This window comes from Microcebus murinus, chromosome 5 (assembly GCF_040939455.1).
Source record: "Microcebus murinus isolate Inina chromosome 5, M.murinus_Inina_mat1.0, whole genome shotgun sequence".
NCBI classification, from domain to species: Eukaryota; Metazoa; Chordata; class Mammalia; order Primates; family Cheirogaleidae; genus Microcebus; species Microcebus murinus.
In genome coordinates this window covers 24,134,241-24,267,950 of record NC_134108.1, presented here as the reverse complement: position 1 = coordinate 24,267,950, position 133,710 = coordinate 24,134,241, and the positions used below count along the sequence as shown (strand labels likewise).

The 133,710-nt window shown below is 40.3% G+C and overlaps 1 protein-coding gene across 2 annotated transcripts; it reads left to right on the top strand.

The window, feature by feature from the left end:
- Window positions 1–49,479: 49,479 nt before the first annotated feature.
- HECA (hdc homolog, cell cycle regulator) lies at window positions 49,480–95,565 on the top strand. 2 transcript variants are annotated; one of them, XM_012748061.3, is made up of 4 exons: window positions 49,480–50,017; window positions 80,471–81,511; window positions 88,583–88,737; window positions 92,099–95,565. In XM_012748061.3, the coding sequence occupies exons 1-4, from the start codon at window positions 49,756–49,758 to the stop codon at window positions 92,261–92,263; spliced, it is 1,623 nt and encodes a 540-aa protein (XP_012603515.2). In that variant the 5' UTR covers window positions 49,480–49,755; the 3' UTR covers window positions 92,264–95,565. The 2 variants fall into 2 exon arrangements, with proteins under 2 accessions (XP_012603515.2, XP_012603516.1); XM_012748062.2 differs by lacking the exon at window positions 49,480–50,017 and adding an exon at window positions 50,183–50,498.
- The last annotated feature ends 38,145 nt before the right edge of the window (window positions 95,566–133,710 follow it).

The following is a 133,710-nucleotide window of genomic DNA, read 5'->3' as shown; positions in this document are numbered from 1 at the left end:
AGCTTAAAATAATAAGAGAGCATATGAATTGGCAATTACATTTCTTTGATTGAAGTGTGTGCTATAGTTTTTTTTTTTTTTTTTAATTAGTGTTTTGGCAGCTTTTATTCTACAGTGTTTGGATGATAAATGAGTACTTTTTTCCAGAAAGGTAACACATGGCTCCTGTATTTTGTGAAATAACAAACTCTTCATTTCATTGCTGGATTTTTAGAGTATGTTTCATAATTAGAGAAATAAAAATGAGCCTTTGCAAGGCTATGCCAAAAGTGGAAAGTTTTGGGATGAATCCAGAACAATCTAGTTGTAGGTTTGTGCATCTCAGGGACCTAGAGCTCCACGCATGAAGGAGCTTGTGCTGCAGGGGGAGATAGGATGGCAGCTGTCTTCCCAGAGAGCTGTGGCCCATAGAGGGTTCCATGATGGAGAGGCCTCGCGGATGAGGCTGTTCTTGAGGGGAACACTGTCTAGGTAATTAAAGAATAAGAGTAAGGAATGGTACATTAGGATAAAGGTGAAGGTTTGGAGAGGCCACAGACTCTGTGTTGAGAGAGAAGGAATGACCACAAGAGGACTAGACAGTGAAATTGAGAAGGGGGAGCCCATGTAGAGGTGTGGGGCAGAGACATCAATTAAGGAAGAGCAGAGCAACAGATGGCTTCAAGGAACAGTTTGCATATCCTAGGTTAGTACCATGGTTTCCAAGATGGGTCCATTGTAGGGTCCTGTCGAGGAGCCCAAAACTGATCTAAACGTGCCAGGTATTTCTTTGGTGCTTCTGATCAAGTTTACGTAGGGCCAAGAGATCCTCACTAGTAACCTGGTAAGAAAACTGAAGGTTGTTAAACTTAGCTATTTATAAACTAAAATTAAGGTGCTGTTAGAGTTGATGAAGATCCTAATTCAGTAGCCTACTGAAAAGTCTGGTTGATGCTCAATACCACATATGTATATGTTGCGGAGCTTGTATCGCACATCCACACAATAATGGTTGGAATTCCCATACTTTTTTGTTAACAGTTTATCATCAATGTTTTCTTGAAATGGTCATAATTTTTAATTGCTGCCATTCTGACTATTTAATGACTGTGAATTTAGCTTGATTATTATAAATGTGCTGTTTGGAACATTTGTGAATAGTAACACATGTTTGCAGCAATGGTATTTTATGCCCAATATTTCCCAAAACTAGACCATGAGATGTGAATAATCCATATTCTATTGCTAGAGCACATATATAATATATGTAAGACCCTTTTGCTTATGGTGATAGTTTATTTATTTATTTTTATTTATTTATTTATTTTTTATTTCGGCATATTATGGGGGTACAGATTTTAAGGTTTCAATAAATGCCCATTTCACCCCTTCCCCCCAAAAGTCTGAGTCTCCATCATGACCATCCCCCAGATGGTGCACACCTCACTCATTATGTATGTATATACCTGCCCCCCTCCCCCCTCCCACCTGCCCAATACCCTATTACTGTAGTACCTATGTGTCCACTTAGGTGCTACTCAGTTAATACCAGTTTGCTGGAGAATATATCTGGTGCTTGTTTTTCCATTCTTGGGATACTTCACTTAGTAGTATGGGTTCCAGCTCTAACCAGGAAAATATAAGATGTGCTATATCACCATTGTTTCTTAGAGCTGAATAGTACTCCATGGTATACATATACCACATTTTATTAATCCATTCTTGGATTGATGGGCACTTGGGCTGTTTCCACAGCCTTGCAATTATGAATTGTGCTGCTATAAACATTCGAGTGCAGGTGTCTTTTTTGTAGAGTGTCATTGGATCATTTGGGTAGATGCCCAGCAATGGGATTGCTGGATCAAATGGTAGATTCACTTGTATCGCTTTAAGGTATCTCCCTATTGCTTTCCACAGAGGTTGAACTAGTTTGCAGTCCCACCAGCAGTGTAGGAGTGTTCCTCTCTCCCCGCAACCATGCCAGCATTTATTGTTTGGAGATTTCTTGATAAAGGCCATTCTCACTGGGGTTAAGTGATATCTCATTGTGGTTTTGATTTGCATTTCCCTTATGATTAGAGATGTTTGGCATTTCTTCATATGTTTGTTGGCCATTCTTCTGTCTTCTTTAGAAAAATTTCTGTTCAAGTCCTTTGCCAACTTTTTAATGGGGTTATTTGATTTTTTCTTCCTAATTTTCATGAGTTCTAAGTATATTCTAGTTATCAGTCCCTTATCGGATGCATAGGATGCAAAAATTTTCTCCCATTCTGTAGGTTGTCTGTTTACTTTCATGACTATTTCTTTGGCTGTGCAGAAGCTTTGTAGTATGATCATGTCCCATTTATTTATTTTTGTTGCTGCTGTGATTGCCTTTGGGGACTTCTTCATAAACTCTTTGCCCAGGCCAATGTCTAGGAGAGTGTTTCCAACTTTTTCCTCTAGAGTTCTAATAGTTTCATACCTTAGGTTTAAGTCTATTATCCAGCGTGAGTTGGTTTTTGTGAGAGGTGAAAGGTGTGGGTCCTGTTTTAGCCTTCTACAGGTGGCTATCCAGTTTTCCCAGCACCATTTATTGAAGAGGGATTCTTTTCCCCAGCGTATGTTTTTGTCTGCTTTGTCAAAGATTAGATGGCTATATGAGGATGGTTTTATATCAGGATTCTCACATCTGTTCCACTGGTCAATATTCCTATTTTTGTGCCAATACCATATTGTTTTAATTACTGCAGCTTTGTAGTATAGTTTGATATCTGGCATATTAATGCCTCCCATTTTGTTTTTGTTGCCTAGAATTGCTCTTGATATTCGGAGTCTTCTTTGGTTCCATATGAAGCGTAAAATTATTTTTTCTATATCTGTGAAGAATGCTGATGGGATTTTAATAGGTATTGCATTGAATCTGTAGATCAGTTTGGGTAGTATAGACATTTTGATGATATTGAGTCTGCCGATCCACGAGCATGGTATGGATTTCCATTGTTTACATCCTCTGCTATTTCCTTCCTCAGTGTTTCATAGTTCTCCCTGTAGAGGTCTTTTACCTCTTTGGTTAAATATATTCCTAGGTACTTTAATTTCTTTGTTGCTATTGTGAAGGGAATGGAGTCTTTGATTTGGTTCTCAATTAGATTGTTGTTGGCATATATGAATGCCTCTGATTTCTGTGTATTGATTTTGTATCCTGAGACTTTACTAAATTCATTGATCAGTTCCAGGAGTTTCTTGGTTGAATCCTTGGGGTTTTCTAGATACAATATCATATCATCAGCAAACAGTGAAAGTTTGATCTCTTCTGCCCCTATTTGGATACCTTTGATTCCATTTTCCTGTCTGATTGCTGTAGCCAAGACTTCCAGCACTATGTTGAACAGAAGTGGAGATAGTGGGCAGCCTTGTCTGGTTCCAGTTCTAAGTGGGAATGATTTCAATCTTTCCCCATTCAGTATGATGTTGGCTATGGGTCTGTCATATATGGCTTGTATCATTTTTAGGTATGTCCCTTCTATGCCTATTTTCTTAAGTGTTCGTATCATGAAAGGGTGTTGAATTTTGTCAAAAGCTTTTTCTGCATCTATTGAAAGAATCATGTGGTCTTTGTTTTTACTTCTGTTTATGTGGTGAATTGCATTTATAGATTTACGTATGTTGAACCATCCCTGCATTCCTGGGATGAAGCCCACTTGGTCGTGGTGGATTATTTTTTTGATAAGTGTCTGGATTCAGTTAGCTAAGATTTTGTTGAAAATTTTTGCATCTATATTCATTAGGGATATTGGTCTGTAGTTTTTTTGTTGCATCCTTTCCTGGTTTTGGTATCAGAGTAATATTCGCTTCATAAAAGGTGTCGGGGAGGTTTCCGTTCTTCTCGATGTTGTGGAATAGTTTCTGCAAGATAGGTACTAGTTCTTCTTTGTAAGTATGGTAAAATTCAGGTGTGAAGCCATCTGGACCGGGACTTTTCTTTTTAGGGAGATTTTTAATTGCTGTTTCTATTTCAGCTGTTGAGATTGGTCTGTTCAGGGAATCTATTTCTTCCTGGTTGAGCCTAGGGAGGCTGTGTGTTTCTAGAAATTTGTCCATTTCCTCCACATTTTCTAGTTTGTGTGCATAAAGATTTTTGTAGTATTCATAAATTGTATCTTGTATCTCTTTGGGATCAGTTGTGATATTTCCTTTTTTATTCCTGATGGAGCTTATTAGAGATTTCTCTTTTCTGCTTTTCGTTAGCTTAGCCAATGGTGCGTCAATTTTGTTTATTTTTTCAAAGAACCAACTTTTTGTTTTATTAATCTCCTGAATAGCTTCCCTGTTTTCAATTTTGTTTAGTTCTGATTTGATCTTGTTGATTTCACTTCTTCTGCTGGGTTTGGGGTTGGTCTGTTCTTCTTTTTCCAGCTCTTTGAGTCGTTTCATTAGATTGTCTATTTGTGATCTTCTTGTCTTTTGGTTATAGGCATTTATGGAGATAAACTTTCCTATCAGAACTGCTTTAGCTGTGTCCCAGAGGAGTTGATAACTTGTCTCTCCATTGTCGTTTTCTTCATTTACGAAGTAATCATTTAGTAGGAGGTTGTTTAATTTCCACGTTTTTGTGTAGAAATGTGAGTTTCTGTTAGGGTTGATTTCTAGTTTTATTCCACTGTGATCTGAGAAGGTACATGGTATGATTTCTATTTTTTTAAATTTCTTGAGATTTTCTTTGTGTCCTAGGATATGGTCAATCTTAGAGAATGTCCCGTGAGCTGATGAGAAGAACGTATATTCAGTGGATTTTGGGTAGAATGTTCTGTAGATGTTTGTCAGACCCAATTGTTCTAGAGTTTTGTTTAAGTCCATTATTTCTTTATTAATTTTCTGTTTGGAGGATCTGTCTCGTGCCGTCTGTGGGGTGTTGAAATCTCCAGCGATTATGGAGTTGCTATTAATCCATTTGCTTAGCTCCAGTAAGGTTTGCTTTATGAATCTGGGTGCACCTAAGTTGGGTGCATATATATTTAAAATTGTTATCTCTTCTTGTTGGACTGTGCCCTTCACCATTATATAATGACCCTCTTTGTCTTTTACTACTTTTGTTGGTTTAAAAACTAAATCGTCTGAAATTAGAACTGCCACACCAGCCTTCTTTTGGCTTCTATTTGCTTGGAATATTGATCTCCACCCTTTTATTTTTAGTCTATATGCATCCTTGCAGGTTAGATGTGTTTCCTGAAGACAGCATATACTTGGCCTGTATTTTCTTATCCATTCAGCCAGCCTATGTCTCTTGAGTGGAGAGTTTAAGCCATTCACATTTATTGAGAGAACTGATAGGTAAGGTAGATTACTGATCATTCTGTTGGGTTGGATGTTGTTGCTATGATTTCTGTCTTGAGCCATTGTAATATCTGGCCTTTAATATCTTTGGGTTTTGGTTGTTTTTATATTCGTGGGTTACTATTATGATGTTCCGTGCATAACGCTGTTTTAAGTACTGCTTGTAGGGCTGGTCTTGTCTTGGTGAATTCTCTGAGCCTTTGCTTGTCTGAGAATGTTTTTATTTCTCCTTCATATACGAAGCTTAGTTTTGCAGGGAATAATATTCTAGGCTGGGCATTGTTTTGTTTCAAAAGAGTGAGAATGGGGCCCCAGTCTCTCCTTGCTTGTAAAGTCTCATTAGAGAAGTCTGATGTTATTCGAATTGGCTTTCCCTTGTATGTTACTTGCTTCTTTTGTCTTACAGCTTTTAGAAGGGCCTCTTTAGTTGATGCTTTGGTCAGTCTGATGACTGCATGTTGTGACCTCTTCCTGTTTGCGTTGAATCTCCCAGGGGTCCTCTGAACTTCTTGAACTTGTATATCAAGATTTTGAGCAAGGCCTGGGAAATTTTCCTCTATTATATCTTCAAACAGCTTGTCCAACCCTTGAGTGTTGTCTTCTTCCCCTTCTTGTAACCCTATGACCCTCACATTAGGTTTCTTCACATAATCCCACAGCTCTTGTAGGCTTTGCTCTTTTCTCTTGTTTCTCTGCTCTATTTCTGTGACTGATTTATTTAATTGGAGGGTGTTATCTTCAAGCTCTGAGATTCTTTCTTCTGTTTGATCTACCCTGTTCTTGAGACTTTCCACTGTATTTTGTAGTTCCTTGAATTGATTCTTCATTTCCAGGAGTTCGGTTACACTTTTCTTCATTGTGTCTATTTCTTTTCCCATATCCTGGAGACTTTTTGTGGTTTCTTTGTGTTGGTTATTGAGTTGTTGTTGCAGCTGGGTGAGTGTTCTTATGATCCACATACGAAATTCCTCTTCTGTCATATTGGTTGCCTGATTTTGGTTGGTGTCCATTTCTAGGGGGCTGATGTTCCTCTTTGGGGGTGTGTTTTCCATTTGGTTCTTCATATTTCCTGAGTTCTTTCGCTGATTTCTTCCCATGTCGACCAGTTGTTGTTTCTTTCCTTAGGTTATTGTTTGGGTATTCTCACACCTTGTTTAGCTTCTGAGGCGTTAGGTGGTGTCTGTGGGTGAAATTGGACCACTCCCTGTATATTGAGTCAGTGGGTGCCGTGGAAAGGCTGTGCAAGATGCCGTCCCTGTCAGTAGGTGGCGTTTGCTTGGAGGAACAGGCTATACTGTTAATTTTGTGTCCTGTTAACAGCTCTTGTTCTGGGCGGAGCTGGGTTGGGTAAGCCTGCCCTCAGGCCGTTAGCAGGGGGTCAAAGTTCTGTTCTCTGCTTCCAGGGAAAGCTGTCAGGGCGTGGCTGGAATGGTCCTGCTCAGCCAAAAAGTCTGTGTGTGGGGGTGGGGCTGTCTGAGACCTGCAGTCTGGAGCGGGCCTCACTTCTTTCCACCCTCCCCAACTCCACTGCTACTCCTGGGCCTCTGCCAGCAGGCCAGACCACAAGCCACCAGGCCTCCCCGGACTGTGATGCCGGCGGGGAGGTTCCCTGCACAGGAACGCCACCTGGGTTGGGCGCACGGCCTCCTCCTGGGAGGAGGGTTGCCCTCTAGGACACCGATCCGCCCCTGGAGGCACACACACCTCAGTAGGCTGTTCACGTATAACCCTTCTGTGCCCCTGGGCAATGCTAGCCCTCGGTGCAGGGGATCTGGTCTGCAGGTCCGACCTCTGGGTCCCAGAGTTCAAACTGTATCCCCACCAGGGAGAGGATTTCCGGTCCCAATTCACCCACAGGGAGCCCAAGCTGGGTCTATGTCTCTCAGCCTCTGAGTCGGCACCGTTCTCCTGGGAACACAGTGCCAGCAGCACCTGGGAGGGTGGGCGGGTAGGGAGCTCACAGTCTGAGTTCCCCTGAGTCAGGTGTAAGGTCCCAAATGGGAAGGTCCCGTTCCCTGGAGGTGCCTCCGGCTGGTGGCTGTATTGTCTCTCTGGGCAGCCGCGGGTAGGGTCGGCGGAGGGGAGGAGGAGGCAATATGGCGCCTGCCGCGCGGCTCGGGTCTGTGCACATGGAGGTGCCCGGAGGAAGTTGGGAACCTGGTGCCACGTCTGCTACAGGCTCACCGTTGGCAGGCGGTGGTGGTCTCTGGGCTGGTGTCCGCAGGTCTCTCCACCCGCTGGGGAGCCCACCAGCAGACCCGAATGCAGGGCAGGGGAAGCAGCAAATCCACCTACCCTTGCCACTGGTCTCCGGGCTGCTCCAGTGGTCTCAGCCTCCAGTTCTCCTCCGCAGCCTCCTCCTGTGGAGTCTCCCGGGGTCTCAGGTACCCCTCCTTCCAGCCGTTGTCTGCTGTATGCTCGTCTTCTTGCTTCTTTCCTCTAATTTCTGCTAGAATCTGTCTTTTCTGCAGAGACACTCTGTCTAGCATTGTTATTCGTCCGCCATCTTGCTCCGCCAATAGTTTATTTTTATCACTCAGTTTTTTTCTTATTCTGAAAAATGAGATGTAGGGGTGCTTGAGGTCATTTTTCCTCTTAAATGAACTAGGGTCCAAAAAGTTTGAGATACAATGTTTATGCAAATAGTTTGATGCAACTTTTAACAAAGGATATCTACTTCTTATATGTAGGTGACATTAAAAGATGTCCCAAAGGGCCAAAATTCCCTTGAAAATTATTATATTATAATAAGAGTCTTAACTTCATTTCTATCATGAAGTACCTGGAAGTGTAGGTGTCATGATTCAGGAAGACTTGGTTGCAAAGTATGATGATAGTGCCAGACAGAAGGAAAAGAGAGTGAGCAAGGAATTGGTAAGCCTAGGGCTAAGGAAGCAAATACCCTTGCTGCTTGGGTTTCTAAGAAGCGGTCAGGATCTGGGTAGGTGAGAAATTCCAAATTGACCCAATTAGGTTGAAGATATCAATCCCTACAAATAAGAGAGTCTGACACCAGAGGCCACTTAAATCCAGAGTTCTAGTCCAGAATCACAGATCATTAGTGAGGCAAAAACGTAGAAGACCCTGGATTATTTATATTCCAGGCTTGACTGGAATGCATGTCTCCCTGCTTGTCTACAGGACTCAACCCAACCCAAATCTAAACAGGACAACATGAGAAGGGAGGGAAGGAAGGGACAAGAAGGCTGGGAATGAAGATCTGAGGTGAGGAGTGGTTTTCTGAGTAGGTTCAGGTGTTCTCAGGGGCTTCCTATGAGTGACTTATGAAATGGGAGAGGAGGAGAAAGGGAAAGACTAGAAAAAGGCCCCCCAAAGCAACTTACTAGACTCTCTTTTAGGATCTGCCAAAATCCAAGATGACGTTCCATTTGGGGCTGGACTATGGGTTTCTTTCGAGTACAGTAAGAGAAAAGCTGAAGAATACCAAGAGATAGAGGACTGTGAGAAGGTTTCTTCTTTTATTCTCATAAGATCAAATGCTAAGTATTTGAGTATTATCTGCATTGCTTTTGGCCCTCTGCCAAGAGTCCATAGCTGTGACCGGCCTGCGTCCCAGGGCAGGTGGAGCCCGTTTAGAGACAGGATGGACACGGAGTAAGTTTTGCCCACCTGGGCAATTGTTCGAGCTGTGAGGGCAGGAGGACAAGCCCTGTTGTCACCTCCCGTGGAGCAGAAATCATGGGCCCATGGGACATGCTATCATTATTTTAGGTATAAATGGAGACATTTCTTCTCAGTTTATTTATAGAGACACAAATATCAAAAGGACAAGAAAGATTTCCTTAAAAAGAATTTTTTAGGCAAGAGATTTGCAGGTGCTACATTTTCTCATTCATTGGTGCAGTCTGTCTCCAGGGAAGGTGTGAAAAGATCTTGGCACGCTCCTTTTACTAGCGGTGGTCACAGCCCATCTGGGAGGAAAAATCAGTACACGGCGGTGCCAGATACCTCAGGACTCAATTAGGAGATTTTCCTGACAGTCTCCTGTATTCCTTTCCCGAGTGTCTCATCTGCTACACAATTGCCACCCTTCACACCAGAACAGGATCCCCAACAATGCAGGGCTTTTTTGGGTTCTGTTTTGCCCAAACTTGTGCCCCCTGTGTTTAAAACAATGCCAGGCACATAGTAGGTGCTGAATAAAATTTGTTGACTAAATGAACAAATGCCCTTCACTTCATTCACCATGGATGAAGGTAATAATGATAGCTAACATTTATTAATATTCTGCTGTGTACTTGACAATCAATACTTTATATACATTATTTTATTCAATCTTTATAACACCCAAGAAGTACATGTGAATAATAATAGTGTTATGGCTGTGGGTGGTGGCTCAGGCCTGTAATCTTAGCACTCTGAGAGGCCGAGGTGGGAGGATCACTTGAGGCCAGGAGTTCGAGACCAACTTGAGCAAGAGCTAGACGCCATCTCTGCAAAAAATAGAAAAATTAGCCAGGCGTGGTGGCACATGCCTGTAGTCCCAACTACTCGGGAGCCTGAGGCAGGAGGATCACTTGAGCCCAGGAGGAGTTTAAGGCTACTGTGAGCTATGATCATGCCACTGTCCTCTAGTCTGGGCGACATAGCAAGACCCTGTATAAAAAGAAAATTATGTTTTTATTATTTGCACTTTATATTCTGAGGCTGAGAGAATCAATCTATTAACTCCCCAAAGTTACTCTGCTGGGAAGTAGCATAACTGGAGATCTGAGCTCCCCACCACTCTTCTACACTGTTCTGAAGAAATTTATAATCTTGTTAGGAATATAAAATCGATGCATGTGAAACAATGAGTTTTACCGTTGTCTCTATTGGTGCTTTTGTTTTCTATCCAGAGCATATAAATTAACTGAGGATCTTGTAAAATGCAGATTCTGTTTCAGTAGGTTTGGAGTGAGCCACAAGATATTGCAGGTCTAAAAATCTCCTAGGTGATGCCAACACTGCCGGCCCTTGGATGACACTTTGAGAGCTGAGTCTGTCTCTCCTTTCCCGTCCCCAGACATTGCTGTTGCTAGAGGCTGCTACAGATGACATGTCCCAAATGAATTTTATAAAGTCACTCCTACCTTCTCAGTTCTTACAATATTCGTGGAACACTGGAATTACTCTTAGTTAAAATTTTTTGATTAAATAGACTCACCTTTTAAGAATAAAAGTGCATTTATTTATTTCAAATTGTATTGATTTTTCTATAATATTTGATAAAGTGCATAAGTCTATGCATACAGCTCCATGAATATTTACACCACATACACACACACACACAGATGACTACCACCCACATCAATGTAGAAAACACTTTTAGTCCCAGAATGTTCCCCATGTACCCCTTCTTTGTGAATATCACCCCTCAAATAACCACTGTTCTGACATTTGTCACCACACATTAGTTTTGCTTCTTCTTGAACTTTGTAAAAATGGAATCTTACAGCATATATTCTTTTGTATCGCCATCCTTGCTCATCATAATGTCTGAGATTTTTGTCCATGTTGTTGTACATGTTGTTGTAGCAGTAGTTTGTTGGGATTTTTGTTGTTGTTAATATGTTGCATTCTATTATTTATTTATACATTCTATTATTGATGGATATTTGGGCTGTTTACAGTTTAACTATTATGAATGAAACTCATGTTTATTTGTTGGTGGGATGTACATAGGAGTAGGGTGCTGGGTCAGAGGATAGACATGTTTAGATTTTGAACCATATCTATTGGTAAAAAGGAGCTTCTATTAAGGGCTTGATATGCTAGTTATTTTTTCCTAATACACATTACAATAAAAGCATAACTACTACTCTTGACTCATGTGCCACATAAAATTATTTCATATATACTACTTAAGAAAACATTTGTACAGCAGAAAAAAGTCATGGGCTTTGACATTATCCGAATGAGGTATCACAAGATCGGAAGAATGGGCTCCACTTGTACTCGCCATCAAATTGGCACCAACCCATTAACACTATGGTGCTCACATGGTAGTAATATTCTCCAGGGATTAGGGGATTGGGGAAGGGTAAACTCACAACTGAAGGGCATGGTGAGCATTGTAGAGGAGAAGGGCATGCCTCTAACCCTCGCTTGGGTGAGGCAAAGACATAAAATGTTACCAAAATATTTATACCTTCATAATACCCTGAAATTAAAAAAAAAAGTTATGGGCTTTGGAATGAGACCCTCCTAGGTTTGAATCATGGCTCTGCTGCTTAACGTAGCTGTGTGTGTGTGTGATTGTGGTCAAATAATTTATATGATTTAAGTGATGCTTTTTAATCTCTGAATCTGACATTAATGAACTATAATGTTATGTTAACGACGTGGGTGAATCTTACAATGATGAAGTTTGAAGGAAAGAAGCTGGATCCAAAAGAGTGTGCATTGTATGAGTCCATTTAATATAGAATATATAAACAAGCATAACTCACCTTTGTTGTTGGAAATCAGGATTGTGGATGCTTTTGGGGGGAGACAGTGACTAGAAGCTACTTAATGGAGGCCTTAAATTTTGGGTGCTGAAAATGTTTTATATCTTGATCTGGGTAGTGGCTACATATATCTGAGGATCTTATTAAAATGCAGGTTTTATGTGTTTGTATGTACATATACATGCATAGACATGCATCCATATACATGCACACATATGTGTTTATATGCACATATAGACAATGTAATACTCAGGGACACTTTCGGGGTGCTGCTTATGTTCTATTTCTTTCTTTTTATTCTTTTTTGAGACAGAGTCTTGTTCTGTTGCCCTGAGTAGAGTGCCATGGCATCAGCCTATCTCATAGCAACCTCAAACTCCTGGGCTCAAGCGATTCCCTTGCCTCAATCTCCCAAGTAGCTGGGACTACAGGTGTGCGCCACCACGCCAGGCTAGTTTTTCTATTTTTAGTAGAGACGGGGTCTCACTCTTGTGCAGGCTGGTCTCGAACTCCTGACCTCAAGTGATCCTCCTGCTTTGGCCTCTCAGAGTGGTAGGATTACAGGAGTGAACCACTGCACCCAGCCTACCTTCTGTTTCTTGATCTAGGTGCTGGCTACACAAGTGTGCGTGGACTGTGAAGATTCATCAAGCTGTACATATAAGATATGTGCACTAGAGATGGTTTTCTTCTCTGTAACAATGGAGATAATAACAAAAATAATGCTTACTTCAGAAGTTTGTTGATTAAAGTATAAAAATTGTCTGTTGAATATTAGTTCCTTTGCTCTTATTTCCCTGTGGACTAAGAGATACAGCCAATGGTAGAATTAGGATTTGTAATGCAACATGAAAACAGCCACATGATAGAGTGTTAACTTTATCATATTTGCATTTTATCAGAGATAAAAGGCTTATACTAAATAAATGATGCTTTACAGTAGAACTGCTGCACAGATTCTGCTGCACAGAGACTGACAGGAGGAAAAGATACCAGTAAAATTATATATATATAATTGGCTCATGTGATTGTGAGGGCTGGTAAGTCTGAAATTTCTAGGGCAGACATGCAGGCTGAAAACTCAGGCAGGAATTCTAACAATTTCAAGGCAGAATTCCTTCTTCTCTGGGAAACCCCATTTTGTTTTTGCTCTTAAGGCCTTCAATTGATGGGATGAGACCCATATACATCATGGAAGGCAATTTCTTTATTTAAAGCCAAGTGATTATAAATATGAATAGCATCTAAAAAATACCTTCACAGCAAGATCTATTTGGGTACCATAGCCTAGCCATGTTGACGCACAAAATTAACTAACACAGTGTCTATAAATCCTGCTTAAAGATAGCTTTGTACTCAATTGAAATGGCCCTGACTATATATTTAGTCAGAACATATCAATCTTCTGGATGATATTTATGTCCTTTTCCAAGTGATATCTGATCTTACGGTTTAGTGTTCCATGGGCCACAGGCAGTGATACCAATCTTGGCTGAAGTATCTTAGTTACAAAGGAGACCAGATATTTATGTTATATCAAGAACATCAGATAGATAGCTATGTCTTCAGGAATTCTCCAAAAATCTTGTTAGATCATATCTCATAGAAAACCCTCTCATCAAAATACTAGATATAAAAGCATCCGTCAGCCAATGAAGGGGTTGAATTCTAAAACTTGTTTCTTTTTGTTGCTGTTATTAGAACTTTGAAACATGTTCCCCCCCCCCATATAATGTCATAAATGGTGGTTATTATGTTCCCAGGTGTGCAGAAAAAAAACCTAGGTAGTAGTTCCATTTGTGTAATTTTAATAATTTCCTTAGGTAATTCTTTTCACAGTTAATTTCCTGATTACCTCTTCCCCTTTCCCAGACTTCCTGAAAATATCAGAAGTGGGTAATCAGGTGCTGCTGCCACAAAGTTATATGAACAGAAAAATGTTTAACTGACAAATGGACCTATGGATTATATCTGGCCCACAGACGTAGTTCATTTTGATCCATATGTTTAAAAACAATAAGAATTATTTGTTGACATGTAAAAATCAGGAGATTTCTCAAAAGAGCATAGACTCCTGGGTTCTCTTAAAAAATAAAGCAGGAGATCTGGCAGGAGGAGGGTAATGACAGCCGTGGCTTGGGCTCCCCATGTCACCAGAACCATCCCCTTGGCCGGCTTCACTGTCATGTTACTATCCTGGCCCTGTAGGCACCTGACTTGTGACCTCTGTCATAGAGAGCTTGTAGCTGTCACCTGGCCAGGCCTACTGTCACAGATCCAGTGTGTATCATTGGGCTTTAAGGCTTTTATTTCTATCTTCCTGCCAGCCAAGATGATATAGCCTACATAGCAGCCCCTGCTCCAAGGGACACATGCTGCCCAGCACATGAGTTGCCAAATTCTTTTCTACAGTGGCTAGAAGAAGAAGGCCTAATTCCTTAACCTCTTGGGGATCCCTGTCCTTCCTTCCCTTCCCTGCCCATCTGCCTGCCTGTCTTCCTTTCTCCTTCCCTCCCTCCCTCCCTCCTTCCTCCCTTCCTCCCTCCCTTCCTTCCTTCCTTCCTTCCTTCCTTCCTTCCTTCCTTCCTTCCTTCCTTCCTTCCTTCCTTCCTTCCTTCCTTCCTTCCTTCCTTCCTTCCTTCCTTCCTTTCTTCCCTCCTTTCTTCCTTCCTTCCAAGATAGGGAACCATCAGGTACTGCTTAACACAGAGTCACAAAGCCCCTAACTGCTCTGATCAAAGTCAGGATGTGGTGACAGAACAAGTTAAGACTGGTTAAAACCAAGATGGCAAGGAAAGTGGCCGCTGCTTACCCTTGCAGCTCATTATATTAATGCCCTAGTTATAATATATTGGCATGTTAAAAGAAACTCCCACCAACACCATGACAGTTCCGGGAGGGAGAGACCTTATAAAGTAAAGAAAAGGGAGGGTTCCCAGTTTTAGGAAATCATCTCCCCTTTCCAAGAACTAACATGAATATTCTTCCCCTGCTTAGCCTATGATTAAGCCAGTGCTTAAATTTAAAAAAAAAAAAAAATCAAAACCCACAAAGGTACTGTTCTCAGCAGGGGGAACTAGCCTCAACTCTGTCTGTGGAATAGATCTTCTATATTTCCTAAATAAAACTTGCTTTCGCTCTACATGGTCAGCTCGCTTCTGAATTCTTCCTCATGCCAAGGACCCACTTGGACTCTGAGTGATTCCCAACATTGGGAACTGCTTTCCTGTGCCCCTTCCTTCCTTCCTTTTTCCTTTCTCTTTTCCCTTCCCTCTCTGTCTCTTTCTTCTCCCTCTCCCTCTCTTTCTCTAGCGCTATTGAGCCTCCTTCCTGTCATGCCGGCTGCAAGTTTTCTCACCAACAGGGCAGTGAGAGCAGGACTTCCTGCCTCTGACCTCCTATGCAGTTTCACGCTTAGGTGGTGCAAGGCTGGGCCGCAAGGGCTCCTGGGTAGTGTTTGGAGCAAGGGCTCTGCGATGGGGGCCTGAAAGATACGGTAGGATAGGGGGAGCCTGGAGCAGCTTCTCCCTCCTTTTCCAGCCCTTTCTCACCCTTTGAGAGTCACTTCTCTTCATTAAAATGGTGAACGGGGAGAAAGATTTGGCAAGGGGAGGATTCTCTCTTGTTCCCTCTTCTTGGCCCATCTTCCTTTCTGGTCTGCTTCATTCTACTTCTTCCTCCCATTTCTCCCACTTTCAAACAACCCTGCAGATTCTGTTTCCAGACAGGCACTGGATGGGGATGAAAAGCAGAAGACTGTGCTTAGTAGGGAGAGTGAACAACAGCAAAGGCCATCTGGGCTGTGGCCCTCTTTGGAAGAAAGAAGGAGGAACGGAAAGTTCTGTATAGCATTGGAAGAAGAAGCCCCTTCTAAAGCAACTTGACGTGACTCAGTTTCATAGTGTTTGTGCTGAGGGGCAAGGGCAGATGCCATTACCCTCTTTATATATTTCACACCACACTCCTGGAGCATTGTGTCACGTCCCTTTGTGCAGGTGTGTTACAATTATATGAGTTATATGTTAATTAAAAACAAATGTCTAGCAAACTAAGTCCCATCTTCTTATTTTATTGGTACATCATACTGGGGTTTAGGCTTTATAGAATGAGCCTTTAAAAATAGTCACTAATCATTGTATATTATAGGAAAACAAAGACTAGCCAGATGTTTGAAACTCAGTGTTTATTTTAATAGAGTCAAACAAAAATCTGGGCATCATTCTCTTCTCCACTCTTAGTACAAAATCAACACATAAAGCATGATGCTGTCTGTACTATAATGATTAAATGGACGATTGACATTGTTAGTATACAATTATCATCCCTGGATGTTTGTTAAATGCTGACATATTGACAGAGCTGTGGTTAGACCCTACATAAAGCAAATTAATAGACAGGTAATCACCCAGGCACCGTTCACTATAAAAAATTAACAGCAATGCTAATAAGACATACAAAATAATGACACTAGTCTAATAGGCAATTTTTAGAAATTACTGGGCTGATTCTATCTTACCATTAGCTTCTATGAAAACATTAATTTCAGCTGTTAAAGAAAAATAAAAATCGGAGGCCACAATTTAGATATACCTCAAGGCCATTTACCCATAGCCATATAGCCAAAATTTAAGTCATCCTGATTTTCCCAAAATGCTGGCTCTAATCATAAAAGAATACAAAATGTAAGCTTTACACCCTTATCAACATGATTCAGCGAAATTGAACCAATTAACTACAGACAAATCAGCTTAAGCAGCTCTGCTTGCCTGAAAAAGAATGTTTATGTATAACAGCCAATTAAAAACGATCAAAACACTTCCTACTTTACGCTTTATATCTGTTCTGTAACTGCTGTGAGTGGGGCTTCTTACTATGTTCAGTTTGAGGTCTCCTGGTTCTTCAACTGTTCTTTCATATGCACAATCAACTTCCACAATTTAAAATTTTTTTTTCACGTATTATTGTTTAACAAAGCAAAGAAAGCCATGGCTTAAGGGGGAAATCATGTAAGGAAAATAGGACAGTATTTTTTGTGAGAGTTGCCTTTTACAAGAAATTCTAATAAACTAAACATCCAAACTGTATGTTCACACTACACATGATTTCTAGTGAAATTGTGCTGGTGATAGAAAATGTTCTCTGTTAATGACAATGAACTATATGATAAGGGGAATATTCAAACAGTTACTTTCCCCAGATACAATTTTTAAATTTGATCTGATTTTATTTTTAACATAACAAAGCTATGAAATCCACAATTATCTCAGCCATAATGAGATTAATTTATGGTATCGTTTAGGTTAAAATTAATATATGTATTGTCATATATTCATAAATTCATGAAATTTGTAGGTTCATAAAATTTCACATATCTTAAGTAACATAGATCTGTAATTAACACATTGACTGCCACACTAGAAAAAAAATTTTTTCCTTGGGGCCACAGCGTTTCATTACTAAAATAGAATAAAAACTTAGAGAAAACAAAACGAGCCTTTCTAATTTAATAAAAATTTCTTATTTTTTATTGTTTTCTGTGTGTGAGTTATGCACAATTAAATTGTCAATTGTAACAATAAGAACATCCTAGTACTCTAGGAGGCTGAGGCGGAGGATCGCTTGAGCTCAGGAGTTCGAGACCAGCCTGAGCAAGAGTCAGACCCCATCTCTACTAAAAATAGAAAAAAATAACTGGGTGTAGTGGCGTGTGCCTGTAGTCCCAGCTACTCGGGAGGCTGAGGCAGGAGGACTGCTTGAGACCAGGCATTTGAGGTTGCTGTGAGGTAGGCTGACACCACTGCACTCTAGCCCAGGTGACAGAGCAAGACTCTGTCTTAAAAAAAAAAAAAAAAAAAAAAGAACATCAACAAATAAGATTTTCATGAACCAACTGCAGGGTTTTGCCCAGGGGGCCACCCATCACCTAACATGTATGCTACAGCATGGCAGCATGAGTTGCCTGCACACCATGGCTCACAAGGTAAAGAGACCTGTGAGTTACATATACTTCATGAGGCCCTGGGCTCAAAACTAGTGTGAGTTAAATACAACTCACATGGCAGTTAATGTGTTAAGTAATGTAATATGAAATTCTGGCTGAGTAGAGGTCTGTCTTTCCCCTTAAAGTGAGAGAAGGACTTTTGGGAAAGTGAGTGTCAGAATGAAGAATCTTCATAAACATGGTGGCCAGTTCTCAGGCAGATCAATTTTAAGTAAGAGTATGATTCCCTTAAAACTATCTCCACTCAGGCTAGGCGTGGTGGCTCACGCCTGTAATCCTGGCACTCTGGGAGGCCAGGGTGGGAGGACTGCTTGGGCCCAGGAGTTCCAGGCTACAGTGAGCTATGATCACACCACTGTACTCCCACCTGGGCAACAGAGCAAGACACTGCCTCTTAAAAAAAAAAAGCTTTAAGGCCGGGCACTGTGGCTCACGCCTGTAATCCTAGCTCTTGGGAGGCCGAGGCGGGCGGATTGCTCAAGGTCAGGAGTTCAAAACCAGCCTGAGCAAGAGCGAGACCCCGTCTCTACTATAAATAGAAAGAAATTAATTGGCCAACTGATATATATATAAAAAATTAGCCGGGCATGGTGGCGCATGCCTGTAGTCCCAGCTACCTGGGAGGCTGAGGCAGAAGGATCACTCGAGCCCAGGAGTTTGAGGTTGCTGTGAGCTAGGCTGACGCCACGGGCACTCACTCTAGCCTGGGCAACAAAGCGAGACTCTGTCTCAAAAAAAAAAAAAAAAAAAAAAGCTTTAGTATGCATTATCCAGAATAGTGTTTGTATAGCTACCCCTAGTTGCAAGGGAGGTAGGGAGATTGTTTTTTATACAAGTGTCTTTATTTGTTTGCTTTATTATCTTTTAAAAATAGAAATTGTATATATTTGCAAGAAAGTTTTAAAGCTGGGTAGATTGCCTTTCTGAATTAACTAGTAGCTCTCTTAGTGAAGAATGGATATTGAATGGACAACAAAAGTGTTTTCCACAGGTCATTAGGTGGATGCTAGTTTTCTGCTCTGAGACAGGAAACACAGGAGGAGTAGCAGGTCTCTGCAGAAAGGCAATGATTCAGCTATGGATTCAGCTGTGTTTGAGGTCATTGTGAGTCATCCAGCTGAGATATTCAGTTGAAGAAACATGACTGCTGATAATTTGGGGGATCTTTGGCCTATAAATGACAGTTGGCTCTTCTCAGCATAATAATAATTGTTACTCACTATGTGCTTAGTTTTTTTTTAGGTGTCAAAACAGGTTGGTGATTTGGTTCTTGATAGCAGCCTTCTTCAAACTGGAGTACTCCTGCGGGTACGTGAAAACTTTCCAAGGATCATGTGAGCACAGAGAATTTTAAGGGAATCGATTTCTAGGTTCTCAAATCCTGTACATACTCTTACTTAAATTGATCTGTCTGAGAATTGACCGCCATGTCTGTGAAGGTCATTTATTCTGACCCACTGTCGCCAAACTCTTCTCCCACTTTAAGGGGGAAAATTGACCTCTACTCAGTCAGAATTTTATATTACATCTCTTAATTATAGATTTGTTGTAAGAAACAGCTTTATGTTCTTGTTTTATAACTTATTATAAAAATAGGAAAATGAGTTCTATTACCTCTACATAATTTTAATCTTGACTTTATACTTTTAGCCATCTATTTTATGAAATGTGCTTTATAATTTATTTTTCAGTGGTTTTCATAATGTTCCTTAAAATCAATATTAGCATATTTTCTCAAATTGGAAACTAAAGTCAGAGTTTTCTGAAGAAAGTAAGCCTGATATGACTGTCTTTGCCACTTAGGTTAGATGGTGAACATTTTCCACAGATTCAAAGAGCTAAATCTGTTGTCTTAGCTCAACAAAGTTTTGACACGAAACAGATTAAAAACGTGATAAGATAGAAATAATTTTATTGAAAATTTTGAGTTGGCTAAGGTACATTAAAATGAAGAATTCTTATTTTCCCAAGTCCTTTGAATATATCTTACTTTAGAAAATAACTGTAAGTGAAAAGTAACATATATGATTAATAGTCATTTGATAAGTCTTGGCAAAGCTTTCTGGGAGAAAAACATTCTTTTGCAAGCCAGGTGGTTTCCAATTCTTTTCTTCCAACAAAATTGAAGAGAAGCCTAATCAGGTTGTCATTTGATAGAACATGAAAAATAATGTTATGACAAATCACTAGGTGATTTTTGACATAAAATTTAGAAAGAGTTCAAAGAATTGAGTGACTTTGTTTCAGCAAAACTTTTTCTATCCCCATATTCTTATTTATGTAATCAAGACTTCTTAATCCTTATATTTGTAAAATGAAAAAAGGGAGTAAATATTATGCCAGATCATTTTCATATTAGTGATAAATAATATTTATGGGTAGATATATGCACTAAGTTTTAAAAGCAAAGCACCATTGATTTCATTAAGAGCTGTGCTTTCAACAAAAAAATTGCTTTTTTGTTTAATAATTATCTGTTGAAATTGTCAGCATACTAATGCTGTTTTGATCAGCTGTGTACTAGTAATTGTAATGATAGAAACTGTTAAGGGCTAGAGCATTATGAGCACATAAATTAAAAAAATTTCAGTGTATATGCATAATCGTGCAGATAACATAGTATGGTGATCTATAAATTTTCAAGCATAGAATTGTACTACACATTTGGATAAATTTGTGTGGAGGAGTAGAATGGATTTAGCAAGAGATAAAGTAAAATTTTGACTGCTAAAAGGAACTTCTTGCTCAGATCTTTTAAAAACAGATACTTGTGGGTATTAAACTGCTAGGATATTTAGATTCCATTGACTACTTTTTGTTTTAGAGACAGGGTCTCACTCTGTTGCCCATGCTGGAGTGCAGTGGCCAGATCATAGCTCACTGCAACTGTAGCCTCAAACTTCTATCCTCAAGCGATTCTCCTGCCTTGGCCTTCCAAAGTGCTGGGATTACAGGTGTGAGCCACTGCGCCTGTCCTCCATTGGCAACTCTTAAAAGGACAATGCACACTGGAAATTATATCCATTGCAAGTATTTAAAATTATAATAATTTTTTTAAGGCTGTGGGGTGAAATGTAGTTTGAAAACTACTACCATATCCCATTGCCATTCATGGAAGCTGATGGCCTCTCACATGTTCCCAGAACCAGGTACCCCGACTAGCTCTTTTGAGCCTCCTCAAGAGTTGGTCCTGAAGGCATTCTGAGACCATGAGGACTAACCAGAGAAGCTAGAGAAGGGGATCTAGGACCTCCCTGGACACCACTCCACAATGGGGGCTCAGGCCTAAGATTGAGTGTGACGCCCAAAGGCATGAGAACAGGTTAGAAGGAGCTTGTACAGGTGTCTGCAGAAGGGTGTCAGGCGTTCCAAACATGGAACCTGGCAGCCACTGTTTGAGGCTTTGAGGTCAGAATAAGCAACATGATATTATTTGGTGCAACTTGTTTTTTAAAAAGAGAAAGAGAAAAATGTTTTTAATAGATAGGAAAATATGGGGACTATTATGAGAAGTGTCCATGTTCTACTTAACGAAAGGGAGTGTTATCATTTTACTATAATGTATTTGCTTCAGCTCTTTCCCAGTGAATTTCTAACTGTATCAATAATGTATTCAAAGTCTGGGACTCTCAGTGAGCCATGGCCCTTAGGCACCTGGCAGGGCATGTGCCCTCCCCACCCAGAAGGTGCCCAAGAGGAAGGTCAGCTCGGCAAAGGTGTTGGGAAGGAAGAGCCCAAGAGGAGATGGGCGCAGTTGTCAGCTAAACCTGCTCCTGCAAAAATAGAAACAAAGACAAAAAAGGCAGCAGCAAAGGATAAATCTTCAGACAAAAAAAGTGCAACCACAAAGGAAAAGGAAAGCAAAAGGAAAATAGGCACAAGTGGCTAAAGGAGAAACCAAAGATTTACCTGCAGAAAATGGAGAAACTAAAACTAAGAGTCTTGCCTCTGAGGAAGCAGGAGAGAAAGAAGCCACGTCTGATTAATATCATACACCCTGTCTTATCAGGGGTTCCTGTCTCCCTCCTTGTACAATCCAGAGGAATATTTTTATCAACTATTTTGTAAATGCAAGTTTTTTAGTAGCTCTAGAAATATTTTTAAGAAGGAGGGAATCCCATTTCATCTCATTTTTTAGTGTAAATACTTTTTTTATTAAGAGGTGAGAAATCATTCTCTGGTTGTTTATTTTTCGGTACAACCAGAAAATAGTGTGGAATATTGAATTATGGGAGGCTTTGACTATCTTGGGTGTCAGCTTAATATTCCATAGATGGGGGTTAGTTTTTATACTCTATAATGCAAAGCATGTTAAACATGGAGCCACAGTCCTGCATTTAATGTCTTGAACATTTAAAATGACTTCTATTTCCATATGTGTAGTGGAATTGTTTCTTGAAGAAAACCAGTCCTTGATCATGGCTCTCCCTGTCAGAATTGTGTGCACTCTGTAACATCTTTGGTTGGGGTAGTCCTGTTCTCCTAATAACTTTATTAATGTGCTGTGAAAGATTGAAAATTTGAGTATGTAGTGTTCATGATAATAAGTTGTGAATTGGCGGGACTTATATAACAGCTTATCAACATTTGAGGACACTGTTATTTAATACCCTCTTAAGGAGAATTTGCCTACAAATTTTAAGCTGGAAAAGTCACTAGAATAACTGTTTAAAAAAGAATTACAGGCTGGGCACTGTGGCTCATGCCTGTAATCCTAGCACTCTGGGAGGCCAAGGCAGGAGGATCACTTGAGGTCAGGAGTTAGAGATCAGCCTGAGCAAGAGTGAGACCCTATCTCTACTAAAAATAGAAGCAATTAGTCAGTCAACTAAAAAATCTAATAAAATAAAATAAAATAAGAAAAAATATTAAAAATTACAATAAATGTTTTTTAAATTTTTTTGTTATGTATTTAAAGAATTATGTACAAATTGAAATATCTGTACTGATCCTCAATACAATCAATAAAATCTCAATTACAAAAGAAAATTATTTTTAGCTTACAAAAACTTGATACATTGATGTGAAAGAGATTTTAGAAAAGAAACCCAGGGGTTGCTCATCATATCCTTGAAACTTACTTTTTACAGTGAGTTTTTAGTCCTTGGTTGTGTGAATTTCATAATAATATACAGTCAAAGCCTTCTATTTTCACTTTATGACTAACTTTATCTTTGAAGTCCTTGAAGTATTATCAATATATTAAAGAAACTCCTTTGTAGGTTACTAATTCAAACTGGGCCTGAGATCACTGAAGTGGCTGCAAAATAATTACTATTCATGTTGTTCACTGACATCATAAATACCATCATTAGAGTAATTTTCCTCTGTTTCCAAAATTTTATGATGAGTTCCACTCACTGATCCAAAGAACCACACATCTATTGTCAAACAAGCGTTGAGAGTGGGTGTTGTGTTGAGCATGCACATGGTTCAGGTCACTTGTCTACTTGGCATCTGCTTGGGACTTAACGTGTTCAGTGTGTGCTGTAGTAGTTTGCTGGTATTGTGTTGTCCCTTTCAACAAGAATCAAAGGATTTCATATTTTTGATCACGGCCCACAGGAAGAAATATATTTTTGATTGACTCAGTACTCATATATATATATATGTATATATATATATATATATATATATATATATATATATATATATGAATTTTTAACTGGATTAAATAGTGTCTCCCCAAATTGAACATTCACCTGAAATCTCAGAATCTGACTTTATTTGGAAATAGGGTTGTTGCAGATATACTTAGTTAAGATGAAGTCATATTGGAGTAGGGTGGACCCTTAATCTAATGTAATTGTTGTCCTTATAAGAAGAGGAAAAGAGACACAGAGGCGGATGTACACACAAGGAAGAAGGCCATGTGAAGATGGGAACAGAGGTTGGAGTTATACAGCTACCAGTCAGGAAAAATCAAGGGTTTCCAGCAACCTCCCACAAGCCAGGAAGAGGCAAGGCTCTTCTAGAGCCTTCAGAGAGAACATGGCCCTGCCAACACCACTCAGTTTGTAATAGTAATACTTTGTTATGGCAGCCCTAGAAAACTCTCTGTCTCTCTCTCTTCCCCCCCTATACACACACACCCCAATATTTCCCCCAAATAATTCTTACCTATATTGTGTACAGTGTATTCTGATATTTTATTTCTTAGTGTAGTCTATTCTATTTTGTTTACTTTTTATTTAAGATTAGGCTATGATAAAATCAATTTCATTAGGTTGCTATGCTTTCGTCAATAAATCTGCAGGATGGAAAACACTGAACTAGATGCTCCTAAAGGAAAGAGAGTACATAAATACATAAAGTGTTTAATAATTAATGCAAGAAAAAAGCCACCAATGTCACTTGCATTATATTGGCATCATTACTACGTTAACTTAAAGTGCCCTGATTCAGGGGCTCTACACAGAACACAAATAGGAAACTCACTTTTCTATCTAACTCAGTGACACCTGAAATTATTCTAATAGAGCTGTATATGATTGTATATCTCTAAGTTTTAAAGTCGGAGGTTCTGATTTTTAGCTGGGTCTCATCAGTTACTTAGATAAGTGACTTTAGGTTAAATTAATAAGTATTTCTGAGCTGCACTTCTCTCATCTGAGAAATAGTGATGATAGTACTGTCTACCTCACATGATATAAAGCATTTAGCAAAGTGTTAGGCCTGGAGAAAGTGTTCACTATGTGAAAGCTGTCTTCTATTCCCCATCTTCTTCTGTCTTCTATTCTTCCATCATCTTCTGTCTTCTATTCTTCCATCTTCTTCTGTCTTTTATTCCCCATCTATACAGAGAAGGGGACAATGGAAAGATCATGAAGACACCAGCATCTGAAAACAGAGAGGAGGAGATGGAAATGAAGACGCCTACGGATCACCATAGACACCATATAAGTGCAAGGTCCCAGGAGTTACGAACACTAATAACTGGTGATTATTATATGTGCTTCGAATTTGTATCTCTAGTTTGGCCAGATTGTGCCCTAGATTTAGCTATCATTAACTTTTCTATTTGGGTCTGCATTAGTATAATAAAACAAATGTTACGGTATAAGATAAGCTTTTACAGCAAGGCAACCCAAACATACAATGGTTTGAATGAGACAACTGTCTTGAGTCTGTCACCTAACAGTCCAGAATTCATCAGGTCAATGCCAGTGGAGGGCTCTGCCACCCTCAGTAAGTGTCTTCTCTTCCCCAGAGCTCCTCATCTCCTACACAGCAGGACAGGGAAAGGGCAGGCAATGCACACACCTTCCTTTTGGGGGCACCACTCTGAAGAGACAGAAATCACTCTATCCACATCCTCTTGGCCAGAATTTAGTAACATGACAACACTAAACCATAAGGGCTGCAGAGAGAGATATTTGTTACTTTGGCAGTCATACACTCCCTAGTACTTGGGAGTTCTATCCTTAAAGGGAAAAATGAATTTTAGTGGACTAGTCTCTGCCATGTTCCTCCCCTCTTGCTTTCCAAATATGCACATTCTTCTTCCCACACATCGAGCATATTCACTCTTCCCTAAAGGAGGACACAACCCAAACACCCTTCCAGGTTCCACAACCGGCTCAAAGTCCATGATCTCTGGGTGACATGCAGTTCTCTCCAGTAGGGCTGGAGGTGGACCATTTGATTTGCTGGCCCATAATTGAATAGAAAAGTATTCTTCCCTCCACCCCATGCCCAAAACACGATGGAGAAGTAGAAACATGGTAACTTCAATACATAGTTTCATTTAGAAAAGAGAAGAGTGAGAAGCACATGGCGGTCATTGATTAATGGGAATTGTGAATTCCTACCAGGTGGGAATACGGAAAAGTTGAACCCTGGCAATGAAGGGAGGTCCTTGGTTAGACCCTGGAGCTGCTTCCTGGAAGGAATGTTCCTGTCCACTGTCTTCTGCAGCTCATGCCTTTGCTCTCTTGGTCCACTCGCCTCACTGGTTGCATCTGAGGGGGTGCTGGAGAGTGTGCGGTCGCTGCAGCAGACAACTCTTACAGCTACCCTTGTTGGGGCAGGATTAAAGCAACTGAGGTTACTTTAAAGGTCAAAGAACCTTGGATCTGACACCCTGGGGAGGTCCTCTTCCATAGACTGCTGCTCGAGCTATGGGTTCAAGAACACAGCCTTGCAGCTGTGTTCCAGTGGCCAGGAAGCAGGAATCGAGACATGACCACTGCCACTTCAACCGCCCTTGACACCCAGGAAACTGAGAACAGGCCCTAGAATATTGCTGCAGGAAAAAAAAAAAAAAAAAGGACCAAAACATTGGCAGCAATATGACCTCTGACTCATTTCTATCTTCTTCTCACAAGATAGCATCTACTGGACAGAATATCACTCACCTCCAGAACCCTAGCTGTAAGGGAGTTGTGAAAGGGGCCACTTTTAGGTTTTCAGTCTTTCCAACCAGAAGGAGGAGGGGTTGCATGTTGAGCTAGCCGACCCACAGTCTCTACCACAAGGTTTATAAAAGGGTGTCTACTTTGATTTAGGAAGTTCACTGTGAGTCTCAATGATGTTAATTTAAGAGATCTTGGCACACAGTTAGAAGGCCTTGAGTCCTATAAGTTAAGGTGTGTGAGTTTTTGGAAAATTCCAGAGCCCCTGGAATTTATACACTCAAAGGGAATTTTTGTGCATGGCGGCATGCAGTGGTTGATGTACCCAAGACCTTCAGCCAGGGTAAGTGATACAGATTGTAACAACACAATTTTCCAGGGCCAGCTGAAATGGCAAAATGGGAAAGGGATTAAAGAGACCCTATCACTTTACCATCAGTCTAGGGACAAATTAGAGCTTTCTGGGCTTACTCTCAGGCTGAACAGGAGTCATTCACTTCTTTCCAGATAAATGGCAAAATGATGAGATGAATGTGCCATGTTCTGGTTTTGTAGCCTTAATAACACCATCCCCTCGTAATAAATATAGTATCATGATTGCTGCTGCTGCTGCTGCTGCTGCCACAATGACTCACTGCTAATGCTATTATTAACACCACAACCCTCTTTTCAATGAAATTTGGGTAGAGCGGTTGCCTATTTGTCACTCTGAAGTGGCAATGCACCCAACGGTAATTTTGTAGGCCGAAAAAATAGAAAAACTTAATTCAACTTTCTAGGCACCTAATCATTAATACACGATTTGGACATAAGGAATTAGATGACTCATCTGCTGTTTGTTTCTTGTGGACCACATTTAAATAATTGAAACAAATCTGATTGTTAGTACTATATCTTAAGAAATTTTTGGAATCGTGTACAACTAAATAAATGATGGGTTATGTAAAACAAAAATACCAGCATATTTTTAAGCTTACTATATGTAAGTGTTTTGAATCCAGAATGAGGATTTCTCCCCAGTGAACTATTCTGGTGAGACCCTGTGGGTTGTTATGTTCTGGGATTCTGATTCATTCTCTCTCAGACACACACAGACACACACACACAACTTTTATCTTTATCTTGTTTGGGGAGGCAATATCATGTGGTGGTTATGGTAGTTATGACCAAGCTCCATAGTGGCCTAGCTCTGAGACTGTGAAGTTATTTAACTCCTCTGAGCTTCAGCTAGCTCACTGGCAATTATTATTATAGTACCAGTCTCTCAGGGTTGTTGAAGAACTAAATGAGATAATGTCTGCAAAGAACTTAGTTCAGAACATGGCACATTGTAAATGCTCATTAAATGTAAACTATTCCTTTTATTTGTAGCCACAGTGTGAAATTTTGTTGGACTTATGTTTAGATTTTTAAAGGTTCATTTTCATAGGAAATGGCATTGATAATAAGCATATGCCAATATGTTGTTATCAAAGCATTTGTAAATATACGATAAAATAACAGGAAAATGGTGTTTACTATCAGCCCCCAAATTCAAGGCTATGTTTTATAGTTTAACTTGGATACTTAAAGAGCAGCATCAGCTCTTTTAGTACACTGTAATTATATTAAATATATTAAAAGGCACATTACATAATTTATAATGTGGTGATAAAAATGTATAACTTATATGCAAAGGAGCAGTACATGAAAAAGTAAAACAATTTTACTTTAGGTCTTGAAAGGGTTTTCTGCAGGAAAAGTAGTTGGAAGGCTGGTTGCAAGGTCTGCATATTAAGTACAGATCTTTTTGTCCCTTCCCCTGAAGCTGTGGAAGAAGACGGATCTTTTCAAAAAGGATCCAGGAAGCAACGACAGAGAAAGAAGTCATCTATTCCTAAGGAACTTAATCCTTCCCACCAAAAGTCATAGAATTGGTAGAAATGGCTCTTCCCAGGATGGTGTGAACAGAGACACAAAATTCAGGAAGACAACAGAAACGTTGAGAGCTGAGAAGCAGAGTGAACCATGAATAGACCCAGGAGGAGACCCTGTGTTTCCCAAGGCTGGTGATGAAAATGGGCCAGAGGGTGAAAAGGACCATAAAGGGGTTCTTGACCTTGTAGTGCTGGAGCCCAGGTGCTTCCTTTGCAGATTGTCTGCGGGCCCTGGTGGGCACAGGGAGATCACTGCTTTGAGAAGGCAGAGCAAAGAACAAAGAATCACAGAGCAAAGAACAAAGAATCACGGATCAAACCAGGAGTCCTGTCTTCAGGACCTGACAGAGAAGGGGCCTGGGCTGAATGATGTGTGTAGGACTGTGTATGAATGCACACAAATGCCAACAGTGATAGGAGATGCCATATAATAGCTCTGAAGTTACTGTGGTCACCCGAGGCAAAAAGCCTAAGGAAATTGGGGTAGAATCTTACAAAGTCATGACTACTAAAGAGCAATTTGGTGGGGTCAGGTCTAGAATTGGGGAGGGGGCAAGGCTGGGGACCATGACAAGGATGAGGCTCTGCCCCCACTTAGCTGTGCCTAGAAACATTTAGCAGTCTTTTAATGAAAAAACATGCAGTAACTGCATAGAAACCGCCCCTGCGTGTTACTCCTTATTAATAGTAGGACACAAATATTTGCCCAAGCTAAGAGCATGGCAAAGCCACAGTGTAGCCTGAATTCCTCTCAATTAATCTCTATATATTCTAATTTGCAAGATAAAATATTCTATTCAGATATTATTAAGGAGGAAACTGAATGAAAATAAATAACTGAATTTCAATGGACTCAGATGACCGTTTGCTTGAAAAAATAGTACACTTAACTGCAGTTTTAATAAGAGCACATGTTTTGGAATCTGCCAGATCCAGGTCTTGGACCTGTCTCTAGAACTAGGTAGTGGGCTATGGGCTCTTCTTTAAACCTGTACTGGCATTAATTCCTTTTGTGTAAATTGGGAACAATGATGCCAATCTTGCAGCGTTTTTTTGTTCTGTTTTGTTTTTTAAGATTGAATGACCTTATACGTAAAAAGTATTTGGAACAAGGTATGTGGCCAGTAAACGTTATTCCCTTTGTCTTTATTTTGATATTGCCAGAAACTTAGACTCAGATACAAGTCCAATTGGCACCCTGGCAGGTGTGAACCAGGGGCCAAGTGTTGCCAAGTTGTACAGGCCTCAGCAGGGACTGCTAAGGTCTCTGGAGTCAGATTGCCCTGGACTCAGAACTCAGTAGCTGCATGACCTGGGAGTGGTTACTTATCCTCTCTGCAACTTCGATATCTCACCTTGTACCACAATCCTCTTTTTCAGTAATCACCACTACTTCCAGGGGTAGACAAATACTCCACACTTGAGCAATCAGAGAAGTATCTTTTTCTGGCATTATGACTGGTTTAGGGATGGGCACATGACTCAAATCAAGCCAATCAAAACCCTCCTGGGACTTTCAGATGCACCCCATACACCCCCAAGAGGAGCATGCATGTATACACATGATGCCAAGCTGAATCTGCTGCAGACGAGTTTTTGTCAAGGACACAGTAAGGCTCTGGCTCAGTTTGGGCTCTCTAGGCTCTGTTCTTGGCTAGTCTCAACCCCTGGCACCAGGCAGCAGATAGGATCCAAGCTGAATAGAAAAGAGGTCCCATAAAACCCGGCCAGTGACCTCCTCAGCCTCATCCAGAGCCTTCTCTATGCATGCAGTGCCCTTCTCCTGACAGTGTGCAGGACTGGTTCCTTCTCACTCATCTCTCATTTAACCCACTGTTTATTACCTTCATAACATTTACATTTCAATTTTTAATTATAATTTTTTTGTTTCTCTGTTCATTGCTACTTTCCCCCTTGCTTAACTCTAGGAGAGCAGAGAATGACCTGTTCTGTTCAGTGTCTGGCTCTTAGTGCAGCCTCAGTAAGTGTTTGTAGAATGAGTGCATTTATGATTGAGGGATGGTAGCACTAAAGACAAACTGACAGTTTCAGTGTTGTCAAGGTCTGATAGTGCACTATCCTCACAGACGGTGCTTGTGGATACAGCATGTTTTACAACATTTCCACCTAAAAATGATAAGGATCTTTTGTTCTGCCATGTCTCACTATCTGTGAATGATTAGTACTGCAAAAGCAGGGTGCTTTGGTTTAATGCTGGGGCTATGGTTCCCTGATCTTTAGAATTGCTGATCGCACAGCGCCCAAGTGAAGATTTTACAGGAAGGTCATGTTTGATTTTCATGTAAGTGTCATTAAAATTTCACTTTAAATTCATTATCCAGTGAATAGTTTCTTCATATATCTCATAAACTATCCATATTTGACTTAGCTTTCTATGTAAAAAAAAGTAATATTTAAAACAGGATGACAAATGTTTTACAATTTTTCATAAAGGAACTAGGCATAACTCTTAAGGTACAATTATATTCTAAAATTCAGTGGAAATATTGTATTGAAATATAATTTTTTTCCCCCATGCTCATGGAACTATCATCACAAGGACCCTTAAGAGCCATCCATTGTTTGTGGTTACTGGGAAATTTTATAAGATCTCAAAGTTAACTTTCTTTGAATGGGGTTAGGGTGACATTCGGTCTGCTGAAAACAAGAAGTAGACGTTCTTGTTTTCTACATAATAGTATGTATTTTCTATTCATTGTGCTGCTGGAAACATGATATGTGGTGGGAAGGGAGAATGAACAGAATAATCCCTGGGTTTTAGTATTTCTAAATCTTTGAGAGCAGACCCAGGATTAAATGGATACAGTGATAAGTACAAAACAATCTGGGCCACTTGATGGTTTTCCATTAAGATTATTTCAATTCAATTACAATGAAATTTAATTATGACTTACGGAGTGCCTAGAGGAAACAAAGTTTGGATCGTGAGTTTCTTGGTATTCTTTAACTGTACTCAGTTAAAAGCTTTGTTCAGCTCCAAACATAATTCACTCTTACACGTCTAAGTTCCTGACCTGATCTTGCCTCCTCTATTCTTGTAATAAAATCATACTCTGTTCTCTTTCAAAACGCTGCTTAAGCTTCATCTCCTTTAATAAACCTTCCCAGACTAATACCAATGGATGCATATAGTGGTATTTATTGATACGACCACGATTTCTTTAACAGAAGCAGAAATGCAGACTTTCAAGAGGAGTCATGCTCTGTCTAGATCCCGTTCTCCAACCCCCTCCACAGAGCCCCCCTGTACATTCCAAATCAGCGGCTCTCAATCCTGACTGCACGTTATAATTCACTGGGAAACTTTTTAAGAAGTGATTTTTAAGAAGTTGAAGAAGAACTTTTAATTTGAGAGCCCTTTGCCAGGCCAATTAAGTCATAGTCTCTGAAGGTGAGGCCCTCACAGTTTTTTTTTTTTTCCAGATCATTTAAATATTTGTTCAAGGGTGGGATTATTATTATTATTTTTTTAATTTTCAGGTCACTTAAATAATTGTTCAAGGGTGGGATTCTGCCTTATACAAAGCAAGACTCTCACATACTTTAATATGTCTGTATTTAAGTACGTGTTTCTTTGTTTCTCTTTGCTTTTTGGTTACATGTAATCTCACAGAATCAAAGTTTTAGAGCTGCATTAGTCAGGGTTCTCCAGAGAAACAGAACAATAGAATGTATATATATATATGTGTGTGTGTGTGTGTTTTTAAGATTTGTTATGGGAATTGGCTCATGCCCCACAGCCTGCCGCCTATAAGCTGGAGAAGCAGGGAACCTGACGGTGTGCGTCAGTCTGGGTCTAAAGGCCTGACGATCAGGCCAACGGTGCAAATCTCAGTTTGAGCCTGGAAGCCTGAGGACCAGGAGCACCAATGTCCGAGGGCAGGAGAAGATGAATGTCTCAGCTCAAGCAGAGAGAGCAAATTCACCTTTCCTCTGTCTTTTTGTTCTATTTGGGCCCTCACTGGATTGGATGATACCCACTCACATTGGTGAGGATGATCTTTACTTAGTTTACTGATTCAAGTACTAATCGCTTCCAGAGACACTCTCACAGACACACCAGAAATAATGTCTTACCATCTATCTGGGCATCCTTTAGCCCAGTCAAGTTGACATAAAATTAACCATCACAAGAGTTGAAACCTGTCTTAGAGATAATTTCTTTCAATTTATCTATGGAAATTTTCTGCAAAAGACCTGACTTAGCCCATAGATTGAGAACCATTTGGAAAACTTCAAGACTTACTAGCATGTTTGGAAGATAATTATTTAGAAAGCAAATGCAAGAGTCTTTTTTATTTGGATTAGCAGACCAAAGTGAGCCACAGATCACTGGAATAGATGGGATGTAGTAGAAGTGCCCAAGCTCTGAAGTCATGAGACCCATTTAAGTGCAGCTCCTGGTTTCTTGGGCACGTCTCAACGCTTCCTCTTTAAGCCAGTTTTCTTATTTACAAAAATGTGGAGAGTAATGCCTCTAGGCTTGTTTTGAGGATTAAATTAGAAAAATGTTTATGAAAGTGGGTGATATATAGCTTAATGTTTTAACAGTTGTAAAATTGTGAGAACCACCTTTTACTGACTTGAAAAGGTAAAGAGAAAAATAACTATTTTGTGTTTGAATATTTATTCTGTCAGATTTAACAATTATTAAATATATGAAAGTTTCATAGCATAACCTGGATTAGCCTGGCCATTTGGATTCAAAAAATATTTCTGGTGGACTTCCCAGAGCTTATTCTGCTATCATCTTTGAAACAGCTGAAAGAAATATCGATCCCATTGTTGTCCAAAAGGAATTTAGCGTATTAGTGAAAGAACAAATATATAATGTTTAAAATGTATACCTTTTGAAATTTGTTTAAAGGAAGAAAAAAATGAATTATCTAACATAATCAAATCTCTTTTATAAATTTATAGTTACAAAACACCAAAGTAGATAGAGGACATCTTGATTTACTCATCACTGATGAGGAGGAAGAGTTAGAAATGCAATAGCTCATGGGCTTCAAGGCTCAGGGAGTCTAATGTTCTGTGTGTGTGTGTGTGTGTGTGTGTGTGTGTGTGTGTGTGTATGTGTGTGAGAGAGAGAGAGAGAGAGCGAGAGAGCCAAGAGATATTGCATGTTCCTGATGATCTTCTTTCAGTTTGAGCCTTTAGTAAAGCAAATATCAACCACTTTTCTATTTTGCCCATGAGAAGTACCAAGACAGTCTACCAGAAGTAGAAAAACAAGAGAAGATAAGATCTTAACTATTGTAATGAGGGCAGGCACTTGCTTTGAACCTCAGAGGAAGTGGTAGAGTTTGATGTTGCTTGCAGAGTCTGAAGTTCTACCCAAGGTTGGAGCAATGTAGATGTCTCCCAAGGCCTCTGATTATAAGCAACAGTTTCAACATCAAGTTTATTGGACTGGAAAATAAATCCATTCCCTAATATAGTCTGGTAAAAAAGGCTTCGAAAAATTATATCACTTATGTATGCTGCTCGCATGGCTTTTAATCTGCCTGGCCTTAGGCTGGGGAGGTTACAGGAATTAAGTCCACATAAACTAAATGATGGCAGTTGAGTCTAGTTAAAGTATCACATTGTACTTACGTGTCACAGATTTTTAAATCTTAACTACATATACTAACTCTGAATATACCTTGAATATAAATTAGAACAATGAGCTATGCTATTTAGTTACATCCAGAAAGAATTGTTGAATATAAAAGTATGTATCTTATTTCCCTTCTCTTAACTCCCTCCACTTTGGTCCTAGGACATCTTAAATTATCACCCTATCTACCTAGGGGCTTCTCCGTAAAGTATAATATAGCATCATCCAGATAGCAAAGCCATGATCAATGGATAGAAATTATAGAAATGCAAGATTCATCTCAAGGAACCTTCTGGGAACCAAAAATGTCCAATAATGTAGCAGATTACCTTACATAGGGCTTAACTCACTGTCATGGGAGGAGTTCAAACTAACTCTAAATGGTTAGACTAAATCTAGAGTCAAGATAAGACTAAATGATCATCTGCTTAGGATGTTGTGGAAGAAATTCCAATGCCTTACAGGGTTAGATTGTAAGGTCTCTTCGCAATATAAAATTATATAACTTTGGATAAAATAAATCTGACACTGAGTACTTTCGTTGTTGCCACCTTTCTGATTTTAAAAGATAATTCAATTCAGCAAGTATTTATGTGGAGGCACTAACTTAAAAGTGAGAAAATAAAGAGTGTGGCCTATCTGTATACTAGAGCCCCCCTGGAGCCTCCCATTATAGCGGGAGTTCCTTAAATGACTCTGTTAGTACTTGAAAAAAATTGAAATATCACCCAGTTTATAGTCTTGGAGGATTCCTTTAATATATGTTCCCCTGGTCTCCCTTACCTCTTACCTGCCAATGTGTTCTTCTGTTTCACGTTTTACCCATACATTATACCCAATTACAGGGGACTTTCATAGCAGATTTCCACTGTAGCCTAAGTGAAATCACATACATTTTTTTTCACCAGACTTCTAGAGCTGGAAGTCCTGTGCTCTGTATGTACCTTTAAAATTAGGGTGCCCCAAAGGGTCTGTCATTGGTGCCTTGGGTGAAAAATATATTACATAAGGCACAATCTATTTCAACGCATTAGGAGCTATTTTAAAGCTGATAGCAGAGTATATTCCTTACCAAAAACAGAGGAGGCTGCAGATAAAACCAAGTTCCCCTCGTCAGCTGCACTGTGGGGACAACAGCTGGCACAGGGGTATTAATAGGCACTCACCCGGCTGGGGTCACAGGCTGACACCACAACCAGTGCAGCTGCAGGGGCTCTTGTCAGAATTTTCTGAGCCACAGAAATGAGAAAATAATCTTTTTAGATCTATGACATACTAGTCTTCATGAAATACCTCAGATGTTCAGGAAGGATACATGGAATGAACAGACTCCAAACTATTTAGTCCACTTTTCTATTATCTTAAGAATAAGCTGGGTGTGGTGGTGCGTGCCTGTAGTCCCAGCTATTTGGAAGGCTGAGGTGGGAGGATCGTTCCAGGCTGCAGTGAGCTATGATTGCACCACGGCATTCCAGCCTGGGCGACAGAGCAAGATACCGTCTCTAAAACAGAAAAAACCGACAACAAACAAAGAAAAACAAAACAAAACAAAAAGAATAAAGAACACTGATTGTAAAGAAAATAAAATAGAAGAGGTATTTGAGTAAGAGAAAAATATGGGGCTAAGCATTGATATTTGAATATGTATAAATTCTGTGTGACTTAAGTTCTTAGAAGGTGCAACTCAGACACCCATTCCAAAGAAAATAAAGATCTGGTTATGGAAAAAGAAAGGGTATGGAAAAGATTGTTTTGAAAAGAAATAAAATTAGACCTGTACTGAAGGCCTATTATATACCCCATATGACAATACACTATAGAATTTCTTCCATTTCTTTCCTTTCCTTCCCTTCTCTCCCTCTCCATTCCATTTCTTTCTAATTCATTTTTTCTTCCCTTTGTCCTTTTCTCTCCTTTGCTTTCACAAAGATTTCCTTAACACTACTGGTGTATAAGATTTTTTAAAGTCTATAAAGTTGAGAAGATGGTGGCCCTCATGTAGCTGTTGCTGCCCTAAGAGACACAGCACCTTCATAAAGAATTCAAACATAAGCTTGAACTGGCCCAGTGGTGTAAGTGAAGTACAGAAAGTGTGATGGGTTTTGAGAGGTAGAAGAGATTGCATTCAGCCAGAAGTCAGGGAAGGTCACACGAGGGACATCTACATATGAGGGACTGTGGAGGCAAAAATCACAGGACCTAGGACATTGGTGAATAAAGTGGGCAAGAGAGAGGTGAAGTCAAAGATGCCTGCAGGCTTCCAGTTATTCCTACTGCTTTGTCAGAGTCAGGAAACACAGAGGATGGACGTGCCTCACCTCTCATGCAGCCTACGATTGAACACTACTATTGATTCCGAGAAGAAGAAAATCCACCCCAACAGCCAATGTTGAGAAGTTGGTATTTTACTTGTGATTTTATATGTGTATGTGTGAGTTTGTGGAGACTGGGGTGAGTAGAAAGTGGTTATCAGGCAAGACATTTACCTGAGACAGGTCTCCTTTAAATCCCCTTCCTCCCCCAAATTACCTTCCCTCCCCCAGCTGATGGGACTCTTGCTGTCTTTTTCCTCCCTCCCTTTCATACATCTCCAGCTTCCTTCCCTTCCTGGTGTTTTCTCCACCTGCCTTTCACTCTCTTATGCATAGAAATGTATCTCCCCCCATCTCCTCCTCATGGGTCACTTAATACTGCCTTCAAGTGTCTGCAAACCTGAGGGTGACTTCATTTCTGCTCAGCAAACAAAAGATTCGTTAGCTAAAAGATCCACCCTCTTTACATTTCTGTGACACAACAAAATGTTGTCAACCTTGGTATCTAAGGCACTGCTGGGTAAAGATTTTAAATGCGGTTTTGTCATCTCAGGAAATAATCGCTAGTACTCAGAGGTAGAAAAGTCAATGCCAATGCTTCTGAAGCTCTCTGCCTTGTGGTCAGCACATAAGATCTCAGATTTCTCATCTGTGCCAGTCATTTCCATTTTGTACATTTTTATCTGTGGAAACTTGACATTATCCTTTGTTATCTGGTATTAGTGCCAGTCACATCAAAATGGAGGTCCCTTCTGCCACACACCTGCCCCGGGAATAGAGGCTCCTCTGTTTCTGTTGATGAGGAAGCTAGTCACGGTATTAAGAAGTTGAAAAGTGCTATTTCCCTTTCATACCTGGCTGAACCCCAAAGAAAAATACTGCCTTCATAAAACCAACCATAGAAGCCTATTATATTCCTTCTATTTTTCTTTTGCTTCAAGGCAAATCTTATTACTCTCTTTTATTGAGTAGATTAGAAATCTAAGACTTTTTCTTTGACACCAGATGTGTGGATTTTATGTTTGGAACTTCCTTTTCTGTTTTACTCTTTCTATTATTAAGTAGAAATATAACTCTTGAGCATATTACTTTTTAAAAATGCAGTCCAACATGGAACCAGAACTATTTCCCCCCAAACACCTATGTTCTATGGTCTTAGATTTCTGTGAAGACCTATTTTAAACTTGATATAACTGCAAATCCTCATTGGTTCTATGAGCACTCATCCCTCAGGTAGGTAGACTATATTTTCTTAATTTATTATTCATTATATTTAATAATAAGGGTGAGCCAAGATATATAAAGTACAAAGAAAATTAGAATCTTTCCATTAAAGGACTATTTTGATTTCTCCACGTGAAGATTGCTGTGAAAAAATAGCCTTTTAAAAACAATATTCCATCCATGATAAATATTTGCATTCTAAGAAAGTCAGGTGTTTGCAACAAAATCCACATATTTTCTTTGGAAATTGAATAGAAATTCCCAGAATCTCTCCTCAATAAGATTTCTGCTCTAACCTTGAATAATAAAACTGCAATTGTGTTCCCTCTGTTATCACATAGCACTTTAAGCCTATTCCTAGTACTGCATTTACCACATTATAATGAAATTATCTGCTTAAGTAAACCCCTGTAAACATGCTTTTCTGAACTGGACTTTGGTGATAAACCATCAGCTCATACTGAGATATGCTGTAATAAATAGCCCTGTTACATTTGCTATAAAGGATACTACTGAAAATGTTCTTCAGTATACCACATAGTATTGCCTTTGGAGGAGCTCTGAGGTTTTTTTTTCGTTGTTGTTGTTTGGCTTTATGTCAAGAATAGGTATGTTTTTCTTGAGCAATTGGTCTGCTTTTATCTGATAGGATCTGTGGATTGTGTAACTGATCATGTTTTTTCCCTTTACAGAGATTGCTAAAAATTTTAGAGCCAAATTCCTGGTAGATCCTTAGCAAATACACGTAGGTCTTCATCATGTTTATTTTGTGTATTGGCCTGCCTCTATCACATGAGCCCATCATTCCTTTCCTTTTGCCTTCTCTTTCTCACTTGTTTCTAATGGACTTTATTTCCTTGTGTTGTACTTCTCTTTGTTCTCTGAAAGTCCCTTTGAAGAAAGGCATGAGAAGAAAGACATATCTGCACCTTTCTCTCATGAGGCTATGAGCTCCTTGGAAGTGGACTGGGCTGTTTCTTTGTCACTTTGCACTTGGATCTGGAACAGACTTATTGTATGCTCACTGAATATTTTTGGAAGTAAGCTAAATGAAGTTGCCATCATATAAAAGAGAGCAATCCTCTGGTAATTTGAGCAATGCCAGTCTTTTCTCTCATGGTAAGACAAAAGAAAAAGACTGTGAATTTAATTGTCATCTATAAACAAGAAGGTAGAAGATACTCCCTATGAGTCAAAGATAAATAGATGAACTTGATCTAAAGTTTCTTCTTTTTTAACCTGTTGATGCTGTGCTCATGACAATTTTGTGGCTTATAAACCAAGGAAAATGAAAGATGCTTGTTGTCCATCTATCGCAGAGCTTTGCACATAATTGGTATGCGATAAATACATGTTGAATTAAGCTTACCTCTTTGAATGTTAGGTTGGGAAACAGTCATCTAGAATGCTTTTCAGGAAATGTCTGGAACTTCTTTTTTATCAGACTGAAAATTAAAAATGTCCCAGGACACCATTAACTTTCCAATTTAAGATTGTTGATTTAATCCAGAGTCATACAAAAGACATCTAGCTCACTGGCCAATGTTTTTTGATAACAATATGCCATTTCACCTAGAACTTCCAAATCTTGATTTATAGTAGATTAATGTTGTTCCTAAAAAGTAAACAAACCAACATGGCAAATATTGGGTTCCTTTTACCCTTATGGGCTTTAGGATACAAAATTCTAGCTATTTATGAATATTAAAATTTATGGTATAGATCAAAACAGAATAACATGTTGGTTGGATGGCTTTTCTTTAAGATCAAGATTTTTCTTTAAGTCCTATGATTTCTTCCCTCAAAATGCCTCCCTAATTCATCCTTTCCTCTTGGTTCCCTTTTTAATCCCTTAATCCCAAATTCTCATGATCTCATCCCAACAATGATAGATTTCCAGCTGACTTCCCTGTCACCACTTTTTCTATCAAATTGATCCAGAATGTCACCGTCAGATTATTCTTCCAAATATTATTTGCATTATGTCATTTGTTATCTAGTAACTTACAATAAGTTCTTATAGCTGGACAAATCAACTTCAAACCTGGGCAAAGCATTGTTCCTTATAATCTCCTCCCATCCTGGCTCCCAGCTTTGTACACCAGAGTGCGCTCTGTGGCAACCTTAGCATTCTGCGTGGGGTGCTGGTTTTGACTGTCCCTTTAAGGTATCCGTATTTTCATGTAACAGGAAGTGGGGTGTGGTTTGTTCTTGGATGAGACTTAAGTTGTATGCTGAAAACAGTTTATCCTTGACCTAGAACTAGCACTGCTTTTAGGGAAAAAAAATCTTGTTTACCGTTAAAATGGAGAAAGTTAAATAACACTCATGGTTAAAAGGAAAAAGGATAAACAGCAATAGGCAATGCATATAAACTTTAAATGCTCCTGGTAATAATAATAATATTAATAGCTATTATTTATTGAGAGCTTACTATGTGCTAGGGGGCACTACACAAACATTGTCTATCTGAACTCTGAAATAGATACCATTAATATCCCCATTTTAGAAATACCTTGCCCAAGATCACACAGCTAGTAAGCCAGGACTAAAATCCAGGAAGTCTAGTTGCATATATTGACTCCTAACCACAAAACTGTAATAACTCTACTTTTTTGACAGCCCACCTGTGTCTTGAAGTAATAACTCTTGATAGATCTAAAGCCAGTATCTACCCTGAAACCTGAGAAATGGCTGCTTTTGGAAGCAACGAAGAATGTTTTGCTCTTATGCACAAGAAGGAATTCCCCCTATCTTGAAGGAAAAGGTTTTTTTTCTGGACAAAACCATGCTCTAGCATGGGCCCAAGCCTGACATAGGTAGTCCTCTTACCACCCTTGTTTTCACTTTTGACCAGCTCCTTTAGTCATTGCTCAGTTGTTTCATTCAAAAAGAAACCCCACAGGTTAGCAAGGGTAGTGTTTTATCCCAAACCAGACATTCGCCATATGTGACTCATGGCACTACAAATTTGAGATTGTTATAGAATTAGTTCGGAGTGGAGTCCACGCTGTGTTCCTCTGTGGGAGCCTCTTGACTAAACCCAACTTGACAATTTTAGTGGTGTGAAAATGGCCCAAGTGAGGAAGACTGCAGAATCAATGCCTCAGCATTTAAAGTAGAGGCGTTCAGTGGAAATGTTATCACAACATACAAGTAGAGAATGATGACTGGGTGGTCAACAGAACATAGGAAATGGCCAGACCTGGAATTTCAGGAATAAAGAGACACTGTACATGGGATGTCGTCTCCCTTGCCTATCACAATGTAACCAACTCCCCCTGGCTCACAAGAGCCAGTAGTGGGTTGCAGGTACCGCTTTCCAACCTTAAATTCAGCAGCTCTTGTTGATAGCCTGAAATTGGCCACAGTAGGAGTATTTATACCATGGGCAACTGGGAACGCTACAAATCAGGGCTCCTTCCCACTTCTCTCCCCAGTGGGTTTAGCAGCAGCACAGCACTAAAACTACCCCAGTAGTTGCTTAAAACAGCAACTACTTATTATTTCTCACAATTCTGTGGGTTGACTGGGCTCATCCGGGCAATCTGTTCCATGTGGTGAAACTGTGGTGACTCATATGGCTGTATTCAGCTAGGATAGGATTTCTCAACCTTGGCGCTAGATTTGGGGCTGGATAATTCTTTGTTGTGGAGGCTGTCTTGTGTGTTGTAGGATGTTTAGTAGCATCCCTGGCCTCTACCTACTAGATGCTAGTAGTGAAACCCCAAAAATATCTCCAGACATTGCTAAATGTCCTCTGGGGGCAAAATTACCCAGGTTGAGAACCACTGAGCTTAGCTGAGGCTGAAATATCAAAGACGGCTTCTCATCTTCCAGTGTCTAGGATCCTTTATTAAAGAAAAATGTATTCATGATACTTGTTAAAGATGGTGAAGCAGACTTTCTTCAGGGGCACTATTATAATGGGGTTTTGTACCGTGTTTCCCCAAAAATAAGACCTACCCATAAAATAAGCCCTAGTAGGGTTTCTAAGCATTTGCACAATATACGCTTTACCCTGAAAATAAGACCTAGTGATGGGCATGGCTATGCAGCGTATCTGCACAACCTATGCATTTCGTGGCAGAGCGGGAAAGAAGAGGAACAGCCCTTCTCATCTGCCCCATGAGAGCTCTATTGCTCGACATGAGAGATTGGGGCCAATGGTTCTAAAGGAAATAGAGTCGCAAGAAATTCAGGATGGAATTCAGGCTTTGGAGAGTTATGATGATATTCCAGATGAATATGACTTAACTATATTTGAATAAATGTAGATTGTTGTACTGTACTTAAAAAAAAAACACATCCCCTGAAAATAAGCCCTAGGGTGTCTTCTTGAGGAAAAATAAATATAAGACCCTGTCTTATTTTCCGGGAAACACGGTAGTAGGGGAGCGAGATTGTACTCAATTCCAAATACAACAAGGAAAAGTAGGAATTTATAGCCAAGGAGGAAGGTGGGGGTCACTGGATGAAAAATTACTAAGAGGAAACACCAAGGTGAGGGGGATTCTGACTAACTGATTTGACCGGATTTGTGCTGAAGGCAGGTCAGGGTGATCAGATCACAAAAGTCAGAGATTTTTATAAAACTGAAACTTCTTGCTAAAAGTAGACTAAGCAGGCCAAGGACAGAATCCAAGGTTGAGGTCTTGTCAAAAAGAGGCCTCAAAGGAGCCTGACTCAAGTTTGGTCAAGGAGAAAGTCTTTGCTACCTTCTCCATGGAATCTCTCATCATTCTGTTGTCTGGCTCAAGTTTCTTTTCAGCATGGTGGCTGGCTTTTAAAAGAGCAAAAGCAAAAGTTAGGGTCCCAAATTGGAGCAACTGCACTTTTGCTGCATTTCTAATTAGTCAAACCAAGTCACGGGCCAGGTCAGATTTAAGGGGAGAGGAAATAGACTTCACCTTTTGAAGAGAGGAATAGCAAATTTGTGTTTTTCTTTAATCCATGAAGTACCATGTTTGCATTCAATATCTTAGAAAAGATATTCCACAGGGCTGGGCATGGTGGCTCATGCCTGTATCCTAGCAATCTGGGAGGCCAAACCGGGAGGATCTCTTGAGCTCAGGAGTTTGAGACCAGCCTGGGCAAGACCAAGAGCCTGTCTCTACTAAAAATAGAAAAAAAATAGTCAGAGGTGGTGGTATGTCCCTGTAGTCCCAGCTATTTGGGAGGCTGAGGCAGGAGGATTGCTTGAGCCCAGGAATTTGAAGTTGCTGTGAACTAAGCTGGCGCAAGGGCACTCTAGTATAGGTGACAGAGAAAGACTCTGTCTCAAAAAAAAAAAAAAAAAATTCCACAGGAGAGAAAATCTTAAGACATAACTCTCTTCAAGATCAAAAGAAATTAACTCTAGTACATAGTAGTCCTTATTACTGGACTAAAGGTGAAAGTGATTGTTCATGTGATAGTAAATGCTTGTTCAACATAACAATTACAGCATCACTGAAGTTTCTGAAAACAGAAGCACCATTGTGAATGTTCAACTAATAGTTCACATCACTATTAGTACTTAATGCATTTATATCATACAATATTTGGAGTTTATAGAGTTTTAAAGATATTTCCAAAGAAGATTTCTAAAGAACTGGTTGTTTACAAGACGGATCCAATGTCTATTTTTTCATTTGAGTTGAATCAACTCACTCGAATGCTAGTGCTAGAAATAGATATTTTTTGTTCCAAGGCACTATTTGCCAAAAAAAAAGTATTTAGCAGGACTCTATTTCCTCAGAATGTTAATGGGCATTACATGTAAAGGGGTTTATAAGTTGTATAAATTTGGGAAATTCCAAGTTAAGAGTAAACAGGTTTCTTTACTGCTGGACATCTTAGAGTCTTTACTATGCAAATGCATATTGTGACTCATAAAATATACAGTGTTTCCTAGACTTATTTAACCACAGAAATAGAGGCATATCTTACATAACTAGTGTTCCTCAGGATACTCTTGGTAGAAATTGTTCCAAGTGGAAATAAAAGTGAAAGAGAAATCTTGAGAGAGAATTCTAGTCAAGATCGATCAAAATTAACTCCAGAAACAAGTGCAGCAGTAGCCTTGGCACTTAGAAAAAAATAGGTATCCTTGAAGCAGACCCTCACATCCAGTAATGTACTACACTGATTGTGCTTGTTCCAAAAGTCAATAGTGCTTTAAATACAGGGGCCTGAAACACTTTAACCAAAGATGTTTTGCAAAGGTTATTGTAAATTCATGAAATTTAATCATCCAAGATCATCAAAGATTGATTAGTTGAAACAGCCATGTAGAAAGGAAGGATCACAATAAGTTCTTGCCTTTTCACACCCTTCTTGTCTTATAAACTAAACTTGAAGCCCTTGGAAATTAGAATTTAGTTGCAAGAAGTATTTAACATTTTTCTGGCAGGTAGCTTCTAAGGTAGATTTTAAGTATCCCCATCTCCTGGTATTCATGCCTTACATAGTCTCCTCCCCTTGTGTTTGGGCTAAACCTAGTGACTTGCTTCTCAGGAATAGAGTATGGCAAAAATAATGGATGTTAACTTCTGAGATTAGGTAACAAAAAAAACTGGCTTCTGCCTTGTTAACTCTCTTGTGCTCTCTGGCTTGCTCACTTGGATGAAGCCAGCTGCCCTGTTGTGAGCCACCCCATGCTGGGCCTTATGTGGCCAGGAATTGAGGGAGGCCTGCGGCCAGCAGCCCAGGAGGAACTGAATCCTGCTCACAGCCTCGGGAGTGAGTTTGAAAGTGGATCCACCCCCAGTGGACACGACTGCAGCCTTGTGAGCGATCCGCGCTAGAGGACCCAGCTAAATCACGCCTACATTACTGGGTAATAGAAACTGTGAGCTAACAAATGCTTGTTGTTTTAAGCTGCTAAATTGTGGGATCATTTGCTAGGCAGCAATAGATAACTAGAGCAGTATTAAAAGAGCCATTTAGAGATGGCCAATACTGTCTTATCTAAGTCAAATCTCACAGATAGCTTAAGGAAGGACTAAAAGCACTGTGGTTAAATCATGCTTTAGAATGGCAGGATAGAAAAATAAATGCTGCTTTAATTGGGAAGAAACACAGGGGACCTTGAAGATAAAACCTAGGTGACGATAAAATCTAGGAAACCTGCTTACCCTTAACTTAGAATTTCCCAAATTCTAGATTTCCAAAAGAATTTCACTGAGTCTGTGAGTTTTCAGTGCCACTTTCAGAGGAGATAACAGAAATATTAGGCGTAAAACTCAATCATTCCATGGCCAATACAGTTGCTGAAGAAGATATTATTGTCATATGGTTCCTTGTTATGCAAAGCTAACATAATACAGAGCCATCCCCTTTTGATTTTAAATATTACGCTAGCTATGGGGAAAGGGTGTTATGTCTACCAAGGACATATGGATGTGGTTTTAGAAGGCACCATTTTTTTTTCTCTTGAGGTCTGGCTTAAATTAATCCCTTTAGGTGCTCCTCCATAGGTTTTTTTAGTCTGCAGATAGATATTAAACACTTACTATATGCCAGGCACTGTTTTAGGCACTGAAGATTCAATAGAAAAATCCTCACCCTCTTGAAACTTACATTCCAGTGGGGAAAGACAGACAGTAAACAGTAAACAAACATTAAAACAACATAAATCATGTAGTAATAAAAATTTAAAAAATAGAGTATAGGAATGAAGTACTACTGAGGAAAAGAAAGCAGAAGAGGGGGATAGGGAGGGTACAGTGAGTTCTGGCTTCCTTGTTGGTTATCAAGGCCTGGACTATAACCAGCTGCGTGTCCACAGCACGGGACCCATCTTCATCCAACTGTTTTCCAACACTGTCCAAAAAACCCCAGAGTCTCTGTGGCTTCCTCTCTCTCCTCTGTATGGTCCATACTGGTTCTTGCTTTCATGCCTTTTTTAAAAGGCTTCCTATGAAGTCTTCTTTGACAATTCTAGCCTTCCTGGCCCCTCTATATTCTGGAGATCTGGGGGGACCATCCCACCTCCAGAACAAAAGGAAACAAAACAGAATATAATCACCCTCACCCCCACATAAATATATATGTGTGGTACTTTTGTTTTCAGGCTAATAGTTATTAAATTAATGTGTATTTGTTTCACCTGTTTGTTGTGCTGCACATCCCCCTTTCCGAATTTAAGGTCTTTGAGTTTGATGTGTTTGTTTTTTGCATGTTTATGGAACTTGCAAACAAAGCATTCTTGATGGTATATTGATTAAGAAGAAATATAAAAGTCAAAAGATATGATCTCCCAGTCTTTGGACAACTTCAAATATATTTAGGGAGATACACGGTGCTCTCCCTGAGGTAAGAAGACAGTGGAAAGACAGCCAACAAAAGCAAATACTTAATGGCATAGTATAGCAAATGTCTTTCAGATCTTTTCTTTCTTTCTTTCTTTTTTTTTTTTTTTTTTTGGCTTTTACCCACAATGAAAAATGGATTTTACATCATGACTCAGTATATAATATTCACATACATTATCTTTGTGTACGTGTGTACAACCTAAATTTTACAAAATATTTACATTTTACAAAACAATATTTACTTTTTATATGCAATGCATGTGGATACTTTCTCTTTTGTTCTTGTTTTCCAAAAATGCTGATGGAAACCCTCTGAATTGATTCTATAACGCACCAACAAAACATGACCCACAGCTTGGAAAAAACTGGTGTAGCCAGGTGGTGAGTATAGGGAAGTGTGTGGACAGAGAGAGTGTGGAGTGGTAGGAATGCAGGGATGTCTATCTTGAAAAGATTATACTTGATCTATCTCTTGAAGGAAGTGTCCTTTTGGGATTATTGGGGTCTAAGACAGTGTTGATACTGAGTTAATACAGCAGTATGAACGAGGAAGGCACAAAGGTTGAAATAAGCAGTAAGTTCACAGGTCACTCAGAACAGAATTCTGACCCCTTTTTTATGATTGCTTTTATAGATTATGGAAATAATGTAAGAGTGATAACCAAAGGACTGAAAAAAGATTTTAAGGGCATATATTTTAGAAAAAATATTAATATTTGTAATTGGGAACAGCCTAATGGGAGAGCAGATCTATTGCATTTAATAATCAACAATATTATTTGCATTAATATTCCATATTCCAAAGTTTTTACAATCACAATTATCATTATATGTGCATAGTGGAGGTTATTTCCAGAAAAGAGAACTGATGCATAAAGGCAATACATTGTTCAAGGCACACTTACTTGAAGTGACTTTATAGCAGATTAGCTTTAGTACCTTTTAGCTTATGTTTCAGTTGTCAATACATCCTTGTGTGCATTACTGTGTTATCTTCAGGATTCCCTTTGAGTTCCTATATGAATTTTGGATCAAGCTGCATTTTAATACTCAGCTTTTCACCTTCTGTTCTGTCTTCAAGAATACTTAATACATGTTGTATACCTTAACCCTAACCCAAACTGAGCTGACCCCAAGAGCTCAGAAGATAGGCATAAAATGTCAAATGAACAAAACTAGAATACTGAAACAATGATTACTTATTCCAATCCAACCCTAAACATTAGCACACCTCTTTCTCAAGGGTGTAAATTATTTGTTTGCCTTTGATGGCCTTACTTTGTTGCTGGGCTTTATTTCATTTTTTTGCAGAAAACTGAGTGATGGTAGGGGGTGGAGTCTGGAGGAAGGAAACCTGGGATAGAAGTCTATTTCAGAGCACATGAGTTGTTCAGGGAAACTAAAAAATGAGAAGCCAAGTGTAGATGTACAGAGCACAGTGGCTTCTTAGTTTCCTAGAGCTCTTTATATAATATTTCCTTCTGGAAGTGTCTGAGGGGAGGGCTCTGTCCCACTGTCAGCCATCTTTTGTTCTTGCTGTAGGTTTTCTCTTTCACCTTCAGAAATGGTGGGAAAATGTGAAAGAAAAGGTCCCGGGCAGCAGGATTCCTGTGAAATTCCACACCTTGCATGGAACATAGGAATTGGAGTCCTTTAGCTTTACCTAAATTTTGCTTCTAATATCTTGATTTTAGTATGTTATCTTTGTAGCAATAGAATCAGAACTATTTTCTCTGCATCAGATTTGACTAAGACTAAAAATAGATGAACGAGGTCGAGCATGGAAGTGGCCCAGCTTCTCCTTTTCATTTTGTTTCAGTTTGAATGAGGAGGTGGCTCACACAGTTAACCAGAACAGCAGCTGGTTGGATGTCTGTGTGCTTTTAGCCAATTAGGATATTTTTGTGGGAAAGTTTCCAATTCTTAAGTCTCAGTTAAGGAGAGGTGGGAGGCAGCTGGTGTGAATGTCTGTCTGCAGGGTACATGCGCACTTACTCTGATCCAATATGGCACGACAGCAATGTGCTTATTCAAGAAAACAATTATCTCAATTTTCTTGTACTCTAAAACATCTTCGTCTCTATCATTAAAAGAAAAAGAGAAAGAAAAGCTAATGGCACCCAAATATTTTGCGATCTCTCAACCACCTCTAGTGAGGCTTTTTAGAAATGAAGTTAAACAAAGTCTAAAAGGGCAACAATAACTCCTAATCTTCCTGTACTCCACTGTCCCTCTCCTGAAGTCTCTATTTCATTAACTACCATCATCATTTCCTCTGTCTATCAGCATTTCTTGACTTCACTCTGTCCTTCATCCCTTGTTCTTCTAGTGGCCACCAAATCACTATTAAGCTGTCATGGTGAGGAAGGTACAGGGAGCACATGGACACAGAAGACTTCCTAGAGGATTGATGAGTTAGCTGAGACTTTAAGGTTTAGAAAAATGTAGCCAGAAGAAGAGTGCTTTAGGTATTTTCCATTCGACAAATTCTTACTGCACATTTACTATGGGTCAGGCTTATGCTAGACTCTGCAGAGTCAGTTAGAAGATGGACACAATCCCTGCTCTCCTAGTATTAATACTTATAGGATGTTGAGGTAGGGGAAAAATAAACATGAAAATATAAGAACGAAATATCTATCTACGTGTCTATGTAACTATCAATAAAGTCCTCTGGGCCACTCTCCTTTACTGTACGTTAGGGAGTTAAAAGTGTCATCATTTTTTCCCTACAAAACTGTCTAACCAGCAATTACTTCTGAGTATCCAGGGCTCTTTCCTGCTGCTCCAGGCTCTGCTACCGCTGCCCAGAGCTCCCAATCAGAATCTCCCCATTAGGAGAATGTGGGGAGCCTACTTCCTCTATCCTTTCCTGTCTCTATCTCTATGCTTCACAACAGGGTCACAGAGCCTTTACTGAGCAGCTGGGTTAATTACACATTACACTATAAAAGGAGGACACTGTAAAATTGTCAGCTCAACTAGTCATTCCTCCATAGTTCATGGGAGAAGAACCTAATTTATACACTCAAAAAATTTATGCTAGCTGTTCCCTGAAGTGGCTGAGATAGATAAAATCAGTCTATGAAGGTTTCATTTGAGTGAGAGGGAAATAGGCAAGAAATATGTAAATATATATGTTGCCAACATAATTAGAAACGGACAAAAGAAATAAACAGGGTGATACTTCTGATAGCTTTTCTGGGAAGGTGTCTCTCTGACAGCACTCTGAAGGAAGTGATATATCTGAGCTGAGACCTGAGGGATGGGCAGGAGGTGGCCTGTGAATAGAGCTGCAGAAATCGGAGAGGAAGCTCTTCCCAGGGGTTCCCTGTCCTCAGGTAATTTCCTCTCTTCACAGGTGTCACCTAATCTCTTCTTGCTCACAACCTGGCCACCTATCTTTCAGGACAGCTCAGTCTGACCCACGAGAATGGGTTTCCTCCCAGGCAGGCCTGCTTCATGGTCGCAGGCAACACTTAGTAAGTCCCTGGATGGCGGGTCCTGTTTGAATGAACTGTTTCACCACCACCGTGAAGGCTTCCCATTCAGGACCCTGCTGTTCAGCCCATTGTCTAGGGACATTTCTTTCATTACTGTTATTGAATGGCATAGCCTTTGAATGGATTATTAATCCGAAATCCTTTGTTTTCAATTCCTGTTCGTCACCCGGTTGATTTCCCAGACCATATTGTTCTAAGCCTCAACTGCACTAAGGTCAGGAGGCCACCGAATAACTTCACACGCCGCGGTCAACACGCCGCGTTTGCTGCCACCTCTAGAACGGCGGCTCGCAGACGCCAGGCAGCTCCGGAGGCCCGGGTGCGGGCGCCGGGATGACGTCACTGAGGCGGGCGGCCCGCGCGGGCCGTGACGTCACGCGGGCGGGCCTGCCCGCCGTGAGGTCACCGGGTGGGCGCGGCCAGGCCGAATCCCCAGTGTCGTCACGGGAGGGGGCGGGCCCAGAGCGTGTCAGCGCAGCCGAATCAAAACAAGCCGGACACCCGCCTTTTCCCTCCTGCTTGGGAGCGTCTCGCTCGCGCCCCGGGCCCGCGGCGCCCGCGCGGCTGCGAGCCTCGGTGGCCGCGCGCCGGCTCCAGGAAGCCGGGGAGGGCGCGGCGGCCGGGATGGCGCGGCGCGGGCCGCGCGGCTAGACGGGCGTCGAAGGAGCCACCGGCCCGCGCCCTCCGTCCTTTCCCGGCGCCGGCTCCGCGCGGGGAGCGGCCGCGCCGCGGGGAGCCGCCTTCGCTGACGCCGGGCACCTGGACGCTCGCGAGCGAGATGCCCAACCCCAAAAACAGCAAAGGCGGCCGCAAAAACAAGCGCGCCAACAGCAGCGGGGACGAGCAGGAAAATGGAGCCGGGGCCCTGGCAGCGGCGGGCGCGGCGGCCGGGGGGGCCCTGGCGGCGGCGGCCGGCTGCGGGGCGGCGGCGGCGGGCGCGCCGGGCACTGGCGGCGCGGCGGGCGCAGGAGGCGCGGGCACTGGCGCCGCGAACGCCGCTGCCGCCGCGGGGGCTGCAGCCGCGGGCGACGCCAAGAACGGTAAGACGGGGCTGGCGGGGCGAGCGCCAACTTCCTGCCCGACGGGGACGGCGCGGTGGCGGGGCCCTGGGTGGCGCGGGCGATGCGTGGACAATGCGAGAGTCAGGAAGTGCTCACCCCGCCCCTCCGCCCCGCCGCGGCTGCCCCTTCGCGGTCCCCACGCCTGGCGGCAAGGACTGATGTGCGGCCCCTGCGCGGCGTCCGCGCCCGGGGCAGCCCGCGCCCCAGACCCCGAGGGGCGCCGAGCTGCGGCAGCGCTGCCCTCCGGCCCTGCCGGTGCTGACGGAGCCAGGGTGCGTGCCGGGGCCCGAGGGAGCAAAGAAGGAAGGAAGGAAAGAGCTGCCCAAGTTGAGAAGAATGATCCGATTGAAAACTTAGGCTCCAGTCCATTCTCCCCGGTGCTCCCACGCAGCCGCCTGTTCCCCGGAGTGGAGAGCCTGAATGCCCAGCGCAGCCAGGCTTGCTGGGTTGAGTGCCACAGGTGAAGAGGCCCCGAGACATGTTTTACTGCAGGGCGTGTGTGTGTGCGTGTGTGGAGGGGTGCTCTTTAATTCGCTCACTTGAGGAAGGAAGAGAATCTGAACTTGACTTCCGTTCCCAGCCCGGAGTTAAAAAAAAAATCTTCCTCTGTATAATTCTGCTTGACATTTTTAGTAGGAAGCCTGATAATCTTAGGTAGTGCCTGAATGCTGCTTTCGAGGGGACACTTAGGAAATAGCCAAGATGTGACAGGGTATCTGTTCTCACTACAGAGACGTGGTTTTCTTTAGACGGTACTGGGGCAAACACTTCACTTGTCTGGCCAGTTCTTTGAATTCCTTTGGTCAGGCAGTTTTTCTGGGAAGAGAATGTAGGTATTTTTTAATGAAGGGAGGTTTAGAATTGTTATATCTAGATTTTTATTTACAGCTTCAGCTTTTGAAGCCATTCTTAATGTAGATCAGTGACTTTTCAAACAGGGCACCTGCACTTCTAAGAACCCCACAGTGCTCTGAACATAGGCGATTGAACGTAGCCTATTGGAAACAGAACCATAGGTCCCATTGGCTGTGTCTATGCAATATTGAACTAGGAAGATTGATTTATTTATTTTCAGGAACAAACTTAACTCCATTTGTGAATGTTTGAGAATACAACTTTTGCCCAGCCTGTGTGTTCTCCATGTTCTTCTTCTTCTTCTTCTTTTTTTCTTGGCTCTAACCTTCGTTTTGGTATTGATGTGGCAGAGAGAAAGGTGCACAGACTCTGAATAAGACAGCCAACTTGCTCCGCAATTTACAAGTTTATTATCTTGGGAAGGCCAGTCCTTCTGAGCCTCAATTTACTCATCTGTAAAATTGAAGAAAACAAATTATACTGGCCCACTCATAGTGTTATCTCGTAGAGTGTCCCTTCCCTGTCAAGTCCCCAGTTATTTTAAAGGCTTGTTACATATGTAATGAGCTTAGTAAAGTCCCTCATAAAGAGTACATGAACAGTGAAGGATAGCTATCATTTATTCATTCAAAAAATATTAACCACTTACAGTGTTCTAAGGACTGTGTTAAATACTTAGGGATGTAGTGGTAATCAAGACAGGACATCCTGGTCCTCCTGGAGCTTGCATTCCTGTTCTGGTGATGGTTCTGGTTTATTGTGCTATTTTTTTTTTTTTTTTTTTTTATTGGCCTGTGTGGAAGCTTCAGGTTGGCTATTTGCTTTTTGTTTTTGCTCTAAAAGATAAGACTACTATAAGGTGGTATGAGGGAAACTTTTTCTTAGGCTGGTGGTACCTCTTAGTTTGTAAGCATTAAATTGGTTGTGGTGCCCCTGTTATTACTCTCTGAAATAGCAAACGCAGGTGCATTGAGCAGTGCTGTATGTATTTGTGGGAAGCTGTTTATTTCTGATTAAGAGCTTATTAAGTGAAGGGAGGGAGAGAAAGAAATGGGCCAAACATTGCTATAATCAGGATCAGAGAAGGTACAACTTATGTTAGAGTACTGAGGTGAATTTTATGATGTCCATTTCTTGGTTCTGTCATGGCGTGAAGTCTCAGTGAGTGATACACCTTGATTTGAAGAACCCCTCACTGCAGTTCTGTGGTTCATGATAACTGAACATGGATGCTAAGGCATCCTGTGTTCAAAATCAATGAATAAGGAAACTATTAATACAAATATGCCCTTTTTTTGGCTATTATAAAGCTATGCTTTATACTGTAGGGGTATGGGAGAGGTGGCATTGAATTTTTAAAGGAAGAGGCAACAGATGAGTAAACTCTCAACTAAGACTCAATTTTATAATTTTAAGATGACATTAATTGGACTATCTTTAGTATTTTAAAATATAATATTTCAGTTTTTTTCTTAATTATGGCATTACATCTTGTGATTATGAATATTGCAAATCAAAATAATTATTCAAAGGAAGGAGATAATCTACATTCTGTTAAACTTTTAAATGGTTTGTTCTCACTGTTGAAGTCAGTTTTTATCTGCATCTGCAAACATGCAAACTTAATGACTTAAAGTTAGTAGTTTTCTTTGTAGTTTATAGGATGGTTTTATGTCTTGTAGCTCTTGGGCAGTGTGGCCAGTAGGGCAGGGTAATATTTAGCTCTTAGTTGTTCATTGTTTGTCAGTAGGTGTAAATAACTACTTATTCTGTAAAAGATTTGCTAGCTAGGGAAAGCTTGGGGAAGCTATGGTATGGTTATAGTTGAAGAAGCTGAACCGGTTGCAATTGTGCATCTTGAGTAAGTTGAATATTAATCATAAGACTATTGTGCCTCTAATAAGAAATTTTATTAGATACTAGTTTTTAGATGCTAGTTTTTGAGGCTTTTTGCAGGGATTAGAATAAAAGACAAGGAAGCATGAGGAAGTGCCATCCTCCTACATAGTAAACATCTGCCTGCACATATTGTAACATTTTGATGGTAGATGGACAAGTTATTTTTAGGATCTAGTAATCATGTTAGATTATATCTATCTAGTTTCATTCTGGAATTCTGGTTCCATTAGGCCTTTGCTTTTTTGCTTCAGACCTAAAAATATATGAAACCTTGATCATAGTGTAGCTAGTTTTCAGTGGGCCTGGATTCCAAGTTTTTTTTTTTTTTTTTATAAATTCCTGTTTTGTAGATGACCATGGTTCACCACCCCACTCATTACTGACTGCCACCAGCATACCTGGGCTGCTGAGGCTGTCTTAATTCACTCAACAACTCTTTAGTGGATGGAGTTAGTTTACATAATGATTGCCTTTGCATTTGGTAGATCTGGATTCAAATCCTGGCTTTTCAAGTTATTTGCCACATGACCTTGGGCATTTAACTTCTCTGGGCCCTAAAAATTTAGTTTCTGCTTATGTAAAATGGCATTAAAATGGATAGTACCTACCCATTCATATGTATGTTGTAAGATATCTCTCTATATCTATTATATATATTAATATATAAACATATTTATATGTATATGTTAGAGGAGTGCCTGACTTAGAAGCTTATGAAATATTTGCTGTTTGTCATAGATCTTGGGAATAGTCTCTGAAACGGAGGTTTGTGTGTGAGAGGTTTAGTGGGGAGCACTCTTGGTATCATTCCTAGTGGAGGAGAGAGGAGTTGAGCTGTGCTGTGACTGCAACAGACTCCAGCTGATCTCCCAGTGGGGGGCTCTGGGTATGAGGGCAGATCTCCCTCACCTCACTGACTGGCCATTTCGACGTGGACTACCCCAGGAAGAGAACATTACCTTGGGGGTGGCATCTCTTCAGCTGCGAGCTTTTGTGAAGAGGGACTCAGTTGAGAGGCTTCTGCTCTGAGTGAAAGGAGAGCCATTCTTATTCCCCAGGCATCATTAGTGTCTCCACTTAGACCACTAGTACCAGTCACATACAACCCAGGTGTGGGATAAATATTTCTCACCAACAACTGACTAGGCCTTGTGAACCTGACTGGGAGTTAACCATCATTACAACAATGTTTTGATGGGAAAATGTGTTCTGAATTCCATACATCTGTTTACAAGTAGATTTTTGAAGCACCACCTGTTCTCTATGAACAAAATTTGTGTTTTGCTGTATACTTAGGCCACTAAACACACTTTTTATAACCCTAGGTTTGTAGTATACTTTAAATAGTTTTTCTTTTCAGATATTTAATTCCTACTACATTTAAATTTCTTATATTCATCAGAAGTAAATAAAGAGTGTTTGCTGTTTAGTTATCAAGGAATATCTATTAGGGTTTATGGTATTTAGAGCACCATTGTGATCTTGGAAGACATTTCCTTGCTTTATCTAGAAGTCAGTTTTTCCAGGTCTTTAAAAAATATCTGCTCCTTCTGGACATTATCTTTTGACACCCATCCTTTGTAATGAGGGTTGGTTAAAAAAATACTGGCTCACCCATTAAGGATTCATCCTGTGTACTTTGTATTGTAGTGAAGAACTCTTTTGTGCTCTGCTAATGATGATTTATGCACTGTCTGGTCTCTCTCTCTTTACCTGTTACAGGACCTTTGCTTAAGTTCTAGAAATGAAATCTTCAATGTCAGTTTTCCACTAAGTCCATGAGTATATTTCGTTCCACGGAGAATTGAAAACAGGAGATAAACCTGGGAGATCTCTTGTAGTATAATCCTCCTATGAGTTTACTTCAGGCTTTTAGCTATGAATAATTTAAAGGTATACTTGAAAGTATTAGGGGGGGAAAGTCTATTCTGACTCTGATCGCCAAATCTTTGGCATTTTTAAGGGATTTATTTAATTAAAAATATTGTATTGTTTTATCAGTAATAAAATAAGCATTGTGGAATAACTTTTAAAAAAAAAAGGAAAAGTTTTCTTTGACTTTCTAGTCAAACATATAATTCCACCATTTAGAGATAACCATTGTTAACTTTTTTTTTTTTAAAACTAACCTTACCTGGGAAAACCTTTTGATATATATTCTTGCAGCTTTTTAAAATTTTTTCTTATAGACTTCTGAAAGTACATATGTAGTTTTTATAAAAAAAAGTATATATTTTATAATCTGGTTTTTATACTTAAAATATTCTGTGGACATTTTAGCAGAGCAGTAAATATACAGGTGAATTATCTTTTTAAATGATTGCAGGATATGCCCTCATATGTCTGCACCTTGGATAATTTGATCATTTCACTATTTTTTACTTTTAGATTCACATACATTGCTGGGCATTTATTTAGTTATATACTTCCTATAGTTTGTTTCTGCTGCTATAACAAAATACCACAGACTGGATAATTTATAAACAATAGAAATTCATTTCTCATAGTAGTAGAGGCTGGGTAGTCCAAGATCATGGTGCCAGTAGATTCCATATCTGGTGAGGTCCTGTTCCACGGATGGCATTTTCTCACAGTGTCACATGGTAGAAAAGGCAGAAGGGACGAACTTGTTCCCTCAAGTTCTTTAATAATAAGGGCACTAATCCCATCCATGAAGGCAAAGCCCCTGTGGCCTAGTCATCTTCTAAAGGTCCTGCCTCTTAATACTGTTGCATTGGAGTTTAAGTTTCAATGTGAAATTTTGAAGGGACATAAACATTCAAACCATACCCCTTCTTAGGACAAATGCTTACTGTGAACTTGCCATGTCAAAGGACATGCATATTCTTATGACTTTTAATACATGCTGACAGATTGCCCTATTGAAATGTTGTACCAGTTTGACATTGCCGTGGTCACAGTGCCTTTTCTCTATGGTCTTGCCAGTCCCTGGTTCTTATTGTTTAAAAGGTGTGCTGGGAAACTGCTAGTACCCCAAAATGTCTCAGCAACAGGAGAGATCATTTGGATCCAGAGCCTGGAGCAGATGCGATCATACTTAGGGGAACCTTCCAAGGCTGGATTTTTTTCTACTGGGGACTTCTGTGGTCTTTAGTGATTTGGTGACTAACAGGGACTCAGCAAAATATCTGATAGCATTGAATGATATTTTAGTAGCTGGTAGGTTAGCAGAGATGAAAGCATAGCCTTTGAAATTCTGTCTACATCATTATTCTAATCTTACAAAGTAAGTAAGGTCTAGAGTTTTTAAAGTTTTAGTCAAAAAGCATGGGGTTTGAACAGACCTGGGTATAAAGCTAGGTGCCACAACTTACTAGCAAAGCGACTTTGGGGCAAGTTATTTAACCTTTCTCAGCCTCCATTTTCTAAATGCAGCCCTTTGGGTTTGTTTAATTTTTTGAGACAGGATCTTGCTCTGATGCTTGGGCTAGAGTGCAGTAGTGTGATCATAGCTCACTGCAACCTCTAACTCCTGGGCCCAAGCAATCCTGCATCAGCCTCTGAGTAGCTGGGACTACAGGTGCCTGCCACCATACCTGGCTAATTTTTCTATTTTTTGTAGAGACGGGTCTCACCATTGCTCGGGTTGGTCTTGAACTCCTAGCCTCAAAGCAATCCTCCTGCCTCGGCCTCCTAAAGTGCTAAGATTACAGATGTGAGCAACCATGCCCAGCTTGGGGTGTTTTTGAAGGAAAACAATGTATGGGAAAAATCTTGGCTTGGGGCCTGGCAGATATGGAATCCATCAACAATAGCTTTATAAGTTTTGTGCTTTGTTCAACCTTATCCAACTACAAAACTTAAAGCCTTTTTGCTGTTGAGAACAGATGCTGGAAGATATTAAGATGATGGTAAAGGGTCTGTAAATATTAACATAGAAAAAGACCATGGTATATTATATAGGTTGATATTCAGACACTGCTTTGATTATGAATGATCATCTGTTCTTCCCCCATCTTCTCTTTCTGATCATAATTTACCTGGAAAAAATCAGATGATTTAGAAAAAACAAAACAAAACTCCAAAAATTAAATAAATAAAAAGCAAACTGTGAAAATGATTACATCTTTTTTGTATAGAAATAGATGCAAGTAAGTTATTACCTGTGTTACACTAGGGCAGCTGTGAAATAGAGGGCAGGAGCACATGAGGAGGTAAAGTACTGGATTAAATGTAGGGATTGGAATTAAAAATGGGGACATGAAATGAATATGTGGAGTTGATGAGAAGCTGTAAGGATGGGAGGAGCCTACGTATTCTTTGAGGATCAACCAGGGCTTAATATTACTGAGAGTTAAAGATCCTTTCCTCTCTCCAGGCAGGAACTGGAGAGTTCATTTGTTTGTTCTTTCATTGTTTTGTTTATCTATGCACTTACCCATCCATTTATTAAACATTTATTATGTGCCTACTGTCTTCTATGACTAGAAGTACAATGTTGAATTATACTTGAGAACATCAGAATCCACACCCTGGAGGGCTCATGGTGAAGCTGGCAGAGAAGTATGTAAACATCAGGTGCCACCATAATGTGCTGTGGATGCCCAGTAGGAAAAATGATTTGTTTCCTGGAGGAGGGGACATTTGAGCTGAGTCTTGCAGGAAGAGAGGCAGTTAGTTCTGAAAGTAGAGGAAGAATGTTCCAAGCAGAGGGAGGTGGGAGAGGGTCTTGAGTTCTGCTTGCTGCCAGGAGTTTGATGTGGCTGGTGTGAGGTGTAGGTAGGACATGAGGCTGGGAAGGCATAGGGCCAGACAATGAAATCTGCATATTTTGTAGCCAGTGGGGAACCATCCGCAGAGGTTTGTAAGCAGAGACAAGGTCAGCTGAATCTGCAGAAGGGCATTATCATAAATTGTTGATAAACTTGTAAAGTTATTGTATATTTTAACAGAATGAGTATCTTTTGATGCAGCTTGTCAGAGATTGGAGGCCAAACCTGCCATGGACTTGCAATTTTGATTTCTGAGTGAAGTAGGGGGCACGTGGTACATGCTGCTTTTCTGCCCAGCTTGATGGCAGTGTCACAGCACCCAAGGCTACTGTGTGGAAAGTCTGTGTTAATTGTGGGCACTAGCTATCCTATGCTTTCCAAGCCATGGTAGGTAGCCAATTGAAGTTAACTTCAGAGAACTGAATCCCAGGGGGAGGGGTTGGCATCATCTGAGCAGATAGGGTTTTCTCTAGAGAGAGGGGTTGAGGGGATTGTTCCTATGGTTTATTTTTCATACCTTGGTAGAAAGTGTGTATCTCTGTGCCAAGTTGGGCTAATTATCTTGGTTTGTCATTTTTTTTTTTAATCATCAGTTTTAAAATAACACATTCTGGTCAGGGGAGATGTTCATTGTTTTGTATGAAGTGACTGTGTGTTTTAATTTTGCATATTTCAGAAAGCTTCCAGTTTTCAGTGGTTGGTTAAATAGCTTTATTTAATCAACAGGATGTTTTAGCTTGATTATACTTGAGAGCTTTCTATAAATTGGCAAAAAGTGAGTGTGTTTTTAATACTTAAAAATATGTTCTGATTTTTCAGAAGTAGAAAGGGAAAACATTATTTCTACTAAATTATACTTATGAGGATAATACATGAAAACAGTCTGAGAGAGACAAGAAAGATGTTGAGAGGAAGTTTAAAGAAAAATGAGAAAAGAGGAAGTATGAAATATTAGTCATGTAATTTGCTTAGACTGCATTTAATAAGAAAGTTAGCATGGTTCTCATGTATACTCATAATACAGTGTATTTCAAGATATAAATTATTGGGGAGGAAAAACTTTTCTCTGGCCTCTTGGGTTTAGTGATTGAGGGCCTCCATGTTAAATTGGCAAAAGAGAGATTAACAAGAGAAAAGACAAGGTTTAATCATAGAAAAATGTGACTCAAAGGGGTGTTTGGAATTTGGGGCTTACATATCATTTTAATAGGGGAAGGGGGGGGAAGAAAAGGACACTTAGGGAAACACAAATGGCTTTCTGTAAAGATAAATGGGCCCTTAGGAGAATAGATCATGATCATGTCTGTTTAGTGTGGTGTGGAGACTTCTCATCTCTGATGATAAGAGTCAGTCTTCCCTGGTTGCTGTCAGGGAGGGGACTTGGAACAATTGAGTTCTGTTTGGGAGGCTCAACTTTTAGACAGATAGGAGATTTCAGGAACTCAGGTTCTTTCAACTCAAAATAATTTATATGCCACAGTGGCATATTCTGGATCACTTTAAAATATATTGCCTTTCAAATCATATCACTCCTTAAAGAGCAATTACAGATAGAGCAAAAGATGGCCCAAGTGTCATAATTCACAATTTCTATTGATTTCATTTTATTGGAAATTCATTAGAAATGGAGAATGCCTTAAGGTATATGCCTTTATAAAACTGATCAAGAGGATGAATTTAGGCAGAAGTTAGTAGGGTATCAAATTGGTCATGTAAGTTAGGGAGCTATTTGCCACATTTAAGATGTATATTTTTCCCTAGGGGTAAGTATAAGTTTGATTATTCTTTAGATCATGTCCCTTTAAGTTGCAAAAGCATCTCAGGAGAGTCTTTCAACACTAATGTTGAAACTGAATCACAAGCTTTTGTTTTAGTTTTCTAAATGAGCACTCCTGAGTATAATCATTATTTCAGTACAATATTTAGTATGGCACAACTTCTTATTAAAGTAACACACACTACTTGTTATGCCTACCATAGCTCAGTGTCTAGGCAGAAATGGAAACTGGGGAATGTACTGAATCAAGTTCTGGCTATTTTTGATTGGCAGCAGGTGCAGTCTGTAATTTGAGAGGCTAGCCTGAGATGGCTGGTGATGGGTGCCAGAGAACAGACATGGAAAGCTCAGAGCAGTGCTGCCAGAAGCCATGGAGAGAGCCCAGCATTGAGAAGTAGAACATGCCCTTCAGTGGTAGAGGCTGAAAGTGCATATCTAAAATGCAGGGCAGCTCAAAGAGTTCTTCCAAATGGTTTTCAGCTCTCTGATCTGTTCTTATTGGGCAGTGCCCTGTACTGATATGGTTCCACTATATTAGACATGTAGTTTTAGTAGTGAAGGTAATGTGTTACAGTACAGAGCAAATTAGATAAGATTGCTGGGTGATTTGTATATTGGGGCTGCAGAGCCTGCAGAAAAGAGAAGCAGCCATTCCTAGTGACAGGAACAGTGAAGGTACCACAACTGCCCCGATTGAGTGCTTGCTTAGCCAGTTGCGACATCCTGCAGTCTGCAGTCTACATTTGAGGATGAGGACGCTAAGCTTCAGAGATGGGCTTCTTCCCCTTTTGCAGAAAAGGCATGCTTGGAAGTAGAGAAGTGTGTCCGACCCTCATGCTACTGTTGGATCCTAGTTGATGTTGGGTCCATCTTTACTCTCACGCATAATGTGTGTAAATAGTGAAAAATATATGCAGGTTTTTCAAGTCGAGGACTTAAATTCAGTATAAAAACATCAAGGAAGCAATAGGAACTTTTAAATTACTTTTAAAAGGCCTCATGCTTGTCATTCTGGTACTTGAATTGAAATTAAATTTGTAAAACAAGAAAACACTTGACCAAAGAAGTACTTTACTCACACATTGTACACATATGTTGATCTTTTTCCTTCTTCTAATAACAGAAGGACTTCTTGGTCTTGGCATTTTGGAGATTGTGAACATTTGAACTGGTACTTCCTGTTCTTAAGGAACCAGAGTACATAACTAAGATGTGATTGTCTTCTTTAGGGTAAAGTCCTGGAAGTGGGATCACAGGTGTGATACATATTGTCAAACTGCTCTCCAGACAGGGTTTGCCTGTTTATACTCTTTTTTTTATTTTTCATCAGTTCTAAACGCTCTTTGAGTGTTTATACTCTTAACACTGGCAATGCATGGAGTGCTCATTTCTTTACACTCCCTAATGTAAAGTTTGAAAACTGTTTTCAACTTTGACAATCAGATGAAAAATAATATCTCGTTATTTTTATTTGCGTTTGTTGGGTTGTTAGTGAATGAATATCTTTTTATATGTATACTGATTATTTGTATTTTTTTTCCTGTTTATGATTTTTGTCCATTTTTCTAAGATATTTGTATTCTTACTGATTGGCACAAAGATCTTGTATATTTAGGATACCTTTTGACATATGTTTTCCCTAGTTTATTATTTGTCTTTCAGCTTTATTTAAGATGGTCTTTGCTGGCTAGAAGTGTTACAATTTTGTGTGATCACATAACACCCACATAGTGATAGACCCTTAGTAAAGGATGAAGAGGAGAGTGAGGAAAGTTGTGAAATGACTTGTAGGAAAAATGGTTTGGGCATGGCATAAGGTTTTGTTTACTTTTTGTTTTTAATTTGGGAGGCCCTGTTTCTTAGAATTGGTTGCGACCCCTGCCCTGCTTCTGACCCTCTGTGTCTCTGGTCACCATTATCTAGTGGACAACCCAGCTCTGGTGCTCAACACCTGTCTCTTCTTACACTTCCTAAAATCCCCTGTAATTTTTATTCCAGCTACCTAGGACTTTGAAACTTGTAGATAGAGGCTCATTATTTACTTGTAATCACCTCTCCTTAAGAATCAAGCTGCAAACTGAGGCCTCTTGAGACTAAGTTGCCCGTAGTTTGCTTGTGATAAACTAAGTGCTGAGTCATAAGAAAATTCTCATTTTTCTCATTCTAGCACTTGAACTTAAATTACATGTGTATATTAATAAAAATGAGAACATAGCTCTCAATTGAACTGAAAGCTTTTTCACATTCTATGCATCATGCTGATCCTGGCAGCCTTTGTGCCTTCTCGAATGCCTGTGATTTGCAGGAGGTTCCCAGACCCATTGCTTGTGTGAGATTTGGAAGACACAGGTTATAGCTGGAGAACTGGCTATACTATTTTGCAAGGCCATTGACTCTTTCCAAGTCCAAGTTTTATCTGCAGAAAGTGAGGACAACATATTGTTGTGATGAACTTGGCAAACTGTAGAGCTGTTTGAAAAAGCAAATAGTTGTGCCATTATTTGGGGTTTTTAGTGTTTTCTAGGTGAGTTTTTGGTTCTTAGTTTGTGGTGTGGTGGTGTGGCTGCTTCCCAGCTAGTGATGCATACACACTCTGACTTGTTGGAAGAACCCAGGGCAGACCTTGCCTTTCTCCCAGGGAGTTTGCAGTGAATGGTGATCATCCAAAATCTGTATTCTGCTTCTTTGGAGGAGGCTTTCGGTTCTCTGCAAGCTTGCATATGGTAGCTTCTGTTGTGCTGATTTCCCCCAGAGAATCTATAGTATTCATTCCTCTGCTGGTTTCAGGGCAAGCCTAGTTCCTTGATTGAGCCCTTCTGGAGTTATTGCAAAAGGCTTTTCTGACTCCTCAGTTGGGAAGGACTGTGGCAATTGAAGCCTCGGGGAAGGTTCTTTCACTAATGTGAGTGTAGCTGACTTTGGAATTGTTTTGTTGTGATCTGTGAATCATCCTGTCTTCAGTCTCCCCTGGTTTCATTATAACAGCAGAGTCCACTTTGAATTTAACCATTTGATTAACAGAACCTTGCTTTTTGGCTTGTTGTACTGCATGATTTACTGTGTATGACTGGATTAGTAATTATGCCTCACATAGTTTATATTTCAGTCTACTTCAGGCTTTTCTTCTTTCTGTTCTTCACCTGTTTCTAGGGTCACATGTTGTGGGAGTGTTTTAGTGTTGTTGTAAAAGTATTTTGGAATGTTCATGAGACTTTCATTGTATCCTTAACTCTCTTTTAGATTTTGCATTTTAAATTAGATTATAGAATTTTAACTTTATCAAATTATATTGTGGATTTTATCTAAATTTCTATAGGCATGAGATACTGGATACATGTATGTACCGATGTGTGTGTATTAATGTGTATATATGGAATCATTGTATTTCTTGGAATTGGGTTGATAAGAAACAATTCATTAGCTTCATCCATAAAAGATATTCAGATTTGAAATTTTGGACTTTGGAATACATCAGTTTTTCTCATAATTTATTTTTTAATGTTCCATGAGACACATCTAAAGATGACTCCAATTTTATTTGTGTATTTATTTATTTTTAGAGACAAGGTGTTGCTCTGTTGCCAAGGCTGAAATGCAGTGGTGTGATCATAGCTCACTGTAACTTCCAACTCCGGGGCTCAAGCAATCCTCCTGCCTCAACCTCTGTAGTAGCTAGGACTGTAGGCACGTGCCACCATGCCTAGCTAAGTTTTAAATTTTTTGTAGAGATAAGGTCTTACTATGTTACCCAGGCTTGTCTCAAACTCCTGGGCTCAAGGGGTCTTCCAACCTCAACCTCCCAGAGTACTGGAATTACAGGTGTAAGCCTCTGGGCTGGCCCGAATTTTTAAGAAATTAGTTTTAAATGTTTATTTTCTTGATGAATTTGGAAATACTATTTAGAATTCATTTAGAATAGAATTATATACACTTTTATATATTCATATATTTTAATATATTTAATATGACAAATTCTTTTTTGACAAAAAAATTTCTAAGGTTTTTTTGGTATATTATTTTTTTACCTCTAGTTTTGAATGAATAGTTTTGTGTCTTAGAGAATGGCCATTCTATAAAATTATATCTGTATTCCATAAAAGTTAGTAATTAGAAAAGGAATGAATGTCTGGTATAATAACATTGCTCGCCAGCTTGAACTGTCAGTGGAAGTCTGTAACTTTGAGTTCCTTAGTTTTCCTTAGAAAATTGTATGAAATACTCTCTTGAAAACAACTCATATCAAATGTGTACATGTGGCAACTGCTAGGCCAAGACACAGTCATGACTGGTTCTTGGGTGTAGTTTTCATTTTTACTGAGGTATGGATAAGACTTAGACGTGCCCTCTTCTTTGACAAGTCTTTCCTTGTTGCAACAGATTCTGTGGCTTGCTTTGTTGGTTGCTGATGCAGCTTTTCATTGTGGCCCCAGGCAAAAGCTTTGTCTTTTCTCCCTAGATCCCAGCAGATGACTGCCAGAGTGATGGATATAAAGCACTTACCAGGTTATTTTGAAGACAGAGCAGGGGAGCAGAAAGAGTGTATATTTCAGGGAGTTCAGCAGGGCAGAAAAGGCAGTTAGAAAACAAAAGTATAAGGATTTAATTTATTTTGGGGTATGAATAGGGTAAAGAAGTGAATTTAGCTACATCATGCTTAGATTTTATTGATTTAAATAAAGTAGTCTTAAAGTCGTCTTGGGAGTTGGTATGTTAACCCAATCCATTGATCCAAACAGGATACAGGCAAAGGCGGCTGAACTTCTGTTTCTCCCTGTCACTGCTTTTTCTGCAGCCTAATGTGGTATTCTCCATATTGAGAGAATGGTGTTTTTGTTTTTTTTTTTTTTACATTCTTTCCAAGGAAAATTGCTTTATTCTCATTAAATGACAAATGAGCCTTTGCATATGACTTCCTCCCCCTTTTGAGTTTATCAGTTTGATTACTAGAGTAGACTTACTGTGTTGTCTTTTTTTTTGAGACAGAGTCTCACTTTGTTGCCCAGGCTAGAGTGAGTGCCATGGCATCAGCCTAGCTCACAGCAACCTCAATCTCCTGGGCTCAAGTGATCCTCCTGCCTCAGCCTCCCAAGTAGCTGGGATTACAGGCATGCACCACCATGCCCAGCTAATTATTTTGTATATATTTTTAGTTGGTCAGTTAATTTCTTTCTATTTTTAGTAGAGACGGGGTCTCGCTCAGGCTGGTTTTGAACTCCTGACCTTGAGCAATCCGCCTTGGCCTCCCAGAGTGCTAGGATTACAGGCGTGAGCCACCTCGTGCCTGGCCCTGTTGTCTTTGTTTTTAAGGAGTATAAAGATGGGGATCAGGAAACCTTTATACTATAATTGAGTTTAAGTCCTTGTTGCTTTTTTTTTTTGGAGACAGAGTGAGACTCTGTTGCCCAGACTAGAGTGCTGTGGCATGATCATAGTTTGCTGTAGCCTCTAACTCCTGGGCCCAAGTGAAACTCATGTCTCAGCCTCATGAGTAACTTGGACTACTCAGGCGGTACTGCCACCATACCTGGCTAATTTTTTATAGAGATGGAATCTTGCTGTGTTGCCCAGGCTGATCTTGAACTTCTGGCCATAAGCAATCCTCCTGCCTTGGCCTCCCAGAGTGCTGGGATTACAGGTGTTGATCCACTGTACCCAGCCTGAAAGTTTTTTCTTTAATTTGGTTTACCTTATACCTAGTTTTAAAGTAAGCCTGAGGATTAGTGTGCATATTGAACATTCTGAATAAGACACTATTTTAGATTATAGACCTGTGTGCTATGATCTGATCACACAAAGTATTGGTCACTGCCTCTCCATATAAGCTGCTCTGTGCTCTTGGTCGACTTGTGTGTAGTATGGGTGGGGATGGAAAAAGGAAGGCCACTTACTAGCTATGGGAGTCTCCTATAGCCTCCTCAATAAATGTGTGTAGACTCTGGACCAAGGATTGCCCTGTTACTACCTGTGGAACTTGGGTATTTTAAAGAAATATTCAGGAAAAATTATGCAACCATTATCTTCATTTTGATGTTCAGCTTAAGTCAGGCATATTTGGGGTCTATGTCCTTTTGGGTCTTAACATGGCATCTGTTAGATAAGGAAAATATGAGTTTTCTAGTTTGTAGTCACTATTTTTTGTGAATTTTTTTTTTTTTTTTTTTTTTTTTACTGCTATCAGAGTGGTAGAACCAGAATAGAAATACAAAAGTAAAATAGAACCCTGTAGTTTTATATTTAGTTTGAATTTGAGGCTAGGTAGGCTTGAGAGTTTTAATTGAAAGTAAGAAAAGAGTGGGCCTAGGAGAATAGACTGGGTATATTGAGAATGTTAAAACCCTAAGCTGGTTGGTTTTTGTATTTTTTTTTTTCCATATGTGAATCTTCCATGTTTATTTGGATAGAGTGGTTTGCCTGAGTAAAAGCCTTGTGTTTAAACCCTACTTTAAGCAAAGAAAAACATGTTAGACTGAACTTAATCGCTGTGTACTCAATTTGCTTCCCACTCTGGAGCCGTTTCACATACTAAAATAACATAAGGGAGGTTAAACTAAATCAGAGGTTAAGACAGATAAGTTGAAGTGAGTGATCTTATTGTAGCTCCTATGCTAATTAAAACAAGTTGACAAAATGTTTTTGTAAGTACTAGCTTTCCTTTATGTATAGGGCTTAGTGTCTTATTTTTATTTTTAGTAGAAAAAAGTCTCAAAAATATTTGAGAAAATTTGTATTAAAACTTTTTGAATTTTCACTTACGAAATACTCACCATAATCAGGAAACAATTCTTAAACACCTAGTGAATTTGTGGTGTGGTGCAGGGCTCCAAGGGGCTGCAGATAGCCTCTGTTGCCCACAGCTTTCCCATCTCATCTGATTTCTACGATGCAACCACCAGGAGGGCACAAGGCTGAAACAGAGGCTGTGTGTGTGGCCTGGTGGGTGATCAGGTGGAAACATCAAGCTGGGGCCTAATTATGGAGCTCCTTGAACATAACTTGGGGCTTTAGTCTGTGAGTTTCTGAATGTACATAAGACATGATCTTAGTGCAGTTTTCAGAATGCTGATCTGAAGGTAGAAATAAAACTTTTTTGCTTATGTATCCCCCAAAAGAATTAGAAAAACCAGAATTCCTCTTGGACATTTTAAGTTGTCACACCCAGTTTGTTACAGGTTTATATAGCGTAGCAATACAGAGGATACAGTTTCCAGTTTTGTCATTTATATGTATTCAAACAGAACCCTAATTTTCATAGTAACTTTATAACCACTATTATGTGTTAAAAATAATAGAAATTTTACATTTTTTATTTCCATTTAATTTTTACTCAGAATTCGGTCCTAAGAGAGGGTATCATCATACTTTAAAGTCTTTTATTGATCATCCTATCATATTTTTCTATAACAAAATGTGTATGTAAACTTAAATTTATTTTAAGAAGGACTTCCAGAATGGCAGACTAAGGGCCTCCAGAAATCTTCTTCATAAAAACAATGAGAACACTGGAATTACCAAGAGAAACTTTTACAGAACCCTGGAAATTAACCAAAGGCTTGCAGTAATTCTTGGAGTGGTTATTCAAGAGAAATGACTGAATGGTAGTAAGAGCAGTGAACTTTGAGGTGTTTTAACTTGCCTTGTTCCTACCACCTTTCTCTAGCTATGTTCTAGCTTTCAAAACCAGCATTCTGGTTTTAGTCATGGAGGATGAAGAACAGGTTTGAAGTTCCTCCAAAAGCCCTAGCTTTGGAGAATTGTCACTCTTTGACTTGTCTGGAAGCTCCCTGGTAAGGCCTTCTTGATAGAGCATGTCTTTATTTGACCTGACTCAGGGCTTACCATTGGTAAAAGCCCTGTTCCTAGGGTATCTGTTGAAAACAATTAGCAGCAATTATTTAACATTGCAGCTGCCAGTAGTACCAACTGGGGAAAATAAGAGGTGGTCTAAGAAACTTAAACAAGAAAATCTTGGGAATGAGATGTCCTCCATAGGGGGCTTTGAAAGTTGTGATATATTTCTGGTGCTCTAGAAGGCCATGTGCATGGGCAGGGCTGTGTGCATGCTCAGGAAATACCCGAGGAAGCCCTAATTCTCATCTCTGGCTGGCCTTGAGGCTCTACACAAGCAGAAAGTAAAGGATAAAACAGAGTTGTAAACTGCTAAGGCATTTTGAAGGTGTGTCCTAACATTGTAGTCCCCAACCTTTTTGACAGCAGGGACTGTTTCCACGGACCAGGAGAGGGGGATAGTTTTGGGATTATTCAAGCACATTACATTTATTGTGCACTTTATTTCTATTATTAATATATTGTAATATATAATGAAATAATTATACAACTCACCATAGGTTGGGGACTCCTGCCCTAACACATATACAGAACTTCTCTGTAAAAGGTGGGAGACTTAATTTGCTCAAGTCATTTAAGGAAATCTGTCTAGCTATTAGCTGACCAATAAGATAATTGAGCAGAGACCTTGGTGACTGCATGTGACAAAAAATACAGATTTTACAGAATTAATCCAGAAAGCCACTAAAAAGCAGTAACAGCAGCAAGCAGCAATAACAAATTGTTGAAGTAATCTGATTTTAAGAGTTGCTTCCTTATATGATGTAAAGTGTCCAGTTTTCAACAAAAAAGTATGAGGCACACAATGAGGTTATGAGAAATAGGAAAGTATGGTTTACTGTATTTTTCATTTGCGTCCCCTACACTAAACTCTCCTCACATCACAGGTGTTCAAAACATTGTTTGAATTGACTTACATTGGAAATGGGTCATTTTCAGAGACTTCATGTATTTTTTTTCTTTTGCAGTAAATGGTTTAATGCTAAGATGAACCTGGCTGCATGTCTCCTAGAACAGGGTCCTTATTAAACAATTGTTATTAAAAAAACCCAAAAGCCCTTATATTTGCCCAAATAAGTATTTATTAGTATCCTGGAAAATGTGAAGGCTCTTTCTTTAGGCAATTATATACAACAAAGTTGCCAAGAAAACTGACTTACTCAGAGATCAGATCACTTTGAAATGTTTCCTATATGAAGTTTATATTTATAGTTTGAGTTTTAAAAGCATTTGGGGAATATAAGTATTAATACTTTGCAGATGTCTATATTTCTAGTGACCTTTAGTCAACTACCCAGATTATCTTGTAATTTGACTTCTTTATTGTAACAATTTAGAGGATTTTTTTGTGTCAGACCTATTAAATGAGTGCTAATGCTACTTATCAGCACATGCTGATAAAAAAATCTGGCCTGAAATCCATTCATTTGTGTACATTTTTCTCCATTTACCATCATGCTCTTTTGCTCCAGTGTCTCACACAAAAAGATGAAATAAACTTATCAGACTGGCAAGCCTCAGAATTGTGTGTCACTGCAAAGGAAAAGATGCTTACTGAGTTTGCATTGAGGCCAAGTAGGCACCCTTCTGTTGTTGACTCTGGACAGTGAGTAATTTTGGCACCCATCAGGTATAGACTTAAATGCATATTTGGCAAAACTAATTTGAAAGTTATGAGAAGAGGTGGTAAATGGATTTTGTATACCCTCCTTGTTCCAAAATTAAAGTGGCTTTCAAAAGTACACGTAGTACTATAAGATAAATAATAAATGTGAAACTATTAGTAATAGGGACAATACTATTAGGGAAAATAATGCGTGTCCTGAGTCATAAGAGGTAGGTCACAAATTGAGCTTTCAGATTTCTAGCACACAGAGAGAAGAGGCAAACAGAAGCAATAGTGTGTTCTACAATGTACATCAGGTTAGAAAACAAAAACCAGTCATTTAACCATTTATGAGACATTGTAAAATACTATATAATGTCCATGACAATATCTTTTTGTAAATAAAACAAATTTATTAGGCCTACTGTCATCATTAAAAGCAATCTGTCCAGGGAATGAAACAGAGTGGTTAAGGTAACCAGCTCTCTACTGGTCTGGCTTAATCATAGTCGTGGGCTCAGTTTTATCTAGCACAAGACTCCCACATCCAAATTCCAACAGGGGCCTGACACATGAGAAATACAGTTGTCCCTTGGTATCCATAACCAACCCCCATACCAAAATCCATGTATGCTTAAGTCCTTGATATGAAATGGCATAGTACTTGCATATAACCTATACAGTACTTTAAATCATTTCTAGATTACTTGTAATACCTAAGACAATGTAAATGCTATGTAAATATTGTTATACTATTGTTTAGGCAATAATGACAAAGTCTATACGTATTCAGTACAGACAAAACCATCCATTTTTTTGTCCCATCCATTTTTGAATATTTTGGTCTGACAGTTGATTGAATTGCCAGTTGATGCAGAAGCCACAGATCCAGGGCTGGGGGGATGACTGTATGTAAGTTGGGCTGCGGTGGAGGCCTGGTTGCTCAGAGAGTACATGCTGCACGTAAATGGCATTCTGATTCACTTCCATAATGAAAGCCCTGGGTGGCTTTAATAAGACACCCTGCAGGCCAGATTGCTCCATTGGAACCCTGGTCTTGAGGAACATATAGTCACTGCTTCTCATTTGAGCTTTTGGAAGATATGGAACAGCAGAGAGTTGTGGTTGTATTCTCTGATGGGTACCTGGCCTGCAGATGGCCCATGTTGCCAGTTAATTGTGCAGTCGTATGCTTTACCTGTTAGTCAGAGTAGGGAAGAGGTCAAGTTACAGTCTCTTTAGCTGAGGTCATTGGGATTCCAGAGGTAAGGGAAGGGGGAAATGCTCATCTGGCCTTTGGCCTCCAAGGCACCATGTTGGGGCTTATCAAGAGAGAAGCAGCAGATCCAGCATTAGGGGATACGGTGCTGTAACTTAGGTGGTAAATGAAAGTCACATAAGTGACATATAATTAAGGAATTTTGGCCAAGTTTTGAATATTTGTGCTGACATAGGAGGGCATTGATAAGGAGAATCAAAATCAAGCTTATTTTCCGAGCAAGGAAAATGCCTTAATACTGGAATGTAGTGCTAAAGAATGCCACGAAGTCTCTTCTGGAGCCTTTAAAAATGGCACAGTTTAACAAACTGTCTGGACATTTTCTCTGCAGTTGTATATATATATACGGTCATCAGTTAATGATGGGATATGTTCTGAGAAATGTGTCCTTAGACAATTTCATTGTCAGGTGTACATCATAGAGTGTACTTACAGTCAAGTGTAGCCTACAATACACCTAGGCCATATAGTATAGCCTTTTGCTCCTAGGCTACAAATCTATACAGCATGGTACTGTACTAAATACTGTAGGCAGTTGTAACACAGTATCTGTGTATCTAAACATAGAAAAGGTAGTAAAAATACAGTATAAAAGATAAAAAATGGTACACTTATATAGGGCACTTGTGTTGAATGGCGCTTCAGGACTGGAATGTGCTGTGGGTGAGTCAGCGAGTGGTGAGCGAATGTGAAGGCCTAGGACATTACTATATACTACTGCAGATTTTATAAACACTGTATACTTAGGCTACACTGAATTTATAAAAAAAATTAAGTAGTTGTGCTACAATGTCATAAGGCGATAGGAATTTTTCAGTTCCATTATAATCTTATGTGGGACCATCATTGTGTGTATAGTTGATCCTTGAATGAAACATCATTATATGGCACATGACTGTATATGCACACATCCACATATACATACATGTACTTACACATATACTTAATCTGGAGTTCTGTTCCCATCTTATGATATTGTGATTTGGTTCCAAGAGCTCTGGGATCTACCCTTCCTTCAGAGTACATTATCTACCTTCCCTTCATAGTACATTATGCAATACACGTATATGCTTGTGTGCTGTATAGTTTTCTGTGATCTAGTACCTGCAAGATCTAAATCTCCAAACATGAGGAAAGGTAGCCTGCTAATTTATTTTCTGTACAGTGTTATCCCATTATATACAAATTGAATTTTGCAAATCTCAACTAATGACACATAAATAATATTAATAAAAGCTTCACATTATGTGCAAAATTTCAACAAACACATTCACTCGTATTATGCATTAAGCTATCTCATATTTTTAAGCTGGCAGGTCAAGTGAATTAGAATGTTTTGTTTACCCAGTGGCACCACCTTTTCTTACAAACAAATACAAACTAACCTTTGGTAATATGTGAACTCTTGTTGTTGATAGAACTTCATGGATTTTGGTGACATTTGTGTTATTATTTTGACATTCACTGTTGCAATATAAAATCTATATTATAGCTTTTAAAATAGCATCCAAATGTGTTAATACTGGTCCTGAAAAACATCCTGGAAATCATTAACTTTGGAACAGAAATTATATGTGATCAAAGACACTATAACATGCCACGCTGTTAATTTGTGAGATAAAACTGGAGAAGTATTAGAGATGATGCTGATTCAATTAAAAAGCACCAGTAAAGCAAAAATACAACAGAGTGACTACAGATTTATGTGTTCTGAGCATGCATTGCCCAGACCCTACCTCCAGACTATGTAATAATCAGTTTTTGAATTATGTAAGTTCTTCAGGACCACATCCCATGAATAAAATTCAACCATACTTTATGAATTTCTGTTATCCAGGCTTGGAAAAGATAGCTTGGGTTGAAAAAGACGTATGATAGGTACTTATTTGTCTGACACCGGGGAGAACATCTTTAAGGGATAGAGAATTTTGAAGGTGATCTTTTCTTTCTACTTCTTTGAAGCTAATCAGTAAATATGGAATGAATTATTTTATGCATACCATACTGCTTTGTGATGGGGAAGAAATACATTTCTTGCCCTTCATAAGCTTAAAATACACGTGAGAAGTCATGATTGACAAAAGAGTTAAGTTGGAAGAGCATGGAAGACAGTGGCAACCTTTATCCAAGAGTAATGTGAGAGTTGAGGGCTGTGGAGGGGAGATGGTATGAGCTAGCTTTCCCAGCCAAGAGCAGTGGGCCCGTCTCTGGGCCTGGGAGGCTGTGGAAGGGATTGGGGGCTGGGAAAGAATTGAGGAAAGGCACAGGTAGGAGGAGGGTGTGTGCCTGTGTGTGGCGAAAAGGAGCAGATGAAAAGGGGTGAAAGTAACGCTGTCTGGAGTGCCCAGCTCCTGGCAAGCCTAGGCAGAGCTCACACTTACATGTAGAGGAAGGATGGTCACCTCCTGGTTGTGGCGTCGCCCTGAGTCAACCAAAGACTCTTGGTTTTTACATCAGGTAATGTGAAATGATGTGGCATTTAATAATAATTGCTGGGCCAATCACAGTGACTTACGCCTTTAATCCCAGCACTTTGGGAGGCCAAGGAAGGAGGATTGCTTGAGGCCAGGAGTTTGAGACCAGCCTGGGCAACATAGCAAGACTCCTGTCTCTACAAAAAATTAAAAAAATTAGCTAGGGGTGCGATGGCACGCACCTGTAGTCCTAGCACCTGTAGTCCTAGCTACTGGGGAGGCTGAAGTGAGAGGATTGCTTGAGCCTATGAATTTGAGGTTACAGTGAGCTAGGATTGGGCCACTGCACTCCAGTCTGTGTGATAGAGCAAGACCCTGTCTCCAAAAAAACAAACAAAAAACATAGTTGCTTCTAGCTAAATGGTGCTTAGGTGCCAGGCACTGTTCAAAGTGCCTTAGTAATTCCTTTAATCCTCATAGCAACACTTTGGGGTAGGTCCTGTAATTTCTGCCATTTTATAGGTAAGAAAACAGAGGCATAGGGAAGTTAAGTGGTTTGCCAACGGTCTTAAAACTAATAAGTGTGGGGCTGAGATTTAAATCCAAGCAGGCTGGCTCCATAGTCTGTATTCTCATGTCCTCATGCCTAGAGACACTCTTGGCAGAAACTTCATGACCTGTCTGAAAACAAAGGGGATCTTTCCACATAAGACAAATTACTGTATGGAAAAATTTAGCAGTGCAATAAAATAATTGTTCAGAAACCCTAAAATTTGTGTTTGGAAACCTGGGTACAGAGGAGGGTAGCATTAGCTGATATTGGTTTGAGGAAGCAAATGTGAGGGGACTGAGGATGACCGAGTCTAGAAGACCTGGTTTGAGCTCCTTGGCTGCTGGCCTCAGCAGCTGGGCTGTTTCTCCCAGGGGGTCACCCCTTCTTCTGGTACTTCATCCATGCCAGAGTACTAAATCTGGTTGGGCCATTCTTTCTTCACAAGATTTATTAAACATCTAATCGGATTCTCACAGTAGTGGATTTATAGGATGCATATGATGAAGCCCCACCTTAGATTTTGCCTAGAAAACCTTGTGTGACTTCAGAAAATCCTGCACTCCACCCACCTTCCCACCTGGTTGTGATGCTTGCAGCTTTTGCTTTTCTTTTTCTTTTTTCTTTTTCTTTTTCTTTTCTTTTTTTCTTTTCTTTTTCTTTTCTTTTTCTTTTCTTTTCTTTTCTTTTCTTTTCTTTTCTTTTCTTTTTCTTTTCCTTTTTCTTTTTTTTCTTTCCCTTTCCCATCTTCCCTCTTCCCTTTTCCCTTTTTCCTTTTTCCCTTTTCCTTTTCCTCTCCCTTTTCCTCTCCCTCTCCCCTCCTCTCCCCTCCTCTCCCTTCCTCTCCTCTCCTCTCCTCTCCCTCTCCCTCTCCCTCTCCCTCTCCCTCTCCCTCTCCCTCTCCTCTCCCTCCCCTCCCCTCCCCTCTCCTCTCCCTCTCCTCTCCTCTCCTTTCCCTCTCCCCTCCCCTGCCCTCCCCTCCCCTCCTCTCCTATTCTCTTCTTCTCCCCTCCCTCCCTCCCTCCCTCCCTCCCTCCCTTCCTCCCTCCCTTCCTCCCTCCTTCCTTCCCCCCTTCCTTCCTTCCCCCCTTCCCCCCTTCCTCCCTCCCCCTTCCTCCCTCCCCCCCTCCCCCCCCTCCCCCCTCCCTCCCTCCCTCCCTCCCTCCCTCCCTCCCTCCCTCCCTCCCTTCCTTCCTTCCTTCCTTCCTTCCTTCCTTCCTTCCTTCCTTCCTTCCGTAGAGATGGAGTTTTGCTCTTTCTCAGGCTGGTCTTTAACTCCTGAGCTCAGGCCATCCTCCCTCCTCAGCTTCTCAGAGTGCTGGGATTACAGACGTGAGTCACCATGCCTGGCCACTTGCAGCTTTTTAAAGAGAGGTGAAAATACTTAATTTCACAGATTAAAAAAAAGCTGAAAGTAGCAATGTCTGGTTTACTAGGTGGGGAGTGTGGAGTCCCAAGGTGTGGGCCAGGTCAGACTTTGCACAGGTGCCCGCAGCCTAGTCCCACTGTTGTCCAGACTTGAAACTCCTAGAGATTTTTGCACAGGATGACATGAAGTCTTTTCTCACCTGGGCAGGGAGAAACAGAAGCTGGGTACTGATGAACTGGTAAAAACAGGCCTTAGAGGGTTTATAGACTTTTTTTTTAAACAATCCTGACTCTGTGTAAAGAACATTTTTCCATATTGCTGGTTAGTCAGGTTATGACAGTTCAGTGACTAATGCCCAAGGGGCATTTGTGCCACAGCCCTCACTGAATGTGGAGTTCCCTCTCCCCTCTCTTCCATTTAAAGATTTAGTTGGATCAGATCAATCTATGTTCTGTTTATACCTTTGTGGCACTGCTATTCTTAAGAACTAGCGATTTTGTAAATGTATAGCTTTCATGAAGCAATAGAATGTTTCTGGACCGCAACTAGTTTGTTACAGGTCTGATTTTGAATGCCACCAGTGCTGTTTCTTAGAGTTACAAAATCTTTTCCTATATGTTTTGGTTAATTGTAAAACTTCGGAAATTGAAAAAGAGGTGTGGCATTATTTATTTATTTACTTACTTAATTTCTAAATACCTATTTTTTGGCATGTCTAAAACATTAGGAAAAGTAGATAACATATTGGAACAGTTTACATTTATTTGATGAATCAGATACACAGGCATAAAGTTATGGTAGAAGTAACATAGAAGAGCAAATGTTTTTATGGAACTTCGTTTATGAAGTGTGTACACATACATTTAAGCTAACTAGGGCAAGCATTTTTATCCTCACTTTACAGATGAGGAAACTGCTCAATATCAAACATCTAATCAGTAACAGAACTGGCATTCAAACCCGTCTTTCCTGTTATTCCCTGCTGCCTTTCCAGCATGGACAGTGGAAGGGGGATAATAACTAGGCTGGGAGATAAATTTGAACCAAACCTTGAAAGGAAATAATGTCTTTGAGTTTAGTGGCCAGCACACCTCAGCAAAAACATTGTCAGAAGTCCTCTGACCATTGCCAACACTCACCCTGTTACCCCAAATCACCTGCCTCCCTGGAACAGCCTCACCCTCAAGGATGGAGCCATGCAATAGGGTGAGGTGTCTGTTGCACATATTACTGGATAATTAACAAGCTCTTGGCTTTGTACTTGTTTTTGAGGCCCAGCCACAAGGCCACATCAAAGTGGCTGACATGTCAACAAGCAGGACTGGCAAGTTGGAGTGAGCCCTCTTCATACAAGGAAAAAGCCTGGAGGGTAGGAGGCAGGTGAGCACGGGTGTGATGACAGATGCTGTTAGAGGGACAGAGACGTGGGCAGAGGTTTGGTGCCTCCTCTGTGTTCCGTGCATGTACTTCTGTTAGAGCTCTTAGCACAAGTTACCAATCTTTCCAGCTGGAGACCTGGTATGTAGGAAGTGCTCAGTATTGGTTAAATGATACATTTGCTGCTTTTTTAAAAAGATAGAAATAGGATTTCCCCCCTCTAAGTCTGCCTTTCTTTAGTGTAAAAATACTTTCAAAGGAAATATCAAGACAGCCTCAGCATTTGCATTTTGAATATTGTGAATAAAAAGGTATAGTTAGGCCATCTTTTAATTTGATTTTATTGGTCCTAGGCTAATATATTTTAGTTATTGCCATTACATTTCAGAGACATTCCCATCAAGGCTGTTCCTCTGAAGGACTGAAGATAAAAACAACTGAACTTAATAGACTAATTAACATTTTAAAGGACACTAAAGGTCATAGCCCAGATAACTGTGGTTAATTTACTCAGAGTTTCAAACTCCTCTTCTTTTCCACTTCTTTTTGGTGAGCTTCAGTATGTTCCAGTCTTTCTGGCTAGGATTACGGCTCTCTCTTTTCTTTCTGCTCCTCTTGGCCTGTGTGGGTTTGATGTGCCAGTGTCTTCAAGGTGACTTTCTTCAGCACCGGATTTGTATAAGGCCTGGGTCTAGTGGTCCCAGACAGACAAAGATGAGTAACAGGAGTCCTCTCCTGAGTCATCACCCCATGAGGGTCCCCACAGTGAGGGGCTTGAGTAAGATTCAGAACAGAGCATGCTGGGGGGAGTCAGAAGTCAGGGGCAGGGGAGTCCTGGTGTCTAGAGGGGAAGTTGGTGTCTAGAGGTGGGCCTTGAAGGAGGAAGAGGAAGGGGAGGAAGTTTACTGGATGCTAGTCTGTTCACAGCCCTATATGTGTATCAGTTTTTTTCATCCTTATAACTATTATGTAAAGTACATTCTGTTATTATCTGCATTTTATGCAGAGGAAACTGATGTGAAGAGAAGTTCAGTAGCTTGTCCAAGAGCATACACCTGAATTCCAGCTTAGGCGGTCTGGTTGCAGAGTCTGTACTGTGAATTGTTGTCTGGGGCTGAATGGGATTTTGCACAAATGAAGATGAAGTGGAAGCCACAGTGATCAAATATATGGAAGTAGACAAATTGGTTTAGGGCCATTTTGCAGAGGCCCTGGAATCCCACGCTGTTGGGGATAATTGTAACGTGACGGCACTGATGTGGGCGGCACTGATGTGGGCTTTATGGGTCCCACCACCTTTGCTGATTGATTCTGTGGAATGTTGTAATTCGGTGGGCTTGTGAAGGTTCGGAGCAGGGGAATGTCATTGTTTGTTCCCTGTCCTGAATCTTTGGCATTCATTCCCCCATTCATGATGAATGCGCTTAGGTCTCAGCCTTTGCTGTCCTCTGTTCCCTGCCCCCTGCCCATTCTCTTTCCTTCCCTCTACAGTTACACTCTGGAAGTTTCCTGGAGAGTCACCACTGTTTCTGCCTTTCCACCTCACCCTTCACTCCTCACCATCCTCCTGTGACCTACTCTCCATCATCCTACTGGAGCTGTCCTCTCTGAGGTGGTGGTGCCTGGCTCCCTGCTCATTCTGGCAGGACTTTCCAAGCTTATCTTATCCAGTGATTCTCAACCTGGGGTGATTTTGCACCTAGGATATGTCTGGCAATGCCAAGACATTTCATGGGGGGACGTTTGTGTTGTCATCAGTGGGGATGGGGATACTGCTGAACATCATCCTATAGTGTGTAGGATGTCTCCAACCACAGCCCAGCATGCCAGTGGTGCAGAGATGAGGAACACTGATCTTGCCTGGTACTCTGGGACATTTCACAGTTCTCTATTCTTAAAACTGACTGTCTAGACAATTTTCTCCTGACTTATCTTCCAGTGACTTCTCAGTTTGTTCCTTACCAATCTCTGTGAAGGATTCTTCTCCTCCAGGGTTGATTCTAGTCCCTGCTTCCCTTGCTTTGCCAGCCCTGCATCTCTGCCCACTACTCACATTCCCCTTGGGTGTCTCATTAGCCCCAAGGATTTGACCTCTGTCTCTGGGCGACTGACTCCACATCTGTATTCATAGCTATAGCACTTTCAAGCTCCACTGAGATTCATGTCTTTCTCCAGTGGTGCACAAGCACTTCTAACGCAGCAGGTCCAGAAGAGGGCAGGCCAAAATCTTCTTCCATCCAGCCTGCTGCTGCTGTGTTTGTGGACACGTGCACACTGAATCATCTTACACTGCTCCCGAAGCTCAGGCACTCATTATTTCTCAGCTGGTATACTGCAGCTCCCTCCCTCTGGCCTCCCTGCCTCCAGTCCCATGCCCCACACTACCACCAGGGGAGCTTTCTAGAAAGAACTCTGAGGCCAAGAGTCTTCTTTAGCTTTTCACCTATAAGAGATACAGTCTGAACTGTACATGGCATGTGGATTTTGTGACCAAAATCCTGACCTTAAAAGGGGCCTTTGGAGAACATGGACATTGGGGTATCATGACAGGGAAGGTAGGGAGGGACAGATATTGAGCATTAGGGTCCAGCAATGCTCACTTCCTATAATGTACTGTGTGGTCCTCCCCTACAGAGAATTGTCCAGATGCCAGTAGTGCCCTCAATGAGAAATGGCAGATTTAATTTTTGGCTTCTGCCTGTGACAAGTGAAGAGAAATGCTCAGCACTAGCCCTGAGCACTTATTTTAGGGAATGGAAGGCAACAAAAGAACTGGATGGTAATACGACAGCCCGGATATACCAGGGAGTGATGAATTGTATTGGAAATTGTAGAAATGCAAAGACACAGTGGGGAGGCTGTTAGTTGTGTTGCTCTCTGCAGTGTCCTTCTTGTCCCCGACCTGTGAGTCATACTTAGCCCCCACTCCATGCAGCTGACAGCCCTTGGTTTGGGCCTGTGGCATCAGGTCTCTTTCCTTGGCCCTGCACTGCCAGACTGTCAGTCTTCAGTGTGGCCCCACATTTGGTCAGTTTTGCCATTTCTGACTTAGCCCCCCAGCCACCTCTTTACACAGCTGCTTTTGTAAATAAAAGCATCCCAAGCTGTATCTTTCATTGTTGGCTAATGACAAGAACAACAGCAACGACATTAATGAACCCTTATGTGCAAATACCATGCTAAACACTTTACAAGCATTTCTTATTTAATCATCACAAAGATCTATCTCTACACGGTAGCTACTAAATGCCCATTTATAGTTGAAGAAATTGAGAATTAACCAAATGAAGTAAGCAGTCCACTTTTAGACAGTTAGTATTCTCTGGGACTAAGACTTACACATGCCTTTTTTTTTTCCCCATTTCAAAAAATAGATTTTATTTTTTAGAGCAGTTTTAGGTTCACAGAAAAAATTAAAAGTATGGAGAGTTCCCACATATTTCCTGCCTCCCTCCAGCCTTCCCACTATCAACACAAAATGGTACGTATGTTATAATGGATGAGCCTACATCAACAGATTGTTACACTCAATTCCATAGTTTGTGTTTCATTCTTGGTGTTGTACATCTTATGAATTTTGACAAATGTATGACATGTATCCACCATTATAGTATCACACAGAAAAATTTTATTGCCTAAAAAATCCTCTGTGCTCCACCAGTTCATCTGTCTTTACCCCTCCCAACCCTGGCAGTCACTTACTTACTCTTTTACTGTCTCCATCATGTCTTTTTGACATTTAAAAAAATAAGTTCTAAGCTTAGGTATTCAGTTATCACTGAGAAGTAAAGAGAAATTAATGGAGTTCCAATCTCCACAAATCACATTTATTCCTTAAGAAATGGGTTTTACTTTGTGTCACTGTCTTTTTTTTTTTTTTTTCTGAGAACCTGTCTGGCTATTTGGACCCTGTGTGGGGGGGTGCCGTATGTTTAAAGATAGGGTACAAATGTCTCCTCACCTTCTAACCTAATAGCTTTGGAAGAGTTCTGGTTTTTTTCCTTCACTACCTGGTACTACCGGTATAATTATGTGCAGACCAACAGTTAGTTTGACCAAATATCCCTGCCATTAGGTGTCAGACTACTCTAGAAGAGAATTGGAGATGAGGCTGGGCGATTTTCTAGCTTCTTGTATTTAGGACAACCTAAAACCTGTGATAAAGGGCTTTGAGGGCCCTTTGGGAGATAACCATCGGAACTGGTTGGTTAAGTGGCCTCATCTTATTATTTCCTAGTTCACTGGAGTGGTCCTTTTTAAAGGAACTCTGGAATTGCCTGTCGTTATACCCACATCTTAAAACAACCTCATACCGTACTGTTATAAGTAGAGCTTGAATATCCCTAATCGGAGCGTCATGTTGGTACTCAAGAAGTTTCAGATTTTGCAGTGTTTCAGTTTAGGGATCCTCCACCTGTACTGACACGCAGCTAATTGCACTGTGAAAGATTTGGATTTTTTGAAGCTCGTTGGTATGTTTTTCAGCAGATAACAAATACCAGAAAATAAATTCTTTGGCACAGCATCATACCAGAAGAAAATGGTAAATGTTTTCCAATCCTGTCTGGTGTTTTTTCCAGTGGTAGAAATCTTGACACCAAGAAAATTGTTCCTGTGGCACAAATGGGCTGGTGTGGATGGTAGCTCTGCTCTCTGTGTTGGTGTCAGCTTGGATCCCCATGTGCTGTGACCTGAATCTCTCTCTCTTTCTTTCTGTTCCTACCCCAGAAGCCCCCTGTGCCACGCCCCTGATCTGCAGCTTCGGAAGGCCGGTGGACCTGGAGAAGGACGACTACCAGAAGGTGGTGTGCAACAACGAGCACTGCCCCTGCAGCACCTGGATGCACCTGCAGTGCTTCTACGAGTGGGAGAGCAGCATCCTCGTGCAGTTCAACTGCATCGGCCGGGCGCGCAGCTGGAACGAGAAGCAGTGCCGCCAGAACATGTGGACAAAGAAGGGCTACGACCTGGCCTTCCGCTTCTGCTCCTGCCGCTGTGGCCAGGGCCACTTAAAGAAGGACACGGACTGGTACCAGGTGAAGCGGATGCAGGACGAGAAAAAGAAGAAGTCTGGCTCGGAGAAGAACACAGGGAGGCCTCCTGGTGAGGCTGCAGAGGAGGCAAAAAAGTGCAGGCCCCCAAATAAGCCCCAGAAAGGCCCGAGCCACGACCTGCCCAGGCGGCACTCCATGGACCGGCAGAACTCCCAGGAGAAGGCGGGCGGCGCAGCGCCCTACGGCGCCCGCTCCCCGTGCGGCTCCCCGGGCCAGTCCCCGCCCACCGGCTACTCCATCCTCTCCCCCGCCCACTTCAGTGGGCCCCGCTCCTCCAGGTACCTCGGGGAGTTCTTAAAGAACGCCATCCATCTGGAGCCTCACAAGAAGGCCCTGGCCGGGAGCCACGTGTTCAGAAACGCCCACTTTGACTACAGCCCCGCAGGGCTGTCTGTTCACAGGGGGGGACACTTTGACGCCCCCGTGCAGTTCCTGCGCCGGCTGGACCTCTCCGAGCTCCTCACCCACATCCCCAGGCATAAGTTGAACACTTTCCACGTGCGGATGGAAGACGACGCCCAAGTGGGCCAGGGGGAGGATCTGCGGAAGTTCATTCTCGCAGCCCTCAGCGCCAGCCACAGAAACGTGGTGAACTGTGCCCTGTGCCACCGGGCGCTGCCAGTGTTCGAACAGTTCCCACTGGTGGACGGAACTCTGTTCCTAAGCCCGTCGAGACACGATGAGATCGAATATGATGTTCCTTGTCATCTTCAAGGTATAGGTGTTAATTCACCTTGCCTGCTTTCTGTTTGTTAAAAACCAAACAGCCAGCAAGATGAAATTGCTCTGTTTTGGCTTAATTTTCACTGATTTTCTTTTTGTTCCATTCAGGTACTAGGTAACATTTGACTATTTCAGCTTTGCTCAGTGAGGGAGTGGTGATTTTTTTTTACTCTAATGTCACTGTACCAAGTACAGTTGTTCTGGTGGAGTAATTTTTGTTGTTGTTGTTCTGCTGTAATTTGAAGAGAGGATTGCTGATGGATATATTTTTTTGTAATTGGGAGGAAATTTAGAGAAGGAATTGCATAAGTGTCACTTGTAAAATAGTTGCCTTTGAAACCTGTTTTAATGTGCCCAACAAGCTATGTATTCTCCTTGATCCTTGTAAACATAACAGTGAGGATGAATAGGGGTCAGGAAGGGCCAAGGTGTTTTTAGATTAGTTAATTTTGAAATTTATGAAGGATGAGACTGTCTTGATAGTGAATTAGAGGATTATCAGAAGCTCAGACATTAGCTTGGTGGTGGTGGTGGTGGGTGGGGGGGAGAGAGACAGTGGGGAAGCTTATTATGAATGACATACAAAGACTTGGGTACATTTCAGCCATAAATTGAATGACGGGTTGGTTAGTGTAAGTGAGAAATCTGACAATTCATGTAAAACTACTGAACTTCCATAAAGATGAGATGCATAACATATAACATGTTTATTCTTTAAATGTATGCTAAAGAAATAGTAAAAGAGGTATGTCCTCACCTGCTTTCTTCCCACCAGCGCCTGCTGTCTCAGTTCCCTAGAGACACTTTCAGATCAACTAATTCTTCAGGGTTTTAACATCAAATTTTTAAATACTGCTATCTTTTCCAAATTTAGATATTATCTGTTGACTTACTTTTAAGGTGGATCACTACATATCTCCCTTCTTCTTTCTTTCTGGATAATACCTCACAATTCTTGGTATGTAAATATTTAACCACTTCGGTAGCAGCGTCAACTGTAGTCGATAGCCACAGATGAACGTGCACAGTGAATTTAGCCGGCAGCCGTGATATGACTTTTCTAATTTTTCATTTATCAAAATAAAATTGTGAACATTTAAAAATAATGTAATGAAAACATATGTGTATATGTTATCTATTCTGATTTACGTTACAAGTAAAGCTGCCTGTAAAGTAAAACAAGCTTTCAGTGGTTTAAAGCTTTCCTCATCACACAAGAGCAAAACGGCTTCGTCGTCAATGCACAGCACAAACTATCGTGCGGACTATGAGTGCCAGCTGTGGGCAAGGTTTCATGGCCGGTGAGCACGGTACTGAAGTGGTTAATGTTGAGCCAAGAAGTATGGGGTTATTTCTTATTATAGAATACAGTATATCCTAGGATACCTTTCATTTTTATTAGAGTTAATGATTAATTACATTTTCATTTGCATGGTTTTTTGATTTTTGAAACTTTGGGTATTTCTCACTCTCCAGCAGCTTCACAAACAGCCTTGCAAAAACATTTCCACATACCTGTCAGATATTTTTTGGAATTTTTTCTTTTCTGAAAATATCCTTCGTGGAGATGTCAATCTTCCTGCTTCTGCCTGTCCTGGCAAACTCAGGACCTGCTGTTCTATACTCTGTCCTCCTAGGGATGCCTTCATTTCTCTTCTATTTTTTATCTTGTTTCCTAGATCCCATATTTTATATCTTCTCAGTGTATTCCCTCAATTCGTTAGGAAACATCCCCCAGGAGCTTTGTGAGAAAGGGAACGTGGGAGTTGCTGATTTGAGATTTTGAAAGTCTGAACATATCTTGGTTCTTGATTGCTGTTTAGCTAGGCATAGTCTTCTAGGTTATAAATATTTTCCCCTTGGAGTTTTGAAGGCATTCTTTACTGCCTACTGTCTTAAATTGTCCCTATTGAGAAGTCTAATATTCCTGTCCTGCCTCCACCTCCGCCCCTCTCTGAAGGTTTTAAGATTTTCTCTTTATGTCCCTAATATTCTGAAATTTCACCATAATATGGGGTTTTTTTTTTTCTTCCATTCATTGTGCTCTTTGTACTCTTGGACCTTTGATTTATGGTCTTCCATCTGGAGAAATTTTCTTTCGTATTACTTTTTTGGTAATTTCCTCTTCACTATTTTCACTTAAAAAAACCTGTGGAGGCCGGGCGCGGTGGCTCACGCCTGTAATCCTAGCTCTCTGGGAGGTCGAGGCGGGCGGATTGCCCGAGGTCAGGAGTTCCAAACCAGCCTGAGCAAGAGCGAGACCCCGTCTCTACTATAAATAGAAAGAAATTAATTGGCCAACTAATATATATACAAAAAATTAGCCGGGCATGGTGGCGAATGCCTGTAGTCCCAGCTACTTGGGAGGCTGAGGCAGGAGGATTGCTTGAGCCCAGGAGTTTGAGGTTGCTGTGAGCTAGGCTGACCCCACGGCACTCACTCTAGCCTGGGCAACAAAGCGAGACTCTGTCTCAAAAAAAAAAAAAAAAAAAAAACAAAAAACCTGTGGAACCCCTATCAATCAGGTATTGGACTGTTTGATCTTTTTTTTATGGGGGTGGGGGAATTCTTTATACACACACATGTATATGTATGCACACATATTAATACATTTGGCTGTGTTGTTTATCTCTTTGCTTTATGGAAAATTTCTTTGGCCTTATATTCCAGTATTTTTACTGAGTTTAAAATTTTCTTTTCTTATATTTTGAATTTCCAAGAGCTCTATTTTTAATAGCATCTTGTTCTTCTTTCATGGATGCAATTTCTTGTGTTGCCTTTCTGAGCAAGAAAAGGAGCTGAGAAAGTGCAGGAAGTGTAGTGTCATTTGTTTTGAGAATTTTATCTACCCTCCTGCATCTTTTAGCCTTTGTTATAAAGTGGAGTACTCCAAAGTTTAGTGTTTTAAAGCCGTGATGATTTAGTGATCTCTCACAAATCTGTGGGTTGATTAGTTAGGACAGTTAGGTTGGCTTAGGAGTCCTTAGTTGGAGTGCTTGTCTATGTTGCGTGTCGTCTTTCATCTTCCAGTAGGCTAGCTTGGGCTTTTTCACGTGGTGTTCCCAGGACAGTCTTCAGGAGATGAAGAGTGGAAGCTGCAGGGTCTCTCTAGAGGCTTAAGCTTGGAACTGAGTGACATCACTTCTATTAATTTTTGTTCATCAATGTATGTCCTTAAGGCTAGCCCAGGTTCACAGGATGCTGAGGTAATCTTCTTCTTGGTGGAAAGACTTGCATAGACTTTATCGTTGTTTGTAATTTACTGCACCCTACTATTTCCCTTTCAGCACATCATCCTACCCTCCCCAGTGCTTGTTGTCCAGTTTGAGAGCTAAACCATTTACCATTCTTCATCCACTTTGTGACCTCATGTATTTTGGTTCACAATTATAGGTACCTCATTGTTTCATGAAAGATGAAGTTTGTGGTTTTGTTTCTTGTTCTTCATTCTGCTTTGGGGGTAATTTTAGAGGGAAAAGGATGGAAATACCTTTACTTCATGTTAAAACTTGAAACATTCTTTATGAAAATGAATGAGGGTAGGAGGGTACGTGGGCAGAGGGTCGATGAAAGTAGGATTGTTCTTTTTCTATTCATGATGGACAAATTCCTTTGATGTAATCCATTCATCAGTTGGGTCCTTGCCTGTCATCAGTATGTAATACTAGCATATGAGATGCTTTTATAACATGTAACTAATTTTACCAGGCCTGAGGTTCTAGTACCACATGTGGAACTAGGAACACCCGGATTTTGTATACATTAAGTGTCTTGTAATTTCTAAAGAGGAAGGAGCCAGCTTGGGCTGGTTAATCAAGGGGGGGCAGTGAGAAGGCAGATGTGAAAAGGTGGGCTGTATCTTAATAGGCAGAGGATCTAGCCATGTCAGATGTTGGTGGATGAGAAGGAGGAGCAAAGAAAGGGTGGTGGAAGAAGACAGAAGGACAAGTTGTGATCAGGAACTAGGGAGAGAACTGTCTGGCTGGAGTCAGGTGTCCTAGAGTGGAAAATGAGGAGGATAGTTAGAGAATGGATGGGAGGGGATCCTTCAACCCACAATGAAGAGCTTTGTGATGTTGTTTTTGAATATGAATTGAAGGTGGTTTTTTTGTTTGTTTTTTAGCATTTTTTTTAAAAGAAAACAATCACATGGGGAAAAGTCTGAAAGGGTTGAGACCTAGAGAGAGAGTTGAAACTTTGTTTCTCTAGCCTAGCTTTGCAGAGATAAGAGACTGCAGGGTGAGGACAGTGGATGGAAAAGAGGAGGATATCTTTAAGAGATTATTTTAAAGAAAATTACAGCTTTGAGTTCACCTTGACTGTAAGAATGAAGAGGAGTCCCTTTTGGCTCGGTTTTCTTCTAGACCAGATAAATCATGTAATCACAGAGGTAGAGAAGGTTGGGAAAAGGACCTGACTTTAGGGGACAGGAGATGAGATTTGTGTGTGTTGGGTTTGAAGGGGTGTCGGGACTTCTGTGTGGAGATGTCTTGCAAGCATGGCTAGAAATAAGCACTTGGGATGGACACTGGAGAGCTTATTTCATGACAGTGGTGGTTAAAATCCTGAGAGTGGAAGAGCTCTTGAATGGAGAGAAGAGAAAAAGAAAAGAAAGAGGATATGACAGAGCCTGCAACTAATCTAGAGGGTAGATACCAGAGAGAAGATGGAGAAAAGGGTGAAAATTAGATAGGCCTGAGTACTAGTGTGTGTGTGTGCACGCGTGTGCACACATGAACTTAAATATAAATGGTGCGTTAGGTGTGCACTTCAAAGATATTGAGAAGTTGAGCTGTTGATTGTGAAATCTGAAGATGAGGATGTTTAATCAGTACTGAAGAAGTCATCAGTGCCACAAGTGAGGGCTTGACCACATATCAGCGTTTTTATTGCCACATGTTGGAGAAGTCCATGTGCTTTTATTTATAGTAAACTAGTTTAAATCATTTCTTCCATCACACAGTCCTGACCATGTGTTCTTTAAAGCATTTTCAACTCCAATGGAAAGGCCACGTTCCAGGCCACAGGATTAAATAGCCTGTAGTTGATTATGTGCCGCAAAGTGCTTACTGTCCTCTGTGGTGCACCCTGTGGGTTGTCACTCCTGTGCCCTGCCCTTTACCCCTCACTGCCCTCACCCAGCTCCACCTCTGGCCTCTGTTCTCATTCTTCCTCTGAAAAAAAATGTTTTGTTTGGTTTTAATAGTTTATTAAGATTGATCTAATTAGGACATTCTTTTATTGGGCTTCTTTACCACTTTGAGCCACATGTGATTGTTTTCTCAAGAATCTGCTTTTCGTTTAAACTCACAATCCTAGAGTTTAGGAATTTAGGATTCTCTGTACTTGGGACAGTGTATAACTGAGACAAATCTAGACACTCAGTCCAGGCCAGGTGCTCCTGTGAGTTTGCCTGTAGGTTAAGAGTCCAACATGAGTTTAAGTCTCTGTACTTTGGACTTTGCTACTTACTGTGAACTTGGGCAAGCTGCCCATGCTCTTTAGCTTCAGTTCCTTCTACCTTAAGTGGGAATAACAGGAATTTGCTTTATAGTGTTGCTGTGAGAGCTAAATGAAATGATTCATGTAGAACTTGGAGTACAGTGCCAGACCCTTGGTAAGCACTCAGTAAAAGTGACTTGTCTTCATTGTCATGGTCTTTGTTATCAGCACCTGGCTTCTGTGTCCACCCCTGCCCTCACCCTTCTTGGCAGCAGCTGGAGAATTACAGTAAGTCTAGGACAGATGAAGACTGCAGATGTCTCCTAATACTTCCCTGTGGCTCCTAGTACTTGAACTGATTTCCTGACATGTCCCCAGGCCACTCAGAGTGGGCATAGCATGTGAGACCTTTTTATTTCCAGCGCCCTAGCCCAGCGGTGGGTGGTATTATAAGAAGCACTTGTCACCCTAGCCATTTTTGGCATAGAGGCCTCCAAGGTTATGCTGTCTTTGCCTATTAACATGTCCTGTCCATTCACCTAACACACACTTAAAGAGTTCTTTCCACATTCCAGACTTTGGGGTAGATGCTGAGTCAAGGAAGTTGAAAAAGACATGGTTCTTGTCCTCAAGGAGGGAGAGAGTCATGTACGCAAGTACAGTAGAAAGGTTTTCTTTTAAGTACTGTGTATAGGGGTAAGAAGCAGGTTGGTCCTTACTACTTAAATGGTGAAGACCCGTGGTCTAACTGACTGCAGTGAGCAGCATGTTTGAATAAGAAGCCACTTAGGAGGACATGTTCTCCTGATTCCTGAAGTTCCCTGGTTTCTGCAGAGAGCAGAAATGTTACTCTCCAGATCCTAGACATTCTGACTCTTGCACAATTATTTGAACAGGACGAAAGCTGGCACCAGCTGAAACCCTTCCATACAAACTAGGCTAACATCTTTCCTTTACAAGCATTATGATGTTGATAAATACTAGAGGAATGGAGTTGTAACTTTTAAGAACCAAGTAAATATTAAAAAGACATTGAACTTCTTTTAGAAAAATCACAAGGAAGATATAATTCTGGTTCCTAAATTAGATGTGGTGATGGTTGAGCAATTTTGGGGACAAGGACAGTTAACATAGTAATTTTGGCTGTGGTGTAATTCTGGACTGTCGATTCCGAGACAGACATTGACGTTTTTTATGATGGGAATTGGTGGGTGAGAGCCCATGACAAGACCAACGATGTTGGTTCAGTCTCCGCATACCATGCAGTGACTTCTGAGCAGACAGTCCTGCATGAATACGGTATAGGCTGGTTTTGATTATGTGTGGCTTTGTTACTGGAATTTGGATGCTCATATTATGTAAGCCTAGCAGCACTTTTTGGAAAAGTGAATTAAAGCAAGTTTTTAATAAGCTTGAACCTGAAGTACATGTTTTATGATAATTAGTAATTAATAATTATTCTAAAAGGACAGCTTATGTGATAAGTATGTTTTGCTTTTTATGTTTATCCAAATGATAAAGTATTTGATTATAATTGGTAGATAAACCATTTTTATCCCTCTTAGAGATAAAATGTGATTTCCATGATGGCTGCTCTGAGCTTTGTGTCTTCTGTGCACAGGGAGACTCATGCACCTGTATGCGGTGTGTGTGGACTGCCTGGAAGGGGTTCACAAGATCATCTGCATCAAGTGTAAGTCGCGATGGGACGGTAGCTGGCACCAGCTGGGCACCATGTACACCTATGACATCCTGGCTGCCTCTCCGTGCTGTCAGGTTGGTATCGACCCCACAGAGGGGGGCAGAAGCAGTGTTTGATATTAGGCTTCTGTTCTCAAGTAAATAGGAGAAGATACTTCTGACAGTAAAGAAGAAATTCAGTCATAAAACTCCCCCAAAGTCCAGCAATCATGGCTGATTTACTACATTGTGATGTAGCCATTTCGTGGAATACTATGCAGTCGTTAGAGGGGATATCGTAGAATGAGATATAATTATGTAGGAAGTATTTCTAGTATATTAAATCAAAAAAGCGGGTTATAACATGGCATAAGAGCATGCTTGTATTTGTAAATAAGTGAACATGAAAAGGGATCTACTGGTGTGTTACCGGGTGTTTACATACTGGTCTAGTGGTAGGAGGCTGAATGGTTCCTTTGGTTTTCTTTCTGTTTGTGTATATTTTCTAATATTCTGTATGATAAGTTTATACTAAATTTCTAATGAGAAAAATTTATTATTTAAAAGGAAGAAGAAAGTTTTAGGTGACAAGATTTTCTTGTTTCCTTTCTGTGGGATAGTGCAGTTACCAGGAATTGTCTGCTTTGTAAGGTATTTGAGGTTGACATGAAAGATTTGTAGTCCTTAAAACACTTGTAAGAGGAGGCATTTTCTGGTGCTAAGAGAACATTTGAAATTTAGCTGTCATCAGGAAAACAGGGAAGTATTAATATTATCATGTGAAAACACATTAAATAAACCCACAGAAACACATGAGACAAAATCCTTGGAAATATCTTGGTTTAAGTATTTGGGGAAGAAAATAACTTGCTATATAATTCCTTGATATTCATGGGTAAGAGAGAAATTTTCCTTTGCTCTTCAGTGTCCAAGGCCTGGGTTTCAATACAAATAACTGATGATAGTTATTAATTATTGCATAGTTTTGTATCTTTAGCATTATGACTTGATTTTGGAAAGAGAATATCCTTAGTATTTCAGTTTATTCCAAAGATGACTGTATCTGTTGAATTGAAAAGTTGTTAGAGTTGTTATTTGCGTTTTATCTTGTATATACTAATGTTTTGCAGAAGAGAAATACAGTCATGAGAGATCTAAATGGTCATTTGTAGTCTGCACATCCTTTGATTCCAGATAAGATTGACCAGATAAGATTTATGCTAGTTCTAATGCATTGACCACATTTTTCTTTATTGATTTTTTTAGAGACAGGATCTTGCTCTGTCACCTAGGCTGGAGTGCAGTGGTGTGATCATAGCTTACTGTAGCCTCAGACTCCTGGGTTCAAGTGATCCTCCTGCCTCAGTCTCCCAAGTAGATGGGACTATAGATGCATACAACTGCACCTGGCTAATTTTTTTTGTTTTTCATAGAAACAGGGTCTCACTATGTTTCCCAGCTGGTCTCAAAGTCCTGGTCTCAAGTGATCCACCTGCCTCTGTCTCCTAAAGTGTTGGGATTACAGGTGTGATCTGCCGCACCAGGCCAACCACATTTTTATTTTTAAACTTAGCCTTGGAAATGAGATATCATAATCTTTTAGTTATTTACTGTAGCATCTTATGATAATTTTTGTGCCTTAATGCCATCTCTTAAGAGAAACCACAGGAAGTGGCTCCCCTCTCTGCACGCACACCACAGAGGGTTATTTTTTAAATTAAAGAAATAAGGAAGTGAGAGAAGGTTTGGGTCTGTTAACTCAAAGCATATTCACTTTGTAAAGGACTTGGGCAATCTAGTGCTGGCTCCTTATCTTCCACATACCAATGGAGGCCTCAAAACTGTGAATGCTTTACCCAGGGCCACACAAATTGTGGCCATGACAAAAACTTAAAATTCCCATTCTGGTGTTCTTTCTGCTGCACCATTGAAAGGCAGTGGGATTAGCTCTGTATCTTTAGGGAGAAAAACAATAGCATCTAGCTATACCCAGCCTCTTGGTACTCACTATACACTATATTTTTTCCTTAAAACAATTTAAGCTCAGACCTTTACTTCTGGCCCTCTACTATTATAAAAAGGAAAACATGTTTGATTAATGGTTTTTTTTTAAATCAATTGACAATATTCCTGTGAGGGTACAAGTGTTAGAACTATTAAGGCATCAAGAGAAGTCTTCTAGTAAGATGGAGCCAAAAATAAATAATTGCTTGTTAGAAAGGTATAACAGGTAAAAGAGGGAGGTTTGCTTAGAACCTCACTTTTAATGTTCAGTGAGATTAGTAGTCAGAAGGGAGTTTATCTCAGGTTACAGGACAGTAGTTCATGTCATGGGAAAGCGAGCTATGGGGCAGGCTACTCTGGTTCCGGTCTCAGCTCTTCTGCTTTCTGTTACCTCGGCTTGGCACTTTATCACTGTGTGCCGCAGTTTCACTTTCTAAAACGCAGAGGATACTGCCTACCTCACAGTGTTTTGAGGACAAACGGAGAATATACTTTTTTCTTACATTTAAAAAAATGAATCTAGCCGGGCGCGGTGGCTCACGCCTGTAATCCTAGCTCTCTGGGAGGCCGAGGCGGGCGGATTGCTCAAGGTCAGGAGTTCGAAACCAGCCTGAGCAAGAGCGAGACCCCGTCTCTACTATAAATAGAAAGAAATTAATTGGCCAACTAATATATATAGAAAAAATTAGCCGGGCATGGTGGCGCATGCCTGTAGTCCCAGCTACTTGGGAGGCTGAGGCAGAAGGATTGCTTGAGCCAGGAGTTTGAGGTTGCTGTGAGCTAGGCTGACGCCACGGCACTCACTCTAGCCTGGGCAACAAAGTGAGACTCTGTCTCAAAAAAAAAAAAAAAATGAATCTATATCAAGAGTCTGTTTTATTTGTAATTTCTAGTATTGCTTACGTCCTGGCACATTGCTGAAAGTGCCGGACTGTGCTGCTGAAGAGACGCTGAGCGCGAGAGAAGTCGCCGCGTGCTGGGGGGTTCAGGATCCTCCAGATCAGCACAACTCTTCTTCCTGAGTTACTAACTTTACTTGAGTATTTAAGGAAATCTTATTTTTACATCAAAGAAAACACAAATGTATGGAGTAGAATGAAAAATGTATGTGGATTTTAAAAATAAACCCAGAATCTTCAAAGAAGTTTCATGCAGGTTTGGGCGAGGGAAGTCAGCTGCTGGCACTCGTAAGAATCCGGAGGGAAGGATTTCCTATCGTCAGGGGAACTTCAGTGGAGTATTAGACAGTACTAGAATTTTCTTCTCACCAGTACGTGAAATGATTAGCAGTGCTGCATACCACAAAAGAAATTGGGAGTCTTTTAGGCGTACCCTGCTTTGGGTAGTGAAAGGAATGCTTTACTAAACCCTTGATCATTTTCCCAACATTTTGGTCTTTGATAAGTGTTGCGAAACCAAAGGGTGTGTGGCTCATGGTGTCTGTTTCCCCCAGGCCCGCCTGAACTGTAAGCACTGTGGGAAGCCCGTGATCGACGTGCGGATCGGGATGCAGTACTTCTCCGAGTATAGCAACGTCCAGCAGTGTCCACACTGTGGGAACCTGGACTACCATTTCGTGAAGCCATTTTCCTCCTTCAAAGTTCTCGAAGCTTATTGATGAAAGCTTTGCTTTAGTAATAGCTATTTTATTGATATTATTACTTTATTACATATCTTTTATAGGGAAACATTCTGTGACATTGATTTCTTTTCTAATTTAAAGGAGAGTTACTTTGTGTATGTGTGCCACTAAAACGGGGGCTGTCCCTTGCCCTGTCTCGATTCCTGAGTGTTAGTCCGTGGTTATGACCAGAGCCCAGGTGGGTAATCCTGTGAGTTTGGGTAGGGGTTCACTCTCACTCAGAGTCTCTGATGCAGCTTTAAGGTGATGGGGAGAGGATGGCGTGAGTTGAAGAAAGGGATTATGTGGTTGTCGACTAAAAGCATAGGAGTTGGGAAAAAACTCTTACTAAAATCTTAACTTTCTAGAGACCCATTTTTAGATCTTCCCTGGGCCTTGGGAAAAATATGTGACAAATGAATGTAAGTCTATGCCTGGAGAGCAAATAGTGTACTAGTCCATCTCAGCTTAGTGTCCTGCAGCACGTGCTGGCATGCAATTTACTCACACCAACAGATGGTTTGAAATTGGCATAAGTGCTGTTTCTAGCACTATTGTCGTTTAATAATCAATTTTTCATGCTGAAAATAACACCCAAATTATAAGACATAGTAAAGATATTGGTATTGCAAATATTTTTAGGTAAGCTGACCTATAACGGAGAATAATGAAATGAATTTGGAAATAATGCATACTGACTTGAGGGCACAAAGGCAGAGTTCTCTCATTTGAATTGTGTCTTTGAAGTTTGTCAAAATAGCTCCTAAAGAGAATCCATGAATAACATGATTTGGGCAGCGATGATTTATACAGGTTGCCCTGTCACAGTGCCATTTGATGTCAGATTCTTCTCACAGGTAAATCTCACAGCCACAGAATCTAACGGGTGAGTTTCAGAACCCAAAATTGCCGTATTTATTGTCCCCAAAATTGCTTATGGCCACATTTAACCCATTTGATACTGAGTTTCCAAAATCAAAGATTTGACCATAAGAGGGAAAGGACAAATATTGTTTGAGAGGATGATGAAGAAAAGAATAATATTATTTCTTTTAAAAGTGTGTTTTACTTTGGAAAATCACTGATTGTAATGTATAACAGTATGTTTGAAAATAGGTCAATCTAAAGATCTCATGATACCTTACTGTTGGTGAAAAAAGATCATCATATATAGAACTTCATTACTCAGAGCATTGGGCATTCCAAAATACAACCTTCTGTTCATTAGATCTTAATGATTTAAATAGAACGACATCCTATATACCCTTACAGAATTGGAATGTGATTTCTCAATGAATTTGGTAATTTCATGTATGGTAGGGATATATGCTAAAAGAATGCCGGAAACATAATTTTATGAATAGCCAAATTTGGGGTTGATGTGAACATTTTGTATTACTTATTTGGTTTATACCATTTTTTTCTCAGTGGGATTTTTCATTTCAGAAGTGTTCAGGCATTATTGCAAGTGAGTTTCAGTTCTACATGAAATATTTGATGTTTTGTTTGAAACAGCACAGCATCAAAGAACCAATGCGTTAACTAATATTTTTCATCTTTCAGTTTGGAAGGTTGTTATTTGGTTTGCTGCATCTGGTTTGATGTTTGATGATCTGAAAAATATTTCACAGTGGGGGAAAATGCACAAAATGCCTGTAAGAAGCAGAAAATCATTATTGGTCTGACAGTGATGCAGCTAAAAGAGGACTATAAGACATAACCTCTTGCAGATTTGTCTTTAATACACAAAACTGTAATTGTGAATTAACTGTTTTTCTATTAATTCTGTCATGTATCCAAGTCTAAAAATTGGTAAGTTTCTCTTCAGAATACCATTTAGATTTTATTTCTGAATTTAAAATAAATAGTAAAATATTTGTAATGCTGGTCTTTAATCCACCTAAATTTTTATAGTGAAACCAGCTTTATATTGTTGTTCTGAAGCTTAAAGTTGACCTGTACACTATATTCAGTAAGCTTCTAAGTTTAAAACTGCTGTGGGCATAGTATATGCCTCATTCCATATTTTCTTTTTAGATTGTTTACTACCCCCGAAAAAATAAGTGTGATGAGGTTTCACTATAATTGGGTAAAATTGCTTCTGGACATTATTTTGATGATAAACTTAGGATTCTCTGGATATATGCAGTGTTTAAAAAGAGAAGTGATCATACCCGGAATATAATTGAATATGCAACACTATAAAGATAAATCTTATTTTGGAAATCTGCTGGCCTTAATACCCCACACTTGCCCTGAGTACCTTGATTGGAATTGGAATATGTCAAGAAATATTATTATTATTGTTGTTGTTAGGATATTAGTTACCCAAGAGGTCCAATTTCTGTTTCTCTGATGAATAGTATTCACTAACATGAAGCATGTTTCATCTACCCTTAACATTTTTTTTTATCATTTATTTTTAAAAGTTTTATACTTTGAACAAATACAATTACCTGCGTTAGTGAGAAGACAATTTCTGATTGATCATTGCTTCTTCAGGCCATCTCAGCTGTCCACTCTCTGGTTACATCTGAAGCAACTGATATACCGGGTCTATACCTTGAAAGACAGACATGGTGCCATGAAGTTGGGGAGTTGGGTGAATTCCCATTCCGATTACAGAAGAGCATTCCCAAAATGCCCTTTAATTTCTGTTTTCTGTGGAAGTTTATTTTCTGAGAAAGTTATTTTCATATTTGTTTTGGGAAAAATTAACTCAAGAAAGAATCTTACTAGGTTTTCAAACCCTAGAACTATTTAATAACAGATTGACTGATATATAACTTACTAGAGCACCAAAACTAACTTGCTCAAATCTTTTGTTTAGTCCTGCAAGATCAATGCTTAACATGCAGTCTGTTCTCCTGTGGCCAAGTCGGTGACTCCAGTTTGCTTTTTTTTAGTCTCCTGGTAGCAACTGTTAAGTAATTGTCGTTGGAGGTTGGGGAAGAGGTGAAGAGAAAATGCTCTTGTTTAGTGCTTTGTTTCCTGAATAGGATGCTGCCTAACTCAGTTCATCTCCATGTCCTGTTGACTTTATTATTATTTCAGCTGATTGAAAGAAAATACAATGGATGGGCACAATTAAAACCAGCTCAAAAATATATTCTTTTTGGTAAAGATATCTTGTCAAGACATCTTGGATTGCACTTTTGTTGAGGGAAGACAGTGTAAATAGTTAAAGAATGTTGATAAAATTGAAGCATTTGGTTGTGGAATTGTGCGTGGTGTTAGAGGGTTTCTGTTTGTGAAATGTATGTATTAAAAATAATAAAATTTCAGAAACTAACATTGTATTCTCTCTTCAGTGTGTCACTTTATTTTTGTGTTGGGATTTTTGAGCAGTGGGATTGTCTGGTCAGAGATGTAGAGAAGGCTTTCTGAGGTTTTGATTACTATTCAGGTAGTCATTTCAAAGTCAGTACTGCAGCTAATAAAAACTTAACTTTTTGTGCTGCTTGCAAATTGGATATCACATGTAAAATCCCTTTGCAACAAAAAACATCCTATTTAACAAAGTTGATTCCATAAGGATAGTCCAAAATTATTGTCCTGGTTATAGGGAATTCTATTTAATAGTATTAAAGGAAAATAAAAACCGAGGCCACAGTCTAGATATACCCTAAGATCAACCACCCATAGCCACCTAGCCAAAATAAGTCATCCTGATTTCCCTGAAACACTAGTTCTGCTTACAAACAAAACACAAAATACAAGCTTTGCATCCTTGTCAGCATGATTTGGTGAAAACCAATCAGCTACAGTAGTTCCCCCATCTCCGAGTATCCAAGGTTTTGCTTTATGCAGTTTTTTACCCATGGTCAACTGCAGTCCAAAAATATTAAATGGAAAATTCTAGAAACAGTTCTTACAATTTAAATTTCACACCATTCTGAGTAGCATAATGAAATCTTGAGAAGTCCTGCTCTGCCTCTCTGAGGAGGTGAGCCCTCCCTTGGTCCAGCAGATCCACACTGTAGATGCTGCCCCACCGATGGGCACTCAGGAGCCGGCTTAATCCCTTGCAGTATTGTGTTCATGTTTTACATAATGGTCGCATAGCACAAGAGTAGTAATGCTAATGTGTTTTTACCCCAGTTGTTCTACTTTGTTATTGTTAATCTCTTACAGTGCCTAATTTATGAATTAAATTTGTAAATTATAAATTTGTAAATTTTCATAGGTATGTATGTGTAGAAAAAACTGTAGTATATTAGGGTTTGGTACTTGAGTTTGAGGTATCCACTGGAGGTCTTGGAATGTAGCCCTCAAGGATATGGGGGGAACCACTGTATAGACAAATCAACTAAACTGCTCTTCTTCCCTTAAAAAGATTGTTAATGTATAACAGCAAGTCACAAAAGAGGGCAAAATACTTCCTCTTTTATGCTTTGTAAACGGTGCTGTAACAGCTGTGCGTGGGGCTACTTACCACTTTGGTTTGAGGTCTCCCAGTTTGCCAACTGTCCTCTTGTGTGTACAGTAAAGTTCTACAACTTTTAAATTTGATATGATTTTATTTTTGACAATAAATAACCCTATTCTACGAGTGTTTTCTTTGGTTCTGAGGCCTGTAATAACTTCATAATGAAAAGACTTGATTGTGTGCTTCTGCTTTCGAAGCAAAGTGAAAACTGAGTCTAATTAAACATCTTGCTGACCTTGAGCACTGTGGTAATTTTATTAGCTCCATCTGTCATTGGTAAGCCTCAGAAACAGCAAAAGTAAAAAGAAAGCACTTTGCCTCATGAAGTGTGGTGGAACACTACTGGTTACATTTGTCAGCCTTCAAATGGAATTGGCTGCCTTAGCACCGCTTCTTGATAATGTCAAGTCGTTCTGATGCACGTGATTAAAAATTCAGATGATATCTTAAAATCAGGTTTTGAACTGTCTAATTGTATTCCTAGTAAACCCAAGTATTCTAAAAGTGGAAATGTCATAGTCATAACAGTCATGGAATTTAGAGATGCCAGAATTTAGACCAAAGGCTGTGCTTTTTGTTTTATTCACATAGTAACTATTTGTTAAATTACATTAACAATTGTATTCATTTTAGAGATAAAAAGAATATCTGAGGCCCAGAGAACTTTAAATAACTTCACATAGTTAATGGCTAACTAGGAATTAAATCTGGAGTCCCTCTTCTAGTCCTCAAAATGAGATTTTGGTAAATATTCAGCCAGCTAACCATGGTTTAGAAGTAGAGTATCCATGAGTTGTCTTCAGTTGTCCCTTCTGTTTTCTGTTACCATTTGCATACAGGCCACTTCTAGCATATTAATGATCAGGTTTAGGCATTAGATGCCTGAAAAGATCTTTGTGTTACTAGAGAAACTGTTTTAAACATGAACTTTATCTAAATCCTGGAATTAATTTTGTTTTTTGTTGCTTTCATTTTGTGTTTACTGATTTTCATTTTCCGATGCTGATGGTAACAAATCTAGGAGCCTAGATGAGTATCAGTTATGCTCCTCATAAAAGGAAGAAAATGTCAATTACAGGCATATACACTTTTACTAGATGTGTAAATAGGAAGATAACTAATCTAACTCATTTGAATGATGGAGAACCTGCAGCCTCACTGAATCCAAACTTCACAGAACAAATCCCTTTAATTCTTATATGTATCAGTGGATGGGCACTTGGTTTCATTTGAGAAATAATTTTTTTTTAGCCCCACTATATTCTCATTCAGTTGAGAAATAATTTGGGTTTGTTTTGACAAGGCAACACATACAAAAGTTGCCTTTGCTTCAAGAGCACAGGTACTAAAACAGAAGTAATTCTACATGGGGCGGGCAAGTACATTTGGAAGCAGCCACTATTTTTAGAAAAAGAAACAATACTTTCTAAAAGGGAAAAATAATATTTGGAATCAATAATTGTATCTTCCACCCCATTTTTCATTTTTCGTGCATTAATTTGTTGACATCTGTTCTCTTTTGTTAAGATAGATTATTGCTTGAGAACTATGTCTGGATATAAGATGGGTTTTTAACAGTCTAAGAATCCATCATTTTATTCACTTTGGGATCTAACTTTTGAGTTATTCTTGGTTTCAAACATGTCAAGCTGTTGGGGATTTGATAGCATTGATCTATCCAGTTTGGGCAAGGTTTTCTTTTTTGACTAACTTTTCAAACATTCTCTCTGGATGTTTCATTTTCAGTTTCTTGGGATCTTGTCTGAAGCTCTGTTATCCCACACTTTTAGGAGTTGCTTAACCTGATTTATTTGAATTCCACACAACCTTAGAAGGAAAAAATACTGGTTACATGCTTCTCTTAGAGAATTAAAGGGCTGTCCCTTTAGCTAATTAGTGATATTCCAAGGTACTGCAAAACCATGGGTTGAATCAGTACTTTACACTTTTGTTATTTTCATCGTATTAACAAAGCACATATTTTTCTGAAGCTCTCATGACACAGCAGGTAAGTGATGAGATATGCAAAGCCAGGTGAAACCTATGACCAGTATTTCTCTGAGGCTCCAGAACCCCATGGTTCTAAAAAGAAAGTGATTTCAGCAGGGAGTGGGATACTGGGCGTCCTGGGGACTACTGTGAATATTTCAAAAACCTTAATGGAGATGATGAAGTTATTTACCCACCACAAGGCTGCACAGGATACGTATTATAAAAGGTCAGTTTACTTTTGGCAGGAGTTACGGCAACCTTGGTTATCTCAAGCTGCTCAGGAGCACTGGGATTAGCATATGCCTTTGATGAATAATATATGAGAACACAAATGAATTATTACGTAATAAGTGCTCTTTATTTTATAGACATAGCCTTTCAAAACACAGGATAGGGTCCTGTTGGGTGGAGGATGGTCTTTGGTGATGGCAGGATTGGGAAAATGCCATTTTAAAAAATGTCCTCTACTTTTTCTAGTACTTTTCCTTTTACCTGTTGTGATATTATTGCCTTATCCCTACCTGACCATCTCTCTCTTTCCTACCTACTTCTTTCTCTAGTCTTTCCTCTTGCCTCAAGTTTCTTAACCATCAGTAAAAGCTGCCTGACCAACCCAGACATGAGTTGGTTGGTAAATAAAAATTAGTTAAGAAAATAGATAACAGTTGGTATAAAGGTGAACAAGTTGATCATGTGGTCAAATGATTCTTAACAAATATGCAAGGATAATTCAGTGAATAAAGGATAATGGAACATGAAGCCGGAAAAATTTGATACCCACATGCAAAAAAGTTAAAAAACTAAACCTGGATTTATACTCATACTATATTAAATAAATGAATTCAAAATGGATCATAGATGTAAATGTAAGATCCAAAAATGGATAAATTAGATTTTATTAAAATTAAGAACTTGTCCTCAGAAGAAATTAAGAGAATAAAAAACCCACAGACTAGAAGAAAAGGTCTTGTATCCAGAGTATATAAAGAACTCCCAATATGTGTTAAGAGTAAAAGAAATGACCCACTTCAAAAGAGGGGGTCCAAAATATTCAAACAGATAAGTTGCCAAAAATAATAAAGGAATGATGACCGCAAGATACTCAGCATAATTAGTCATTAGGGAAATGCAAATTAAAACCACAAGTGTTGCTGCTTCACACCCATTGGGATGACTAAAATTAAGACAATACCAAGAGCTGGCAAAGATGTGAAGTAACTAAAACTCTATTACACTGCCGATGGGAAACAGTTTGGCAGTTTCTTTAAAATGTAAACATACTTGTCCCAGCCATTCCACTCCTATGTATTTAATCGAGAAATGAAAGCTTGTGTCTACACAGATTTGTTCATGAATGTTTATGGCAGCTTTATTTGTAATAGCCCCAAACGATCCAAATGTCTATCAGCAGGAGAATGGATGACAGAAGTGTGATACCCATACAGTGATTTTACTACTCGGCAGTAAGAAAGGAACAAACTCTGGATAAATGCAACAACATGGATGAACCTCAAAATAATCGCACTGGAGTGAAAGAAGCCAGAGGAAAAAAGAGCACATACTGTATGATTCCACTTATGTAAAGCTCTAGAAAATGCAAATATATCTAGAGTGATAGATTGGTGGTTACCTGAGGATGGGCAGAGTGATAATGGTGGGGAGGGGAGAGAGAAAGTGCTTACCAAGGGGCATGGGAAAACATCTGGGGGTGACTAGTGTGTTCATAATCTTGATTGTGGTGATGGATGGTTTCACAGAAACATATACCTGTAAAAACTTACTGTATACCTTCAGTAAATTTAGTTTATTGTTTGTCAATTATACCTCCATAAGGCAGAAAAAATATCTAACCCCCGAAGGGATAACTTATATACCATAAACATTTTAGTTAAATTTAAATCAGAAATCCACATTCATTTGACAGGTTTGATTCTTTTGTTTGTTTTGATGTGTGATCCTAGTTGTAGGACCATATTGCCTTTCTTGCAAAATCTCCATTTATGATGCATTCTTTAAGAATTCTCATTTGGTTCTCTTTAAAGTGGAATAAGAACTTCTAGGCACATGAGAAACACTATAAATATAGAACCTGGCTAGACTTTTAGGAATTCCATTCCCTAATCTTTTGCTGTTTTCTCTCCCATGTTTAATGCAACAATATTTTTTGTGTATATAATTTGCCTTAACTGTTCAAAGCATCCTGTGGAGTTATTGAAACCATATTTTCTTTTTATAATTCTATTTCATTGGTTTATGCACTATTTTTATTAAATTACATCATTGCAATGACAAGCATAACTGGTGTAAACAAGTTTGGGAACAAACACGACTAACTTTTGGTAAACACACAACTTTGCCGGGGAAACCGTATGCAGACTGTGCCTAACAGAAAGCAGGCTCCCCAATGCCAGCATTCACCCAGCTGAGAGCATTCGTCCCAGTGTAGCTTTACAAAAATGAATTAGAGTCAGTCAGTTTGCTGGATTGGCTAAGTAAAGATCCATCAAGAGGGATTCTACTGCCCAAGGTCTCCAATCCTCATTTTCCTTATCTGTGAATATTAAGAGTCTCTCCCTGGGGGATGGGGTATTAGTAAGAATTAAATGAAATGATGTAAATAAAGTGTTTAGCGCAGTCCTGGCATGTAGTAAGTGCTAGGTATGTTCCTTATTATGATCAATTATCTTATTTCTGGAAGCATTCTTGTTACGTTAGGGCAAGAAGGATGTTAGAGATTGTCTGACTCAACATCTTTGTTTTACAGATGTGGAAAATTGTTCAGTATTAGATGTCAGCATATAGGGGTAAAGGCCTTTTCCAGCACCAAGTTGGTAATCTCTAAGGGAGCTTCCTGGGGGGTTTCTTACTGCTGAGAACCTGAAGACTCCCTAATACTCGTGATGCAATTGCAGACCCTGTGTCAGACACATACAGGAGCTTCCTTTGTCTCTCAAATCGATGGGTGTGGGAAAGAAGGCAAAACTAGGCCTCAGCGTGGCAGTGAGAGAAGAGGGAGATCAAGGAGGTTGTGGGACTGATAGGCAGGTAAAATCTGGCTCAGTGAGGTGGGTTAAACATTTTGTGAAAGCCATTATTTGTTTTTCTCCACTTGGGTTTAGCTTCAAACTAAGACCTGTGCTCAAAACGCATTTCAAAAATGATCTGTTTCTTTCTCTTGGGTTCATCAGTTGAGTTATACTGATGGTTTTTTGAAAAATCTGAATCATGCCCATGAAGGATGGCATCCACACTCCTGACTTAATGCAGTGACTGTCACTTGCTAATAATAACATGTGGAATGTGGTGGAAGCAGATTATGGTCACTCTGCTCTGGCCAGAATAATGCCCTTTAGCATTGGCGTTTCCCTCTACTGGTCTGATCTGGCTTGGGGAGTGCTATGGTCAGAATGTTTGTGTCTCCCCCAAATCCATATGCGGAAGTCCTAACCCCCAAGGTGATTAGATAGGAAGGCAAAGCCCTCTTGAATGGATTTGGTGCCCTCATAAAAGAGACCCAAAGGAGCTAGTTTGCCTCTTCCACCTGTGAGGACACAGCTAGCAAGCACCATCTGTGGGGAAGAGGGCCCTCACCAGACATTGAATGTGCTAGCACCTTGAGCTTGGACTTCACAGCGTCCAGAACTATGATCAATAAGTTTCTGTTTATAAGTTATTTCCATTCTAAGGTATTTGTTATAGCAGCCTGAGTGCACAAAGACAGAGGGTCTAGGTTGCAAGGTACACCTGCTGAAATGCTGCAGTGCTGCTAACCTCTGACAGGCATCTGCACTCGTTCAGCCAACCAGGACCAGTGCGATGCGTGGCAACCGTGCTGGCCTCAGAAGGGAAGTCTGGGTTTAAATTGTGACTGTCACAGACTCAATCAAATCACTTAACCTTCTGGATCATGTTTTCTGTTACAGCATGGAAACACAAATACCAACTTTCTAATATTCTTATAGTGAGATTTAATGAATTATTAGTCTAAAAGAATTTGTAAATCAGTGAGAAATAGGCACGAAGAGTTATTTAAAATACCTTTGATCTTTAGTGTTAAGGAGCTATGTCTGTCTTGCCAAAATTAATCTTTTCACATGCCATGCTTGATATGCCAAATGCTATTCAATTCAGCATTTATTGAGCACATACTATGTGTGGTGGTAGAAGCTAAAAGGAGCTATGATTATTTCTTCAGAAGGCCTATCATCTTTAATAGCTGTGAACATCTTTTAAAAATGTTTTCCAAATTCTAATTTTGAAGTGGCGGTGGTGTTCCATGAGAGGTGACAAGACTCCTGGCGGTATATACACCTAAAACAGTTCTTGCAGAGAATTGCTGTGTTCATCTGTGATCTTCTACCCTAACACTGAAATGAAATTTTAAATGTAGATCCTTGAAAAAAAATGATTGAAATTCTAACAAAGCATATGACTTATAAGGTTTGCATTTTATTTTTATTTTTTTTATTGCAGGATATTATGGGGGTACAAACATTTGGTTACATTTTAGGACTTTGCCACACCCAAGCCATGATTTGAGGCATGCCCTTTCCCCCTACAATGCTCACCATGTCCATTAGTTGTGAGTTTACCCACCCCCAACCTCCCAACCCCCAACGAATATTACTACTGTGTGTGAACCTTAGTGTTGATGAGTTAGTGCCAATTTAATGGTGAGTACCTGTGGTGCTTATTCTTCTGTTCTTATGATACCTCACTTCAGAGGATGGGCTCAAGCTCTATCCAAGAAAATATAAGAGGTGCTAGATTACCATCATTTTTTATAATTGAATAGTATTTCATTATATATATATACCATATTTTATTAATCCTCTCATGTATTGATGGGCACTTGGGTTGTGCTGCCATAAACATTCGAGTGCAGATGTCTTTATGATAGAATGTCTTTTGTTCCTTTGGGTAGATGCCCAATAGCGCTATTGCTGGATCAAAGGGTATTTCTATTTTTAGCTCTTTGAGGTATCTCTAAATTCTTTTCCACATAGGTTGTACTAATTTGCAGTCCACCAGCAGTGTAAGAGTGTTCCTATCTCTCCACATCTTCATTAGCATTTGTTGTTTTGGGATTTTCTGATAGAGGCCAATCTCACTGGGTTAGGTGATATCTCACTGTGGTTTTGATTTGCATTTCCCTAATGGTTAGAAATGTTGAGCATTTTTTTTTTATATGTTTGCTAGCCATTATTCTGTCTTCTTTTGAAAAGTTTTTGTTCATGTCCTATGCCCATTTATTGTTGGGGTTGTTTGATTTTTTTCTTGTTGATTTTTTTTAGTTCTAGATAGATTCTTGTTATCAACCCTTTATTGGATGTGTAGAAAGCAAATACTTTCTCCCATTCTGTAGACTGTCTATTCTCTCTAATGATAGTTTCTTTGGCCGTACAAAAGCTTTTTAATTTGATCAGGTTCCATTTATTTATTTTTGTTGGTGCCGTGATTGCTTTGGGGATCTTCTTCATAAATTCTTTGTCTAGCCCGATGTCTGAGAGTCTTCCTACATTTTCTTCTAGGATTCTTAAGGTTTCATGCCTTAGGTTTAAGTCTGTTATCCATTGTGAATTGATTTTTGTAAGAGGTGAGAGGAGAGGATCCAGTTTCAATTTTTTGCATGTACTTATCCAGTTTTTTCAGCACCATTTATTGAAAAGAGATTCTTTTCCCCAGTATATATTTTTGTCTGCTTTGTGAAAAATTAAATGACAATATGGGGATGGTTTCATTTCTGGATTCTCAGTCCTGTTCCAAAGGTCTATATCTCTGTTCTTGTGCCAGTAACATGCTGTTTTAGTTACTATAGCCTTGTAGTACAGCTTGAAGTCTGTTAGACTGATACCTCCCAGTTTGTTTTTTTTTTTGCTTAAGATTGCTTTGGCTATACAAGGTCTTCTCTGTTTCCATACAAAGCATAGAACTATTTTTTCTAGGTCTGTAAAGAATGATTATGGCATTTTGATAGTGCTTGCATTAATTCTGTGGATCACTTTGGATAGTATGGACATTTTGACAATGTCGATTCTGCCAATCCATGAGCAAGGTAGATTTTTCCATCTGTTTTCATCTTCTACAATTTATTATCTTAGTGTTTCATAGTTCTCCCTGTATATGTCTCTCACCTCTTTCATTAAATATATTCCTACATTTTTAATTTTCTTTGAGGTTATTGTAAAAGGTATTACGTTTTTGATTTGATTTTTGGCTTGACTGTTATTGGTGTATATGAATGCCTCTGATTTGTGTGTATTGATTTTGTATTCTGAGACTTTACTGAATTCATTTATCAGTTCCAGGAGTCTCTTGGTTGAATCCTTGGGGTTTTCTAAATATAATATCATATCATTAGTAAAAAGTGAGAGTTTGGTCTCTTCTGCCCCCATTTGGTCACCCTTAATTCATATCTCTTGTCTAATTGCTATAGCAAGGACTTCCAGCCCTATGTTTAATAGAAGTGGAGATAGCGGGCAACCTTGTCTGGTTCCAGTCCTAAGTGGGAATGGTTTCAGTTTTCCAAATGGTTTCAATGGTTTCAATTCAGTATGATACTGGCTGTGAGTTTATCATATATAGCCTTAATAATTTTAAGGTATGTTCCATCTGTGCCTATGTTGTTAAGAGTTTTTTATCATAAAGGTGTGATGGACTTTGTCAAATGCTTTTTGTGCATTATTGAGAGAATCATATGGTCTTGATTGAACTGGATTAGAAATTGAACTCTGATTTTATACCACTCTGATATGAGAAGATACATGGTATAATTTCTATTTTTTTGAATTTGTTGAGGTCTGATTTGTGGCCTAATATGTCATCTATTTTGGAGAAAGTTCCATAAATAAAAGCCCTTGCTTTTATTTATGAGGTGTATTGCATTTATAGATTTGTGTATGTTGAACCAGCCTTGCATCTCTAGGATAATGCCCACTTAGTCATGGTGAATTATTTTTTTGATTTGCTGTTGGATTCGATTTGCTAAAATTTTGTTGAGGATTTTAGCGTCTATATTCATGAGGGATATTGATCTGTAGTTTTCTTTTTTTTGTTGTGGTGTCCTTTCCTGGCTTTGATATCGAGGTGATATTGGCTTTGTAGAATGAGTTGGGGAGAAGATTTATACCATCTTTCTCAATGTTGTGGAATAATTTCCATAGTATAGGTATGAGTTCTTCTTTGTATATTTGGGAAAACTTGGAAGTGAAGACATCTGGTCTAGGACTTTTCCTTTTTGGAAGGGTTTTAACTGCTGCTCCAATTTCTGTGCTTGATATTCGTCTGTTTAGGAATTCTATTTCCTCATGAGTGAACTTAGGGAGGTTGTATGTTTTCAGGAATTTGTCCATTTCCTCCACATTATGTAGTTTTGGGGCATACAGGTTTTTATAGTATTCAAAGATAATGTTTTGTATTTCTGTGGAGTCTGTTGTGACCTCTCCTTTTCATTTCTAGTTAAGTTTATTAGAATCCTTTCACCTCAAGTTCTTGTTAATCTAGCAAGAGGGCTGTCAATTTTGCTTGTCTTTTCAAAATCAAGCTTTTGGTTTTGTCGATCTTCTGTATAGTTCTTTTGTTCTCAATTTCATTTAGTTCTGCTCTGATCTTAGTTCTTTATTTTCTTCTGCTAGGTTAGGAATTGATTTTCTCTTCCTTTTCTACTTCCTTGATACTGTTTATTAGTTTGTTGATTTTTGAGCTTTCTGTTTTTTGGATGTGAGCATTTAATGCTATTAGTTTTCCTCTCAGGAATGCTTTCACTGTATCCCACAGATTTTGATAACTTGTGTTTCCATTATCATTTAGTTTAAAGAATCTTTTGATTTTCCTCTGTATTTCCTTCTTGACCCAATAGTTATTCAACAATAGATTGTTTAATCTGCATGACTTTATGAAGTGATATTTCTGTTGGAATTGAACTCTAATTTGATACCATTTTGATATGAGAAGATACATGGTATAATTTCTATTTTTTGAATGTGTTGAGGTCTGATTTGTGACCTAATATGTCTTCTATTTTGGAGAAAGTTCCATGAGCTGATGAGAAGAATGTGTATTTGGCTTTATTTGGGTGGAATGTTTTGTAGATGTCTGTTAGACCCTTTTATTCTAGAGCTCTGTTTAAGTCCATTATTTCTTTGCTTAGAAGATCTGTCCCATTCAGTCAGATGGGTGTTGAAATCCCTGGCTACTATGGCATTATTGTTTATCATGCTATTTAGGTCAGACATGGTTTGCTTTATGTATCTGGGTGCTCCTGAGTTGGATACATAAATATTAAGAATTGTTAGGTCTCCTTGTTGGATCTTCCCTTTCACCATTATATAGTGGCTATCTTTGTCCTTTCTTACTTTTGCTATTTTAAAGCTTATGTTGTCTGAAAGAAGTGTAGCTACCCCTGCTTTCTTTTGGTTTTTGTTTGCCTGGAGGATTGTTTTCCATCCCTTGACCTTGAGCCTGAAAGCATCTTTGAGGGTTAGATGCATTTCCTGTAGATAGCAGATAGTAGGCTTGTGGATTTTTATCCACTCTTCCAGTCTATGTCTCTTCAGAGGACAATTCAAGCCATTCACATTTATTGAGAGGATTGATATTTGGGGTAGATTTCTGTTCATATTGTTGAGTGAATTCCTATTTTGTTTTACATCTTGAGCCATCATTGAATCCAGCCTCTAGACTTTAACTCTTGAGTGATTTTACTTTGGAGAGTGTCTATTGTGCTGTTCAGTGTGCAATGCAGGTCTGAGTACTTCCTGTAAGGCTGATCTGGTCTTCACAAATTCCATCAATGATTGCTTGTCTAGGAAGGTCTTTATTTCTTCCTCATAGATGAAGCTTAGTTTTGTTGGGTATAGAATTCTAGGTTGGCCATTATTCTGTTTTAGAAGATTAAGAATAGGCACCCAGTCCCTTCTGGCTTATAAAGTTTCAGTTGAGAAGTCTGCAGTTAGTCTGATAGGTTTTCCTTTGTAGGTTATCTGCTGTTTTTGCCTCACTGCTCGAAGGATTGCTTCTTTCATGTTTACTTGTTCAGTCTAATAATTATGTGACATGGTGATTGCCTTTTCATATTGAGTCTCCCAGGAGTTCTGTGTGCTTCTTGTATCTGGATATCTAGATTTCTGGCCAGGCTGGGCATATTTTCCTCCAGTATTCCATGAAATAAGTTTTCCAGCCCTGTGTATTTTCTTCTTCTCTCTCAGATGCCTATGATTTTTATATTTGGCTTCTTTACATAATACCATATTTCTTGAATGTTTTGGTCTTGTCTCTTTTTTCTGTGTTCTTTTTCTTCATCTGATTTGTTTAACATATAGGCATTATCTTCAAGCTCTGAGATTCTTTCCTCTGCATGATTCATTCTGTTCTTGTGGCTTTCCAGTGTGTTTTGAAGTTCCTTGACTGCCTCCATCATTTCCAAGATTTTGGTTTGGTTTTTCTGTAGTATTTCAATTTCTTTGGATAATTTTTCATTCATTTTCTGTATTGTTCTTGTGGCTTCTTTATGGTGGGTTTCTATTTTCTCTTCAATTCCATTTAGTTTTCTTACAATCCATATTTGGAATTCTTCCTTTGTCAGTTTAATCATATCGTGTAAGTTGGTATCTATTGATGGAGGTTGAATATTTTCTTTTGGGGGTGAGTTTTCTCTCAGATCTTTCATGTTTCCTGTATTCCTTCACTGATTCTTTCCTATCAGGCTACTTTGTCAAGAACTGGGGGTGCTTGGACTGGCTTATGGCCTTATCTCCAAGTCCCCAAAGGGACATTCCTTGACAGTGCTAGGGAGATGTGCTCTGGTCCTGTATTGCCTTAGAGGTGTTTTAGCCTTTTGGGTTATCTCTAACTTATTGTCATCACCTCTTGCCAAAGGAGATTAGTGAGTTTGGATCCCTTGCTTAAGCTCCCAGGTGGTGAATCACTCTTGTGTGTGTGAGTCTGCTGCCCTCCAATAGTTTGGAATGGAAGGCACTATGTTGAGCTTGGGGTTACCCTCTCTGTTGTTGCTTGTAACTTGCATGGAGGAGTCAATTATCAAGGTATTTCAATGCCTTTGTGTTGGGCTCTAAACCCCCAAGTGGGGTATACAAGTGCCCCAATCTTTGGGAAATGTCTTGTTACTCTCAAGAGTAACTTGAGCCCTGTTGCCACTTTAGGTGGGGTAAGGGAAACCAATACCTGGAAGACTGAGAGTGTATACTTCTCTGGTTGCTTGATCTGCTGCTAGGGGAGAGCTCCTAGTATATTCAGGACTCTTTCGCCAAACTTGCGATGCAACTCCAAGTCAGTGGTGTCAATTGGTGCAATTGTTGAGTAATCTGACCAGGATTTTCCTTCCCAGTCCACAAGCTCCAAAGATGGCAGTGGCCTGGGCACCAAGGGTGAGCCCTACTGTTATGTTCAGATGATCAGTACCAATGCGTTGGACCAAATCAACAGTCTGCCCCCTTTTGCTTACTTCCAAGGTCCCACAGATTCACAGCAGTGGCACAGAAATAGCAACTTTCCTGCCTTATCTTTGCTTCCAGGGGCAGAGTCTGCCCTGCCAGGCTGGGAGAGAGGTGTTGCCTGAGACCATCCCACATTCCAGCCCAGAAAACATCTTTTCTCATTTCTCCCCTCTTCCAAGGGCAGCCTTGGAAGGCTGCCCTCCAGCCACCCTGCTTGAGGGAAAGTCAAGCCACTGGGCTGAGGTAGGGGCACTGTCTGATGCTGCTGAGTGTCTCAGCTCAGGAAGTGGCTTCTCTTATTACTCCCACCTCCAAGGGCAGGGTTTACCCCAGCAGTGTGATAGGCAAGCATTGGGGCTGGGGGAGGAACACTGCCTGAGGCCACCCTGTGTCCCAGCCCAGAAAATGGCCTCTCTGGCCATTCTGCACCTCCAAGGGTGGGATTTGTCCTATCGGCATGAAATATAAGCTGCCAGGCAGGAGGCATGCCTCCTGAGGCCACTGTGGGTCTCAGCCCAGAAAGCAGCCTCTCTCCTCACTCCGCACCTCCAGGGGCAGGGTTTGTCCTGTGGGGCTTGAAAAGGCAAGTGGCCAGGTTGGGGAAGGAATGTTCAGAAAGTGTTCGTTACTCTCCTCCTCAAGGGAAGGGGCAGTGCCCAGAACTGCAATGTGCCACAGCGTTTGTAGGCTATGGACCCCCCAAAATGGTGGCTTCCCACCCACAGAGAGCCAGCACTGGAGGTGACTTCTGGGGGTCCGCAAGCACTGGGCTTGGCAGGCTGTCTCAACAAGCTTCCAGCTGTCTGCATTGCTTCCCTGGCCAACTGTCTCATGTCAGTCCAGTAGAGGGTCCTGCATTCTCTGTCCCACCCTTTGCCGCTAGCTGAATCTTCAGGGAATTCCAGGGGCAGAGCCTCCCTTTCAGTGTTCACCTCCTTTGTTTTGGTCCTGGTCACCAGGAGGCGAGGTGTCTGTCTCCAAACTCCTTCCTGCGGACTGGGAAGTGTTCACTCAGACCAGTCAATTCCCCCACCTAGTGTGAACCTAGCACAGAGCACTGGAGAGTTCGCCATGTTTCCTGCTTTTGTCTTTTCTCCACACAGCCTGCCATCCAGTGCCACAACTTCACATCGACTTCAGGGGCTTCCCTGACTGCGTCAGTGTGGAGGTCGGTAGAGGAAGAGTCATCCTCCTGTGGGTCAGATCACACTGGCCCAGCTGGCCACTGGGCATGGCTGTCCAGCACTCTATTCGCTATTGTATATCCCACACTCTCCAGACATTGTGGTCGATTCTCCGATTCACCTTTTTTTCCCAGCGCTGCTTATTCCACGCTGCTTCTCTGAAGATTCATGATGCCGTTCTTGTGGGAAGAGCAATCCACTTGTGTGTAGCTGTCTGCGTTCTTCACCTCCTACTCTAGGAGCAGAAAGCCAGGAGGTCACCACTAATCTGCCACTTTTCCTCAAGGTTTGCATTTTTAGATTAAGAAGTATTTTATTGAACTGAGGGAATTCTGAGAGAGAAATTTCATTCCTGGGATGTCTCTCATTTACATTTTTGTCAGGTTTATTAATGCATATATGGCACTTTGTGTGCAGGGAAGCAACAGCTTTTTGAAGAATTGTGTTGGAATCTCAATCATTTTCCAGATGTCTTTAATCTGGTATTCTGTGTAGGGGGGATATGACCCATGGTTCTTATTCTTTTGAAATTGATGTTTTAACATTAAGCATTCATATAATGCTTAGTATAAGAAGCTAATGTTTTAGCTTTCAGGGTAAAAACATTGTGAAGGAGATGACAGGCATATTCTGTTGCTAAAAACTTTATGATTTCTCTTAAAGCTGATGCTTTTGATGCTGCATATTTGGATTTGCATTAGTTGAAAATTTTAAGAAACTATCTCTAGCAAATCATCTAAGCTATATGAAAAAGCTTATTCAAAATTGCTAAGCATCAAAATTCAAAGATGATGATTTTATCCAAGAAAAATAACGTTTAAAATAGTCAAATTGATGTTTTTTGTTTTTAGAACTGCTTCTATTTTGAGGTTGGGGCAAGTGTTTGGTACATAGTTTTCTTGGTTTACATTTAATTTTAATTAGCAAGATATTATGAGTCTGAAGATTTCAGAATTTATTATTAAATCCAGAAGAAAAGAAATAAGGAAGATCTGAAATAAATGGAGTCCTCAGTTTGTGGGGACATGCTTTCTTTGAAAATGTAGGTTTCCAGGTCAGATTTCTAGTTTGGCCAAAGGAAGTAAGCTTTCAACTCTTCAAAGACATTACTGTCTTTGCAGCTGTGGGGAATATGGGTTGGGAGAGGGCAGATGAAAACTGTTTTAAAGGATTTAGCAAGGATCATTTTGTTGGGCATGCTGCCACTCTGATGTAGGGTACAGAGATATTGCTAAGTTGTTGTACTGTGGGAATCACATACGTAAGTATCACCCCAATTATGGTGCTCCTGAAGGGCAAGGAGTATCTCTTTGACATCTTGTATCCATAATGCTTGCTACGTAGTTTGTGTCTATTAGTTGTTAAATAAACAAGTGCAAGTACTGGCAGCTCTGTGTACTAGGGACACAAATGAGGTTAGTTGTGGAAGAATTCAGACAGTTTTCTTCCCTGATTTTGTGTTTTTGATGGCTGCTTTGGGGATTCCTCTCAGAAAGTCAAATGTCAAAATATTAACAGTAAAAAAATTACTTGGATCATAAGAACTGACTTCTATCCTGGGCTACTGGTAAAAAAAAAAAATCACTTCATCTCTCACATGTTTACAATAAAGGTGATTGTCTTACTCCATTCAGGCTGCTATAACAAAATATCTTAGCCTGGGCAATTTATAAACAACAGAAATTTATTGCTTATTGTTATAGAGGCTGGGAAGTCCAAGATCAAAGTGCCAGCAGATTCAATGTCTGGTGAGGGCCTATTTCTCATAGAGGTGCCTTCTAGTTGTGTCCTCACCTGGCAAAGAGGCACACAAGAACCCTGGGACTCTTTTATAAGGGTGCTAATCCCATTCATGAAGTCTTTGCCCTCAAGACCTACTCATCTCCCCAAAGGCCCTCCCCTTAATACCATTACCTTGGGCTTTAGAATTTCAACATATGAAATGGGGGAAAATAAGTGTTCAGACCAATCTCAGATGCTGTCTGAAATTATTTAAGTAGTTAAGATTAAAAATTTAGAATTAAAAATTTTCAGAAATAGAAGGCTTAAAGATTCTGAATTCCTGTAATGTATAGAAAGAGAAACAGATACCAGAATTGTTTAGAATCAAAGGTCTCTAGAACTACACCATCCAGTATAGTAGCCACTAGCCACATGTGGCTATTCAAATTAAATTAAAAAGTTTTAAAATCAAAAATCTTGTTTATCAGTTGCACTAGCCACTTTTCAAGTTCTCAATAGTCACACATGGCTAGTGGCTACCATATTGGACAGCGCCAGTGATAAAACAATTCTATCACTGGAGAAAGTTCTGTGGGATAGTGCTAGCCCAGACTTTTTTCATCAAAATCTTTCCTCTCCATTGTGTCAACCTTAATGAGTGAGTTCCTGATGCTTGGCCTTTAATACCATATCACATATTTCAATAAATAATTTAAAGTTAGAAACAACGCATGAAATGTTTTTGTATTTATTATTCATTTTGACTCTCCTGGGAGGGAGGTGTACCCAGGAGACCCATAGAGTGTGTGGAGTTCATCCAGACATCGATAGTCTTAAGTGAACAATCACAGGGACTTGTTCCTGAGACAGAACAGAAACGGGCTTACTTGTTCCTTGTCTGTCTCATGTGAAACACAAGGTTAATTTTAGGTCTGTGTCAAGGGAAAGTGACTTCCTAAAGCTGGAGTTCTGAACATCCCTGCTCAATTTATCCTCTTCTATGAGCAGCTAAGCATACAGTTAATTCAGTTTTTAATAGCCTAACATTAATGGCTTTTTCAAGTTGATAATCCTTTATGAACCTTCATTGGACTTAATCCAAGATGATTTTTCTTTGTTGAGTGGTTCTGATAGATCACAGTACTAATTGGATTATTCTAAATATAACAGTGAAATAAGTGGAGGCTGATCTTGGTTTTTACTTCTGATTTATTTGTGCAGCCAATTAACATTTTGGGAAGCCTCTAGAGTCACAGGTCTTGCAGATATACTTGATTGCTTAATGTCAGCTGAGGGTGACAGCATTGAGAAAAATAAAATCCTGTAGTATAGTCTTGGATCAGGGAGACAACTCTTTAAGTTTTTATTCAAGTGTCACCCTTGTGTGAAGCTTACCCTGACCACGATTGCAACCCTGCTGGCACTCCTGATTCCCTTTCCCTGCACTCTTTTCCAGCAACACTTATCGCCTTCTGACTCATATACCGTGTTTCCCCCAAAATAAGACAAGGTCTTATATTTATTTTTCCTCAAGAAGACACCCTAGGGCTTATTTTCAGTGGATGCGATTTTTTTTTTTAAGTATGGTACAACAATCTACATTTATTCAAATATAGTTAAGTTGTCTTCTTCTGGAACATCATCATAACTCTCCAAACCCCAAATTCCATCCTGAATCTCTTGAAACTCTATTTCCTTTAGAACCATAGGCCCCAGTCTCTCATGTCAAGCAATAGAGCTCTCATGGAGCAGATGAGAAGGGCTGCTCCTCTTCTTTACCACTTGCGACAAAATGCATGGGCTGTGCAGTTACGCTGCGTAGCCACGCCCATCACTAGGTCTTATTTTCTGGGTAGGGCTTATATTGCGCAAATGCTTAGAAATCCTGCTAGGGCTTATTTTATGGGTAGGTCTTGTTTTCGGGGAAACACGGTATTATGCTTACTGTGTATTGTATATCTCTCTCCACTTAAATCTAAGCCTGTTAAGAGTGTGGAGTTTGTTTTGGTTTTGTTTTTATTTTGGGGGTAGGGGCTGGGGGGAGGGGTCTACTTCACTGATATATACTATATATATATACTGATATATATAGACTAGTGCTTGTCACATAGTAGATGCTCAAGAAGCAGTTATTGAATGTATAAATTGATAAGTGAATATGATCACGAAGAGTGATTCTTCTCATTTGATCACTCCATCAACACTACTGTTGTGAAGATTGCCAGTAACCTCCATATGTGAAAACCAGTGGTCATCCTCAGTCCTCGTCATACTTAAATTATTAATAGCCTTTAATACAGTGATCACTTTCTCTTCCAGGACTCCACATGTTCTGGTTTTTCGTTCTACCTTACTGGCTAGCTCCTTCTCAATTCATCCTTAACTGGTCCTTCTTTCTCTCCCAGTTTCCTAATGGTGGAAAACCCCAGTGCCCAGTCTTTGACCCTTTTTTCTTTTTTATCTATACTCACTGTCTTAGTGATCTCAGCCTGTCTTATGGTTTAAATGCCAACCACATAGTGAGGACTTCTAAATTTATACATGTAGCCTAGACTTCTCTAAATTCTAGACTGTATTAGTTCAAAAACAAATAACCTCCAAATTTCAGTGGCTTAAACTGACATTTATTTCTAGCTCATGGGACTGCAGCTCAGCTCCAGGCTATGGGTTGGGTTCAGATTTTCTCCTTGTTCCATAAGTGAATTTTCTCTGCCTGTCTTCTCATTCTAGGACCCCAGGCTGAAGGCACTATCTCTGTTGGGCTGTGCTGTTCTCCTGTAGTGGAAAGTAGGAACAAGAGGGCAGGAAGAAATTTTTGATGCCTATAAATATGGCACATGTCACATTTGCTCACATTCTATTGGCCAAAGTGTATCACATGGCCAAGACCAAAGTCAATGAGACAGTAGTATACTCCATCAGTGGGAATGAGAGTGAATGATTTCGAACAGCAATGCAGTCTCATAGAATATCTATTAGACATTTCAGGGTCAGCACGCCCAACACTGAGTTCCTGATCTTTATCTCTAAACTTGCCCCTTCTATGTTCTTCCCTATTTCAACTACTAACAACTCCAATTGCTTGGACCAAAATCCTTGGAATCATCCTGGACTCTTCTTTTTCACACTCCATTACTAATGTTTTAGAAAATCCTGTCAACTCAGTCATCAAAATATGTTTAGACTTCAACCATTTCCCACAACCCAGCACTACTGCTTAGTACAAGTCATCGTGTCTCGCTTAGCTTATGGCAACAGACTTCCAGTTGATTTGACGGCCTCTGCCCTCACAGTATACCAGGGCTGCCCAGAAAGTATCCAGTGTTATATTGTTAATATAATGAGAATGGTCACATGGCTGGATACTTTCTGGGCAGCCCTTGTATTTTCAACACAACAACCCTGTGTGAAACTGTAATGGTTTCCTTTTCCTTTCAGAGTAAATGTCAAAACTCTTAAAATAGCCAACAAGAAGCTACATGCTCTGGTCCCCAAGTACTTCTCTAAACTCATGTGTTACTACTCTGTCCTTGTGGACTCTGTCTCAGTGACATCTCCGGGTGATTGCTCTAACATACCAGACGTGTTACCACTCATACATATTAGTTTTCTATCACTGCTGTAACGAATTGCCAAAAACACAACTCAAATTTATTATCTTAGAGTTCTGTAGTCAAAAGTCTGACCCAGGTGTTGACTGGGCTTCATTTCTTTCTTGGGGGCTTTTGAGGACAATCTTTTTCCTTGCCCTTTTCAGCGTCAAGGAGATGTTCACATATTTTGGGTTGTGGCCTCTTCCTCCATCTTGAAAGCCACCAAGGGTGGGTTGAGTCCTTCTCACATTGCATCACTCTAACCTCATTTTCTGCCTCCCTCATCCACTTTTTAGGACCTTTGTGAGCACATTGGGCTCCCCCTGTAATCCAGAATAATCTTCCTATTTTAAGGTCAGCTGAGTAACAAACTTGATTCCATCTGCAGCTCTCATTTACATTTGCCCTATAAGTTAACATGTTCACCTATTCTGGGGATTAGGGGATCTTTAGCGGGGGTTGGCTATTCCACCTTCTCAGGGGCATTTCCCTTGCTGTGCTCTTTGCCTGGACTACTTTCCCCTTGATTATCTCTAGATCATGTCCTCGTATAGGGTTTTACTGAAATGTGTTCTTCTCAGCCAGGTCTTTTCTGACTGTTGAAAATCACAACTGCTACCTAACTTCCCTCTCCTTACTAATTCTGTTTTTTCCAAGGCACTTATAACCAACTAACATACTATGTGTTGTATTTATGTATCATATGTATTGTACATATATATCAAATGTATTTATGTATCATATGTGTTTTCCCCACTAGAATGCAAACTCTTTGTAGGGAGAGATGTTTGTCTGTTTGTTCATTGCTATGTCCCAGCATCTAGAGAGGACCTGGCATGTGGTGAGCACTCAGTATTTGTTGAGTGAGTGAGTGAGTGAAGACTTCATCTTTCATCAGTTGGAGGTGTGATAGATTACAGTCAAGCAATCACAGATGGACAAATATTCCTTAAGGATTATGTGATGAAGAAGATATAAAGCAAATGGTCTCTAGTCTAGGAAGATTATACAGAGGAATCACAGGAACCTGTGGAACCCAAACAGATGTTCGGTTATTAAGTCAGTATTAGCCTGTTTGTGCTGCTACAGCAGAACACTTGAGACTGGGTAATTCGAATGAATAGAAATGTATTGGCTCCCAGTTCTGGAGGCTGGGAAGTCTGCGGTCAAGCAAATTTGGAGGCTGCAAATTTGGAGGCTGATGATGAAGCCACTCTCTTCTTCCAGGATGACATACTTCACATACTGTGTCCTCTGGAGGGAAGGACGACTGGATCCTCACATGGCAGAAGGGCCAAGAGAAAAGTGGAACAAACTTGTCCTTTTATAACGGCATTAATCCCACACCATGAGGGCAGAACCCTCACAGCCTAATTACCTCCTAAAGCTCTCACTTGTTAACACTGTTACAATGGAAAGTAAATTTCAACATGAGTTTTGGAGGGAATGAACATTTAAACAATAGTAGTTTGTATATGAGGCAAAGAAAAAAAAAAAGGAATTGTGTGAGAATACTCATACCATCTCTCAGTAGGTCCATCTCTGGCAATGTGTCTTCAAGCATGATTTCAGGATGTTCTACCCAAAATCCATTCTATACCTTTTGTTTAACTAAAAAGGGATGATTTTGTTCTGGAAAGCAACATTTCCAGCCAAAATATTTGCTAGGCTCCCTTGCAGCTATGGGTGGCTGAGCAAATATATGTGGGAGTCCTGGGTAAGGCGACTGGGCAGCTCCTTAAAGGGCCCTACTCAACCAGAAGGTGCCCGCCTCCAGATGTCAGGAGCTCCAGGAATCATCTTGGGATGGGAGGTAACTGTGAGGAAGAAAGCCAAGTGTTAAAATGGTAGATCAGAAAGAGAGGAGGAGCGTGGGTTCCCAGCGACCAGGGAGCTGCATCTCAGTCCTGGGGCACCTCCCTGCAGACTTGTATCATGTGAGACGATGAAGTCTCTGTTGGTTATTTCCTCTTGCCCAGATCCCTTCTCCTCTCTCTCTTCCCTGGTCTGTGCCCTACGGGGCTCCCTTGCTCTCTGGCTTCCAGTTGGGTTTGGCCAATTGGGGCACGTGGCAGGAGATCAGCTCAGGGGAAGAGAAGGATTATTTTCCCTACTCACTGCTGGCATCGTCCTGGGTCTAGCAGAGGCCCAGTTCCTCTGTGGCCATAGCACCTGCCCAGCGGCCCTGCTCCCACCCAAGACTACTTTAACTCCATCCCTCCCCATGGCCCTTCAGCCTGGGGGTGGCAATGGCCTCCCACTGCTGCTGACCCTGGAAGCTTCCCTTCCCCAGTGAGTTTCCTTAACCCTGCTGTCACACCTCTGTAAATAGTGGCTTCTTGAAACTTCCTTTCAGTTAAACCCCTTTGAATGTGCCACCTCGTTCATGCTGGGATCCCCGACTGACATAGCTTCATATTTAGGTTCCCTGCTGTGTGCAGCTAAATTTATTCCTGACTGATACAGCTGATGGGACCATGTTGTTTGAAAAATGTCTATATTTAGACCCTAGATTCACACTCAGTTCAGCGAAATGATCACAGTGTTAGTGTGATCTTTGCCTTAATTTTTCTTTGCAAACTAAATGATTTTGGGGATTTTCCTTTCTAATTCTCCTGTTCTAGCTCTCTAAGTTTTTCCTCCTAGGCTTTAATCTTATCTAGCTTCTTAGCCCATGCATGCCCTAATTTCTCACTAGCAGTCCCCTCCTACCTGATGTTCTGTTTCTAGTCAGCCAGTCAAATGGGGGATTGAACATTTCTTAAGCATTGCCCTGTCCTAGGCCCTGGGGTCTGGGTGGGAATAAGCAGACGGGCTCTGCTGTCATGGGGCTATCTCAGCAAAGTCAGAATCTAGAGTCTAGAGCAGGCATCCTCAAACTATGGCCCACAGGCCACATGTGGGTGTTTTTGCCCGTTTGTTTTTTTACTTCAAAATAAGATATGTGCAGTGTGCATAGGAATTTGTTCATAGTTTTTTTTAAAACTATAGTCCAGCCCTCCAATGGTCTGAGGGACAGTGAACTGGTCCCCTGTTTAAAAAGTTTGAGGACCCCTGGTCTAGACAGATCCTTACCTGTGTGACTCATTCTATTAATACAAGGGATAAGAACTGACTGCTATAAGAGCATGTAACGGTGCATATAACCCAGTCTTAGGGACATAGACAGGGGAGTTGGGGAGATGGCATTTTATTGAGTAAAGACTGAGTAAAAAGAAATATAGCTAGGCAAAGCTGGAGGTGGGACCAGAGCAGCTTTCCCAGCAGGGGATGCAGAATTAATAAAAGCCTTGATGGGGAAGACTGAGCATGGTGTATTTCTGGAACCAAGAGAAGTCTGAGATGGCTGGAACAGTAGAAAACCAGGGTAAGACTGGAGGGGTGGATGGAGGCCAGAATGTATAGGGACTGTGAGGCTTTTATAAGGATTTGAAATTTTAGCTCAATAGTAATGAGAAGCCATTTGTAGTGGCTTTAAGAGTGGACCTCATAGACCTCCGATGACAGGGAGCAAAATGAACCAAGGGCCAGCAGGTGTGTGTGCTCCGAGGCAGGCACCGGCAACTCCAGCCCACACCTGGTCACAGCGGGGCTATCAGGGATCAAGGCAGGCCCATCCCTTGCTGAGGACTTTCCCCCTACAGCCTTGCTTTGGTTTCCTTAGACTCCATGGTGGTCCAGGGCGCTTCTCCCTACCTCCTACCTTTTCTCCTTCGTCGGGGGTCAGACTTGCATCCTGGCATGACAGCTCTTCCAGGGTCCCGTGTCTCTCCCCTATTTTCTTTCATGGGCATTTCCCCTAATAACACCCTTGCATGTCTAATCCTGTCTTGGTGTCTAGGATCTGGGCTATACATTGGAAGAGGGACATTTGCTAACTGGACAATGCCAGATGAGAATGCCTGTAGGGCGGGAGAAATACAAGACCACGTCCTATGCAGTATGGTCGAAAGGCCTCCATGTTTAGCGAGGACCCTGACTAGCACAACATGGAAGGTTTCTGAGCAGGCAAAAGCAAGAGAGGTTTAGGTATTTAAGAAGAAATTTCGGGATGCTGTGATCAATGGTGGATGTGGGGGGATGAGTTGGGAGGTAAGGGATGCTGGTGACCCTGTGGTGAGAGTGGAAGTGGAGAGAGGTGGAGAAGATGGAGGCAGACTTAGGATGCAAAGACAAAGGGCTTAGTGATTAGGTTTGGTAGGAAGTTCCTATTAGCTTTCTAGTTTCTAATTTTCTTTTATTTTTCTGTTGACAAAGATTTATTGAGTGACTGGTACCCCCAAATCCAGCCTAGACTTCCTGGCCTGGAGCTTCAACTCTTCTTGTTACTCCTTATAACATAAGTGAGAAAACACTGACCCTAGAGCACCTTTTCCACCTTCTCCATATCTACACCTGCCTGGGCCACTGCTGCAGAACACCCCACTGCATGCATTTGGGCCATTTTACCTTCCTGGTCCATATCTGGTCTCAATCAGTCTATAATTTCTTGCTCTTTTTTTTTTTTTTTTTTTTTTTTTTTTTTTGAGACAGAGTCTCGCTTTGTTGCCCAGGCTAGAGTGAGTGCCGTGGCGTCAGCCTAGCTCACAGCAACCTCAAACTCCTGGGCTTGAGTGATCCTTCTGCCTCAGCCTCCCGGGTAGCTGGGACTACAGGCATGTGCCACCATGCCCGGCTAATTTTTTATATATATATCAGTTGGCCAATTAATTTCTTTCTATTTATAGTAGAGAGGGGGTCTCGCTCTTGCTCAGGCTGGTTTTGAACTCCTGACCTTGAGCAATCCGCCCGCCTCGGCCTCCCAAGAGCTAGGATTACAGGCGTGAGCCACAGCGCCCGGCCAATTTCTTGCTCTTTTAATCAGTTTTCCTCTCCCATTCTTCCTGGAAGGTTTTAATTTATTATTTTTTTAATCTTTTTGTCCTTTTAAAACCTAAGCCACCAATCCCTCCTTTTTATTTACAGGACATAACCTTTGCCTTTTACTTCACCTTGAAATAAATTTAAAAATCCTTCAACTTCTTGCCACCAAATCATCAGACTTCACAATACTCAGAACTTTATTCCATCTTTCTTATCTTTAAAGAGTTGCCTGTTTTTCTCTGTTAAGTGAAATGTATGGAGGCCGTTGTTTTGGATGGAGCCCCTGTACCAGGTGCCAACAGGACAGATCAAACCACAATGGAGGCACTCACGCCAAAGCTCCATGTCACCAAACCGAAACGAAGTTGTTTATCTGACCTTCTAAGAAATCAGGAGAGAGATGTAGCCAAGTCCCCAAATAGGCCAGTGTTAGCTGCCAGGATAAGGAAATCCCGTGTGCTGTGAAAGCGGGAAAGTAACCTGATACTAACCAGCCCACTTTTTGTATTAATGCTTTTGTATTATGTTTCCCTGTTCCTGCTTATTATTAAAACTGACTGTTTTGCCCAGCTTAGCATCTCTCTATTACTAAATGTGATGCTGCCCAATTCATGAATCGAAAATGAAAGCCAATTTGATTTAACTAAATTTGTTGAAATTTTGTCTTTTGACAATACTAATACCTTTTAACTATTTCTTTCTGCAGTATCAGAGATTCTCTTAGTCCAGATTCTTCCAGAGTTCCCTGTGACTCTTCAGCGCTTAGTTTTTCTGTTTATTTATTTGGCTGTGTGAAAGGAGAAATGGAAAACAGAAAGTATGACTCTCTGCTCACACTGGCTAACTCAAACACTTTGGGGTAAATGCTGGACAGCCGTGCTGGAGAGAGGTCCTAGACTGGCCTCCAAGCTGCAAGTGCCAGAGAAAATCAAATACTTTTTACTCAGTATAGCCCAACCTTTCTAGAATGCTATGGCCCATTACCTACTGTATTATCCACACCATAACCGCTGCTTTCTCCTCTAACAGTGATATATACTCTTAGTTTCATTATTTTCTTTTGATTGAAATGATACAATATAAAATTTCCATTTGAAAGTTTCTCTATCGTATCTAGTTACATAGTATAGTCTAGAAACCTGTTGGAGACTGACTTTATCAGGAATCTAATCAGCATAGATCATATCCATGTGTATGCGGTTATATATTCTTATTCTATTGGACTAACCCAGGGCCATTCGAGTGATGCAAATCACGTGCCCTTTGGTTTAACTGAAACAGTCCCAGACTTCTCAGGAACCTTGATTGAGTCTTCCACTGTTGTACAAATTGGCCATTTTAGGAATTTCAAACTTTGACCATTTGGTTTCTTTCTCCAAACTTTGACCATTTGGTTTCTTTTCTATTTTATTTTTATTAGAGCAATTGGACTTAAAAATGAACTTTGATCTTTGTTTTAAAGATTATTAAAAAGTTATGTGTGTGTATGTACACATAGCTCTTCAAGACCCATAACTTTCACTGCACTATAGGATATGGTCTCTGTATAGTACATGTAAAACTGCAGGTTAATTTTCCTTGAGTGCTTTATACTCTTAATTTTATTGTTTTTAGTAAGTAGTTTTAATTGACACATAATGATTATATATATTTATGGGGTACAGTGTGATATTTCAATACATGAATACAGTGTGTAATGATCAAATCAGGATAAGTAGCATAACCATCACCTCATTTGTCAGTTCTTCATGTTGGGAATGTTCAAAAGCCTCTCTTCTAGCTGTTTGAAAATATAACATAAATTGTTAACTGTAGTCACTCTATACAGTGCTGTAGAACACTAGAGCTTATTCCTCCTATCTAGCTGTGATTTTGTATCCATTAACCATCCTCTCCCCATCTCCCCTCACCCCACTTCTCCCCTCTAGTAACCAAAATTCTAGTCTCTACTTCTATGACCAGTTTTTAAGCTTCCACATATGAGTGAAAATATGTGGCATTTGTCATTCTGTGCCTGACTCATTTCATTCAACATAATATCCTCCAGTTCATCCAAGTTGCTGTGAGTGGCAGGATGTCATTCTTCTTTATGGCTCAGTAGTATTCTATTTTGAGTGTGTGTGTGTGTGTGTGTGTATAATTCCACATTTTCCTTATGCATTCATCTGCTATTAGATACCTAGGCTGATTCCAGTTATTGGCTATTGTGAATAGTGCTGCAGTAAACATGGGGAGGGGACAGATATCTCTTTGAGATGCTGATTTATTTTCCTTGGATAAATATACTCTTAATTTTAAATCTTAAAAATTCTGCCCTAGAATTATATTTCCCTTCAGTTACTAGTCTTTCTTTCTCTCTCTGTCTGTCTTTCTCTCTCTCTCTCTCTTTCCTTTCACAGCATAATTCAAAGAATTATCTGAATTTTCTCTTATTAGCGCTTCACCTGCTGCATGCTCACTTCCGCCCTCATCACTCTGGGGAAATTGCTCTAATCAAGGAAGCCAATGTCCCATTATTGCAAAATACAATAAATGCTTTTCATTTCTTAGCTTAATCTCTTAGTAGCACCTGATAAAACTGCCTACTCCTTTTTTCTTAAAACATTTTCTTCCCTTGGTTTCCATGACAATGTATTCTCTCTCTCTTTTTTTTTTTTTACCTACCTCTCTGGATGCTTTTTAGTTTTTCTCTACCCATCTCTTAAGTTTTCTTATACTATATACCCTGTCAAAGGGAGGAGAGAGAAATCACTCAGCAGTCTGACAACTCTTCAAAGACTTCTACTCCCACCAGTGTTTCCTCTCTTCATCATTCTAATTTTCTCAAATACAAGCTAAGAAAGGTTGACAGACTACTGATGGTGGCTTGAGGCCACCACCTAAGGAAGTTCTGCAAAGGCACCCCAGCTCTACTCTTTAGAATGAGGCATGCCTTAGCACTTATACTCAGTCTTGGAACTTGAGCTGAAATTGGGGCAAGAGAAAAAAATAATCTCATCTGATGTCCTGGTATACATATGAATCTTTTTAATATTCTTATTCGAAGTCTTGTTTTACAGTGAACTGTTCTTTGCTCTAAACTTCAAATGCATCTCTCTACTCTGTTTGGCATGTTAGACAGCTTGCTGAAAGGAAGTTGCCATTAATGTCCTGGTTTTCCCATTCTTCTTGATGGACATGGAAATGTGCTCCTGGCTGAGCGAATTACTAAGAAGAGAATAATCATTAAATATCTCCAAAAGTCAGGATGAGTTCAAGAAGAAATCATGGTAGATTGATCTCATTCTTTTTCTTAAGAAGTTGTTAGGTAGTTCAGGGCAGTGTTAACACACCTTGTGAATATGTGTTGCAACAAGAGATTTGACAAAGAATCTCATGAAATTCTTGTGAACATGATAAAAATATTATCTTGAATGCAAGGACAATTGCAACTGAAATATGGTATGAGAAATGTAGGTTAATAACTGAAGTGGAAGTGGAAGATAGTTTCAAGTGTTGCTCTGTGTGTGTGTGTGTGCTCTGTATGTGTTTCTCTGATGTGGAAGGCAGTCTAGTCAGTAGATACGAGTGTGGGCTGTAGAACCAGATAGTCCTGGGTTTAGATGGGATGTTTATAGAGTGCTGGAGTGCATAGCGCAATTCCTGGCACTTAGTAAGCCTTCAGTAAATGCCAGCTACATTTATTACTATTATATCATTAGCTGTATTCTGTGAAGATATAGCAAGTATGCTTGGCCAACTTGCAGGTGACACAAAGCATCAGAGGTCTTAAATATTCTGAATGACATGAGGTGACAATTGTCAGAGATAAATAAAATATATGCTCAATAGTCACAGAAGCCAATTGCATATTATGGGATGGGGATGACATAATCAGTGAGGACGTGGATCGGCTGTGATATAGAATAGAGAAGCTAGAACTACACTGTTCAATACTTAGCATTTGTGGCCAGGTAAAACAAAATTAGTTAGATAAAATGTAAAATTTCACTCCTCAGATGCAGTAACGACGTTTCAAGCACTCAACAGCCAAGCGTGGCTACTGACCCCTGAGGACAGCACAGGTGCAGAACATTGCCATCCCTGCAGAGGGTTGCATTGGTCTGGAATGCCTTTCTACACTGCACCTGTCAAGCCACATCCAGGATATGATATGTTGGCATCTGGGTAGCACAATCTGGGAAGACATAGACCAAATAGAGCATGTCAGATTAGAGGGCCTGGAGATTAAGGGAAATAAAAACCATGTCATATGAGGTGTGATGAAAGACCTGGGTGATTAGCTAGAAGAAGAGACAGCACCTCTGACCTCTGTCACGTGGAGGAGGAATTAGATGCCCTTATGTCTGAAGGGATAGACCACGGAGAGTGGAAGCAAGAGGAAGCAGGAATCATGTTATGAAGACCGAATAATTTAGAGGGGGTGTAGACTCAGACAGCTTGTATTCCAACCCTGCACTGTCTCTTCCTCACTGGATGACCCTGGGCATGTTATTGAACCTCTCCTAGCCTCAGCTTCTTCATTTGTAGAATAGGATAATCACAATATCTTCCTCACAGCATCACTGGGGAGAATAAACAACACAATATATGCAAAATGGAATATGTTTAACAAGTATTAGCTATTATTATCTTGTCATACTCTGGCTGACATGAGGAAGACTCATCTAAACATTGACTGCGTTGCTTTGGAGCTAGTACCTCTCACCACCAGAGGTGTTTCAGACTTTTTGGCAGGGGGTATAAAGACCGTGGAAGCACGGAGGAAGAGGTTGAATTGGAGTTTTGAGGTTCCTACCCATATAAGAATCTATGGTTATTTTTTTCACTTTGTTTCATTTCATATTTATTTTTATAAAGACTATCACCAATCTTTGAGCATTTTTGACTTGGCCAGGTGACAGTTAACAGTTCCTCGCTGACCTTGAGGGTTGGGGCAGGAGGGAGAAGAAAGGAGGATGGAAACTGATGCTCAGCCTCTGTATCTTCAAAACAGTTTTGTATGCCTCAAAAAGAGACCTGGGGCTGGGTGTGGTGGCTCATGCCTGTAATCTGAGCATTCTGGGAGGCTGAGGCAGGAGGATTGCTTGAGGTCAGGAGTTTGAGACCAGCCTGAGCAAGAGCGAGACCCCGTCTCTACAAAATATAGAAAAAGTAGCCTGAGGTGGTGGGGCACACCTGTATTCCCAGTTACTCAGGAGGCTGAAGCAGGAGGATCACTTAAGCCCACGAGTTTGAGGTTGCAGTGAGCTATGATGATGCCACTGCACTCTAGCCCAGGTGACAGAGAAGGAGAGAGAAACCCTGTCTTAAAAAAAAAAAAGTGAAAAAGGCCTGGGTGAGCAAGAGGTGTATCCTCAGAACAGTGTAGATATTCTGGCAAGAATGCTTAGAGTAGCCTCAGAATTTTGCAGAAGGTTCTAAGAGATGTCCAGGGTGGTGTGTGCCTGTTCTCCCAGCAGTGTACCTAATGGCTTGATGTGGATTTGTAGCAGCTGACAGCAGCCTAGGCCTATGCAGTTACTGTACTAAATCACCCTTTTGACCGAATCATGGGAATTAAGGAATAAGTCACATTAGAAAAATCCTTCAGGTCAACAGCTGAAAGATCGAATGGAAACATGTTGTCAAAACTGTTAATACTTTGCACAGAAGCTTGCATAAAGAACAGAGTAGGAATGGGTGGAGAACACGATGATTGAATATTTATCAGTGAAAATAAGAACTAACATACATGCTTAATACATACTACTTAAATTTTGGCCCACCTGGACTGTATTCAAAAGTAAAATCGTAGTGAAATACCAGAAACTTTGGCAGGATTAACATTTATCTCATTCTACCTCATGTATAATTCTCACAGGAGTAGCTGAAGAAATTTTAGTTTAGTTTTTGAATATTGTACTCTGTCTGAAATCTATGAATATTGTTTCTGATGTGACACTGCTTTGCCCATTTCCCATAATTTGTATTTGTCTGGTCTCCTCTTAGAGGAGGGGTCACCCCTGTACAGCCCGTTAGCATATGCTTGCCTGGCAGCCGTGCACAGAGGCTATAGCATTTATCTCTTTTAGGAGGTGGGGGTTCCTCAGGTGTCCAGATTCAGCTGCCCAGTTGCAAATGTGTCACCAAATCGGTGTGTGTTGGGTGCTTGATTTAATGGGGTACTTAATTGCTAACTTAAGTATGTCCACATGTATGTATGCATATATTTAAGTAAGGTTTTCTGATTGACATCAGAAAACATTAAACTGACAACTGAAAACATTAAAAAATGAATTTTATTAATTATTATCAGAAGCGTGCTATTAATACACAGAGAGACTTTTGTGAATTCAGAGGAAGGATTTAGCACTTGGAGAGTTGTCCTAGCAAGGTTTTCACAAGAGGCAGGCCAAGGAGATACTTAAGGATCTGCAAAATGGCTATTTTGTGAACAAAATTCCAAAAATATTACTTGTTCATTGATGATTTAAGAAAACCCAAAAAACCCTTGAAGACGTCTTCACGACTTCTGAACCTAAGGTTGGTGACAGCAGCAAGAGAACCTAGGGAAAAATAGAAACTGCAGATCCCCCAATTCCCCCCTTTGAGATGTGCTGCCATCATTTACTTTATGGCTGAGTTCCTTGAATGCATTTTGTGAATTGCGGGACACAGGTATAGGTTTGCTGTCTTTCTATTGCTTCCCTAGTGTAGATCTTTCATACTTCTACTCCTGGTGCCTCACCCAGTGTCTAGCGCAGGGTAGGTACTTACTAACCGTATTCAGTGTTGCATCTGCATTTGCAGGCTGAAGGGGAATGCAGCCTGGGTCCCAACTGCAATTTGGTCCCATTTGTTCAGAGCAGAATAAACTTGCTTGAGACTTTTTCAGCCTCACAGTGCTAAACAATCACTGAAGTTGGCAGAAGAGGAGACCTACTTAATCACTGGACAAAGGTGGTTTTCAGTCCCTTTGCCGGGTATGGCAGTCCTGCCAGAGGTAGTGACAAGCAGGCTTGAGCTGCCCGAGACGCTGGCTGGCTACATCTCCAGCGGTTCAGTAGGTGGCACTGCTGTTCTCTCTGTGCTGAAGCTGGCCGCGGAGGGAGGCTGTAGGTTTGGGCAGGCAGGAATGCAAATCATCAACTCAAAGCAGCCTTTTTGGGCAAGCAGCAGCACAAACCCATTATCAGTGTGGTGGCAGCTGCTGCTGTTTGTCCCGCTTACAGGCCATTTCAGAGCAAGGGCCTTTGGAATCTGACCGTGAGACTGGAGACGTCAAGAAGCTAAGCCACTGGGCTAAAATAAGCAGGTTAGGAGTCAGTTATCTGGTTCCCTGCAGACGTGTACGGGAGCAGCTGGGAGGCTCTGACAGCAGGCAGGCCCTTCCCTGCTGTAACACCGGTCTGGAAAATCTCATCAAAATGGCCAACTCTCTAAAACCCTATCTTGGAACCAAGTTAGTGAAAATCTAGAATATCTTGAAACAGCAATGGAAATTGTATTTGTTACACCTACATGCTGGTTTCTCCTGGTCAGTCTTGATTTCTAAAGCTTTGCCTCCTTGCTGATATAAGAGTGTTAGGCCTTGTCTGACAGTGTCTCTACTTGTGGTTTAGAAAATATGGTCACCATAACTAACTGTCCTTCATTGCTAACAGCTGAATCTCAACTGATGTTGTGGACTGAAGATTGGTATCCCCCCAAAAATCCACATGTTGACATCCTTACCCCCAAGGTGATGATATTAGGAGGTGGGGCCTTTGGGGAGTGATTAGATCATGAGAGCAGAGCCCTCATGATGGGATTAGTGCCCTTATAAAAGAGGTCCAGAGAGCTGCCTCGTGCCTCCTATCATGTGAAGACACAATCTATGAATCAGGAAATGGGCCATCACCAGGCACTGAATCTGCTGGTGTCTTAGTCTTGGACTTCCCTGCCTCCAGAACTGCGAGAAATAAATTTCTGTTGTGTATAAGTCACCCAGTCTATGGTATTTTGTTATAACAGCCCAAACAGACTAAGACAACCAGCAATGTGCCCTCTCTGTCTATCTAATTCAAACATATCAAACTCTTATACAAAGTGATGGGAAACCATCAGTCATTGGGATTTGTTGTTTGCTAGTATTTTCATTTATGAGGTGAATATCTGTTAATATAGCAGTTCTAATAGGAGAACTGATTTGCAATTAATTAATAAAGTACTCCTTTCAGAAATATAAAGTACTCTTACATAAAAGTATAAAGTACTTCTTATGAAGAAGAAAAAGACAAATGACCCAAAAAGAAAAGAAGGAAAAAAATCATGAATGTGCATGTCACAAAAGAGCATGTACAATAACTATACAAAAAGGTGATCAACCTCATTAGTCATCCAGGAAAAGCAAATTAAAACTATAGTGGGATATTATAACACACCTCCAAATGGCTAAAATTAAAACAACTGTTATGTCATGGGTTGCAGAGGACCTGGAGCAACTGGAACTCTCCTACACTGGGAGTTGAAATAATTGGTACAATCTCTTTGGAAAACTGATTGGTAGTATCTCCTATAGCCAAATAATCTCCTATAGCCAAATATACACAGGCAAATACCGCCCCCCTCCAATTCCTCACCCAGTTCTGTATATAGTAAATGTCACAGCAATGTTATTTGTAGTAGCCAATAATTGGAAACAATTTCAACATCAATCTGCATTGGAATGTATAGATAAATTGTGGTATATTCACACTATAGATTACCATATGAAATGAAAAAGGATGAACTACTCCTAAAAGTCACAATATGGATGAATCTCACATATATAGTTTTGAGCAAAGGAAGCCAGACACAAAAGAATACTTTCATAGAGTAAAAAAGAACCAAAAACCCCTCCTCCTTTTACACACACACACACACACACGTGCAAACACAGGCAAAACAAACCCATGTTTAAGAAAGTGGTTCCTTCTAGAGAGGAGGAGAGGGGAGATTCTAGGATGCTTGACTGTGCTCTCTTTCTTGACCCACGTGGTGGGTTATGTAGAATAATTTTGTGATAATTCATCATTTTTGCAACAAAAAGTTTTAAAAGATAAGTTGAGAAATTAAAGTGAGAAAGGAGATTTTTAAAATATTTTGATATAAGGTAATTATTATAATTTTGATCACTTTCTTTTCGGCATGCCACCACACTTTAGCCATTCGGTCTTCTCATCTCTGTTACCCAGAGCTCTGTAGATGCAGACAACAGCAACCTGACCACATCCTCTTAAAAAGGGAAACTATTTGATCTGAAAAGACCAGCTGGAGTACAGTTATCAGAATTATGTCTCTCCTCTCATCTTGCAAGCCCACTGGCCTCCTCTGGACTTTATTCTGCATTCAGGCTATTTCCCCTTGTTGGCCAAAATTCCAGCAGAAAAAAAACTCAATAGCTAGATTAAACTGGACCCTTCTTGACAAATTTGGGCACACTGGATTGGAGGGGCTTTGTGCCCGCAACCCCCCAGGGAACATATAAGTAAAAACAGTGTGGTTGGCACGAAGCTAGTGTAACTTCATGACAAGTCAGATAGACTTCTGCCTCTCTTTCAATGAGATTGCAGTCCTTAAGCCTCTCTTCTATGGAAATTCTGGAGCTGACACCGTCTGTCAACTTAATTCTATTTCAAGTGTTAAGCTGCCGAAGGCCACACCCCCTGAGGCCAGGACTGGGGGAGGGGAGGGCTCTGTGCTCCATGGCCCCATCCGCACTGTATGTATCCAGGGCAAAGCGGTTCCTCCAAAGTGTATCTCTGTACATAAGGGCAGGAAAAAGCCATTATGTCTGCTCCTTGCTAGATACTTTTTATTTTTGTACATTAGAAAACTATAATAAATACTCCCAAATTGCCCTTTGAAAGAACACCTGCAAATGACAGAAAAAGATAGATGAGCCAATACCATACCGACAGTTTATGAGTGTGCCCATTTGCCCTCTTCCTTGCTAAGACTGGGTAGTATCAATATGTAAAGTTTTGTCATTCTGATGAACAACAGTGATAGTATCTCACTGTTTTATTTTTTGATTTGCCCAATGTGTTTTAGTCATTTGCATTTCTCCTTCTACAAATTGCCCATTCATATCCTGTGCCAGGGGCTTACAAATGGGAGTGGGGCCCATGGCGAGAGTGATCATCTTTGGCAGGGGTGACCACCGCCACTAACGTTATTTAGGATTGCTGTGCATGATGAGGATAAAAAGCAGATCTGGCTCGTAGTCGATCTTATTACTATTTAAAAATCCTCTACAGACAATGCACCTTTCACCCCAGCACCCCCTCCTCTGCCCACTTTCTTCTGAGTTGTTTGTTTTTTCTTATTGCTTTGTACTATTTCTTTTAATGCTTTGTTGTATTTATTGTGACAACCCTGTTTTGTTCTTGTCTTTTTAATTTTATTTATGTTTATTTGTTCTATTTCCTTTAACTTCTAAAGATCATCTGTTATCTTGTATGACAGGCAATTAATTTGTTATAAAAAGCTTCCCTTCTCCTTCCTTTGGGTATTGCTTTAAATTACTCCCTGGCTGCACTGGCAAACTTCTAGATCACTTTTCTAATACTGGGCAAAGGAGCAGCCAGATGGTCCAGCTATGACAGCACAGTTAGTCAATACTAGATATTCTGGGGAGATGAATTGTATCACAGCAAAAAATCTCTTGGTGAAAAGAATGAGTCATGGGCATGACTGAGTGTCCACTAGGATCTGCAGTCAGTCCTGGTTTGCTACCTTCTGACTCACTGATTGAAACATCAATGGATTGGACACTATTTCTCTTTGGATTTTTAGTTCAGGGAAAACATTCTTAACATTCAGGGGCATGGTTTCCGCTTATGACAGTGAAACAGAAATGAAGGAGACTTTCACTCTGCTTCCAAGGATGTACCCCTGGTTAGAGACAGTGACCATGTGAAGAGCTCTCCTCTCAATAAGAAGGCTAGAATCAAATTAATCTGTTTGCTACTGGTTCTTGTGTTCCTTGCTCTGCAGCTGGTCTCTGTGAGGAATGGCACGGAGAATTTCTCCAGACGTCCTGTTGCCTGGCCTGGGGATGGGAGCTGTAAGTCCATGATGGCTGTCCCCCTGGGCTGGAGGTATGTGCAATTATTTCATGGTACTATACTTGCAGCCTCACCCACCTGCCTGTTTGTTGAGAAGGCAGATTGTCAGCCAAAAAAAAAAAAAAAAGTGAGTCTTGTGATATTGTAAGCAAAAGAGGATTAGTTGAGCAAACAAAAGTCTGCAGCAAGATGTGATCCTATGAAAAAACAGCTAGCTGCGTGACTCAAATCACATCTTCAGCGGTTCCGCCTTTCAGTTCCCAGCTCCGATACACACACTGTAAACTTGCACACAACTGTATACACTTATGTAATACAATTTATCATGCATAAAGTCATATGTAATTATAAACACTCACATGGAACTACATACATACAACATACTTGCACAAAACTATGCACATATACTGGCACACATTCCACACAAATATTCATACATACCCTCACACACAAGTACACACTCGCACACGTATACAAGCACACACAAATAACCACAAACACGTTTTATAAAAACCCTCATTCTTGAGCAGGAATGCAAACTTTTCCACTTGGAGATCTGGGTATCATTTGTGATAAAAAATGCTCCCAGGAGTCTCCTTCCTGTTTTTTTAGTTGCTGAATATTTTGTGGTGAGTGGGACAGCTCAGAATATCTTCCAGCCCCTTCCTGTGGTACCAAGTTTCCAGTGCAGGTCATGGGAAGAATCCTCAGGCCTGAGTTAGAAGACAAGGTGCTCTGATCCTGAACACACAAAGTCAAGGTGGGGGTGATCCCGAAACCCTTTATTTAGCTTTGTAACCTTATCATCCTAGGGGCAGCACAGAACCTCACACATAGAAGGCCCTCAATATATGTTGAATGATCCTTAATTCTTCCTTCATCTAATTTTTAAAATTAAAAATATTTATTTGAATAATTCTTGTCTCCTTTCCCATGTGTGAATTTTAATAGAAGTGCCCCAGGTGTTGGGTAGTTCTCTTAGAATAAAACTGTCCTGGGAAAGTGGAAAACCCTATATAACTTCATAATCTCGTGAGGATTTAATCAGAGACACCAAATCCTCAAATATCATCTGGTCCAAGGTTCTCATTTTATAGGTGAGTGAAGTGAGGCCCAGAGATGTTAAGTAATTTCTCCAAAGTCACCCTGTGGGTTGGCAGCAGAATAGGGACTGGAAATTCAATGGCCTTATTCCAGGACTAGTGCTATCTTTGACTAGACTTGGGTAATTATATTCCAGGAATAATTCCTTGATAAAAATGTTAAAAAAGACAAGTGAATTGAACATGAATTTCTTTACTCAAAAACGTTACCATAGTCTGACTGTGGGGAATGACACTGGTTTGAGTAGAGCATGTACTATATTCTGATAAATCTGGCCTCTAATACTTCACCAGTAGTACAATCATCCGATATATATTTAACCTCATGACTCTAGCTATGATGAAAAGAGTTGCACTATTTCTATAACTTTGAACTCTGACTTTTGAATGTTTTTCATCTATGGAATTTCTGAATACACTGTGGCTTGCTATGTCTGCCTGGTACATATGTTAGAGCAATCCCAGGTTCACAGTGGTCTTTAGCTTTGCCTTAATTAATAGATATGATATAGCTCATGCTGGTGACCATCACTTCCCCAGAGCAACAAAGCCACTAACTGTCTTATCCATTTTGAAGAGTTTAGATTTGTTTTAGAACCTTGACCTTCATTTAGCCAATGCTATGATTTATGGTATTATCATATTTTTCTTGTCGCTTCATAAACAGGAATTTGACTTTTTCTCTTGCTTTGTTATCTACTGCATTTGTATTTTTCTAGAGTTGGTATTTTTTTGAGCTGTGATTTTACACATCTCACTCTACCCCATGTCCAGGAGGTTTACGTGAAAACGTGTATATGTGTGGTGTAACATTTAAGGGGCCGTGTGTGGCATACCCAACATATGTGTGTATGCTGTGCCTTTGTATGTACTTAGTCATGTTTATTCTATAATTAATGTAATGTGTTTCCAGGTTTATATAGCAGAGCGTATGAAATTTGAATACACAGTGTAAACACTCAAGTCTGGGAGCTATTAATAGCTATTACTCTCCCTTGAACTACTGCGCCCTCCTCAAAAGCCAAACTAACA

What these genes read in the sequence shown, in the direction of transcription:
- HECA (XM_012748061.3), top strand. Translation starts at nt 49,756, where the DNA reads ATGCCCAACCCCAAAAACAGCAAAGGCGGCCGCAAAAACAAGCGCGCC. An exon ending in CGCGGGCGACGCCAAGAACG is followed by an intron (nt 50,018 to 80,470) that starts GTAAGACGGGGC and finishes TTCCTACCCCAG; the next exon opens with AAGCCCCCTGTGCCACGCCC. An exon ending in TGTTCCTTGTCATCTTCAAG is followed by an intron (nt 81,512 to 88,582) that starts GTATAGGTGTTA and finishes TTCTGTGCACAG; the next exon opens with GGAGACTCATGCACCTGTAT.